The sequence below is a fragment of the Polistes fuscatus genome, unplaced genomic scaffold (genome assembly GCF_010416935.1).
Source record: "Polistes fuscatus isolate 324 unplaced genomic scaffold, CU_Pfus_HIC Scaffold4, whole genome shotgun sequence".
NCBI classification, from domain to species: Eukaryota; Metazoa; Arthropoda; class Insecta; order Hymenoptera; family Vespidae; genus Polistes; species Polistes fuscatus.
The window spans coordinates 9,823,415-9,945,310 of record NW_025113118.1 but is presented as its reverse complement, the minus strand read 5'-3'; the positions used below and the strand labels follow the sequence as shown (position 1 = coordinate 9,945,310).

Here is a 121,896-nt window from a genome sequence, read left to right as displayed (position 1 = left end):
TGTTAAAAAATCTTTGTAGAATATTTCAAGAAGTTTTCGTGAAAATATTACAATAACGAACAACTTTGTCTTTAAAACAATACAAGCGAATTAGTTGAACTTTTTTGTGGCTACTTAATATAGAAATAATTTTGTTTGTTTCGATCAAACTCACTTTGATGTAATTTAACAAATAATTGAAGTTGAAAACTTGTACATTATTCAGCCTCGTTAAGTGATTCCAATTTACAAAGTTTTTCAAATTTAGGCCACGATACCATTACAACAAAAAAGTATGTTAAGTGTCTCGTAGATATAATTATATTATTGATATATATAGTTTATATCAAAGGAATGAGATATGACATGAATGTAGGATAAGAAAAATCGAAAATAAAACATTCATCATATTTTTCTACTAATTTTTTAATATCGCATCTCTTTCGTTCACTTAAAGTGCATAAAGTGCACAGCCCATGGCATTGGCAAGTTTATTTTAAATAGTATAATTCGAACAGAAAGAAAAATAAGAAAAAAAAGATAGAAAAGAAACTCTTAAATTCTTTTCAAAAGTACATACACAGCACGGACGTAGTTATTATTATTATTATTATTATTATTAATTAGAACGCGCGTTTATAAATTATTCGTTCTTTTCCGTTAATAATTAAACTAAAAATTAAAATGATATGTACAAAGTTCTGATAGTAGTATCACATGTTCACACAGACATACACACATACGCACAGTTGTTGTTTATTCTCGTTTTTACGCTGTACAGCAATGAATAATAATAATTTTTATTATTTATTTAAATATCTGGCTATACACGTGGCCCTACTAAAAAAAATGCGTCGAAATATTATTCGACGACTTGTAATAGAAAACAAAAAAAAAGTATCATTTATTAATAATTATTGATTAGGTCCCTTAGCAATAGTTATTGACGTTTAACATGTATTATTTTATTAATCACATAAATGTCAACTTTTATTACGCCATTAATTTTGTTCCAAAGTCTTAACTTACAATATTGTTTTTTACGATTAACAATTATCTCGAGGAAAAGCGTAGAAATTCGTTTGAAATTTAAAATTAGTAGGGCGATATGAAATATCTCGTTAGGATTAATTTTTCTATTTATTATATATCGAATAGAACAACCATCGTATTATAATAATACGCATTATATGAACCACCGACGTGATCGATCTATTATTATTTAAATATCGAATATATTTATAAAACGACAAATCGTTTTATAGAAAAATAGAGTAAACTTACTCGCAAAGAGGAAAGATATTTTTTTGTCCACAGTCTCGTTTCGCTGTTAAACTCTCTCTCTCTCTCTCTCTCGTACACGCGTTTTATATAACGAGAGAAAAATAAAGAAATAAATACAATTATCGCTTAAATGAAAGTGAAATATCTATTACCTATCAAACGAGCACGTATATAATATATATTTCTTAAATAATCGATCGATTTTTTGTACAACCAAATGTGGACTAATATCTACGCTACGCTACGTGCCACGATTGTTTAATAGAGAGTATAATTATCAAAATAGATAGAAATATAAAAAAAAAGGAAAAAAGAACATTTTCTTATTATATAAAATATTGAAAGTACTAATATATATAACTAATATATATAAGTATATATATATATATATATATATATAAGTAATATATATAAGTACTAATATATAAGATGATAGGACAATTCTTAAGTACAATTCGTTTACGATGTAAAAGCATTTTTGTCGAACATTGTATATCCTTGTGTTTAAGTCTGTATTGTGCGCACACATATATAAATATATATATATGCATACTGTGTGTGTGTGTGTGTGTATTTATATATATATACTATAGAATAACAAAACAATATACTTTCATAACATACGATATATGCGTATAAAAAGATACAATATGAAAAAAGAAAAAACACACGATAGATCGAAAAATTCGTACAACGGCGAGGCAGCAGCAAGTCATACGCAAATAAATGAAAATAAAAATAAAAAAGAAACAACGAACGAATGCCAGTTTAGGCTTAAGTACATACACTGAAACTCTACATACATAAACTTTCATACAAACACGAGATCACAGTCCCAAAAGATACGTTAGAGTCTACCTGAGACTTATACTTGAACGTTCTGAACGTAAATCCTCTTGGGAGTATCCCCTAGAGGAGCAAACACGATGGGGGCAAATACTCCTTGAGGTATATCGAAACCTCTTTTGCCCCGTTATCTTCCCCCCCTTTCCCTTCCTCCTTCTTCTTCGGCTTTTCTCCTAAGTTCAATATCCTCGATAACGATGAAATCTTTCGATCGAAAGGAAAAGAAAGCAAAGAAGAAGAAGAAGAAAAAAGGATCGTGCCGTAGGTAGGTAGGTAGGTAGGTAGGTGGTAACCGAGAAAAATTCTCAGCTTTACATTTTACGATTAAAGAGAAAAAATGAGAAGAAAAAAAAAATTCTCCATCCTCTCCCTAGAAGAAGGAGCAAGAAAAAGAACAAGAAGAAAAAGAAGAATAAAAGACTACATTATTTTTATTTTTCTCTTTCTTGTTTCAAATTACTATTCAATAGTTGAGTATTCGCGTTATTGGCGGCTATACGTTGTTGTTCCTTCTTCAATTTTTGCTTCTTCCTTTTGTTACGTCTATGCAAGCAAAGTAATACGAGAAATATGATAAATATGAAACAGGCAGCGCATGATGCCACGATGATCCACATATTACGTGCCTTTTTAGTTTGAATCTGTATCCTGAGGATGTTCATGCATTCATCGTAGATGGTTAAGGTCTCGTTGCTGAAGGTGACGTTTCCGCAACGTTTTAACGCCGCGGGAGTACAATTGTAATCTGGCTTGAAGACAATCTCCCGTAATTTCAACCAGCTTCGCATAATGACGCATTCGCAGTTGTCCTCTTCGAGATTGAGTGGATTCTTGGAGGCATCAAGTATCTCAAGTTTACAGAAACGAGCCAGCTCCTTCGGAGTTATTTTGCCGATCATGTTTTCGGAAACGTTTAGGCTCGTAAGGGTTGGCAAGTATCCCATTTCTGGTAACTTTGTCAGTTTGTTACGATGTAGATGAAGAAAAGCGAGTGGCGAAGTAACTTCGGTCTGAAATACCGAGTCGCCGAATTTATTAACGGATAGATAAACCTTACGTAGGTAGGGTAGTTGGAAGAGATTCTTCGGTAGATTGTCGCAACCGTTCTTCGTCAGGTCAAGGACTTCGAGATAATATTGTCGAGCAAATGCAGACTCCTCGATGTTTTGTATAAAGTTATCGCCGAGATAAATATAGGCCAGCTTAGTGTACGACGAAAAACTGTCGTTGTTGAGATCACGAATTCTGCTGGATGATGCATCAAGAATCTGTTGACAATTCGAGAGAAAGAATTAATTATTATTTCTTTTCTTTTTTTTTTTTTTATTTATTTACGCGACGATGAAATTCAACGTTTATTCTTTAATTTTAGATATATATCATTTTAACGAATAATTAAAAAAAAAATAGAAAATAATACACAGCAATTATTATCTGTACTTAATCACATGAGATAAAAATCAAATGGTATTCATCATGTGTAATTCAAATATATTATTTAATTCGAATCTCTAACCGAACAGTTATATGTAAGTTTACAATTAGAAACAGAACGTATGTTTTTGTTTTTTTGTTTTAATATCTTACCTGTATATTAGAATTTAAATCACGAGGAATTTCTTCCAATTTTGGATCGGAACATTTAACCTGTAGCATCGAAAAGGCCTTACTATATCGGCAGTGAACCTTAGACGATTCAGCAACTCCCACAGACGTAGATCCAAAAATCAATTCGGTGGATGCAGTGGTCAGGTTAAGACCAACCACAATAATACTACTCAGAACGAATAAATGCATACCTGTAAAAGATAAATAGAATTTCATTGGTAACACAGTTATCGGATGTTTCATCAAATGAATTACTTTTCTTCCATAATATTATTTTTCAATTAAATTTATATATTTTGATTAAGATGATTTAATTGAGAATTATAACAATTCGACACCTGACATGAACAATAATAAAAATAAATACAAATTTCAAATTATATTTTTTCTTTTTTTACCAAGTAGAGTGGTGCACGCTTTAATTAAAGATAAGCAACGTTGAGAATATACCCTCTCTCTCTTTCTCTCTCTCACACTCCTTTTCTCGTACAAAGAAGAAAATATACGACAAAAGAGAAAACGGGAAACGAAAGATATTTGAAATCCGGACTTATTTTCCAAGCCGACTCGTACTAATATCTTAGGTAATCTAAGCGTAGGAAGAAAACGCGTATTGAAAGTTTTAAATGTGTAGGACTTTTCTCTACTTTATAAACCGTGGTACGTGGTCGTACCTTAAAGAAAATTTTAGTGAAATAGAAAGAGAAAAGAAAGAGCTAGACAAGGCTGATAGTAATGTTGATGGTTGTGTGTTGGTTGGTTGGTATAGCTTTACCAATTCGAGACCAGAGAAGAAGAAGAAGAAGAAGAAGAAGAACCTGCTGCTGTTCTGTTGGAAGCTGGGAAACTGAGGAGAAATGGTAAAAGCAACCACAAAACTTTTACAAATAGTGTGGAGAAATGAAGAAAAAGAATTTCGAGTAGCAGGAATCCAAAGATAAACCACACGCGAGTTTACTACACACACACACACACATATATATATATGTGAAACTTGGTTAGTAATAAAAAGCTCTTATTTTTCATATTTATACAATATTAATCTTCAAATTGATTAATTTATCTTATTATTTTGACTGCATTTGTCTCTCGATTCGTTGATAAATCAATGTTAATTAGATTTTTATATAAAATATATAATTTGCTTTGTGAAATGATTATTGTATTATATATATATGTAAATTTTCCGTTGATGAATAAATATATATTTTTTAAATAAATAAAAACAAGAAGAAGAAGAAGAAGAAGTAAAGTCAAGCGAATAACCACCAATTGGAAAACAATTCGATTCAATTAACGAATTTTAAACGCAAACAAGCAACCAAGCAAGCAAGCAAGCAGGCAATTACGATTGCGAGTGATATCGATTTTCCAAGGATCTCGTTTTAAATCGTCTAAAACTTTCCATTTCTCCCTTATATCCTTATTCTACCAACGTGGATATAAAATAATAGGAATGGAAGAAAATAAAAAAGAAAAAAAAATAGAAAAAAAAGAAAAAAAAGTCAAAGAAAGATATAGACCCGCAAAAATCACTCGAATACTTCAACATCCAAAAGTAAATCCGACCGAATGAAAGAGAATATAACAGGGCGGGGAGGGGGAGGGGCGGGAAGATAAAAAGCTTCATGAACTCGAGAAAAGCTCTCGGATAAAAGTATTGAAGCTTTGTATCCTTCTTGTTGTCTCAAAAAAAAAAAGAAAAAAGAAAGAAAAATCCATTAAAAATGTTCATAGGTCAACGTACGAGGAGTTTTACAAAATACGAACGAGAAACACAGATTAACGAATAAGCCGGGATGAATCTTTTTCTTCTTTTTGGGCTATAGTTTAAAATAAATGTAATACATTATATTATTGAAATGCAACAAGGGGTGCAACCCACCTATACCTATATAAACAGTTACACATCGTTTCAATGAAATTTTGCAGAATTTAAAACGAAAACAACGTATCGTCATCCGATATCCGTTAACTCGTTTCGCATTCAAGATGGAATACCATTATTTTGTCTTTCTTTTACAAATCCTATCTGACTAAGAAAATAACTACTAACCCGACCGAATTGAAATTCACCGTGGCTCGTTATCCAAAGAAGAAATCGAACACGAATGGTTTTTCTTCTATCTATCTATCTATCTATCTATCTATATATCTATTATTCCTGAAAAATTCCCCACCCTTCCCCAAAAAAAAAAAAAACTATTTTACCTCGTTATCGTCATATCCAACTACCATGTAATACAAAAAAATCGTATCAAAAAATGTTACTATCGATAATATCGATAATTTGTGACAAGGGTTAGAAGAAAAAAAAAAAAGGGAAAAAAATGAGAAGTAAGCACAACGAAAGGCAATTAAAAAAAAAGAAAAAGACTGATATCAACAGAATATTTTCCAGTTTTTAGTCTTACAATTATCTTTTTTATATATTACCACATAGTTTAGGTTTTGTTCTTATCGGATTCTCAACATTTTTAAGATTTAACTACGGATGAAGTTCGAATAACAAAAAAGAACAAAATAAAGAGTTAATCGATTTAATAAAGAATAGTTTAGTTTAAAATTATATAATAACAGAACAAATCAAACAATTTGTTCGAAAAATTTGTACGATAAAATTGATGAGGAAAATAAAACGAAAAATAAACAAAATAAAATAAAATGAAAGAAAAATAAAAAATTGTTTTTCTCCTCCGAGCTAAGCGATACTATCGATCCTAGGAACTGCTTTTATTAAGATTATAAGAATAACTTTATTATATATATATATATATATATATATATATATATATATATACATACAATAAAACAAGTATTCAATAAAATGAAGTGAAAATAGAGAAGTAGTAGCATAAGCGTCAGAGCGAGCATTAATTTAAAGTTTAGCGCAAAAGTCAAGGTAGAAAATAAATTTGAAGAAAATATAGAGGTAAGGGTTTATCGACTATTCATTGAACAACAACCAACCAACCAACCAACCAATAAACCAACCAACAAAAACAACAACAATAACGACTACAAAGACTACGATTACGACAATGACGAGGAAATTGGACAAACACCTTTTAGTATTTATTCATGGACAAAATTCGAGAGGAAGGTAAACGACCATTGGTCGGACTAAAAAGTCAGGGCCCCTTTCCTCTCCCACCACCCACCCACCCACACATACATACATACATTGAATAGCGGAAAAAGCGAGTGGGCGACACGCCGAGGATGGCAAAAGTATTGCCAACGAGACGACGACGACGACGACAAGTTGGAAAAGAGTTTGTCAAGCGACCTGATAAACTACTGTCGAAAGTCTGAAAGACGCGGATGAAAAAAAAGGGGGAAAAAAAAGAAAGGAAAAAGAGAAAAAAAAAAGATAGAAAAGTGTCACGAGTAAAGTCTTCTTCAAGCGATTTCACGGAAGTGGAAGCGGTAGAGTAGGTGATGAGAAAGGGTATGATGGAAAAAGAGTTTAAAAAAAAATGGAAAGAGAGAGAAATGAAAAACAGAGAAAGAGAGAGAGAGAGAATGAGAATGAGAAAGAGAAAGAGAGTAAGATGAAGTGATGGTACTAGGCAGGTCAGTTTTCTTGGACACGAAATACACGCGAGAGGAATCGAGAATCATAAAAAGCGGATAACTCGACACGAAAAGATCGTAAAAGTTGAAAATAAAAATCATTTGATGTCGGGGGTGTTCTCTTTCCCTCTTTTCGCGTTTCACTTCTCAACTCTCCTTCCCCTGGCCCTGGCCCTGCCCCTCCCAACCCCCTTCGCTCCTTAATTTTCATTTATCGGTTTATTTTATCAAAGGAAATGAGACTCGAAAACTCATTTATCATAGTTTATTACTGTTTGGCTGTTGCTGCTATATTTATGTTAATGATTTCTTATATTAGATTTAAAAGTCTATTCGTGAATGATCAAAGCAATCGATTATAGACGAGCATAGTATAAAGTACTTTAATAAATATTGTAATAAATGTGTGTTGATACGCATATTTTGGAGTTTAATCGGGTATACATGTTAAATTATATTTTCTAAATTCTTTATTTTGTTTTTTATATTTATTTTTATACTTTCAAACGATCAAAGTTGAAATTCTTGTTACACTTTGGATTTAATTAATACGGAAGATAGATCGTTTTGTGTATATAAGTTATTATTACTAATTATTTATAATCTCTTGATACTTATAAAGTATTTATTTAAATATACACGTTAACAACAACAATAAACGCAGACATTTTTCGGTTTAGAAAGAAATGATTATTTTTGGGGGAAAATTTTTGTTCGCGGAAAATAACGAGGATGTATAATAACGCCGTTGAATTTGATTTTTATATTTATCGAAATATTTTTAATTGTAAACATCGACGGAACCTTTTGTACGTGTCAATTAAAAATAAATAAATATGAATCAAAAAAGAACGTTCGTGTTTGTTAAAAAAACATATGTCCATAGTGTGTACTTCGAGAAGAAAATAAATCGACAACAAATCCGAAAATTTCATTATATTTTTCGCTTATTTATTTCGACTTTATAAAATAAAATAAAATAAGGAAAAAAAAAACAAAAACAAAAAAAGGAAACGGAAAATATTTATCGACTTTTGTCACGATAATTTATCACGATAATGGTCAATTACAAATAACATTATCCGATGTTATAATAACTTGGCCAATTATACTTTTTACAATTATCGTTAATGCCAATACGAAGAAATGAGTTTTGAAAAAGAAAAACAAATACGTTTATAATAATCTTAATGGAACACGAAAAGCTCGACGCATTAATAAAATACCTTCAAATATTCATAATATTGTCGTAACTTTTTTTTAGATATTTATTAATACGTAAAAACGCATAAAATAAATATAAAATGCAAACACGCGAGGTTCATTTTTACGATTTGAAAAATCAGAATAATCTTGATTTTTTCAAGAAAACAATTTTAAATAAATGGAACACAAATTTCTGATTCATTTGTTAACAAACATTGTGTATAAATACCAAAAGTCAACGATTGATATATTTATCGTAGACACGAAAGGCAGGAGGGGAGGGGAGGAAGGACAATAAAAGGAATGCACTAGAATGCAACCAAGTATGCATTTTATTATATAAATTCTAATAACGTATATAAATAATTGTTCGAATGTGCATATCGCTTTCAACGAATAGGAAGTAATAATGAATCGTTCAACATATCTATGGCACGTACTCAGATAACGATCTAGTATAGCGTTACGGTAATATGACATTGATTTTTTTGTGTGCATATCGTTGCATAATAAATAATTATTTCATTCTCGAAGATCGAATGACTGAAGCAAAATAAATATACATATATATTTATAATGTATTATACTGGATGTTTCAAAAAAATCCTTTCACCGAACTAAAACAAAATGTAAAAATTCTAAATTTATTTTAAAACAGATGTTTGAAGTGTTGGTTGGTATCTCATAATAATACTTTTTCTTTTTTCAAACGAAACTATAAATTCATATTACGAAATGACAAATAAAATATTACGAGTAAATAAATGAACATTGATTTTCAATTTGTTATTATGATATTTATCTAAACAAAAAAATTGTATAATTTATTGAATTAATAATACATTTATCGATTATATAAAAAGCATTATTAATTTTCTTATCTCGACAAGAAGATTACCTTTCGGGACACCTCGGTGAATAATAAAATATCCGAATCAAGTTTGAAAACAATTTCAACGTCCTTTTTAATATTACAAGATTTTCTATGTTAAGAAAGGGAACAAAAGTTTAACGTTACATTCCAAAGAAATTTCGGATACCTCCTCTTTGGGTTGCTTAATACACGAGAACGAAATAGGAGAATTCGAAAAATTTCAATTACAATGTCGGTCTGGTACCGAAGATGAAAGATCGAAGAAGAAACGGACACGGGCTCTTGGTTCTTCTCATGTTCTTACACAAAAGATGGATAAATTGAATGAGTGAAAAAGAGAATGAGAGAGAAGACGGACAGAAATAATGTGGAAACGACTAAATATTATTTCAACGGCCGATTTATAGAGTAAGCCTGTCAGTTCGACGAGAACCAAACATTGTTTCTCAACTATTCGCGTTTCCGTTACACCGTCGTCGTCATCTCTTTGTGAAAACTTGCTCGGTTAGCGTAAACAATTCGTTCCTTGACACGAAACAGAAAAAGAGAAAGAAGAATAAAAGTAAAATAGTAAAAGAGAGAGAGAGAGAGAGATAATTAAACGTTAGGATAATATCGTTACAACAAAGCTTCAACTCAAGCGAATACAGTTTTATTAACTTCGTAGTTATCTACTATACCCGAACATGAATATTTCATGATGACTTTCAACATCAACGATGCAAATATGTATTATACGTAAAAGTATATATGTATATATATGTATATACGAAAAAGTCTTGTAGGAATAAATAAATCAAAAATGAATGATGAGTTCGGTAGGGTAGCTTAAAAATTCGTTACTTTAAATTACAAATATATATATATTTTCAGGATAATTTATTTTGAAAAATTACGTAGAAATGTTAGAATATCAATCCAAGAGAAAAATTGGTACACACCACTTACACCGTAACATTACCCCCAATACGTCAAGATTAGGTAACAACTCGTCATGAACGTTTAAATTTAAAAGGAACGAAGGTACGAGAGATTTTACCCAGAGGTTTCCATGTTCTAGAATAGAATGACTAATTTCTACGAGCTAATGGATCCCTCTCTCGTTTTAATATCTCTTCAGTGAACGAATACGTGTCTCGAAATAGGATCGTTCGTATTCACTTAAATGGCGAAAGCGATTTAAAACGTGAGATTTCGGGACATCGAAGAAGAAAAATGGTTTTCATCTCGAAACTTGCTGCTAGACGTTGAATTCACGAAATAGAGGAACGTGGCTTGAGAGTAAACCAAATGTTTCAAGAATCTATACGTATATATATATATATTTCGAAGAAAGAAAGATTCTATAGGTAAACAGAAACGTGATTGTATATGTATTGCAAACCTAAACGCACAAATAATTGTAACGTAAGCTATCGATTCTACGTCAGATCGAAACCGAACTAACAAAATTAGGTGCACAAGATAGATACCAGAAACTCGTTCGGTATCTTTAATACTCTCTATCTCTATTTTTCACGTTACTAAAAGAAAAGATAGAAAGAGAGAGAGAGAGAAAGAGAGAAAGAGACCAATGGAAACGACTTTTACGTGCCGACACGGGGAAACCAGCGAGTTAGGCTACGTGACGTTTACGGTTAACGCGTGCTGCTGCGTTAAAACCTTCAAACCACCAATACACGCACACATATTTCGTCGATTTTAATTATAAATAGCTTTTGCAAGTACTATATACTATTGTATATTAATCCAACGTCTACCTTGAGAAATATCATAAGTCATTTATATACGATATTTGCACTTTAACCTATATAAGTAAAGATTTATTTAGTTATCTAGTATCTGAAATGTATATATATATATATACAGGACTTTAATTAGAACTATCGAGTCACGCGAGAATGCATTAAAGTTCAGAAAGGCTGGAGATTTTGTTAAATCTAAAAAAGAAAAAGTTGAAAATAGAAAGTGGATTCGAATAACCGATATTATCGATAAAATCGTTGTTAAAAAACATTCTTCAATTATTACAAATTGCTAGTCAAAAATGAAATTTTATAGATAACATCTATGTACCTATCTATCTACCTAACTACCTACCTACCTACTTGTTTATCTATCTATATATCTTATCGAATATCTTCGAAGCTTACATATTAGATCTCTTGGCATGTGACTCAGAACGTGTTAGCAACGTGTCTAACGAATCATGCATGTTAATCCTATGCGATTATTATTATGTCGGACTCTCTTACGTGTTCCAATTCGTATTTTTATATTCATTTCGAAAAACTAACGTGCAGAGTGTAGATCTTAGAAATCGATCTCGCAACAATCTTTATAATCCTTGAACCAATTAAATCGATCCAATTCTACAAGGACGTCTGGAATGATATTGGGTCAAGAATAAGGGATTAACATCGAAGGACGAGAAGGTGGTGAAAGAAGAGGAGGAGTAGGAAGACGGGGAGGAAGGGGAGGAGGGAGGAGGAGTTGACTCACGTGAGCGTGGCATAAATTTAGATAAGGTATTAAAAAAGGAAAAGGAAAAGGGAAAAAAAAAGATACACGAAAACGAGCGAGCAAGGGAAGGAAGAAGAAAACACATTCAAAACTCACCAAAGCGAAACTGGAAAAAAGTTTATGACCGAAAAGCGGAGCAAAACTCTGTAGGTGGGATCATAAAGGAGGAGGAGGAGGAGGAGAAGGAGAAAAAGGTGGAGATACAAACCGAACGACGAGCGACGAATTCGCACGAATGATTCTCTCTATATACATATGTATGTACGTGCATTCTATTTTCCATATGTGTATATGTATGTATGTATGTATGTATGTATGCATGTATGCATGTATGTATGTATGTATGTATGTATGTACGTGCATTCTATTTTCCATGTGTGTATGTATGTACGTATGTATATGCAAAAGATAAAAATGTGTATGTAGTAGTATTAATGATAGTAGTGCTGGTAGCTTTACACATCACTGCTCGACCGAGTACACGTATTCCATTTACCTGTGGGGTATATTTTCTTTGAATAAAAAAAGAAAGAAACAAGAAATAAATAAATAAACAAGAAATGAAATTAAAACAAAAAGAAATATATATATATATATATATATGTGTGTGTGTATAGACATGTATGGAAGAAAGAAAAAATTTTCTTTATTCTTGTCAGCCAACTTTTCCCTCCCCTCCTCCCCATCCCCGCCATTAACATCGACCTTTTAATAATTCGTTGAAAAAAACGTGTTGCAGAATTTTTTCGCAAGGAAACAACACCACGACGACGACGACGACGAAAAATAAAAATTGAAAGAAAAAAAAGGTAATAAGATGAAAGAAAGAAGAAGAGAAGAAGAAGAAGAAGAAGAAGAAAAAGAGTAAAACAAAAAGTAGTAATATCTAACATAAGCGAAAAAAGTTTCTCTCGTCTTTTCACGCGTCGAGCTTATTAATAAACGCTAATTAGTAACGCATTTTGATGTTGCGTTAACAGGTGTTTGCGTCCGCCAGTGCTACCGTTTTTCTCTGTTTATCCGTATCTTTTTCTCCCTCTCTCTCCCCCTCTCTTACTTACTCACTCCTCACCCACTCACTCACTCACTCACTCACTCACTCACTCACTCTGTTTCTCGAAACGTATTTCGCATTTAAAAATAATGCACCGACACGACAAGCACGTGCGAATGAGCAAATGAGTACGAATGCAAGTCCTTCGTCGTAGTCGTCGTAGTAATCCTCATTATATTTCGCTGTAACAGCAGCAAAGTCGAGGCCAAGCTTCGCGTGCATACCACGGAGCTTACACTACGTGAGAACAAATTTTCATCTACGAAAGATCCATGCAAGATAAAGTGACACCCTAACCCATATCACGATAGTGAAGATATATAGATGTATATGTATGTGTGTGTGTATGATGTATGTGTGAGTATGTGTGTATATATATTATACACCGCACGTTCGTTTTGGAACACAGAACTTTTAGCTCACCTTAAAATCGAGAACGAATTCTATTTTTTATTTTATTTTCTTTTATTTTTCACTTGATTTGTTTTATTTTTTATTTTGTTTTTTTGTTTTTTTTTTCTAATTCCAATCAAGATCAAAGAATTGTTCTCGTCCATAGCAGGTAAAGAAGAGACCTATCGAATATTCGTCGTTCGTTATACATACATATATGTATATATATATATATATCTTCATACGAGTTCGAAATAAAATGTAGATCACAATAGATTCTCTCTCCGCCAATAGGAAGAAAAGAAAATTTTCTTTTGACGTGTTCTTCAAATGAATATTCTTCTTTCGCAGGTCGACGATACCCCCTTCCCCCTACCACCACCACCACCACTACCACTACCACTACCACTACCATCACCAGGTAGATCGATTTTCTTTTGCTACAAAAGAAACAAATAATAATCATTGAAGACGACGACGATGACAAGCAACCAATGCATCGACGAGTTTCGCGACTACCGTTCGGTTTGTTGCATTTCAATGATTTTAGTGAAAGTACGAATAACCAGCAGCAAGTACTTCGTCGTTCATCATCAGGGTCACAATTACCATTGAAGCGTCACACTACTTAGCGGTGGAGAGGAGGACAACGACACGCGATTTGAGATTTAATTACTTTTCATAGTTCGCGTGAGATTTACTACGTTCACGTGTATCACATCTGTATATGTATATATATACTGTTTTGTTTTACGACTAACGTTAAGATAATGAGATAAAATAGGTTGTATTGCATTCACTATTGTTACTAAAGTTAACTTTTACTTTCGCAGCATTAAATCGCGTTGAAATACATTTCACATTTTTAAGCCCCTCTCCCAACGGGGATAATTATTAAATAACGCGAAAGTAAACTATTTTGTTGTACAAATTATTATATCTCGATCTATCCTTTTTGTTTTATTTTCTTTTTTAATTTTTTAATCACGATAATGAATCAATATATATTTTTATATTTTGTTATTAATAGAAGAAAATACATATAATCAATTCTCAGCGAGAATTATAAGTAATTTATGCTGACGTGATAGATTAACATGAATAATCAAGAGAGATGTTTTATGATGATAAATATATATATTCGAAATAATTCGACGCAACACGATATATTTAAGATTAAAAGATATTATCTCAAAACTATGTACCCCACTGTCTAACCGATGATGCTGATGCTTGCTTGCTAGCTTGCTGCAACTGTGTGCAGTGAAAACGAAGCCTTAAAGCAAGGTGCACGCAACAGCGGTTCTCAAGCAATCTAGTAACCTTCGACCACCATCTCGTAAAGAGCTTCGTATAAAAGAACGTACTGTTTCCTTGGTGTATCTTTAATATCGAAAAGTTAAATAACTCCTCTTCTTAGTTTTATTTTTATTTTCTTTTTTTTTTCCTCTTCTTCCTTCTTCCTCTTCTTCTACTTTTTTATAAAAATGTTCTTCCTCTCCGAGTCTGCATTTTAGTCAGAGGAAAAATATCCACGCTATAATAATAATCTACTTGGTGGTGGTAGATTATCGGAAATATGATTTCAACGAATAAATGAACTTTAAGATAATTATATTGCCCAAAATTAATTATAAAAAAAAAACATTTAAATAATTAATAAAAAAAAGAAGAGAGAAAGAGAGAGAGAAAGAAATAAACTTAAAATAAAAATTGAGGATTTTTCTATATTCTATATTCTCGATTCCTTTATATCATATTTTAAATTGTTACCAAATTGGAGTGTCGTAAAAAGGGAAAAACAGAAAAAGAAAAAAAAAACCAAGCAAAAAGAGCAATCAGGAAGGAACCCTTTATAAGTGAACAAGCGCGCGAAAGCTAGCAACCAATCGGGAAACAAGAATAAGCGACGTGCGATACTTTTGTTCTATTCTGACGTATGGGTAATCGATTTTGCGCTCTGATTGAAACACCCGATTTTGATCAAAGTAACAAGGAACACGTACGTACGTCTGTGTTTTACACGATTTCATCATTCGTAAATTCTTTTTCTTTTTCTTTGAAGGATTATATACTTTCACCTTTTCCTTCTTATACCCCGTACACATATATATCATACTTCATTCCATACTTTTCAATATCTCAAACGTTTCCTAACATAATGATAATACAATAGCATTTACATTACTTTTTTAATTACAATATTTATCAATACGTTTCTCTTTCATTTCTCCAAATCGTTATTTTATCTATGCCATAATTTGAATAATCACATATGAAAAGAAATAATAATAATAATAAAAATATGTGTTTATATATATATATAAAGAAATTCAATTACACATATTTGTAATTATTTATAAATCAAAATAATCTTATTATCAATTATTTATTATATTTCTTATTATCAATTATCAATTATCAATATTATATATCTTATTATCAATTATTTATTTTTATTATATTTCATTTTCCATAATCACTCGTATACGTTACTAAATAAATAAATAAATAAAACACAAAAATCATGAAAGAGATATTATTCTAATATGTTAGATTACAATTGTTATCATTGAAATATGAATCTTTGATCGAGATTGAAATTGTAGGGCACGAAAAAAGGAGCTCGTTTCGTGGCAACGGAATTTTTCGAGAACTTTTTCGACCCTTCCTTCCTTCCTTCTATTCCCGCATAATTCTTCTTTCTCTCTTTTTGGCTGAAACGATCGCTCTTTCTCTTTCTCTCTCTTTCTCTCTCTCTCTCTCTCTCTCTCTCTCTCTGTTCTCTTGTTCGGCCCTTCGAGAGGGACCGTCGAACAGAACTGCATTCACAGTATGCGGAGGTCGTAAGTAATAAAAGGGACGCAGAAGCTCTTTCTCGGTATCGATCGGCCCCCGTGTTCTCTGACGCAAATAAATGTATGTAAAACGATGTAAGTTGTATACGTGAGATACGTAATTACGAATATAACGTGATCGGGGATTGACTAAAGTTTCTTGCATTTAATCCAAAGATTGATTTTAATTGGAATCTTCTGTGATTTAATTAAAACCCACGAAGTAGATAGTAGTAGTAGTAGTATTAATTTAGGAAACATCAAATGTCAAAATTATTTCATTTGTAAATGTCCAAGATAGGAAGGAAATATATTATGAAGAAGTTTATATTGAAAGTGAATCATATTTAACTTGTTGCATATCAGTTTATTTTTTGATAAGATATTATAAAATATTTATAATAATTGTGACAACGTATTAAATTGAAATATATATATTAATTATAAATCATAATTATAATTAAGTCAAAATATATATATATATATATATATATAATTTCATTCATATAATTTGAATATAAAATTAATCATAATATCCCTAATCTATCAAGTAAATATTTGAATTTAATTCAATTACCGCGCGTGATTCGTGACAACGAATTAAGAATCCTCTAAATTGATTATATATTTATATCTCAACGACTTGATTTAACAGAGATTGATTCTTTATTTTTGGAATTTTTACTTTGTGCGTATATCGATTAAATATTAAATCATTATATTATTACTCACATCCGTCCGCGAAATAAACGTAAATCTTTTTCGATGACGTATAAAATGTATATCTCACAAATGTAACGTGTAATCGATTTTTCTTTTTTCATTTGTATTTTCCTTCCGTATATATTCGTGTTCCCATAGTTGCCCCTAGTGGGCTGAACGATAGATTATCGTAACATCGAACACACAAAGCAGGTGCGAGCGAGTTCGACCTTTTCGTGTAACGTGTGCATCGATGAAACCATATGTGCTCTTTGTACATGGACAATCTGGGATAGTGGCGTTATTGCACGCGGATACAAAGAGAAAATGCATTGGTTAGTAAATATTTATGTTATGGTTCTCTCTATCGTTCATTTTCCATTAACTCTCCACTCTATACTTCGCGGAACTAACTAATATACATCGAATCGATCAACTCGTTTGTGATTTTTTCTTTCTTCGCGCGTACAAAATTTGACCTTAAGAAAGAAAAAAGGAAAAAAAAGAAAAAAGGAAAAACCAAACAAGATATAATTTTCTTCGATTTCTTAAGGAAAAACTTTTCTACCATCCCCCCCCCTTCTCTTCCTCCTCCTCTTACTCTTACTCTTACTCCTACTCCTACTCCTACTCTTCCTTCACCTTCTCTCATCTTTAAAAAGTTTTATCATCGGAAAAGCGGATCACGAAGAAATCGCAAATCCGTGAAAGAGTCGCCCGTTAAGTTCGTTACTTTTTCATTTTACGATAGAGCCGACGAAAAAAGGAATCAAGTACCAAGTTTTGTAACTTAGGATGTTCGATTTTTACCCCGCCTCTTCTTTTTTTTTCTTTTCTTTTCTTTTTTATAGAACTTTATACGACTTACTGTAGAGAGGAAAAAGAAAAATTAAAAATCACAACGTTCTTTCTTCTTACGTTGAACGATATCGGCGATAGTTACACATACATATATATATATATATATGGTTTTATTCGTAGCACGTTTCACCTTTCATCGAAGGAGGAATCATCGTAAACCGTGTCGACGTATAAACCTCGAAACTTCCACGGGAACGTATAAAAGCGTGAAAGAAAGAAATAAAGAAATAAAGAAATAAAGAAATAAAGATAGAAAGGGATAGAAGAAACACGTATAAAGTAGCAACACAAACGTATATGTGTGTATCTAATTTTTACGAGTATCCTCGATCGTTCGTCATCCTTCATGTTATTCGGATAATCGATTTCTCTCTTCTTCTTCTCCTTCTTCTTCTTCTTCTATTTCGTGTTGCTGTTGTTGTTCTTCTTCTTCTTCTTCCCTTCTTCTTACACGCGAAAGCAGCAAATAAAAGCATGAGCTCGTTCGCCACTCGAAGTAGCGTTTATTTAAAGAAAACTTTCAATACTCGAGAGAACCTGATCGACACTTATAACATTTCACAACAGAAAATAGAAGAGATATAGTAACGAAATAAAATTATAACGAATCATATATATATATATTGTTTTTCTTCTTCATCTCTGTAGGATATAAAAGAAAATGAAAGAGTAATGTAAGTATTTATTACATCTATGTGTATATAATTTAGTACCGTTCATTATGATATAACAATTCGTTTCCATGAGTATATTATATGTCTCTTACAGTGTCCTATAAATATAATTAATAAGATACATCGTATAGTGTGTGTGTGTGTGTGTGTATGTATACATAATAATAATATCATTCTCATAAGATAATTATGCTTATACGTTTATTGTTAGAATAGATATTTTATTTTCTTTTTTTTCGTTTTATATTTTATATACTTTCTCCTGCTATTTTTTTGTTCCTTTTTATTGTTCTTCTAGTTTCTAGTTTTTATTTATTTATTTGGTCTTTTTCGAACGAAGTAAAAGAACAAGCATGGTGCCCGTATATGCTCTCGAGTATAGTTTACCTTGAGTTTCGCTTAAATGGCAAAGAAAATGACACGGTGGAACGATCGGTAATGTTTTGAAATAAAACTGAGTATTATGTTCTTAGTCCTCGCGGAAAGAGAAAGAAAAAGAGAAAGAAAAAGAGAAAGAAAGAAGGTAAATGTTTGAGAAAGTAAGATTTTACGAAAATTCTAAAATTAAACTTAGTTCGAATTCTCGTCGTTGAATAAAAAGAAAACCTATTCGATATCACGGCAAATTCTTTTATCGATTTATAAAACATTCAAATATGTTTCATTAATAACTATTGATAAATATATATCTTTTTTTTTTAACTTTTTTTATTGTCGATCGATAAAATTATATTTGAGGAAAATTTGATACCCAAGTTGATATAAAAATACGAGAAAACTGATATAAGAAATAAAAGTAACAATGATATATATATATTTATAAAATTGAACAAAAAAAAAGGAAAAAAATAGATCGTTATTACGAAATAAATGGGGAGAACATACGAAACGACCAATGTATTTCTGAATGAGAAATTAAACAAACGAATGACCAAAAATATTCATTGAAAATTGTAACAATAAAAACGTTTCCTTTTATAATCACGAAGAAAAATGATAATGAAACGATATAATTAAATTATAATATAATATAATAATAATAATAATAATATATATTATTATATTATTTATTATTATTATTTTTTATTATTAAATTTTAATTCAATCGTCCGATACTATAATGAGGGAGATTTATATAAAAATTAAATTAAAGTATAAAAGTTATATTATCTTAAAATTTTCCTTAAAAATCGATAGGAAATTTTTCGAAATAAACCCCAATAATAAAGGAGAGTTCATAGTAATTTCGTGAAGGAAACTAATAAGATAAAACAATTTATTTCAAGGCTCCTCGTCTACTTGTCACATCACACACATACACACAAACACAGACACAGACACACATACGAATGCACAACTTAAAAAAATCGTGAAAAATTTTATTTATATAGAAGAATACACACACACACACACACACACACATTCGTCCTCGAGAAAAGGTAGCAAGGAGGAATTCGCAAAACGATAAGACACGTCTAGGTAAGTCATTCAACTTTAGGATTAACGGTCTGACAACGGGAAAAAGAATTTATCTTAACGGACGACAAGTTTCTTCGAAATGAAACCAGCAGGACATTTTTTTTATTATTTTTTTTTTTTTCTAATGAAATCTTTAAAAACGAAGTTGGTCAGAATAAACGACGACAACGAGAAGAAGAAGAAGAAGAAGAAGAAGAAGGTGAAGAAGGAGAAGGAGAAGGAGAAGGAGGACAACATGACGACTAAGAAGACTATGGCAGTTAGTTTCGTTGTTAATTACAAACTGCACTAGAAGGAGGTACCCTCTAGCTCTCCTTGGTAGTGTGAAACTTCACTTTCAAGGAACTTCTTCGACAAGAACTCGAAAAGTCCGTCTACTATTCTCCGTTGAACGGACATTCGACAAAAAAAACCGGTTTTTGCTCTTCCCACAAGAAAGAAAGAAAGAAAGAATGATAGAGACAGAGCAAACAAAATTTGGAAAGTCCAACTGTTCTCTCAAAAAATGTTTCGTCGATGACTCATTAACACAATAATAATAAATATTTTTTTGTTTACTTCGAATATGTCAACTTACACGTTTATTCATATTTTTCATGACGATAACCTTAAACCTTAAATAATCGACCAAGAAGACAATGTAATCTCGGAGTCGATGATAACATTTGCACTCAAGAAACAAATCTCAAACTCCTAGAAACAAATTTCAAAACATTATTTTTCGGTGCATTTGATATTATACATTAATATAAATATCAATATTTTATATATAGGGTTCGTACAATACACAAATCGAAAATTTTTATGATAACAAGAATAATAATCGTGCGAATATTATTTTAATAATCGTCGTTGATAATAAAAAATAAAGTACGCGGAAAGAGAAATCTTGGCAAAACAAGCCACAAGACGGAAACTTTCGTAAAAAAGGGGTACAGAGGGGCAGGGGGGAGGGGGAGGAGAAAAAACACGAGTAGGAAGAAGAATCGGGTAGCAATCTAGACACATGCGTCAGCAACAACGAAAGCGATAAAAGATCGAACAAAAGGAAACGTGACCACGTGTAGCTATTCTCTCTCTTTCTCTCTCTCTCTCTTTCTCTCTAAATCTCAATTGTTCTATCGTTATCTGACATAGATTACTCGTTCTTTTCTTTTTTTCATTTATCGCGAAGAAGAAAAATAAAAAACTCCGTGGAGGAAACAAAAATGATGAAAATCGAGAGAGTGGAGTGTGTTTACGTTTAATACGTTGAAACAAATTTATCGCGTTATCTAATCTTAAAAATCGCACGATGATTCGTATCAGAGATTAAACTATTTTCCATTGAAAAAAAGAAATATATTTATATATATTATACTCTACATAGTTGGTTGGTTACGAAGATACTTATCGTTGATGTTAAAATCGCTAACATAAGATAAATTACGAATCACAGCACAATCCTTTCGTGGAAGATGAATTACGTCACTACTTCTACTACTAACTCCTACTACTACTACTATGCGGAGAGTCATGCATTTTTTTAAATTGCAAAATAATAGGAGGGGAAAACCACTGCTCGAGAAAAAGAAGAATAAAAAGAAGATTGTCTTACCTATTTCGTTCATTTTTAAATCCCTCGTAGACACGTTTTCTTTTTCTGGAGGAGGGGTGTTGTTATGAATGAGATGATACACACGTTGTTATTGTTATTTTTTAAATAACAAAAAAAAATATCCCAACGAATAGGAAACCGAAAAAATGAGACACCAGATAAACGTTATTATTGCAATGAAAAATAGATGAAAAAGTGAAAAACAACCGTTTAGGTTTTAACGTTCGTTTAGTCGTCCAGTTTCTTCTTTTTTTGCACAAGTTTTCAACGAGAGCGTCGTCAGGACGCCGTTGTTCATAGTTTCCTTCTTTCGAACGGGACACACCAGTAATTCGAGGAGATGTTTCCGTTGGAAAAGGAGAACGTTAAAGACAGCAAGAGATAGTTAGAAAAAGACAGAGAGAGAGATGGAAAGAAAGGTTAAAGAATGCGCAACACTCAACCGATAAAAATGTTGATAATCATACGAAGAAGACGTAAAATACACCTTACAAGATATAAAAGTGCGCGCACGCGTTATTTCGTTTCAGTCAGTCACTCTACCTTTGATCTCTATACATCTCTCTTTATTTCTTCTTTCTCCCCCCCCCCTTGGTAACCTTTACACGAAGAAGAAGAATTTGTTCTCCTCCGTTTTCTCTCCTCTACCCTGTTCCTTTTTGAACTATAAAAGCGTCCTTTTCCCTCCACACGAACGAATGACGAACGAACCTTTTTCCTTTATCTTTTTCCTCTTGTATTTTTCCTTGTTTTCTCCGAATTTGTCTTCTTTATTTATCTTCCTCTTCTTGGAAGGTCTCAACCGGGTTTATATTTTATCGTAAAAATGTCTTCCTTACTCTCGTTTCAATATTCCTTGAAAATATTTCAAATCGTTGAAAGTCCAGCTTGTGGTCGTACAGGAAACAACAACACGTTGGTCGTCACGCTATCCACCAAGGATACAGGGTGGTAAAGTTCGTTGGAAAGGAACGGTTGTTTCGTTAACGTACGAAAAAGAAAGAAAGATAACACAATAGTTGGGAATAATACAAAAAGAGGGGAAAGTACACGTTGATCACGAATACACGTATACACGAACATCATATACATATATATACGGAGAAAAAGAAATATATATATATATTCTATTTATATATAATATATATGTTATATATGTATGCAATATAAAAGTATATATAATGTTTGGATAATAAGAAAAGTTATATGAGTTGGGATGTTAACCAACAACAACAGCAACCACCAATCAACACGACGACAGCAAACGTATACTACCGCACTCGACTACGTCGCGCGCTCGACTGCGGTCGGTTGGCTTGCTCAAACCGAACCGGGAAGACCACCTAGCAGAGAGCATGGAGCAAAAGAGGAGTTTCTTCTTTTCTCCTTCTTCCTAACCAAAGCAAAAGCAAGCAAGCAAGCAACCAGTCGTCGTCAGTCGGTTTTATTTCGCACGCACCATCTCGCACGGTACAACAACTACTACTACTACTAACACTACTACTACTACTACTACACTATTACTAACACTACTACTAACACTACTACTACTACTACTACTACTACTACTACTACTACTACTACTACTACTACTAACACTGCTACTATTTACTTCTCTATAACTTGTTTTCTTTTTATTTTTGTTATATATCCAAAAGTATATCTTGCTAACTCGTCTTGGTTGGTTGGTTGGTTGGTTGTTCTCTTATTAACACTTGAAATTACTCCAGGGTTATACTTGATAAATAATTCTTCTACACAGTACACAAATATTTTCATTTTTTCTTAATTTTCTTATATATGTACCCCAGCAAAGTTTGAAATCCGGCATTCTCTAGAATGCCTGAAACTAGCCGGCAATGTATGAAATACATGATATTTTTCAGAATAACATTTGTATTTTTATTTTTTATTATTTATTATTATTATTATTATTATTATATATTTTATTATTATTTATTATTATTATTATTGTATATATATTATATTTTATATTTATTATTATATTTATATTATATATTTAATTTTTATTTTTTCAGAATAACATTTGTGTTTTTGAGGAATACATGTCATTTGTATAATAACCTTATCAGAACCTTTCTTCATGCTTTACCTAAATAGCATTTTTCATTTTATAGAATACATAGAGAAAGTATGTAATAATTCTCATATTTCATAGATTGCCTAAAAACACCGGGCATTTTATATAATGCAAGATTTCAAATTTTACCGGTAACATATACACATGGAAATATTGTTGAAGGTAAATTTCTTTTAATAAATTTATTTATCTCTTCCCGATGAGGAGGGGGTTAACAGTACGATTAAAAATAAACTACATTTTTTTCGTTTTTAATTTTCTTATACACACGTGAAAATATTGCTGAAGGAAGGAATATTTCTTGAAAACTAACATAAGTCAATACATTTGTCTATTTTTTTTTTCTTTGTAACAATACGATTCGGAATAAACTACCTGGCGGAGTGGAAAATACCGAACCCGTATCTTATTGGCTTTACCCCTACTATATATACCTGTTTCTCGGTATAGTGGGAGAAAATGACGCTCACCGTTATATGCTTAAAGTTAGAGAAATCCGTAAGCACCAGCAGCTTTCCATTTTATTAACACGGAATAATGACTGATAAATATCAGTCTTTTAAATAAGAAAGTAATTTATCATAAAACGCGTTAATGTTTTTATGGTGATAATAGTAAATGCGTGGAAATAATCATTACAACATTTTTTACGCGATTATTAAAGAATAGTGAATTTAAATTATTTTTCGATTAAACTTTTACATTTTTAAAGTCAAACGATGCTCTTGAAACGTGTACGGTTAATAATTTAACAATTGTTTAATACGTTATTTTAGTATCGTTAACAAATTGAGTATTCGTTCTACATTCAATTGTAAAAATAATATAAATTTTATTGCTTCGAGAGAGAGAGAGTGCAAAATGTTAAAACAAAATAAAAAAAATGATGCGTCGAGTTTAAATTTATTTGTATAAAAAAAAGAAAAAAAAAATAGGAAAACAGGTTAATTAATGGTATAATGGGAAACGTGTAGAGCCTTCCCCCTCACCTCCCCTCTGGAGCACAAAAGTTATCCGTGTATGATTTATTGTTAGAAGAAATATCTTTCATTACTGAAAAGATATCTGAAAAAAAAAAAAAAAAAAAAAAAAAAATAAAAGATCGTCCCTTTCTCTATCTTTTATACTATTCATGAAAACTCGAAAACTATAAAGGAATAAACCGAAGAATAGAAACTTTTTCTTTTTATTAAGTAAGTATGCACAATTGTTATGTCCTATTGTCAGGTATCGATACATCTGGAAACCGTAAAATTCTTATCTGTGTTTACTATAGACATAACTCATCCTACGTTATATCTTACTATACGTATATAAAAAAATGTCGTAGAAAAGAAATGAATGAGATAGCATATGACAAGGGGAGGGGAGGGGAGGAGTGAAACAGAAATGAGAAAAAGTAAGATATAAAATTTGAAAACGGGCAGGGGTAAAATGAGAATTAATAAAAAAAGAACAAAAAAAGACGAAGAGAAAAAGCAATAAGATTTTTGTAAGAAAAAGTATAATTGTAACGTTGTCATGAGTTTCATCATACGAATAAATTAAAATCAAACACGTTGAAACGTTTAAATTATTTGTGTGTGTGTGTGTATAATTTTAAAAATGATTTCTTTACCAATCAATAATTGTATTGTGTGGGGATATTATTAATTAATTAAGGGTCTGGAAAAGTTTTATATGAAAAATTCGAATTTAGAAAAGTAGATAAAAATTATTATCAAATAGTTACAGGCAATACAAATATTTCGTGATATTTTTTCAATCAAGGTAATCATTCGAAGAGAAAGCCAAGTATTTCTCCCGCGCATCGATTATTTTCTCATAATCGATCCCCATTTTAAATGAAATAACTTCATGAATTCGTTAGTATTTGTTCGTAATCAACAAGTGTTGAAACTAACGTATATACATTGTGCATTTAACATATTATATACGTTACACATGCATAAATCATATAAGGATATATATTTCTTTATATATACACATATAATCAAGTAAAATGACTTGAACCATGCCGTTTTATAAAATTTACAGAGAAAACGATGCAGCTTCCTTGGCATTACCCGCATTCGGATTGTGTGCACGTGTGCCGCGTTAAAGCTTTACACGAGGATGGGCTTTGTCGAAAAAAAAAAAAGAAAACGAAAAAAAAGAAAAAGAAAAAGGAAGAAAAAAAGGCGCAGCATTTCTCAAGCGGCAGATGTCGTTGTTTTGAAAAATAAAAGAAAAAGGTAGTAGAAAAGGTGGTGGAGGGGGAGGGGGTGGGGGAGGATGAGGGGGTTAGGGGGGACAGGAAAAAATTGTGCTTTAAAAGCGTCGTCGCGCGAGTACCATTGTTGAACGCGTTAGGTACCTTACGAAAACTGGGACGTAGATAACGCCAAAAATACGGGTACACATATAGTAAAAGCGGCATACTTGGTTCGCCAAACTCTGGGGAAGACGGATTTGGGTTTTCACTTGAAATTCGCGGATCGATCGTTCTAAATTTGCCGCAAAAAGTAATCGTTTCCGAGGTTCGTTAAAAATCGAGTGCAATTTTTCTTTTTTTTTTTTCTTCTGATCATACTTTCTCCTATTATTTTTTTTTCTTCTTCTTCTTCTTCTTCTTCTTCTTCTTTTTTTTTTTTCAATTACTCTACCGCGTATTATCGGGAAACAATCAAACGCGTTTACAAATTTAATTAATTTACGAATTAAACTCGCACGATCCACGATCGTCGTCGTCGTCGTCGTCGGCGTGTGAATTTCATGTAAATATCGACGAGAAATTTGATCGATAACCCCCTGCCCCCGTCGCCCCCCTACCCACCCCACCCCGGCATTATCACCTACCTATAGATTTAAAATCTCTATTAACCCATTTGCGAAACATGAATTTCGAAACTGTTGTATAAAATCTACGAAGGAGATGATAAATGTTTCATGGGAATAATGTTGAACAATGTTGAACAATGTTTTACTATATTATCGTTTATTAGGATAAGGAGAAAATGAAAATTTACTTTTAACCAAATACCACGGAGATATTTTAAAAAGAAATAAAAAATTCGAATTCACTGACCTAACCGTCATCCGTAGTCAGCTGCACTGATTACAGACTCTACGGAAGAGGCTGTTTGAGGTAAAAGGAAAAAGGAATAAGAGAGAGAGAGAAAGAGAGAGAGAGAGAGAGAGACAGAGTGATAGCTAAAGAGATAGGGAGACAAAGAAGGGGAAAAACGAGGGTAGCGTAGTATAACGTTCTTTCTCCTGCTTAGATTCCTTTCAGTGGTGCTCAAATGAAACTTTTAAACGATCTTCCGAAGTTCCGAACGACATCTTCTCTCTTTCTCTCTCTCTCTCTCTCTCTCTCTCTCTCTCTCTCTTTCTCAAGTTATCTCATTTTAGATAAATTCATTAAAAGTTTTACCCTTTTCCAAAATAGCAAGCGCCAAATGAAACATGTTCAACGTTTCGCGTTATCATTTATTTAAAAAAAAAAAAAAAAAAAAAAAAGAGAAAAATGATTGAAGTCATGAAGAAAGGGAAAAATTAAGCATACACATTCCGCGGATATGTAAGCGAATTTTGCATAATGATTAACACACATTGAATTTTCAATTAAAAATCTATGCCTCATATTTTCCTCCCCCGCGCGCGTGTGTGTATATCATATTATATCAATTATTTAAATATATGTAAAATAACATAGATCCACATGTGTAAGTGTAGGGAATTTATAAAATCTATATGAAACGTTGAAAAAAAAAAAATAGGAAGGCACATATATAATTCATTAAAAAATAATTAAATAAAATATCTCAAGAGAACATACACACACACACACGCATATATATATATATATGATAGTTTCGGTCGATACACATTTTTCAAAGTAAAGAACGTTGTGGATTTGCAGGAAGTTGAAGAGAAAAGAGAGCTCAGGTACAACGTGCAGAGGGCCAAATGTGTGGATCGATAATTTTCTTTCTCTCTCTCTCTCCCTCTCTCTTTCTCTCATCCTAAAAGATCGTACATTAAAGCAACGGGGTAAAAAAAAGGAAGAAAAAGAAAAAGGAAGAATAAGAAGAAGAAGAAGAAGAAGAACGAAAGAAAGAAATAAAGAAAGAAAAAAGTAAAATGATCTCCCTTCCCCTTAATGGTTTAAATATTCTCACTGCGCCACACGCTGCCTTAATTATTATTTAATTACATCGGCATCGCGTTTAGTGGCGCGCACATTGCGGAAATCCCACGAATCCGAGTACCGATATACCGCAAAAATGACATTTAACGGAGAAAGCAGCAGTTTTAACAAAACGCGAAAAGAGAACTCAATAATGCATTTTTATGAAGAGAATAAGGGAGAAAAAAATGAACAAAAAAAATCGGATCGGCTTCGTGGTTAACGTTAACAACGTTTACGAATCAATTCAATCGGTACGTTCTCATTGGTTCTCGAAACAAACCTTGATCGAATTCACATTCGTTTGAAACGAAAAGAAGGAAATGAAATTAAAAAATAAAAAAAAAAAAGAAAAAAGAAAAAAAATAGGAAAATGAAACATTATAACATTATTACACGCAAACCTATCACACATGCGTGCATGTATATGCGTATACGTATACGAGTAATTGTAAACATATACGTACGTAAAAAGAGAGAGAGAGAGAGAGAGAGAAAAAATTGAAATCCTATTACTCGCAAAGGCATTTTTTTTTGTCGGAAAATAAACGGAATTCTTTCGTTATCCCAGATTTATTCAGATTATACATTCCCCTATTGTTATTAACGGTTCGGCGTTGAACGTTCTTCTCTGTTGGGGGTAGAAAAAAAGAGGAAAGAAAAAGAAAAAAAAAAAGAGGAAAAAAGAGAGAAGAGAGTGCAAGAAAAATGAAAAAGAAAAAAAGGGAGAAGAAGAAGGAAAAAAAATAAGAAAATACATTCCACAGTAGTGGTCTTTTCATACTCGTGGTTCAAAGGTCTACTACCTTTCCTCGCACCATTGTAAGCTGCTATCTGCATCTCTCTGCTTGGGGGCTTGATTGTATACTTCCGAGGGGTTGAGAATGATAATGGCGCGAAAACAAAAGATTTCCTCTACGAGGGGGCACCTGGAAACTTATTCTTTTTAAACGTTTCGGGTCCACCCAAGATAGTACCTTACCTGCGTTTATTCTATTTGAATTTTTCGTTGATCAACGGTGATACATATCCGGCTCCGATGGGGGTGCGGGGAGGTAACTGATGCTCGATGAAAGAGATTGAAAGAAACAGAGACATGTCGAAATAAGTACGAAGAAGAAGAAGAAGAAGAAGAAGAAGAACGAGGTCTTGAAAACTAGAACGTCGCTAGGAGGCATATCACCAAGCCGTATCCTTCCACAACTTAAGAGTATAACACGATTTCAAAAATTTTACTCGAAGAACTTCTTCTTGAGGTTAACGTCGTACTACGTTTTTTGACGTTAATGTAGTTATATTATATATTAGGTCGTCACGAAAGTTTTTCTTATCAAATGTCTACCTGGACCGATATTATTATCTTTTTTATTATTATCGTTAGTAAAATATCACGTAAAATAAAGAATATGACGAATAAGATAAAAAATAAACTTTTAGAACGATTTAACCATATTTACAAAATATGTTATATATATATATATATATATATATATATATATATATATATATATATTACTTATAATTCACTGTGTATATAGATAAACCGATATATGGTTTACCAAAGCAAATGTTCACAAAAATGATACAATTAGTTTACATTTGATAAATATTTTTGTTTTTTCACACATATTAAGATATTCATCGAACGCGTTTGATTATTTCCCACGTATTGTTTAAAAGTAATCGCGTAACGGATAATACGGATAATATAATCGCGTATTCTCGACGCGAACGTTTCGTTTAATTTTATTTTTTGTATTATTATTATTATTATTATTATTATTATTATTTTTACGCTTATTGTCAACAGAGGGGTTTTTCAACATTTACACGGGGTTAATTGAACCTGTGATACAAAAAATATATTTATTGCATATACATATATGTATACGTATATATGCATGCTTGGGGGGATATGCAAACGAAGAGTGCATTCAATCGTATTGTGTAAGAACGCTTGGAAATATGCATGTCTATTTACAATATACATATATGCTCGCACACATACATATACATATATATATATATATATATATATATATATATACATTTACACATTCGATGTACAATTCACGAGATGTTTTTCCATTGCACATTTACATAGAACCACGGACCAAATTCATCACCGAGAGTTCTAAGGATCAAAAATATAAAAGACTTTGAAAAGAAAAGACGTCGCATACGTAAAAGAAAATTTTTTACCTCTATCATTTTATATTCGAAGCTACCCCCTTTGATAATGCTCTATCTCTGTATCTATCTCTGTCTATCTTTCTTTCTCTCTTTCTCTTTTATCAAGAAAAACTATTTGTCGAGATATTTGCAAACAGAAAATAAAAAAAGAAAAAAAGAAAAATAAATTCATTCGTAAGCCTGGAGAAAGAAGGTGTATGGTAAGGTTGAAAAAAAAAATAACAGTTAAAACAATGAAAATAATCAAAGATATACATATACACGTATATTTTAAAAAGATATTCGTTATATATTCATCGATGATCATTTTATCGAAACTATAAGAAAGAAATGTTTTTCCCCCTCCCCTTCCCCCGTTCGTTCGTATTGATAAATACTTTGTTTGACGTTTAATGAGCGCGAAAAAAGGAAGTAAATGTATATATTTTTCGCGTAGAATAATATATTGAAATATGTACGTTTAATTAAGTGCGTCCTATATTGAGGAAATCCCGCATGACCAGAAATTACATGTAGAAAAAGGTAGACGAGAATAAAAATAATAAAAAAAAATAACAATATCAAAGAAACAACAAACAATTCCTTTGTTAACTAGATGTAACAATTAATTCGATGCCTTTTATTTATTTAACGAATAATCATACGTCTGTTATTCTTCGAAATAGTCTCCTCATTATTTTCGATAACTTTGTTTAAAATTCGATTGTTCAAAAGACTATCCAATTTCTTAACGAAAAAAAGAAAACAAAATGACGATTTTGATAAAACATGTATCAAATTAATTGTTACACCTAATAGATACAAATACGCAAAATTAATTTTAAACTAGTAATATTCGTTTTGTTGTTAATTGTGTAGCAACATCAAATAAATCCTTTGAAGATTGTTATATGTAAGAGGATAAATGAAACTTGATAAGACAAAAGCATGCACACATACACACACACCTATCAACGTATACCCATACACACATATCCGGCACGTATTCGGACAAATTTGATATTAGCGATGTCAGGTCGCGATGGTGCAGTAGAAAATGATGGTCGGAAACTCAGTTTGAACCGATTCCCAACGGTAGAATTAACTTCAACTCCTATATCAAGTTTTGAGGCTCTATTCGAGATACTATATTAACTCGAGACTTGTGCAAACTCGTCGTATACGGAAGTGTTGAATCTAATAACTTTCATTTGACGTATGTGATTTGTAAGGTCCCTTGTTACCCATCTAATACACGGATAAATATCAAATAAATAAATATTAATAAATCATCAATGATCAGTTAACATTTGAGGTAACCTATTTTAATCTCAAATTCATGATTATTAATGCGATTAAATATTTATTCAATAATATCACCATCTCTTCCATTTGTTTTATTGTCTGTTCATATATTATATCATATCAAATGTAAAAATCAATATAACGTTACAATACTTACAGATAAATGCAGTTGATTCCAATCAATAACAATATAATAATAAATTGGTTGTTAATCACTCTCTCGAAAAAGATGTTCATATGCACCGATGCCTGTGCATAACTGACAAATCAATTGAAGGATATTATAGGGAAATATTTTCGATCGTTTCATTTACCCCCACCTTTAAGCACTCTCTAAACATATTGTTTCAAAAAATGTTATTACATTCGTTTCATTCTATACGCGTTATTTAATTATCACAGATATGAACTATATTTATTTGATATATAATTATATATTAAATTCTATTTATTTATATACATAATATGTAAATCTTTGCATAGATATAATAAAGAAAATGAAATTCAAAGAGAAATTTCTAAGTAATTTGATCAACTCGCAAAAATGATCAAACGCAAACACGTGCTCCTTGTTTGCTCATTCTTTTTTCGTTTAATAGCAACAAATGACGTCAATTTCAAAAATAGTCTTGCACGTGTGCAGCTGACAAACTTCTATCGTTACGATATCTGGTTACTCTCACGAACTGCTCACTCGCTCGATCAAATCTTACAAATACTGTTTTACTTAAAACCAGAAGAGAATAAAAAGATTTTAAACGATACCTGAAACAATCTACTAATGATTTTCTTTAACCAGTTGGCTCTGATTGACGAGTGTACTTGCCACGAAGGAATGGCAATAATTTGCGTTATGAATAGTATACTCATTATGTGGAGAGAAAAAGTAATTACCATTTAAATATTTAAATAGCAATTTTAGTCAGAATTAAAATATATTCGTAAATTTCAAGATGTTTCAAATATTTGATTTTCTTAGGAATAAAGGAATCGCATTGATTATCCTACTTACGTATATATGTATCAGGATTAATTAAAAATCAAATGATTTCATATTGCAAAGATTATTAATATATTAATATTACAAAAGTAAGATAGTTAAAAAATTGCACATGAGTATTTAAGTTACTACAGATTTCTATATAATCCATTAATATTGTCTATTAATGATGACATAATTAAAGATTAAAATATGTATGTTATTTGTAAATGAACAAAAGAGAGACCCATAATATGATATTAATATAGTATGAATTTTGTCATCTAATCGTTTAGTAAATTTGATAAATATGTTCGAAAGATTATATTTTGTATATCCTAATATTGGTAATATGTATGAAGTAAAAATGAAGCAGATGATAATACATGATTTCATATTGATAATTGTAAATATATGAATATGTGTACAACATCTATTGAATATTGCATGTTGATGTAATGCAAATTGAATTTTGCAAACAATACTGGGTACACATCATACGTCGAGTAAAAGATACAAAATGTTAGAAGATATTTTGCACCAGGAATACATGTATCATTTCAAGAGTACATTGGTACATATTGTGTAACTGTATGAAATGATGATGTGTGGTTAGTCGTTAATACGTTTAAATAGTATAAGTGATAGCATTATATCTTACTTTAAATATTGAGTCTAAAATCTTAAAATCTCAATAAGTGTTTGCTTATAGGTTTTGTACTTTTTATTCATCAGGTATATTCTCCAGACCCTGTAAACATGAAAAGTTTTGTTTTATTATATTCTTGTTTTTATAAATTATATTTCAAAAATTAAATGTAACTATAAATTATATATTATATTCTCTATTACCACTGTGTTCCACGGTGCTCCAGAAATATATGTATCCCTCGTGAATGTTCGACGTTTCCATGATGCTAGCATTGTTAACATATGTATTGACTATAGAAATGATTTATTACTGCAGTCAAAGCCGAGTCCATTGTCAATTACGTCAGGTAACACAAGCATGAATCCATAAAATCATACTATTGTACTTATACCTAAATCAAATGCAATTATAAGGAAAATTAAATATTATGATTATGTTTTTTATATGCAATTGTACAAATTTATTACAACTAACATATTTAAAAAAAAAAAAAAAAAAAAGGGACAATTTATAATTAAAGATAAAAATCTTTATTTAATTACCGAACTGAAATAAATATATAAATTTGAATATTTAAAAGAACAATTAACTTACATTTCTCAGAATAAATTGATCTTCGTTGAACGTAGCATAATTTCATATAATCATCAAAAATGTAATTATTCTACATCTTTGACACTGTCAAGTTCGCAGCGTGACGGAAAATAAAACCGGAAAACGCACCTTGAAAAAAAAGTTCTATACCGCAGAATTGCAGGAAAACCATAGAATAAAGTAATCAAGATTTGTCCCTTGTAAGTGTTGCCACCTTTTAAGCATCAAAATTTTCCTGAAATATTTTCTTTCGTACAAACGTTGCAAGAAATGGATAAAAGAAACAAGCATCATAAAACATCCGATTTCGTCTAATTATTTTCTTTACAAAATAAAAACTTGTTAAACATGATTGATTGTTCGTAATCATTTATGAAAAGCAACGAAAATGATAAGTTTTAAATTATATAGCACGTGCAAATCGAATCGCACGTACACGATTATCGATTGCGATAACGTGATCGTATCGCGATATATCGATTTTTGCGCGGCAATATTTAAATAAGTATTACGATTTTCTAACGAAATTACTACATTATATACGTCATTTAATAACTTTTAATCGTTTTACTTTATCTGGTTGGATTCTTTATCAAAGCTGTTCTTTTTTCATTTTGGTTTTAATCGTTACTCGACGTAGTTTTATATTTGAATCGAGTATTTATTTTTCTTGATCATTAAGTATCAAATATAGTATATATATAACACGTATTATGGTGTAGTTATACAATTATTGACATTATGTTAAAGCCGGTATGGGTAATTTGTTTATTTCTTCAGACATGTTTTACAAACGTAATTGCATCGATAGGAGACGAAGCACCGTTTTACAATCAGTGTCTTATGAAATATCTTAACAGTCATTGTAAAAATAGTAAGTATTGAAAATATTCTTTTATGGTTAGAATTTATTTGATTTATCATTTAATTTACTAAAAGTTTCTTTCTGGTATTATAAAATGCTGATAAATTAATCTTTCTAATACATTCTTTCTTTACAGATGTAACTTTTAATAATCCACCAGCTCTATCTCTTTCATTATTATCATGGTCTTGTATTGAAGATTGTAAATATATGTGTATGTGGCGTACAGTTGACTACTTTGTAAGTCATGGTTTAAGGGTTCCACAATTTAACGGAAAAGTAAGTTTTAAAGATTATTAATTAAAAAATAAGAATTATATATCTTTTACTTATAAAACACTAAAAAATTAAATAAGGAAGCTCTATATATTTATATATTTGATCATAGTGGCCATTTATACGAATTTTTGGATGCCAAGAACCAGCTTCTGTTTTGTTTTCAATATTGAATTTTTATGCGCATTGGGTATCATATTGGAAATTTAAAAAAAAAGTTAATTCCAAATATCCAATGTTTTATGTTTGGACTTATTTTAGTCTTGTGAGTATTTGTACTTTTAGTACAACCTAATGCTATAACAAATTTATATTATTAATATAATAGTTAATCGTAATACTTTAGATTTGTCTTAATGGATGGTTTTGGTCAACGATATTCCATGCTCGTGACACAGATTTTACAGAAGTAATGGATTATTCATCTGCATTTGCTATCGTATTAACATTATTATATTGTATGTTATTAAGGTAAAACCTATATTTGCAAATAACTAATTCCTCTAACTCTATATTTATATATATAGAGTGATTAATTGACCCTTTTTTTTCTTTGTTAATTATAGAATAACATATAAACATACTAAAACATTTATTATACTTACTTGTTGTTATATCAGTATTTTGTATACACATTTAACACATTTGTGGTCTGGTGCAATTAATTATGGATACAACATGAAATTCAATGTAGTAATAGGTAATAAATTATACATAAAGGATGTAATTCAAAATGATTTATCGGGTTGCGTCAAAATGTTATTAGAATTTCTGTCAGAGTTACATCTGGGTTTTTTTCTTTCTCTTTATTTTAAGACGTCGTTCAATATTTTATTAGTAATACTTTGTAAAATACAACTAGTTAAAACTCGATGAACCATTTCGAGGATTATTCCGTATATATTTAATTATAATATTTTTTAATTGTAGGTTTCTTAACTTTTGTGATAACAATGTCATGGTGGTACAATGTTAGACGTGAATTATCTCATGCTTATCTCATCGGTTGGTTCAATATTTTAGCAGTTCTTTTTACTCTGTTAGAAGTGTTAGATTTTTCACCAATATTTTGGATTTTCGACGCTCACTCCTTATGGCATGCATCTACAGCACCGCTCACTATTCTGATATACAGGTATTAAAATATTAGCTGTGAGCAATGTAACTATAAAAGAATCTTAAATCTCTAACTATTTTAACTCTTTTTACAGGTTTATGACTTTAGACTGTTTGTATCTAAAGACGTTTTACAACAAAACAATATTGAATATGCACCATATTAATTGATTTAAAGTTTATTGAATTAGCAAATTTTGTTTTTTTCTCTTTTTTTTTTTGTTTATGAAGTAAAATCTATTTTTATTGAAACGGTAACTTTTTATTACATAAATTTTTACATTTTCTATAAAGTTTATTACGAAATATTAGGAATAGTATTTCGTTTTGTTAAAGATTCATTTTTTTATTAGTAAGCAAATACAAGAATTAGAATTTGTTTATAAGCAGTTTTATATTAGATTTTTACATGGCAATTATATTAGATTTTTACATGGCAGTTTTAACTTATACAAGCAGTACTTCCAAATCTTCACGCATTCATAATGACCTTTTACATTATTTTAAACTAATGTATTATACAATCCAGTGATGCTTTCACCATGTCATTACTTTTCTAGTTTTACTTTCATTATTATTTTAGAATATCTAAGTCATTTGAGGAATGTGTTAAAACATATGTATTACATATGTTACTTATATTTATAATTATTTTTTTAACAAAATGATTATTAAGAAATATTGATAAAATATATGTTAGGTCGTCTCTAAAGTTTTGTTTTTGTTTCTCCGTAATTTTATATGCATAATCTTCATTATTTCATATTATTTTACTGAGTAATATACAGTATAGAATAAATTAATAGAGCAGAATAGATCGTATATTATTCAGTAAATTAATATAAAAATAAAACCAAAATATATTGTGCGTATATAACTTATTATAAAAAAAAAAAGCAAGAAACTTTCGGAACGACACTTAATATATATAAAATTAATTTGGTTTTATTCACGTGCCATTAATTTTATAATATAAGTATGAATATATATTTAATTCGTAAATGTTAATGATACGTGCGAGCATTCACTGTATTTTGACAAATTTGAAAATAATTATCAATATTATACAAATTTTTCAATTCGTTTTATGAATTTATTAATTAGATAAAGAGATATATATTTACTTACAGCCTGTTGCCCTAGTAAATAGATTGGGTTATATATAATATATCATTATATATGATATAACGTAATATAAACATAAGCTTATTTGTTTGATGAAACTGTTCATGCTACGAATGAAATTAAATGTTTAGGATTCAAAATAAATTGTGATAGTCTAGAATCCTTGCCATATTTTAAAAATGCTCATCCTTCTTATTTGTTTACATTTGTTATGAGAAATAAGAAATACAAAAAAGTCTATTGTATAATGTTCAAATAGAAAATTATTAATTGCTCATATATTAGATTATCAAAAATTATATTACATGATTCAAGTACTTCTATACATCGCTTTAATACATTTTGTAAGAAAAATATCTACCATGCAAGTATGGCAAGCTTTTATGTATATACAAAAACTATTGGGAAATTCACGTACACTGTACGGATATTATCAAAAAATATTTCTTATTATTAAAGAAAGTAATAGGAAAATTGATAGTGATGATTGATGTCATTGTGGAATTACTGAGTAAAAAAAAAAGAAGTGAATAATGATACAGAAAGTACATACAGTAGAGCGATTTTTGTAGCTAATAATAAGACTGAGGAAAGTACGTATACACTTCTGCAAGTAATAGAAAAATTGTACAAATCTTTCTAAAGTATTGTATGAAAGAAAATAGAAAAGAAAAGTAATTTTAATGGAGAAGAAATAAAAACCGAAATTTTGTTATCATTGTGAAATGTGTAGTACGATTGCAAATTTTCCATGAATCTATTAGGTGTACAAATAAGTTTCCGCCGTTTTAATGTAGATAGCGCGGCGCGGAGTTTCCGTTTACTTTCGCAGATGATATTCTGCTTAAAAATTAGTTTGGACGTTTAAGAACAACATAACCTATTAATATTATTGATTTCATATTGGTAAAATATAATTTTTTTTAGTTGAAAATGTCCAAATTTGAGCCAAATAAGCGTCATTTGCGGGACATATTAGTTTACTTCTTTAATATAAAGAAATCTGCTGCTGAGGCGCATCGATTGCTCGTAGAAGCATATGGTGAGGCTGCTTTGAGTGAGAGAACGTGTCGTGAGTGGTTTAAAAAGTTTAAAAACGGTGATTTCGACGTAGAAGACAAAGATCGCAGTGGAAGGCCAAAAATTTACGAGGATGCAGAATTGGAGGAAATATTGGAGAAAGATTCATCTCAAACACAAAAAGAACTTGCTGTAACATTAGAAGTCACTCAGCAAGCAGTCTCACATCGTTTAAAATCATTAAGAAAATCAATGAGAAAATCAAAAAACAAGAGAGGAACCTTGAAACACTAAAATACCAAAAAATCTTTTAAGTTGAAATTGTATTAATTATAATAACAAGAACATTTTTATGAAGAAAAAGTATTTGTCATTAATACCAATGAGCACAGAAAATAATTCTGTAACAGATGAGATGACAATTTGTCATTATTACCGATGAAAAACAACAATAACATCTACAGTTTTGATTGAAGAATTATTATATTTTAAATAAAAATCGTCACTTTTTTGATTATCAAGGGGAAACTTAGAATGTGGAAATTTTATACATAGTAAGTCTATAAATAAAATGATTAGCTACTACAATTTATAAGGGAACAAATCTCTTTTTGTAACGAAGAATATCAAAATAATCAACCACGATATTTTGAAATTTTAAGCTTTTTGAAAAACAAAGAAAAATCCTATTTGCATACATAATAAATAATATAAAGACACAACCAATGACGATGAGCACCCTAATGGTGAACAACTCTGACATTAAGCATCATATATTATTAGTATGTGAATTTGTTATTAAAATAAAAAAATTACTTTATACCTAAACCTATAAAAATGTATCAATTCTTCCTTTGTTAAAATATCTGTATGCTGTATGTAATACCAATAGGAATTCATAATACGAGAAATAAAAAAAAAAAAACCATTGAGAACATTAAAAAACATATTTATCTCTTATTTACGTCCCTATAATTAGCGAACTTTGGAAAAGATAATCAAATTTTTAATAGAAGTTACATCTTCCCTTTTATTATCTCTAGTCTCTTTACGTTTTCGATGTTATATAAATATATTTTACACACAATTTTTTAAAACTCTTTAAATAATCCATATTAACAAATATTGCAAGAAATAATTTCATATTAAATTATATAACATTTCTTTAGTATTAAAAAAAAAAACAAGTTTATCTTAAGAAAATATACAGAATTCTTTTTTTTTTTTAATTTTTAATTATTATCATGTGTATTTATAACGTTACTTTTAATAATAATAGTAATAACATATTAAACATATAATGCTACTGCCAATTACATATTTATCCTAAATTTAAAGTACAGTATCATTATAAAAGGCAGTATAAAGTTAGCAAAAGCTATTCACTTAATATATCTTTCTTTTTTCTTCGAAATTGTCAATTTCTAATAGTAAATAAAGCAATATGTAACTTAGTTATATTTAAAGTATATAATAATCTACGAAAATTATTAAAATACATTTTTAAATATTGACAAAGTTATGCATTAACAGAAAAAAAATTAAATTATTGCTGCCATCTGTTAGAAAACCACGTGTATCGCCTTGTTAACTATTAGTATTGATATTCATACTAATATCAGTCAATACAATTACTTGTATCACTTGTATAAACCTTTACAATTAATTAAAAGACCCAGTATTTTCTTGGTATAGAAGTAATAAATGAAACACAAAATGGTTCATAATAAAAAAATAAACGAACTTGCATTTGGTCTGTCAATGCATAACATAATTCATATATTTAATAGAACATTATGCCATTCTTCCATCAGACGATATGGCTAATAAAAATTACTTTACATACTGTAAATGTATCCTTACACAAATCATTACCCCATGCATACACACGTATGGAAACTTCTTAATATTATTTAAGTAAATAAGTGGATGCTAATTAATTAGTATTATTATTTTGTAGCAGTCTTTATTGTAGACCTAATATTACCGTTCAAACTATCATTCCAAATGATGGTGTTGAATTTTTGCTTTATATTTTAATAAAGCATCATTGCAAAACACATATTACTGATGATAAAAAATATGTAAAAAATTTGTGATGTACTTAACCGAGATAAATTAATAAGTGATACATTAACAGCAGCGCTATCGTAATATGTGTATTTTTTATCAAAATAAAAAATACTATGTAATAAACATAAATATGTAAATACACATATATATAAATATATAAAAGTATATCTTTTAAGAATAGTGCTAGCACTATTTTAGAAAAGAAGTAAATATTTAACCCACTTGCGCTAAAATGACGAGTCTAGCTCATCATGAGTTTTTTTACACTCAACTGCACAATAACGAGCTACACTTGACTAAAGTTACAGTAAACATTTTGTAATATGTACAAAATATATAATTCATAAAATACAATATGTTTTCTTTATAAAAGTTTATACTATATAGTAGCTAATGAAAATGAAATGCTTTTTTAAATTACACAATTTTTCACCGTTTAATTGTAGTGCAAGGGGTTAATATAAAAAGTTATTATCACAATTTCTTTTTTTTTTAAATTGCATATACTCATAGCTGCTTCTGTTATATATACATAGTGTACGTAAAAAATGTATAAACAGCCTTGATGTCATTTTAAAGCTGCTGTCAGCTATTGGTTCTTTGTATATTATTCATAAGTACTGAATGTTAAGTATTGTGAAAATTCTTTAAAATCATGTTGTAAGTATTTTTTGTTTTCCTTGTTTGTTGTGCTTTTTTTTGTTTTAGTTTTTGTTTTTTTTTTTAAATAAGTTTTCAGTGTTTAAATAAAGCTTCATTTTCTGGATTATCGTCTCTATGTTTTTCGAGATTACCAGACAAAGTAGGATCCGGTCGTCTTCGTTTAAAGAAACCTAACTTTCGAAGTACTAATGTAAGTAAAATGAATAATAGTAAACCTGCAACTACTGCTACTATGATTATCCAAAGAGGAACAGGCTCGACATCTTGTTGGTCTAAAGGATCTGGGTTGGAACCTATTTTCACCATGTCTACTTTCGGATAATCTTCCACCAATGTTGAATTCCAAAGTCTATACAAATTTTAATATAATTGTTATCAAAGATTATTCTTTTATCTCCCCCATAGAAAAGTATGGTATTTATTATACCACATGAAAATTTACCTTGCTTTGACGGTTATAATTGCTTCTTGTTTTCGTTGCAAGTTGTATATGATACATGTTATATCAAAACATTTAGCCGTTCCTGCTTTACAATTCTATAAAATAAATGTAATTTAAAATGATATATATTATAGTTAACTACTGTTTTATAATTAATATTTTATAATTATGTTTCATTAATTTACCATTGAAACAATATAATGTTTTTGTCCATCTTTGTCAATAATTGTTCGAGTATTTACAACTTTTTCTGTATCTCGTTTCATTCTTATATGATTAGTATGATTATACAAAATAGGAGGCGACGTAGATGGTGTTGGGAAAATTGAATCCAGGTCTTCAAAACTAACAGAGTCTTGTAATTTTAATGGATTGACTGAATGGCCTGGTGGAAGTGTACATTCTCCTTCACCTAAGGCTAAACAAATGTTTTTTATTTACTAAAGATATAAATGAATAATAGTAATTTAAAAATAATCTTTCTTAATGTTTTTCATTTATTTTAAATGTTTTCTTAGACGATATAAAATATAATTACCTTGCACAGTTGGTAATTCTTCTAAGTAAAGTAGCCATTTGCCATGAGATTTGTCGTTTGCGACTTCATATGGCCACGAAATTCTTACTTCTACGCTACTCACTTTCCACGGTCCTTCGTTAAATACTTCATAAGTGTGTGAAACTTTAGGTCCTATTTCACTTAAATGTTTTATAGCTGATTCGCCGATAACTGGTCCACCATAAAAGGCCCATTGAGTTTTTGCACTTCTGTTAAATTAATAAACAAATATTAATAAATGAATCATAAATATATAATAAATAATAAACAGGTTACAACAAACCTACCCTTTTATTGACAACTCAGCTCTCTTTAGCACAGTGGCCTGTAACAATGTAGGTTTCTTCTCTGTCACTTCTTTCGATGTTGAATTAGCAAAAATCACGAAATCTAAAAATGATTCATTATCTTCTAAACCTTTAGGATCAAATCGCACTTGTATGTTCACCATTTTATCTTTCTTAAATGGATTGCCAATCGAACATGCCACCAATGTGGCATTGTATAAATTACAAATTACAGAATCATTGCTTTTACTAGCAATGTAATTTAAATTTTGCGAATGAGTTATAAATAGTTGCGCTTCGTACGCCGATTCACCAACGTTCGTTACATTAACTTCAACTACCACTTCTTCTTTTTCACCAAGAAGTAATTCGTAGAAGTTAGGCTTAACTGACGACACTGAAAATAATTATAACATATTTAGATGTATTTTCTTTTTCGACAAACAAACGTAACAAAACAAATACATGCAGGGCATACAAGTGCAAATGTGAATGTGTGAATAGGATCGCAAGTATAGAAAGTAAAAGTGCATAAACAAATTAAAACTATATAAATTGATCGACAAATACAAACCTGATAAATTCAAATGCGCATACACTTGCAAATCACTTTCACAAATATCATTATTTCCACAATCTTTCTGGAATGTTGCTTCAAATATGCGAGCTGCTTCCTGCTGATTAAGAATAGGATAATTTTTAATATCAGGCAAAGAATCTCCTTCGGCATGCATCATTGGTTCTTCTTGTATCAATGAATAATTTAATCTGAACTTAATGGGCGATTGGATGTCACGAGTATTTTCCTTAAAAAATCATTTTTATATTATTAACTAATGTTTTAAATATTTTATACATACATTTTTATTTCGTTAAAATATCCTACCTTTAAGTATACAATTTCCGTTTGACAATGTATTAATTTTTTTGTATCCAAAGTAACCGTACGATTAACATAATGAGGCCGTGTATTACCAACGCCAAACCAGACTCTAGAAAATTTTTTGACACCAGAATATGTCTCGGCCTCTATGAAATAATTTAATCGTAAATTTTGCATGTCTTCTTCTTTAACTAAAGATTCTGTTTTACAACATGCTTCAAATGAAAAGCTAAAAAATATAACAATTTTGTAATCGTAATGTGCACTAGATATACATATATTCATAAACTTGCATATGATATATACCATGTATGATTTGCATCGGGATTAGCTGCACATCCTAATTTATTAGGATCTATAGGATCTATCTTATCTTGATATGTCCCATCTTTTTTAAGATAGCTAATATATGTGGTAATGTCAATAATTTTTTTGGAACGAAGAAGTACAGCAGCATCATCTTCATAAGCACCGATCAATAAATCAGGATAACCATTTTGATCCATATCAATTCCACCACTTAATGAATATCCGAAGGTACGTAATGGTACTGGAGTATCTTCCGAATGAATGATCTATAAATAAAATTATTTATAATTTTATTTATGAACGTCAAGAGCAGCTTTATATTCAACTGCTTTTAAAATTGCTTTAAATACCTGTGATGGCGTTGTAATGATTCCATTTTTGGATCCAAGGTATATGTAAACTGTTCCTTTTCCTTCATAAGGAGCACCAATAGCAATATCTTCGTAACCATCTTTGTTCAAATCTCCTAAGTTAGTTAATGCAAAGCCAAACCTTGATTCTTCGCGTCCAACTAATTTAACGGGCTTGCATTTATCGTTATCTTTAATATTTTTACATAACATTGTATAAATATAAACAGCTCCACCCTCCGCCTTATTAAAATAAAATGGCGCTGCCACGATTAAATCTGTAATTCTGAAATAAATAATGAATTAAAATAATTTTGATAATAGCAAATAATGTTTAATATATTATAACAAATTTTCTCACTTGTCTCCATTGACATCCGCAGAAGTAATTTCGTACCCAAAACTTGAAGCAAATTGTTCACCACTTAAGATTAAAACAACATCCATCTCAGGTTTATTGTCTTTTCTTGTGAGAATAACAACTTGTCCTGTACCTTTCGAACGTGGTGCTCCAGCAGCATATGCTAAACCATTTCCAAAGAAGTTACCCACAGCAACTGACATGCCTACAAAATTGATTTGTAATATAATTGAAGTTATTTAAAAACTTGTAAATAATACAAATGAATTATTAAGTACAGACCTAAGTAACTGTATTTGTTAACAGGTGAAGTATCTTGCATTGGAACATTGTAAACAGTATTGTCCCTATTTAAAAATTCATCAGAAACAGTAAAAAGATATAACGTTCCCTTCCATGTATGAGGTCCAGGTGTACCAATCACCACACGATCTTCAGAAGTAAATACTCCGCTCGTACCAGCTTGACAATATCCAAATTGTTCATGTGCTCTTTAGAAATGAAATAAAATAAAAATAACAAAAATGCATAAAACAATATAATTCATTGCTATTGCATATCTTACTTATTAGTAGGTTTTCCTGAGCATGGTTTTTTTAAATCTGGATATTTTAAATCCTGAGTCAATATATAACACTGACCCTGTCCCCATCGAGAATCAGCGGTTTTAACAATGTGTCGATGAGCACATACCTTTAATGAAATGTATTAGTAAAAATATGTTGTTAGTTACATTACATGACAACAAAATAATATAAAGGGCTATAACACACACCATTACTTTGCCACCAACACCCTGACTACGCACTGTAACTCCCAACCACTGATTATCTTTTATTTCATCCTTACCAGGAGGAACTAAATCATCAGAATCAAAACCTAGAAACAGAAACTTTAGAATAGTAACATTATCATAATTTTATTTATAAATTTTTGCATATACCATTGATCTTTATAAATCAGAAAACAAACCATAAAACATATTTCTTTTTTTAACTATGCTCAATTCTTTTTTTGCAGAATTTTTTTAAAACGTATTTATTATGTAGAAAAAGAAGAATTGAGCGTATGCAGTATACCTACATGACAAATCAGATCAAATCGGATCATTTATTATAAAAATATTTTTAACTCGTTAAGACAATAAGTAATTATTATATAATTGTTATTAAAATTAATCATGTGTTAGTACTTCACAATATCTATAAAGCAAAATAATCTAATGTTATTAATACATAAGGATTTTCAAATGAAATGGAAAAAAATATGATTGAGTATAAATGATTTACATTGAAATCAAAGTTGTTTTAATATTTTACTACAATATTAATTTTAACAATTATAGTTAAAGAAAATATTTTACTTTTTCTTGATATATAACAATCATAATGATTATCGTTTGAGTCCCAAGAAGTTCTTCAAATTTAATGTCAAAAAAACTCAATAAATTTGACCATAATGGAAAACTTCTTTCTTCTTTTTCTTGCTAATTTTACGCAAACAATATTAAATATTTCATATTATTTTACTGAGTAATTATACAATATAGAAAAAGTTAATAGAGCAGAATGGAAGGGGGTATCGTATTTTATTTTAATAAAATAACATTAAATAAATAACATTAATTGTGCAAGCAAAACTAAGAAAAGCTTATTGGACCGACTTAATGGAAAATGACGAACGACATTGCATCGTTTGAATTTTTTTGGACATAAAAAAAAAACGAACGTTATTGAGCTATTTTGTTTTGTTTGTTGAAAAAAAACGCTATCGCGATGTTCGAGTCTTCTTCACAAGATTTTTCAAAACAAAGAATCTTCCTGGGACTAAAACTAATTGAAGTATACTGCAATAAAAATCAAGGCTTCTCAAATTTTTCCCTGTTATAAATCACATAAAATATGTTTATCATTTTACATGCCATAGATAAAAATAATGCTTGTTAATGATGTAACTGGTCATTGTAAAAATGAAATTTTCCATATTTACAGAGTTATAACATAAATGTTATGACATTTTTATGGCATACACATAACGTGCACGTGGTTTAGTATAAAAAGAGAAACGATGAAGAAAAAGTATTAATTACAACAAAGATAGATATTACAGTTAATCCTCATGCGAGTATTCCTATCGAAGCATTTAAAATTAAAAAAAAAAAGTACTCATAAAAATACTCAAAAAATAATCTAAAAAAGTAAAAAAAGTTCGAAGAATTTTTCATTCAACCATTCTGTCACATCTGTTTTGTTTCACTTACTTGAATCATACAGACCACCCTCTGCTGCTGGTTAACCAAAACATGATTTAACAAAAAATAATCTTATTATACAACTGACATAAAATTAAACAAAGAAAAAAAAATGAAAAGAATACTTTACATTATACATGGTACCACAAATTTACGAGTTACATGCTTTATCAAATTAATAAACAGTTAGACCACATACTAGCCATTATGTTTATAATAATGTAAAAATAATGTTCCTATATGCAGGATTTCTTATAACTGATGGTACAAGCGAACAAGAGATGATTGTACATGAAAAACTAAATTGATTTCATGTAGAATCATACCCCCCTGCTCGCTTTTATCACCAGTTACAGGACATCCTGTATAAACATAATACACAATAGATTCTTTTGAAAATTTCCATCACCAATGATAAATGAATATTAAATATAAATTACTACTGGTCAACTATAACAAAAATATACAACCAAAATTAAACATACTTGATCGTCCATCTGTAATAACTTGAATACAATCCCTCGTATATGTCGTTAATGGACATTGCCATAATGCACCAGATCTATTTGTTTCTGGTTGTCTATTCTGATCTAATGGGGCACCGATTAACATCCTACAAAATATCAATTATAATACATTACCAATATAAAGTATATAGTTTTATTAATTTTATTACAAAAAATTAATCATTTATTTTATTTTTAATTAGCATCAGTACCAAAAAGTATATCATTTTAAGTAAACTTAAATTTGATTATACTAGACAATAATAGTTGATAGTGTCATGTTTACATTCATCTTATCTCGCTTCTTATCTGAGTATCCTTAGAGTTGAAGAAAAAAAATGAGAAAGAGACATAAAAAACAATGTTGATTTTTAAATGAAATTTGATCAGCAAGATCATTGAAAATTACTAACCAACTTTTAGCTTTTCCAGTACCATCCTCAGTAATTTCTTGATGTTCGGCTACCGAATAACCGAAGTAGGTACCATTAAATCCTCTTTTAACAACAGGTATTTGTGTTTCCAAATTGAAAGCATTTATTTGACAGACACTTAAAAGGATCCATGTCGATACAAACCACATCATTTTTAATTATCAAGCTCTCATGAGTAAATGTTATTTTTAAATTCTGTCCTACTGATTTCAATGACCCTATTTTTATTACTTTCTTTATCCCTTTCACGTACGTACACCTTCAAAACTCTTGCAAGATCCACCCATGCGATTCATTCACCAATCGTACTTCATCTTTTTATTACCATAGAATATAAACAACTAGTAAAGCATGCGAGCGTTGTCAATGCCTTCTAACTGAACTTTGATGCACTATGCATAAGGCACATTATCGCAAATACAAAAATTATCTAAAATTTAGCCTTTATTATGATTTCATATCTTGTATTATGTAATATTTCATATTACGTTTATATCTTTTCTTTCATTATATTTTACTCCTATTATTTAACACACATTTGAATTACATAGTTACACATTTAAAATTCGCGCCATTACGACATGTTTTTTTTCTTTTAATATTTATCGATTAAAAACAAAATCGAAATTTGATAATTATTTTATCACATTTAATGTTTTTTATTTGTAAAATAAATGTTCAAATGTTAATAAACTAATTGTTGTATTTTATATTATTATCTATATATCATCAAAATACTATAATAAATAGTTCTGCTCTCTATGTATTCATGTATAATGCTTGAATGCATGTTGCCTGTTTCCGACTATCCTTTCATCCTCGACTTTCAAGAAGAGTGGATGGTCGAAGTAATCCAAATACATCTTTGATTTAAAGAAATTTAATCGCATTCAAGATGACTGAAACTCTGCAGTTAAGGGGAACTCTTCGGGGTCATAATGGCTCGGTTACGCAAATTGCAACAAATCCGAAATATCCGGATATGATTTTATCCTCCTCACGTGGTAAGTCATCTGTTAGATTGGTGTTACTTTTTCGTATATACTTTTGATTGTAGTAATTTATATTGATCTTCATTCGTGGAGTGACGTATTTAAAAATTGCAATTAATAATCTAATTTCTAAGAGAACATAATTTTGTTTATGTAAAATATCTAAAATTAGTGCAGTTTGTCATACATTGTCTTTCCATTTGGCGGTTTGTCTATATCGTAGCGAGTAATGGCCGCTCAAACAACCCACGCCTGCATGCAATGTGGACTCTACGTGTTAAAATAATAGTGCATTAACATTTTAATTACATTTATAGATAAAACATTAATTGTATGGAAGTTAACGCGTGATGACGCTAATTACGGTATTCCTCAAAAGCGTCTGTATGGACATTCACATTTCATCAGCGATGTTGTTCTATCTTCCGATGGAAATTATGCACTATCCGGTTCCTGGGACAAAACTTTGCGCCTTTGGGACTTAGCTGCAGGCAGGACCACTCGGAGATTCGAAGATCATACCAAGGTGGGGCTCTTATTCTGAGAGTGGGGTATACTGGCGGTACCTCAAATTGGAAATTAACTGAAGCTTTTTTTTATATATTTTATTTTATATAATAAATAGAAGAGGTGGGCTAAACCTACAATACTGTAAGTATTGGCCCGTTTATAATATCGTTCCATAAGGGTTAACAAATGTTTAAAGTATGATTATTTGAGCGAAAAATCAACATTTGTTTGTTAGGATGTCCTGAGTGTCGCCTTCTCTGTAGACAATCGACAAATTGTTTCGGGTTCACGAGACAAGACTATCAAGTTGTGGAATACATTGGCAGAGTGTAAATATACCATTCAAGATGAAGGACATACGGATTGGGTCAGCTGCGTACGCTTCTCTCCAAATCATTCCAATCCTATTATTGTATCTGCGGGCTGGGATTGCGTTGTTAAGGTATGCTAATTGAAAATTATGAAAAATGTAATGTTATATCAACTTTATTTTAAATGATGAACATTTTAACACCATGATATCTATGAATGGTAAGCGGATATGGGACTGAATATTTATGTTTACACTTATATATTAAAAATTATAAATATTCTTGTTTTATGGAATGATTAATCTTACAGGTATGGAACCTGACAAACTGCAGACTAAAGATCAACCATAATGGACATTCTGGATATCTCAATACAGTTACTGTTTCTCCAGATGGTTCATTATGTGCATCTGGTGGAAAGGTACGTAATGAATTAATTTGAAACAAAATATTTATTTTATTAATACGATGAACTCTTATTAAACATAATGTTTGTTTTTAGGATTGCAAAGCTATGTTGTGGGATTTGAATGATGGCAAACACCTTCATACTCTTGATCATAATGACATCATTACTGCACTTTGCTTTAGCCCTAATCGCTACTGGCTCTGTGCCGCATTTGGACCATGGATCAAGATTTGGGATCTTGAAACTAAAGAAATGGTTGAGGAATTAAAACCTGAAGTTGTATCTGCAACCAGTAAAGCAGAGCCACCTCAATGTTTGTCTCTCGCTTGGTCCACCGATGGACAAACATTGTTTGCAGGTTATTCCGACAATACTATTCGCGTATGGCAAGTTTCTGTATCTAGCCGCTAATACTTTGTAAAAAAAGTAGAAAAATAAAAAAAAATGTAAACGTCAATATATTTTTCTTATTTTAAATATTTATTTTATTTGTTTTCTTTTTTTAAATAATGTACATAGTATTTTTGCTATAATTGATCTGCGATATGATTTATATTATGCACAATATCATATGTATTTTGTCAACTATATAAAATGTAAAGCGTCTGAAAAAATTATTTGTTATTGCCATTATTTGACGACTTTTGTAATTTTTCTTCTAATTTTTCAAATTCCTTTTTCGCTATTTTATCAGTTTCGTCTTCAACTTGTATGACACCTAATACTTCTGGTATATAAAATTGCATCATATTTTGAACTCCATTTCTCAATGTTACGACAGAACTTGGGCAACTAGTGCAAGAACCTTGCATTTTAAGTTTTACAATGCCTTCTTCAAAACCCTATAACAAAGTCAATTTTAATATCTGGAAAATTTGCAAAAGTATATTTAAAAGTAATGCTATTTGGATATTATAAATTATGTTTACCATAAAAACAATATCACCTCCATCTTCTTGTACTGTAGGACGTATTCGTGTATCTAAAAGTTCTTTTATCATCTGAACAATTTCATCATCATCTTCATTAATTTCTATAAAATTAAAATAATGTTATTACAATAGAGTTGTTTTTATTGTAAAAATTATTCTTTGTAAGCTTAGAAATTTTGTCTATATACGTGTGTCTGCTGGAGGTTGTGATTCATTTAATATTGGTAATCCACTTGCAAAAAAATCCATGATCGTTGCAAATATTTCTGGTTTTAAAATACCCCATTCCATATCTTCATCCGCTTTAGTTATTGTAATAAAGTCAGGACCAAAAAATACAGATTTAATTCCTTCGATACGAAATAACATTTTTGCAAGAGGTGAGCAATAAGCATTAGTAGCATTTGGAAAATCTTTAGTACCACCTCCTTCTAACACTTTAACGCCAGGAAGAAATTTTAAACTATTTGGATTAGGAGTATCCTGGGTTTGAATAAACATGTTACGCTTTTGTAACTGTGATAAATTATATTTGTTTTTATTGCAAAGAACATGTTGCCTTGATTTTAAATTTTGTAAATCTGTATGTAAATTCACAACGTTTTTATTTAAGATCCTGTAAAATGTTAAGTATACGCATAAAATATGTCAAATTAATAATTTTGTATTTATATAGATGAAATTGTTCTACTAATGTTATTTCTTATATTTCTACATTCTGACTTAAATATTTGATGTAACTTACTTTAAATTTGATTGACTAGATAGTAATGATCTATAAGCTAAATAACGACTGGACTGTAATGATTTGGTTAATATTTTATCCATTATTAAATAAGTACCACACTTTTGTAATTATTGTACGCAGTTGTCATGATTTTGAGGTTTACTGCTACTGTACAATACGTTACTCCAGTTCTAGTTAGATTTTAGTGAATAAAAATAGTAATTCATAAGGTAGCCACGATGGAGCAGTCATCGAATTTAAACAAAATCGTAACTGCCTCATTTGTTGTTTCATTTGTTTTCATACTTACAAGAATATTCAGCCAGGAAGAAAGAGGAGTTAATTTTATATTGTAAATGTTATAATTTTATAGACGAATTGATAAAATTTACAGATATTTTTATAGAAATAGTGCATAATAGTAATACAATAATCACAAAGATGAATACAAGTATGGATAACAGCAAGGGTGGATTTCTAAACGATACACAATCGGTTTCTGGCGAAAAGAATTTAAAAAGAGTACAAAATGTTATTCCTGTAATGATAGGACAAATATTACGTTCTTCTGGCGACTTTGAAATTTGGGGCATTCCAGCACGTATGGTTACAATTCTTGGCGTATTACGCAGTGTTAATGAATCTACAACTAAGATCACATATGAAATAGAAGATGAAACAGGTGAATATAATACAAAGTAAAATAAATAAAAACTAAATATAATAATAGTTATAAAAGGTATAAAACAAATGTATGTATATCTCAACATTACAGGTGCAATCACAGCTGTTCGATGGTTAGAAGCAAATAAAACAATGCCAGAGCCATCGTTGGAAATAAATAGTTACGTTAGAGTAGTTGGTCTTTTGCGCGAACAAAATGGAACTAAGCAAATTTTTGTATTGCGTATATCACCTCTTGAAGAACTCAACGAGTTAACCAATCACTTGTTGGAAGTCACTTATGTAACATTAAAGGCGGAACAACTATTTAAAGAAAAAAATACAGATAATGTTCCTCTTAACTTAGATGATGATATGAAAACTGCTAACGATTGCTCTGGTATGAGTCCAGAACAAGCTACAATATTTAATATAATACAAGCTGATACTAGCGATTCTGGAATTGAAAGGAGTGTAGTCAGAGCTCGTACACCAGCACATATTTTACGTGATGTTGATAATATCATTCATTTTCTTATATCCGAAGGTCATATTTATACCACCTGTACGGATGACCACTTTAAAGCAACTTAATTTGTGAATTTAATAATAATTATTTTAATACTCTGATAATTAGATATAAAAAATGTTAAATATGTAAGTTTCTAAATTAGTATTACAAGATTATATTTTTTTTGTTTTTAGTAATAAGAATAGTAATGCATCTTAACAGAAAGAAACTAAAATTACATACAGATTATGCGCTTGAACCCTACAAGGGAAGCGATAAACATAAATACATATGTAGATTACATTTCTTTGCTGATAATTTACTTTAAAATATTTCTTTTCTATTCTTTTTTTATGATATTTCATTACATTCTTCACAAATTAAACTGAAGAAAATAATCGTTTTGTTGTTTTGTCATTCGTTATTTTTGTTAAATTTACTCTCATATCAGATAAATAACAATAATGAAATTATGTACAATTATACTTTTTGATAAGTAATAAAAAATTTAAGATGGTATAAATTTCAATTTTATACTGAGTTCTTAACTTTATAAATACAGTATTGGATAAGATGAAAATAAAATATATATAATGGAAAGAGTAAATGATTTATTGTGAAAATGTGATATAATGTTTATATTTTGTCTTTTATAACTGAAAATATTTGAATAAGATATCTTTGGCGCTCTTGTTTTGCGCACCTCGACGCACATCCTAGGGATTAAGTCCCTAGAAATGTCATGAGTCGATTATCGCAAATAGTGATATTGATAGGTAGTTTCTAACAATCGCTGTTCGATCTAGAGACGAAAATACCAGCAGTATACAAATCACGATTTTTTATTCTGTGCATCGTAATTCGAATTACAAATCAAATGTTATAACACGATAATTGTTTTAGCAAATTTATATGTACTTTCATACATATAAAACGTGAAATTTATGATAATTTATAAAAAATTTATCGATATAAACGACTGTATTACAAGTTTATAAGTTAAGCATTACAGAAAGTTTATACTAATTTTGAGGTTAGACAAGATATTCCTTAATTGTAAGTATATATTTTATTTGTAATCAATGATTATAGATTATTTATTTTTATACATATATAAATATGTATGTTTTATAAAAATATTTATGTGTAGATATAAAAATGTCTCAATCAACAGAAAATATAAAGCTTGAATCAAGCAAAGCGCAAGGTGAAGGTTCGCAAAGAAAAAAGCCAACCTGTATTATAGTTCTTGGAATGGCTGGTTCTGGGAAAACTAGATTTGTGCAAAGAGTTGTTTCTACTTTGTATAGTATTAAAAAACCTTATGTTATCAATTTAGATCCAGCTTGTAAAGAAGTTCCTTATCCTGTTAATATAGGTGATTTTTATATAAATATTTTGTTATGTATATATAATATACAACAGTTTCAATTAATGAATTACGACATGGATAAATTTCAGATATAAGGGATACCGTTAATTACAAAGAAGTTATGAAACAATATGGCTTAGGTCCCAATGGTGGTATAGTTACAACGTTAAATTTATATACTACAAAATTTGATCAAGTCATGGAGTTTGTCGATAAAGCGGGTAAAGAACATGATTATGTGATTTTTGATACCCCAGGACAAATAGAAGTATTTACTTGGTCTGCAAGTGGTAGAATTATAACAGAAGCATTGGCATCTCAATTTCCAACTATTATTGTATATGTGTTAGATACAGTACGTAGTGTTAATCCTGTTACATTTATGTCAAATATGCTCTATGCGTGTTCCATATTATACAAAACAAAATTACCATTTATCGTTGCTATGAACAAGGTAAGAAGAAATGATATTATCAGTGAGTTCAATTAGAATTATCATTGTAATTAATTTATTTATAGATTGATATTGTCAACCACAGTTACGCTGTAGATTGGATGCAGGATTTTGAAGCTTTTCATGAAGCTCTTGATTCTGAAACTAGTTATATCAGTAATTTAACAAGAAGTATGGCTCTTACTCTTGATGAATTTTATTCTCATTTACACCATTGCGGAGTTTCTGCTGTTACTGGGGCTGGTATTACCGAATTTTTGGAACGTGTCGAAGATGCAGTCAAAGAATATGAAAAGTAAATATATATTTTAATTTAAAGAAAGAATAAACAATGCAAAAAAAAATTACTAATATATTTTTTATATAATTTAAGCGAGTACAAACCAAATTGGGAGAAATTGAAGCAACTGCGAGAAGTTGAGAGGAGTAAAATTGAAAAAGAAGCTCTAGAAAATGCTAAAAAAAGTGATGAAGTGGAAACCACATCATTTGTAACAACCGTAAAGAGTGGTAGAGAAATTTCAGATATATATCTAAAACATGCTGGCAATGAATCGAGCGAGGATGAGGAGGGCACAGAAAATACTTACGATGATGATGTCACAGAAAAGAAAGAGGTCGAATCTTTCAAAACATTTTTAGAAAGGCATAAACAAGAACAAATTAGTAAAAAAGTTACGATTCAACAAGAATAATTTAGTACTAGTGAAAATACGTAGTTTATATTCTATGTACAAATGTTATTTTATATTTTAAAGTAATTAAAAAACATTATTCATATTCTGCATACAAATGTTATTTTATATTTTAAAGCACTAATGTACATACATAGTTTATATTTTACGTACAAAACAAAAATAATTCTTTTACTTTTTAAGCTTTTACAGTATTCCTTTTAATAAAACATTGTTTCAATTAGTCACTGTAAGGTAATATTTTAACATAGATATATATATATATAATATAATGTAAAGCACTCTATATATAATGACAATATCATTTTTTTAGAACATTGAATGAACTCATTCGCATAGGAAAAAAAAAGAATAAGATTTAATACTTAATCAAGTTTACTTAGTATTGTTTAAAGGCATGTAAAAAGCAAAATTTTGTGTATTAGGAATGAACCAAGGTTGCGGAACGTTGTTGTTAATCGAGCTGCAGTTTCTTTTTGAGTAAAAGTCCATTCCATTTTTTATTAGGTATTCTTGAGAACGATCACTTTGTGGAATGGAAAAAGGTTTCTCTGCAAAGAATGGAGAATACTCTGGCAATTCTGAAATAGAAATAATTTTGTTTATAATATAAAAGGTATGGAAATAATTTAATACGATAATATTAATAGTATACAAATAAATAGAACCTTGTTCCGAAGATACAGAAGAGAAGGATTCGTTTCTAGTCGATTCGTTTAAAGACTTTTCCCGACGTTCGCGACTTAATTGTTCCAAAGTTCTGGTCAAGGCGAGCTATGTCGATTAAAAATAAAAGAATAAAGATTTTTGAGCCGATAGAACGATTAACCACGTAATAAAAAAGAAATACATTACCTGGCACATACGTAAATGCGAAACAGGAGTTGTTAAATCTTTGCATCTTAGGGGTCCGAAATTTTGGAAATATTTGTTCTTTCCAATAGATTTTCGGCAAACTCGTGATAGAAGTTCAACACGACCGGCTTGAAAGTTTTCGTGCATGAACTCGTGAACGTTTGGATTATAGCAACTGCATAAAGGATCGCGATTATGTGATGTCACCTTACGAAAACCATACAAATTCAATTGTCTGATAAAGCTCGTGATGTTTCTCGTCTTGAAAATGGACGTCTCTCCGTCAAGGTATTCCTCTTGAAATTGTTTGTAATCCAATAGAATTGATGTACCATCGGTGTTCCATTGAATTGCACCACTTTTACAAGCGTTAACGATCTTCCAAAGTTTTTGAGGAAATCTCATAGAAAGTATACGATCGTCGTACATGATTGATGATGGCAGCCCGCTGATATGAATTGGAACGCTCTTTCTTCGAACGAAAACGATTCTGAGTATGGTTCGAGGCATTTCTCGAGTGCAATTACTTCGTAAAACAAATGACTGTCGTATCACGGCAACAATAATTTTCAGCAGACTCCAGAACGCCGAATCGTCGAAATCGTGGACTAATAATTGTAAGAAATCGTGAAGGATGTCATTTTTTAATAATCGAACGAATTCTCGTCGTTTCGTTATAATTAATATTTTATTTTGCCTTCCTTATTATTTCTCTTCTTTCTATACATCTCTTAAACGTAAGAATTAGTGAATACGATACATGAACAAAAAAAAACAGATATTATATTCTTAACTTATTATATTATTATTATTATTATAATTATTATTATTATTATTATTATTATTATTATTAATTATTATTATTATTAATATTATTATTATTATTTTTATTTTTATTATTTTACAAGAAAAATCAAGTATACAAATTGGAGCAAATTATTCTTAACTGTGCTCTCATGCAGTCGATCGACTTCGCGTCAAGGATTCAATAAATTATCTCGAAGTATGATACATTAGTTGTACATGGGTAACAACGTTCCTTTCGATTAACTTATCCTAATAATAGGAATAATACTATTGCGTGGACATTGAAGGATCGATGGTCCGTCCGAACCTTCGTAAATTCCCTGATACCATTTCACGTGCATTTCATTCGTTTCAATTATTACTCACAGCACGTAGGATCGTTTTTAATTTCGATCATCGTATATATATATATATGTTAAGTATTCGAATCGCATTGCGAAAGAACAAAAAAGAACTAAAAAAAAAAATGAAAAACAAAACAGATAAAATAAAACATCAAGAAAACAAAACAAAAATCTACGAAACATTGACGATCGTTAAAGAAAAAAATCATTTCTTCTTTTTTAATTATATAAAATTATTTTGTTAATTTAATCGGTCAAAGCCGGCAGAGTTTGTAAATATTCTCGAGGAGTAAATGGCGAAGGCAACAAGTAACCGTCAGAATCTAGAACATCAGGAGTACGAATGGTGACAGGTCCTTGTGGTGGTCTCGGTAATGTTCCCTGTTGATTTAATTTCCCTTGGACTTTCTCCAATCTCTCCAATATGTCGGAGAATTTAATACGATCTTTCGGTTCTGTCTTCCAACACTCGCACATTATTTGGCAAATGAATTGTGGGCATTCGTCAGGAGGGATTAACATAATTCCATGTAGTACCAGCTTCATCACCTACGTACAAAATCTTGGTAATGAGGTAACACGTTTTTTTGACTTAAGTAACAAATATAAAAAGACAAATCTTTTAATCTTACTTCTTCGTTACTGTGTCCGTAATATGGTTGCTTGCCAAGGGAGTAAATCTCCCATAAGACTACACCGAAACTCCAAATGTCACTTTCTAATGTAAATCTACCATACAACAAACTTTCAGGTGCCATCCATCGAATTGGTAATAATCTCGAACCACCGATCTACATTTGTATATTCATGTCAGATACGTTTTCAATTGTTATGATAGATTTTATTTAATATTATTTACGATAAGTGTGTTTGTACATACTTTATAATAATCGCAGGTATAGACGTCCCTTGATAAACCAAAGTCTGCGATCTTGACAACGAGCCCGGATCCAACAAGACAATTACGACAGGCTAAATCACGATGAACGAATCTCTGTGAAGATAAATATGTCATACCGGCAGCTATCTGAATGGCTATCCAGTGTAAGGAACCCTGATTAATTTAAATATCGTTAGAAATAAACTAAAAATTTCAATATTTTCTTATAATAATAATAATAAAAACCTTTGTTAAAGGTTCTAATCCAGGATTAGGTGAATGCAGTTGTCTCGAGTTAGATCTCAAAACTTCAGCGAGATCACCATACGACATATATTCAAATACCATCCATGGACTGTTACCAGCGTCACGAAGTACCACACCTTTCAAACTTAAAATATTTTGATGTTTAAAGGTTGACATAATATCTGCCTCTCTCATAAAATCTTCCTCAGCTTCTCTTGAGACGGTATTTTTTAAAACTTTTATCGCGACGATCTCGGTTACATCTTCATTTCTTAATTCTCCTACAAAGAAAAAAAGGTAATTTAATTTTATCTGTTAGAACATGTTAAATGAATATTAAATATATCAAAGAAATATATAAATATATTACAAAATTTACCTTTATAAACTTTACCAAAGCAGCCTTCGCCGATATCATGGAAAAATACAAGATTTTCACGTTGCAAAATGAATACTTCCGGCGAGTTACAACTATAATATTGAGGATTAGGCGTGTATTTGTTTGGTAACAATAATCCCTTTTTCAGGTTCATCGGAGATGACTGGAAAATACAGAAAATTGTGAGAAGATTTGCTGGAAATCATTTTTGATTTGAATATTTTCAATATCGTCTTACTTACGTCCAATGAATTTCTCTGCGACTTAACACCATAACTTCGTCTCCTCACGCAATAGACTATACTCAAGAGGATAACTATAACCGCGACGAATGCTATCGCAATTCCAACTATTTCAGGTACTTTATGCCTCGAACGTTCAACCTGCATGATAACATTATAATACTATCCATTATGCGTACGTTAAGAAGTTTAATTATTTATTTAAAATTTAAATATGTCGAAGAGAGAATTGATCGAATAATGAATACCTGTTCTGCTTCTGGTAGAGCAGTTGTACTGTTTGTGCCATTACCACTTGGTGGTATTATATTGTGTATGGGTCGTGGAGTCAAAGGGACTAAGAGAATGAAGAAAAACAAGAAATAAATATGAAGAAATATTGTTGGACACAACGTTAGGTCTTAAAAACATCAACGAAGAAAGAAAAACAAAAAAGAAATAAAGTTAACCCTTACCGGTTAAACGTTTAGGACATTTGAGGTCTGACGTAGGTGGGGAAGTATCATGTGGACAAACACATTGGGAAGTGTTATCACTGAAACTACGACAGGCAGCCTCCTTTCCGCAAATAGTAGGTTGATCTTTGCATCCACTAATTACGGTAGCACCGATGGTTGCTGGAAACTCAGTTATCGTTTCATATTGCTGACTGGTCGAGGATGGTACTAGCAGCGGTGGTTCTAGAACAGTTACTTTATTCTTAGAAAATACGAGAGAACGTTTTGATTTTCCGCGTTCGTCTGTCTCGATTGGATCATCATGTTAAGTATTATTACATCTTGCTGAATAATAATTTTCTCATATGAAATTGTAACTCGATATATAATCGAATATGGTAGGGTCAATCGAGGTTGAACAACCAATGTTCCGATGATGTAAAGATCTTATACTAAAGACTCGAGGGAAAATAATTGGCCAGAGTATTAACTCGAGAATCCAGACAAGTACAGTTGAAAGGGAATCGAGTCGTCGTCGGGCCGTTGTAGTCGGTTAATTCGCGAAGATGTAAAGGAAGAAACGGTAAAAGGGCATCGAAGGAAGGAAAAAGGGCTGCATATTTGGATTGGGCCTGAGAAGATAGATACAGTGAAGGCATTCATTTGGTGCTTCGAGCTTGTAACGGGTCAAAGCGTTATCTCTGCGGTCAGCGCTCCCCGACAACGAGTCTCGCTATGAGTACCTATTATCGTCCCGTATTCCTTTACTTACTTTAAAGCATCTCCGTAGTACGTACGTAAGGGGTTTCAAACTATTTTTTCTGAAAAATCACTAAACCCTTCCCAAAAATACCCTCCACAATTTTCTCAGGATTAGATAAGTTTAGTTCTTCTTCTCGTGGAATTGTCGGCGATATGATGGGGAGAGATAAACAAGGAGAAAAAAAAGAGAGAGAGAGAGAGAGAGAGAGAAAACAAAAAAAATAAATAATCGCCAAGGTCAAAAGGTTATACTCGTTGTTTTTTTATTCAGATATATCTACCTTCGATAAATCTCAAACGTCTTACAAATTTTCTTAAATCTTTGTTTCTTCTTTTTCTTTCTTTTTTATACTAGGTTTTACATATTACTAGATTTCGTCTATTTTATATATATCATGGTGTATGTTTAATAATTTAATAAAAAAAAAAAGAAAAGAAAAGAAAAAAGAAGGATAGAGCTAGTAAATAAATGCGTTCTCTGTGTAACAGATACGCGATAAAAATCCATCATTTCGCTTGGTGGAATGCAGAAGAATTAGACGAGAATATTTTATCACGTTCTCTAATCTCAACGTATGAAGGTCACGTAAACGTTTACTGATATATACGAAACATTGTAATCGACTTAATTAAAAGTACGAAGTCTTTACCGAGTCAATCAAATCTCGTCATTCGTTGGAGCAACAACATCGTCTTGGTGAAAGGCAACAAGAGGTGGGGAAAGGAGAGGGAGAGAAAAAAAATGTCATGGGATTTTTCTCGAACGTTAAGAAGGCTACTTTATTACCTACGTTATTGGATGACCTATGATCTTTTTCATCGTTTACTCGTAAAGTGCTACAAGTGTCATCGTACAATCGAGTGACCTACGATAGCGTTTGTCAACATCCGCGTATTTTTTCCCCGGGAATTGTCCTTTCAACGATTTTTATAGAAATTATCCAAGGTTTTTCAAAGTATTTACACATATACACACACACATATATATAAATTTATTCGTAATGTAGATGCACACATCTAATATCGATTACAGTAGAAGACATTCTTTTTAACGACGATTTGTTTAACGTTTTCTTTTTTAATTTTTTAATTTTTTTCTTCGACAAAAAAGAAAAGCAACAGTACATCGTGGATAAATTTCATGGGGGAAATAATAGAAAGCGTTTACCTCCACCCTCGTGTTATTGTAAAGACGGTCATTTATAGAGGATTTAGCAACTTTGAAGGACATTCGAATCAACCACCACGTGTACGAGAAGTTTATTTACGAAAGCAAGCTTTAGGTCAGAGAAAGAGAAGCCACAATAGAGGCATTATATACGTTTCCCCAATGTACGTCTTTTTCTCTCTCTCTCTCTCTTTCTCTCAGTCTTTCTTTCTTTCTCTTTCTGCCGAAAGCGTGCGAGATTTGCAAGCTAACTGACCGGCAAAAGGGCGGAAGATGTCCGATGATTAACCAGAGTAATGAAGACCGAGACTGTGCCCGTGTACTCGACAAAAACTTTCCTAGTAATAAAGTCCAATAAGAAGAGTTCGATGTTATCCTTATAATGGACCATTTATTGTAAATTCGTAGTTTTTTTTTTACATATATATTTATTTTTTCTGTTCATGTGTAGTTCGTTTAGAATTTAATTAATTACAATTTTAAAAGATAGATATGACGACGAAGACGAAGGATTATTTTTAATACGCACCATTTATTACAATTTTGTACACAGTAATGCGAATATTTGATTTAAAATTTAAACTAATGTAAATTATAAGATAAAGGGATGAAAATGGAAGGATTTATTTTGTTCGGCGTCATTTATTGTAAATCCATGCTCGTACATATTGCTTGTACGGATTTAGTTTAGGATTTAAAACTAATCGAAATTTAGAAAGACAAATACGAGGATGATGGATTATTTGATTTCTTTTTTTTTTTTTTTTTTTTTACAGCTAACGAAGGGACGACAATAAAGACGTCGTTGAATATTTAACAATGGAACACGGAACATAACAATAAGCCATCCTTCGTTATATTATACTTCGTGTCTCTCATTTAACTAATCGTATTAAAGTCCATTATATATGTATGTGTGCGGGTTTGTACGCGTGTGTGTATATATTCGAATTATATTTGATTGGTATATGCACAAACAAGCATTCCTATTTTTCTACATTTTCTCTAACGATTATATTTTTCTTGTTATATTTCTAACGATTAATCTTATTACTACATATTTGATGTCAATTTTGTCACGTTTTAACGTTTTTCCCCATATTAGAACATTAAGAGAAAGAGAGAGAGAGAGAGAGAGAGAGAGATTCGTGTATGTTGTTGCAACGCATATGGTTATCGTCACGGGTCAGTCTTATCGGTAGGTCGAATATATCGATATTGAAGATAATTTGGAAAGACATAAGAAAAATGTAGATTTTTTCTATCGATTCCCTTTTTTCCAACGACTTTTTCTATCATTCATAGTATTTTCCTGTGTTTAATAGAAAATATTTAAAGAAAATGTTATTTGTTATAGAAACGTAGACCTCGTCCTTATTTAATTATCGTCGTGATCGAGTCTTCGCAATATTTCAATAAACAGGGTATTCAGTAGCTACTTGAGATACGATCGCACTTTCATCAATGGAACACATTTATAAGACGGACCACCAACGTACGATCAAAATATCGTGACGCGTTCGAAAAGAGACTCATTCGTGCGTTGAATTAATTAATCATAATATATTAACTAACTATAACAAATTGAGTTGGAATTCATTTATTTAGATTAATTCATCATTTCTTCTTACCTGTTTGCGACGAATTAATGGAAGGTGAGAGTCCTCTCCTCTTTGGAAACCTACGTCGATCCATAACGAACATCAATGACGAAAGAAAAATTTCTTTTTTTCTCTTTCCTCGGAAGATAGTTATAATCCGAAAGAAGAACCGAGTCGGAAGTAACAATAATAATAATAAAAAAAAAAAAATAGTAAAAGAAATCCTTTCTATGTTTCTTATTTTTCTTTATTTATTTTTATTTTTATTTATATTTTTATTTTTCTGCTCTCGTTCGTTGCACTTTGCACTTCACCCGGCTTTGCAATTAACATCGACGCGTTAACATCGTCATTGTTTTAGTAAAATTTCGCGCATTGTAGTGAGCCTTCTTTAAGAATGTACCGCCTTCTTATCCAACACTATTCTTCATAAGTTCGTTAGAACTACTATCGCTTCTTTTTATATCCATGAGCTCGATCGGGATTTGTCATAATTCACTTAAACATTATTTCACTCTGATATAATATTTTTAAATCCCGATGAAAAATAATTAACACGAAATCGTGTCACACTATTTCTATACGATTAGAATAAAATTATCATCGTTAAGAGAAAAAAATGAGAACGGAATGAAATACAAATGATATCGAAGTAATTTGTGATGCGTAAACATTTAAGTGAAATCTGGTTAAACTGGCGAACGGAAGTCCGAGGATGTTCGTGAACAAGAAGGATAAAAGAACATACGAAGAACCGGCTGGGTGGTGGACGATTAAGCCGGAAGAAGAGGAATAAGAAGAAGATCAAGATGATGAAGAAGAAGGGTGGAGAGGGAGAAAGAAAATGAGAGAGTGGGTGAGTGAGGGAGGGTGCGTGAACGCGTACCAAAGGGGACGGTGAATCCTCTCTTGAACGAATGCTTATTCGAAACTAAAGACCGACTAAAGACTGACTTCGAGAACTCCCTCGCATTGCTCGTTCGTATGCGCGCACACACATACACACATAACATACACAAATGAAATATCTTTGAACTCACACGGATTTTATTCTTCTATGTATTTTATTCTCCTCTATGTATATATATATTTTCTTCGTGTTACGCACAACACAACAAAAACAAGAAATATATATATATATATAAAGAAAAATATATATATATATATATCTATACTTACTTACGTACTTTCAAAGGATTTACAAGAGAGACAAACGCAATTCATCATCTTTTCTGTACGTCCTACGCTATCGTAATGCGGCGAGAAATGTTTCTCGGATAACGTTTCTCAGTAATATTCGAATATAGTTTTTCTTTACTATTGGACATTGTTGCGATTGATTCTCATATACGCGTGTCTCATCGAAAATCTACGTAATTTAATAATCATCGTGTGATATATATATTTTTCTGCTGTGTTTTAAATGCATGGGCACATATCGATACTGATTAACGATCGGCTACGAGATACTATTTTTGGATTTTTTTTTTTCTTTTTTTGTTATTTTCACGTACCTATAAACATATTTATTTTTATTCGTAGATTATTACTTAATGTTTATGAAGAAATACAACGAGTTAACGTTGATACGAGAGAGAGTAGTTAACAGCTAGGTTGTTCCTTATCGCCGCTCGTTTCTAATGTTTGCGATGAATTTTAGGTCGTAACATTTTCTAATATCATATCAACGCGCAGAAAATCCGACGAAGAAATCTTGTTTAAATAAATAAATCATTTGCGTCGTGTGTGTGTGTGTGTGTGTATGCATGCCGGTAATTATGGATGATGGAATAATTTTAAGAAAGTTGTTTTTTTTTATTTTTAATTGATTTTATGATTTATATTTGTAATATAAAATAATTTCTATAGATAATTTTGACAATTTTTCTTTAACTCAATTAACTGTCATAATTATTTATAAGAGAGAGCATATATGTATAAATTTTATAATTTTATAATATCGTATTCATTCGAGATATTATTTTGATCGTACTCTGTCTGTAATGATGCATTAGATAAAAAAGAAATAGAGATAATTTAGATGACTTTCTCGGAATGTTAAATATTTATATAGCTATTAATTTAGGAAGAAATTAGTTATCTGTTTTTATTTCTAAATACAAAGTTTAATTGCTCTCCACTGGCCGTAGATATTTTTTCAAAGTTTAAAATTATACCGAACTCCCATACTTCTTCGAAATTCTTTTACGATTCGTTTCATATTTTTCCATTCCCCCCCCCACCGACTTTGTATTATTCCAATTTCTTTATTTTCTATTTTTAACGTCAAACTTTTCCGAAAATCATTTATTGTTGAAAAAACTATAAACATTTTGTCTTAATATTTACCAATGATAATTAAATATTATTTCATATCTTTTTCATGACTGTTTCGATATTTTATTACTATAGTGATGAATGAGTCGACTCCTTGACACGCTTCAAAACTCTTCTGGAGAACAAGTCGACTTTTCAGCTACCGATCGCGATAAACAAGGCCGTTTACGATCATGAGGATGCGTTTCTTAATTCAAGACGCGTGGCTACTTTACGATGTAAAAAAATCTTTTACGAGTATACACAAATTAGTACAAATTCCACTTCTGAATGATTAATAGAAAATACATATATATAATATCAATATAATAATAATTAATTCAATATTTATTGTATTATTATATTATTATTATTATTATTATTATTATTATTATTATTATTAACTATCAATATATTTATTATAATATATTATATTTATATAATAGTAAAAATAATAAAAATAATAATATTAATATTAATAATATAATACACTAAATAATAATTAATATTACTAAAATAATATTTAATATAATTCACGATAAATTAATATCATTATATGATAGATCTCTTTCTCTCTCTTTCTCTCTTTCTCTCTCTCTCTCTCTCTCTCTCTCTCTCTCTCTTATTTATTATTATTTTTGTAAGAATGTCAAAAACGATGAATGCTCTTTACAAGTTTGAAATTATAAACATGTTGACTTTAAAAAGCATCGTTTTTGTTCCCTCGAATCGAAAACGATGTCTCTATCTCTCGTCGTTCTTTTTTATTAGCCCCTCAAAGGGCCAAAGAGCGCAGACAAGTAGCCGAGAAATAGGTCGAAATATAAGAAAGTGGATGAGGAATGGAACAAGAGAGGGATACGTTAATAGTTCTCGAAGAGGCTTCGTCGGAATGGCGTAAGTGTTGTATATTTACACTGGCGTTACAGGCTCACACCTGGATGCAAGAATAGCGTCGGTTCTTCTTCCAAGTATTTTCTTGCTCGTGAGTCAACTCGTGTTTGACAAAAGAAATAGTTCCTTGGTAAATCTTTATTTTATTCGTAAATCATTTCATATTAAAAAGTACTTAAATTCTTAATTGTATGTAATAATATTTTCACGAAGAAAGAAATAAGAAAGACGAGTATGGGATTGGTGACATCAATGCCATCGAATTTACCAAGATGGAGGTTTCTCGATCAACCTCATCTTTCTATCAAATTTTTCAAAGATTAATTTAATTAATTTCTTTAATATTAATCAACATTTTAATAATTGATCTGATTATCGAAAAGATCCAATAATTCTTTCCCTCTTTTCTCTTCACATACTATTTTTTTGTGATACATTTGTTTTTACGTTCGTGATATATTTATGGTACTTAAAATATGTCGGAAGTATCTTCTTCCTGTTAGACAAAAAGAATGATACCTGATATTTAATCGGTCAAGGGGCTTAAACACTATACTCAGGCTTACACTCGTCGTAAGCGAAGTTGCAGATCCTTCTCGTAGCGTACGATGCTTACCGGGTATAAAAGCCGAAATGAGCGTGGGTATGCATGCAGATGGTGGGTTGTAAGGGGGTCGTCTAAAATAATAAAGACCAAACGGTAGAAAGATGAGAGGTGTTTGTGTTTTTACGAACGACGGCCTATCCCGAAATGATGAGGAACGAATGTTGAGAAAAGAATTTTCTCTTTGAGTGACAATTCTTTTTAAACGGAAGTAAACGCGACGCGCGTTCCTTGCAATGTTCCTGTAGACATTTATTTTTGAACATATTCATTGACATAATAACGAGAGAGAATTTTTTCTGTAGTAAATAATTAATTTTTTTTTCTATCGTTTTTAATGTAAAAATTAACTTTACGAGAAAATGATTTATAGATATAATTAGATTTAATTTTTTCTATAGTAAGTAATTAAAATAAAAATTTCGATTTTTTTCAACAAAATAAATATACGAATATACAGAGGATTTCCCAAAAGCCGCTTTACCGAGAAAAGAGAAAACGAAATAATAAATCACAAGATTGGTTTATTAATAGAATTACAATATTTTGTTTTTTTATTTTTATATATATGTATAAGGTGTTGCTAAAAAACAATCAATTCTTCAATTTTCTGCAATTATTTAGTGAATACAACATTAGTAATGTTGACGTTAAAATTATAAAATAATTGATTATTCAGAAATGGTATTATTGCTATATATTTATAAAATTCATGACAATTTTTGAATAGCCAATCATTGTGAGTCCACCTCTCGATTCGCAATTTGCGCACCACTGTCCTTAGAACACGTATTAATGGCGTGAGTCGGCAAGTTTCGAATTTGCGTAAGTTATATGTAAATTTGTTCATATTTCACAAGTCTATAGAGTATAGTTTGATAGCCAATCAGCACGTTAGAAATATTACACGTTAATTTACAATTTTATTATTGAATTCTCAAATATAAATAATTCTAATTGTTCATTTGTTGAAAGATATTGGAGCATCGAATTTGATTGGTTGATTAGTTACGCGTGATAAAAGCAAAGGAATTAATAACCAATAGAAAATCAAACATTCGATAGAAAATTGGTGCTTTCTTTTTGAATAATCAGATTGGTCAATTCGCATAATTCTCTGAAAAGAAATCGTTGAAAATATTGTATTAGTAAGAGTTGAAATTGAGAAATATTTAGTAAGTTTCTTAGGTATTTCTTTGACTTGGAACGCCATCTTTCACGTATTCCCATCATTCTTTTCGGAACGGTCGAACGTTTGCGTTCGTGTTGAAAAACGTGACCGTGCCAGAACCAAGAACATCGTGTGGCGGTCGACAAGAGGGAGTGTTATGCATGATATTGCATACTAACGTATAATAAAGGTATTGTGTGACGGAATGCAGTTGTCGAAATAAATCATTTATACTTTTCCACGGATAGAAGATTAAAACAGTTCGTACGGGTTTGTTCTACCGGCATACATTCATCAATTTACGCGATTACAAAGATTGGTTATTGGAAAAATGGCGGCTGAAATGCTAAACAAGAACCGAATGATGGTTTTTAAGAACAAAGGCAAGGATCAAGAAGTGAGTATTTTTTTGTCTTTAAGATATGCGATAATCATCTATTTTAACAGCTAATATTCTAGAAACATCGTCGCCATGCTTTCTCCTTTTAGCAATGACAGAGCATTTACAATTTACGTTTGATGTGTCCTCGTCTCGTGCGTGTCTCTCCTACCGATTCCTACGTACCACATTTTCTTTCCTTCCATATCATTTGTACGAACGAGTCAAACCATCGCGGTTTCGATGGTAAACATATTGTTTTTGAATAAAGATTGGTGATAAAATATTATTATCACTCCTATTCTTCCTCGACAAACTTCAAAACAAATACTATTATTGGTAGGATTTTTTTTTATATACACGTTATTTCGTTCGTAATGAAATTTTTTCTTTCGCATTATTCATTATAAAATATTAAATCGAGTAATTATCATATTGTTATTTACGTCAAAATATGACGCAATTTATTTGAAATCGTAGACAATTTCTTTTTTCTATTTTAATTATTTACTATTGTTTATATTACGTCTTAAAAATTGTTTTAGCTGTCATTGATAATATTTTATCATTATTTTTTCATTATGATTTTTGTTTTTTATTTTTGTATTCCTATTAAACGTTTTCCCTGTTTTCTTTTCACGTGGAAACAATTAATTTATAAATAGCATTAGTCAGTCTTAGTATTAGTCATAAAATAAGATATGTATAAATCATGTTTATGATTTTTATGGTTAAATATATTTTCTCTATATCTTTCTATGAAAGAATACATCTTTAATGCGAAGGTATTATTTATTTTTCTTCATATATGTTATTTTATGTTGTTTTAACAGGAAATGCGAAGAAGACGAAATGAAGTGACAGTGGAGTTGCGTAAAAACAAGCGCGAAGAGACATTACAAAAAAGAAGAAATGTACCTATCACAGATTCTACCGGTAATATAATAAATGCTGGAATAAATATTGAAAGTTCTATCAGAACTTTCACTTTATATAATTTTCTTAATGTTTGTTACAATAAAAAACATTAACGACTTTCTATGATATTAGATGAAGATGATAATGAAAAGAATTTGTCACAAATCAATTTAAAGGAATTAGTAATGAAAGCGAAAAGCCTTGATCCTGCTGAGCAATTACAAGCTGTCCAATCAGCAAGAAAATTACTTTCTTCTGATCGCAATCCACCAATTGATCCATTAATTCAGAGTGGTATCTTACCGATTTTAGTTCGTTGTCTTGAACAGCACAATAGGTATAGTAATGTGATATTTCTTAAATAGTATGCGATTATGTTTATATTTAAATTATTTTATTTGTTTTATCTATAGTTCATCACTACAATTCGAAGCAGCATGGGCTCTTACGAATATCGCTAGTGGAACATCCGCTCAAACGCAAGCTGTAGTCGCAGCTGGTGCTGTTCCACTTTTTCTACATTTGTTACTTTCGAGTCAGCAAAATGTTTGTGAACAAGCTGTCTGGGCTTTAGGTGAGTATTCATTTAAAGAAAATTCATTTTAATGTTTTCAAACGATAAACAATGAGACGTTGTTTTTAGGAAATATTATTGGAGATGGTCCAGTACCTAGAGACTATGTTATCAATCTTGGTGTTGTACAGCCTCTGTTAAGGTTTATTAAACCTGATATTCCACTACCTTTTTTACGTAATGTCACATGGGTGATTGTCAACTTGTGTAGAAATAAAGAGCCTCCTCCACCTGTTCAAACGATAAAGGACATATTACCTGCACTTAATATACTCATCCATCACACAGATATTAATGTTCGTAATACTTCTTTGAGTAATGAAAATTAAGTTTAAAAAATTTAGTGTGTAATAATAAGATATTATTTTATTTACATTATTATCATTATTTAATTCGAACGTTTATTATTCTTACTTCAGGTTCTTATCGACACAGTTTGGGCATTAAGTTATCTTACTGATAGCGGTAATGAACAAATTCAGATGGTGATAGATAGCGGTGTTGTACCACGTCTTATTCCTCTCCTGTCGCACAAAGAAGTTAAACTATTGACAGCAGCTTTACGTGCGGTTGGCAATATTGTAACTGGCTCGGATGAACAAACACAAGTTGTTTTAAATTGTGATGCTCTTTCACATTTTCCAAATTTATTAACTCATCCAAAAGAGAAGATTTGTAAAGAAGCTATTTGGTTCCTTTCTAACATTACTGCGGGTAATCAAACACAAGTTCAAGCGGTAATAGATGCTGGATTATTGCCACTTATTATTCGTAATTTGGCGAAGGTATAAACATCTCTTCTTGTTTTCTTTTGATTTTTGAAGTGACACACTTGAGAGATGAAATTAAATGAAATTATTAAATTAATTGAAATTAAAATTAAAATTTCAGGGAGAATTCCAAACACAAAAAGAAGCAGCATGGGCAATCAGTAATTTAACAATAAGTGGTAATAGTGATCAAGTTGGACGGCTTATACAAGAAGGAGTCATAGGACCTTTCTGCGATCTTCTTTCATGTAAAGATACCCAAGTTATACAAGTTGTACTTGATGGTATACAAAACATGCTCAAAGTTGCTGGTGCACATGTTGAATATTTGGCTAACATGATAGAGGAATGTTCAGGTTAGTATCGTTCTTACGATAGTATAATATTTTATCCAATCATATAAACTAATGAAAATATATATTTATATTTTGTAGGCTTGGATAAAATTGAACAACTTCAAAATCATGAGAACGTAGACATTTATAAACTAGCTTATGATATTATCGAGCAATATTTTTCAGGAGAGGTAAGGAACGATGTTGATAAATTATTTTTTTTTTGTAGTCAATGATTGGATAAGACTTATTAGTTTAATGTAATTTAATTAATGAATTTGTTTCTTCACGATTATATAGGCTGATGAAACTAATTGTCCAGCGCAGGCTGGAGATGGAACATTTGAATTTGATCAGACAATGAGTATTCCGAGTGAAGGTTTTAAATTCTGAGAGAGTCTCTTTTCTTTTTCATCCGATCGTGCCGTCCCCCGACAAAATCCGAGGTGGAGCATATCTGCTTTCCCTTTCCTCCTAATCCTACTTTTTCTTCTGCTCCACTGACAACACGTGGTATTATTTATCTCGTGCTACTATTTGAACCAAGAGTCGTACTTCTTGCTGATTCAGAGACAAAGCAATCTGCTGATTTTTCTGACTACAGAGAGACTAAAAATGGAAGAATTACGGAGCTGACAAACTGTTACGAAGCAAGCATCGACTGTGTCCTTATGTTCTATCCTTCCAATTCTTCTGATATGTATGTTACCTTTCTTTATTACGCATAATAAAAGTATTGGCGGAGCGAGTCTTAGCCGGACGCAGCTAGCAATACGATATGTGCGAGTAAATTATTCTAGTAAATTGATTAGTTGCTCTCTCAAACGGAGGCGCAGAGAGGAGACCTTTTTATTGCTTGAACATGTTGCTCTTTACTCAAACTCAGGATGAGTCTTGCTTAGCGATGTTACATTTATAAAACGATTCGTGTATATTTTAGGCATGTTAAATTTATAATGATATTGATTACTAAATAAATGAATCGATTGACTACTCTTTACTAGCATAATTAATAATTGTCGACATTTCTATAAGGAGCTAGCAGCCAATAAAAGTAATAGCGTGAATCCGGCATAACTCTAACCTTCAGTCTGGCGTTTCGCCTCAAGTTTAATGTCGAATTAATAAACTGTACTATTTTATACAACATATCTCAATGAATGCTAATAAGTGGCATCGAAGGAAAATTAATCATAAACAACAAGAATTTATTTTGACTTTATATATATATATATATATATACACACATATATATATATACGTATATATATCATTTTTTGTGTTACTTTATTATAATACAATTAAGATTCTTCGCTAAATCGAATAGTGGGTGCTTTGAATGGATGTACATCATCTGCATATAGATCCTCTGGCAATGGTTCTTTACTTAAATCGGGTATATAAGTTGGGAAATATGGGGGAGTTTCTGATCGTCTACGAGATAGCAAAGTGTCGTATAAATAACAAAAAGTATTTGTTTCTCCAGGTATGTTATGGCCCATAACCCAAATAACATTATATTTTGTATTTATTCGTAAAATCTGAAAAAGCAAGAATTATATGAGACACCTAATCGACAATTAATATTGTTTTCTTTTAAGAAATATCACTAAAAAGTAATGAATAATGTATATACATATATAGTTGTAAATTGTATTTGTTTAATATCTTACCCTGTAACCTCTAATTATGCGCCACCGATTACCCATGTGACCAGGTAGTTTAGTACCTGGCATTACACGAGCCATTGCTCCACCACTGCCAATGTTTCCTGGCCTTCTGTGAGTTTTAGTTACGCCATGAGACGCAGGCATTCCTTTGAAACCCCATCTTTTCATGACTCCTTGAAAACCACGGTCTATCCTAATTATTATTAATAATAATAATAATAATGATAATAATAATAACAATAATAATAATAATAATATTAATAATATTAATGATAATGATAATGATATATAGAAATATCGTTCTTTAGAATAACGCATGCTTTATCATTAATATACAAATATATATTTCAAATGAATAAGTAGTTTTTACGTTTTTGCACGAATGTCAATAACATCGCCTGGTTTAAAATGAGTCGCGAACAAAGGTGTACCGGGTTGTAATGCAGCTTCTGGCGATATCATAAATCTCATTAAAATACGTTTCGGCATTACTCCGGAATCTTTGAATAAGCCGCAATATTCTTTTCTAAACTATAAATAAATATTTTCAATGTTATCAATTGTATCATTGACATGAACTGGAGAAAAAGAGGGAGAGAAAAAGAGAGATAAAAATTCGTTTTAAATTAATACCAATTGTGGGTCTAAACTTTCTGCTCCTATCACGAGAGATCCAAGTCTGTTTATTATAACGTGTTGTTTCGTTTTAACTGGAAAAAAATTTTCTGGCGATATATATTTTATTACTTGATTGTCAAGGACCTGGAAATGAATTTATTATTATTTTCATAACTTGTTTTTATTATGGCACGTCAATGAATCATTTAATTACCTGCAGTAACGTAGTAGTAACTTTTTTTCCATTGTTTAACCACATTGGATAAATACCGATTTTTTTGGCTATCAAACCCGTTCTTCTAAGTCCTTTTCTCCATTCTGTGATTGGTTCAATTGGTTTTATATTAAGCGGAGAATTATATTTTGATTGTATGACTTCTTTAATAAATGTTTTATTTTCTGCGGTAATATGTTCGTCGTGTAGCTGTTATAAAAAGAAAAAAAGAAATAGGAGATATACAAAAAATTGTAATTAATACCATACAGACACATGTACAATTATATAAGTTTTTAGGCTATGTAAGACTAAACAAGTAATTAGTATTAAATAAAATCTAACTCACAACACGGTTTTGTTTCGGAAGCCAACCTGGATGACGTTTTCTGGGTATATTCATGTGCCTTTCTCGTACAGAAACTTTTTTAATATCCACGCTGCGAATTTTGATAGAATATTTTATATTAAAAAGAAAACAATTATGAACATAACCTATCTTCCATTAGATATTCAAATTAAAAGTAACACGATGATAATATCACTTACCTGTATTTTGAAAGTACGCGCGAAATTAAATTATTGTTAAACGATTTCCAAAACGTCGTCATGATAAATCGTGTTCAATTATTTTATTGTACAAACTGTATTTAAACGAAAATACTTTTCTTTCGATTATGCATCCATAATACCCGGTTAACCTCAAAAAATAATTCAACTTTGATTTTCTCACGCACGAGTATTCCTATGTATTTATATTTGTTTGTCTTACAATTAACTATATTCGTGATTATAACAATCGATAACAATCAAATCGAACGTTGAGTAATTTTCATTTTTTAATATAAGAATACGTGTTTTTTATAGATTTAATATATGCTTTAACAAAAACTACTACAATGGTGTTATCTGATGGAGTTCAGGTGAATGCTGAAGATCTCTGCATTATCTTGCATCTCTCATAAGGTAAACAAGATTACTTCTTATCCAACAGTGGTAATTGAATTTCCTAATCGTATCAACAGATGTCGTTAGTGGTGCATTTATTAGAACTAAACTGAAGAAGCGCGGGCCGACATTCTCAAATATGTCTACCAAGGAAGTACATCGTTTGAAAAAGTGTTTCCCTTCTAAGGCTAAACTTTGGACAATTTATACGTTTCGAATATATTCGATCGAAATAGGATGAAGGAAATCCATCTTATAGTTTATCGAAGGAATCCATCGGTACGATGCAAATAAAAAGGTAATTAATTAAATTTAATAATCTCTTGGTTTAAAATCGAATAATCGCGTCCATTTTGAATGATAGAAACGTTCCCGCTCATTAAAACAAAAACAAAAAAAACAAAAAAAAAATTAAAACTATAAGGAAATCACTAAAACTTAGAATAATATTTTAATTTTATACAATTGAAAATACGAATTCGATTATACCTGATCTTACTAGAATTGTTTTGTTCTTCAACTTTTTTTTTAAAAAATAGTCTTGATCTGAAAAACATTGAAAGATAGGAACAAGAGAGACAGGGATAGAGATAGATTGAGATGAATAAGAAAGAAAGAAAGAAAGAAAGAGACGAGAAGACGTGGACGGACAGGTGAACAAGAGACGATCGAGGAGTCAGCCCTAGAGAAGGGCTGTGTCGTGATGGAGGACTCGGAAGAGGAGGAGGAGGAGGAGGAAGGATGAGGATGGATACGGGGGAAGGAAGGTGTAGAAGGGAGAAAGAGAGAGAAAGAGCGATAGGATACGGGCGTCGGATGGCGTAGGATCTCTTGACGCGTGCATCGATGTCCACTGGCTCCCGAGGGAAATCCACTTCATGATGGGAATCCCATTATTTCCCGAGCGATATAAAAGTAGGTAGTCCAGTCGTCCACGTGCTGTCCAGTCGAACCTATTTCTATCTCTCTCCCTCTCTCTCCCTTTCTATCTCTCTCACTTTCTCTCTTCTATCTCTTTCCATTATTTTTTTTTCTCTTTTTATTATTTCCTATTCTCTCTCTCTCTCTCTCTTTCTCTTTTTCATTCTTTCTTTATTTTCTTTCTTTCTCTTTTTAGTTGCTATCGTTTCATTTCTCTCCCTATCTATCTCTTTCTCTCTCTTTTTCTGTTTCTCCTTTTCTCTCATTGGTGTTCGCTGGCCATTGTCTTCTCTCGTTCGATTCCAACGTTGCCTATCCGTCCGTTTGCAATCCATTCGATTCGAAGCCCGTGTATCCCGGAAGCGACGTTACTCTGACGGACTGTTTTTAGTTTAGATTAATACCGTTATATCGTCCGAGTGATTGGAAGCGAGATGCACCGTTGATAAACGGATCTCTATAGCGTTACCGGACACTGGCGCCATTCATTTGTATATACTCGCTTAACATTCTCCCACTTTCTCTCCCCTTCCCTTTTCTCTTTTTCTTTTTTTCCTCCCTTTTTTCCCTCTCTTTGCCATGGTTTTTTTTAATAGTTACAAGTAATCATCGTTTATTTAAACAATTCTCCCCCATTTTTCAATCTTTTCCAATTGTTTATCCCGAGAGACATTCGTTCATTCATTATTGGCGTTTGAACAACCAATGAAATTAATTTACGAACAATCGAATAAATTCAAATTTTTTCTTTTCAAATGAACGAACGAACGAACGAACGAACTTTCCTCGGACCTATTTGATTTCGTTCTTTTTACATAGATGATAGGTACGCGAATGAAAAAAAAGGAGTATTTCTTTTCCCCCCTGTTTTCGGTAAGTTCTCTAAAGTAGTTTAACGCTTCTTGTCCGGGCATTCATTCGACACCGACTTAACATCGAAACACGAAGGTGTCTTTGGACAAGCAAAGGGAAGCCTTTTCCGTTAAGGGTAAGCGATACCCTTAACAGGGAATCGACGTATCCCAAGTATACACACTTACATATCCACACACATATATATATATCTATTCATATATATACACGTATACCTACATATATTTACGTTATACGCACATTGGGGTGAGGGAAGAAGGAGAGAGGGTATATGCGCTTGGTATTTTGTTTACTCGTTCGTTCGTATCCGTTCCATACGATCAACGCCGATAATTACGATCGTCCGTCTCGCGGAAACGCGTTGGATATAAATCGAACGGTGAACGGAAAGGAACAAGTTGGAGTTGGTAGTTGGAGTAGAGCTCTGGTGCTCTGCTGCTTGTTCGTAGGTTAGAGGAAGTGGGTGGATAGGAGTGAGGAAGAGGAAGAGGACGAAGAAGAGAGGACGGGGGGGTGGCAGAGGGTGGAAGGTGGAGGATGAGGAGGAGGAGGGGGAGGATTATACACGTGTAGAGGTATATCGCGAAGTGACATCCAATATCGATTGAGCACGGGCCACGGTCGAGGTAAAGAAAAAGGCGGAGTTTTCCAGGGTACGACGAAGCATCCTCGTGGAACTTGGGATTCCGGGGTATTTCAAAGCTTCCTTCCAGAACGCTCGTATAAGCTGCGGGCAGTATAAAATAAATATGTGGGTCGTGGAGAAAACGGGGATGTGGGTGGTATGAAAGAAAGAAAGAAAGAGAAAGAGAAAGATAGAAAGAGGGAGGAGGGGAGAGGAATGGAATGGTATGGAATGGAAAGGAAAGGAAAAGAAAGGAAAGGAAAGGAAAGGAAAGGAAAGGAAAGGAAAGGAAAGGAAAGGAGGAAGGTCTGCTAGGAGAGGGGCTCGAAAGGAAAGAAGTGGTGGCGAGAAAAAGAGGGAATGGTGAGTAGGTAGGAGGGAAGAGAAGGATCGGTTGAGTATTGGAGAGGTGGACTGCACAACATGTATGTATTGCTGGATAATTGATTTCTTTGATACCACCCGCAGGAAAGGAACATTGTAGATGCCTGCGTACGTTCGTACTCTGGACACTTTGGAAGGGATTATAGTTCGTCTTTCTCTCTCTCTCTCTCTCTCTTTCTCTTACTTTATTTTTTTTTCTTTTTTTCTTTTAGCCTCACCCCCGTATTCTTTTTTACTTATCTACCCGTCCATCTCTATCTCTCTTCCTTTCTCTACTCTCACTCTCTCTTTCTTTTTCTTTTTCCTTTCCTTTTTCTTTTTCTGTCTCGCACGATATTTTTCGTCCTCCCTCTTTCTTTCGCTTTCGAAAGAGAAGAAGATGGACTGAGGGGCAGGGGTGGGGGTAAAGGGGAGATCTACCGTCCCTCGGATCAATGGATATCTCTGCGCCGGACAACTCCCCTACCCCCTTATCCCTCTTACCATCCCTTTCCTTCCTTCTTTCCTTCCTTCCTTTCTCCATCTTCTCCAAGGATGACCAATAACAAACACTGATGCTGTGTTCTCTCTCTCTAATGGAGTTTTTACCGATAAAAAATTCACTCCCTTCTTCTTCTTCTTCTTCTTCCTCTTCCTCTTTCTATTTTTCTTTTTTTTCGTCGTTATCTTTTTTTCCCTTTTCCCTCTCTCTCTTTCTCTCTCTCTCTCTCTCTCTTTCTTATTCTTTTTCTTCTCTTTTTCTATTCTCAGAGGGCTTTTCATTCGTCTCCGCTTCTCTCCCGTTCATCCGACGAACATAATTGCTGCCAACGTCCTGGACCACTACATCCTACCTTCTTGGACGTCTCTTTTCTGGCACAACACCTGCGTGCTTCTTCATCTTTCTCTTCTTCCATTTCCACTTCCACTTCTTATTTTGATTCTTTTTCTTATTTCTTCATTTCCAGTTACGTTAGATAGAGGTTGGTTGGATTTAACGTGTCGAGTACACAGGCGTTAAATTAAAATGCGTGAAATTTGATCATGCAAATTCGTTCGAGATAATAATAATAATAATAATAATAATAATAATAATAATTATTATTATTATTATTATTTATTCGGAATTTCTTATCCGTAGATAGTAAATCCTTTTGGCGTAATTACGATTCGCAGAGAAGAAAATATCATCGATGGCAGGCGGTGAGCATAGACGGGGTGGGAAAATGGTTTTGAGGTTGCGGTTGCCTCGTAGGTTATGCAAAGTGAAACGTGGACTTTGGAGGACTAGGTAGTTTGCGGTCGTTGAACGGTGCTGCCGAGGGACGTAGAGAGAACGAGAGAGAGAGAGAGAGAGAAAGAGAGAGAAAGAGAGAGACAAGGTGTGGGTGGGAAAGGGAAAGAGGAGGATGGTTGGCTTAGTTCATGCAACACAGCAGAGCGGCTGCTCGAGTTGTATGCCGCTGACAGCGTATATCGATTGTTCCGTTATAATGCTATGCACACATATATGAGAGACCCCAAACGTGTGTCCCTTCTCTTCCAAAACCTTCTCGAATTTGCCTCCATTTCTATCTCTTTCTATCTATCTATTTATCTATCTATCTATCTATCTATCTATCTATCTATCTATCTATCTTTCTTTCTTTCTTTCTCTCTTTCTCTCTCTGTTTCTCTCTTTCGTATCACCTCATTCGGCGATCGCGTTTCACGCGTTTTCCACCAGTTGATACTTCAAATATCTTCTCTTGGATAAGAATCCTCGTTTTTTCAAACTTTCCATTTTTTCAAACTTTCTATTTTTTTCCAAAGCATTTTTCTTTTCTAGAAAATGCATTCACTACTATGTATATACTAGTTTATATGCACAAATCCAAATTTCGCGTTATTTTATTATGCAATAATAATAATATATGTCTATAACAATGTAGAATGGGACAATTTTTCAATCGCGTTGATGATTTCTCTCACGTTGACAATAATTAACTATAATTGAAATAATATTTTTCTAAATTACCATTTTTAAATGATATACATTTTTTCTTCAATTACGATAGATAAAATAATAATAATAATAATAAACAAATTAGAATATAATATATTAAAAAGACATGATAGAAGAGTCAGTCATATGATTACGGCTTTGCGATATTCAATCATTTCTTATTAATCATCTTCAATTGTAATCATATTTTTTAATAAATATTCTTAACATTTTTCTCTCATAATTATGTTTCATCGTGAATAACTTAATAACATTTCAAATCTAAAAGATTTAATTATGAATTCATATATCTTATGAAATCATAACAACAACAACAACAACAATAATAATAATAATAATAATAATAATAATAATAATAAAATAAGAGAATAATCATATAATATATTAAAAAGAGATATATAGATAAAGAAAGAAAAGAGCGTAAAGGGACATGTCTGTCCTCGAAGGAGGTCGAGGAGTGAGTAGCGTCGGCACTGCCCTTGCAAGCTTCCTCGCGTATTGATCCTCATAATTCGGGGGGCGAGCGAAGGGGAAGAGGGCGGTCGGCGGGGCTGCGAGCCCCACCTTGCCAGTCGAGGAACGTACGCGTGGAGCTTCGGAGTGCGGCTCCTAGCTCGGAGGGTGGAAGAAAGGAAGGAACGAAGGAATCGGAGTAGGGTGAAGCTGACCAATAATAAACGCGCCAGCGTTATGATAATATCATATCATAGAGCGAGCCATATCACAGCACGTTATGATTGGAAACTCCCTTCTTCCAATAGGAACGCTCCGTTTCATTCCTATCTAGAGTTTAGATATATATATATGTATAAATGTGTGGAAATGTGTGTACGTGTTTTAGATATCTCTCTCTCTCTCTCTCTTTCTTTTTCTCTCTCTCTCTTTCTCTTTATATATATATATGTATGTATGTATGTATGTATGTATGTATGTATAGATACGTATAGACTATACTTTATACTTGAGTATATATCTGTACGCTTTGTGTGGTCCTTCTCGCACCTGTTTTCTTGAATACTCTTTTTCGAAATTCAACTATAATCCTTATCTTTTTATATTGTATTTTAGTTTTTTTTGTTTGTTTTACTTTTAATTTAAATAGTATTATTATGTTATTGATATTTATTTGTTTTTATTTAGGAACCACAGGATTTTTCTGATAGTTTAGAATATTTTCATTCGTGCATTTTATTCGTTATTTCAAATTTTAGAACAGATATTACATTTATCTATTTACGTTTATACAATATTTATTTATTTAGTGATTTTTGAGAAATTAATTAGAATTATCGTCTCATTATGTATTTTACTCGATAGGTACTTCATATATTTAATTAATATTAGCGTTTATTAACGTATTATATATTGCGATATTTATTTTATTTTTATTTAAGATTTTTACTTTAAAGATTATCTTCTTGCATATATTTATGATATTATCATAGAATATTAATACTTTTCTTTCATACATTTTTCAAGTATAGTAATCGAAGTATCGAAAAATAACGAATTAACAATGTGAATACAATATATATTATCCGACATAATATTATTTAACACGAATGAAATTAATTCGGATTTTTCTCAGATTGAAGTAGGAGAAAAAACTCCTAGGAGGTAAAAAAGAAACTAAATGAGACGTTTTAACGAGACTTTCTCATTGAACGGAAATATACGTATCGCGATCGTTTTCAGGATAAGTCAAGTAACGAGAGATTCGATATGCGGAGGGTTCTTTCTCGATACCTCTCTTCCAACCTTCCAACCTTCCTACCTTTCCTACCAACCAAACCAACCAACGTACATACGTATGTATTCCGCATCGGGACGAGTTCTCGCCTTTACATCGATATTTCTTTCCCGGCGATAAAATTCAACCTTTCAGCCGGCCAGTGTTTTACGGCCAATAGGAGGCCAGGAAGAGAATCGCCCGTATAGCGCAATACACGTAGGTATGGCGTTTTATTGGCGGTGGAAATGGGTTCGTATATAGCTTTCGGAGTATGGTATCGGAGGATATTGATCCTCGCGTCCGTCAAGGAGTCTGATGGTCTTCGAGTCTTCCTTGCAACCCCCCTCCCCTTCTACCCTCTCTCTCTCTTTCTCTTTCTCCTCACCACTCTCTCTTTCTCTCTCTTTTTACCCCTCCTCGGACTTCCTTTCCATCCCTCCGTTAAAAGAGAGAAAGAGATAACACCTAGGATATTCTCTTTCTTTCTCTTTCTCTCTCTCTCTCTCTCTCTCTCACAACGCCCAATACTATTTTATATCCGTTATGTCCGGCACAATGCGCCTTGCGTATGTTTCTACCGTTTACGAGTTAACTTTTTTCACATTTTTACGAGGCAACACCACCACTTCTTAAGTATTACAAGTATATATCTATTCCTATTTATTTAATTATCGATGATACTTTTAAACTATGAAAGAATGAATATATTTTATTTATATAAATTCAAGATAGGTGAGATAAGAAAAGATACAACCATGAAAATAAAATAGAGAGAGAGAGAGAGAGAGAAAGAAAGAGAGAAAGAGAGAGAAAGTGGAAACGAATGTTTAAGTGTTGAAATCGGAAGAAAAGCTTTTCGATATCAACGATATCTTTTGGAAACGTATTCGAAGGTATTTCAAAGCAAGGAGCAACGGAACGTCGCTTTCGTTCAACGCTTTCGTTCGGTGTTGCCAGTTCGGAAGACGCTTCGACAGGTTTCGGGGTTGCGATAGAAAGAGAGAGAGAGAGAGAATGAGAGGGTCGAGGAGAGTGGACAGTGGTCTGCAGGGTTTACCCCTGCACTCTCTTTACCGGTGGTGGCAGTAGTAGTAGCATGAACGTATTGGTTTGGTAGTAGTGGTGTTGTTGCGCGCGCACCTATCATCCCCACCAAAGAAAATTTCTCACTCGAAGCCCACCTCCGATGGTACTCCACTCCTCCGCGAGTACCACCGCGAGTACCTCCGCGAGCACGCTTTTAAAAAAGAGAGTAGGACTCCTTTCCTTTTTTCCCTCGCGTTTTATCTCTCTCTCTCTGTCTTTCTTTTTCTCTTACCGCCTAGAAAAATGCAATATTAATAACGAGGCGGAGTAAAGAAGAAATGTCCGCAATGCGCCAGCAGACCAACCAAAGTAAAACAGTTGAATGGTAGGTTGTATCCTATATATGTATATATATATAGAATAATATATCTATTCTTACTACTACTATTACTACTACTACCATACCGCAATATTCTTTTTATTATATGTATTGTAAAAGGAGAAAGAGAAGAGAGAGAGAGAGAGAATGAGAGAGGGTGGGAGAGGGTGGGAGAGAGTTTGCTTTTCTCTCGATGAACCTACTCATAAGCTCGACCAATGAATGCCAAGAGAAAACTTGCCACGCACACAGGCACAACTCGATATGATGGATTTATGGATCTAATAAAAAGAGCTCGCGGGATTGGCTATCGTGGAATATGACGGGCGGGGCTGCTACGAATACACCCCGCTTTCTCTCTTTCACTCTCAGACTCTCAGCCACAACCTACCCTCCTTTGCTCCTCTTTCTCCTACAACACCACCTCCTCCTCCACCTCCACCTCCACCTCCTTCTCCTCCTCCTCCTTCTCTATCTCCTTCTTCCTCCTCACCAACGCAAGAAGGGGAACTTCCCCTTCTCGTGATACATTTCTGGTGGGGGATGCGATTCTGATGTATTTCAGCTTCTCCTTTCTGTTTCTCTGTTTTCTCATCCTTTCTCTGCTTTCTCTCTTCTATCGTCTCCTCTTTATATTATTTTTTTTTCTTTCTCTATTTCTCTCTCTCTCTCTCTCTCTCTCTCTCTGTTTAGCTATCTATCTTTTTTTTTCTATCTTTCTTAGTATTCCCCAGAGCTAGATACCAGATCAGACGATGAAACAGATAAGGGTTGTACGCGGGAGAGTCATATTTACCCTCGCGAGATATAGCAACCACTTTTGGTCTGCTCTCTTCGTTTTCGAGAGTACTTTTCTTTTTCTTTTTTTTTTTTAAATATGATGATAAATATTTTGTTCAGTAAGTAACATTATCTTTCCAAATTGTTTTCTTATATAGAAAAATGTCGAATAAATGTTATTTAATATTTGTCAGTAAAATAATAATTAATCGTTAGAGAGATAAATAAGTCAACATATTTGTAATTTGATATAGGACTTACACATGATATTTTTTAATTTTATTATACTTTTTATCGTATAAAAATCATGATACACTCATGTATCACGTAGGGAATGTGAGAACTCTTTGTTTGAAATAAAATGACGAGGTATAGTAAGCGAGGATTGCCATCGGAGAAAAAGAATAGAGAAAGAAGAAGTACGTTGGGTCGTTTCAAGGGTCGACAAAGTTAGGGAGAATCCGAGAAGATAAATAATATGTCCGTTACAGGGAAGAGAGAAGGGTGAGTTGTTGAGGAGAGGTAGGACGGTAATTAATTCGTATAATATGCCATGGTTAAGTTGCTCGTCTGTAAAACGGGCTCTCCCCCAAACTCTGCTGAAAATTCATCTCTGAAGAAGGATTTCACCCTTTGTTTCTCTACGGTTGATAGAAACGAAATGACACGAGGTTATTTTAAATTCTCGATGGTAGTCTACTGCTTTGTCGTTGTATAACGTCGTTGAATTTATTTCTCTATTTTTATATTTCATTTATAACGAAAAGTTTACTATCGTAATAATTGTGTCCGTATTTATTTTTTTAAATCGAAAAATTTGTATACCCGCGAAAGTTTGTAAAGAGGAAAGAAGAAAAAGGAGAGTGCGTGAGAGAGAGAGAAAGAATGGAAAGTGATGGGAAATGGAAACTAAAACAGTTGTTTTCCTTTTATATATACCAGCAAACGTATTCATCGTAGAAATTCGGATTTGTCTCGAGTGTAAAAAGAAACGCAAAGAGAGAAAGAAAATGCTGGAATAGCATTGGGTCTACTACGTAGCTAGACGAAAAAGCATGAAAGAGATGGACAGAGAAAGAGAGAGTGAGAAAGAGAGAAAGATAAAGAGAAAGAGAAGAGGGATAGAACGGGCGTGAAAATTAAACCGCGATTGCCATTTTTATTTCCACTTCGCGATCGGTTTAGCTCGCGATCGGTTTTTCCCTCTTTCGAGAGTGCGATTTTAATCCTCTTCGAATCGCCAATGGGGAGCCGGCGGTATTGAAAAGGAAGGTAAAGGGTGAGTAAAAGGGAAAGTGATGTGGTGGAGGGAGGAGGGAGAGCGGAGAGAACTCGCACGGTCCTCCTCCTCCTCCTCCTGCTCCTCCTCCTCTTCCTCTTCCTCCTTCTCCTCCGGCACTTCATCCTCCTCCTTCTCCACCTCCACCACCACCTCTTCCTCCTCCTCCACCTCGCCACCTGACTCGTATTTCAACGTACGCGTTTATTCCGCGAAATTTATACCGCGAAACTCTGGGCGTACCGCCGAACATTTTGGCTTTTCCTTTGCCCGATCGAAACTTCGTCCCGAGAACGTCGAATATCGTAGAAACTTTTATGCCTTTCGGGTGGTGGTGGTGGCTGAGAGGGGGGAGGGAGGGTCCCCTTTGAGTTTCGACCTTTTTTCTTTTCTCTTTTTTTACACTTTAAACCTATCAAACACCTCCGGCCCGCGCCTGGCGTGTGATTTTATTTTATCGGAAAGCCATAATTTTTCTTTTTTGTAAAAAAGAAACTTTTTACTACGTTAAAAAATATTATTCCGATTTGAAAGTTACTTTTTTTTGTTTTTCCTTCTGCCAGACAACAAGAAACAAATAGAATATTTCTCGAAACTTTAGACTCTTTATTGAGAGATCGCGATAAAGATGGGGGATAAGTTTTGAATCTAGGGGAGAAAGAGAAGAAGAAGAAGAAGAAGAAGAAGGGAGGAAGGAAAGAAAAGGTGGAGGAGGAAGACAGTTTTGCGAACTCGGCAGAAAGGCAGAAAGGTAGGACGGTTATCCGAGAATGAACGGGCGCATCGTTCGAGAAATATTTCGATAAATCAGCGCGGCGAAAGGCGGCGCGGTAGTAAGGTACACAACACACACCTTAATGTCGCATAAATCTTCGACTGGAAAATTACACCGATGTTGGGGAATAAAGGAGGACGAAAAGAGAGAAAGAGAGAAAGAGAGAAAGAGAGAGAGAGAGAGCGAGAGTGAGTGAGTGAGAGATCGAGGGGGTGAGGTGGGTGCCGGTGGTTCTCCGGCGGAAGAAGGAAGAAGGAGAGAGATAGACTTGGAGACGGAGATAAAGGTAAAGATGGAGACGGAGAAAGAGTCAGGCAATAGTAAAGCTCAGAAAGAGAAAGAGAGAGAGAGAGAGACAACTAGTAGAAGAGAGAAAGGATGAAGAGGAGGAGGAGAAGGACGACGATAAAGAAAGAAGAAGGAGAGGGAGAGGGAGAGGGAGAGAGGAAAAGGGAAGGGAGTCTGGAGGTGAGGTTTGGTGGCTGGGAGGAGGAAGAGAAACGAAGCTTCGAGATCCAGGCTGAGGTGGAACGTATATTTACTCCCCTCTCCGTTCCAGCCGCCTCTTCTACCATCGGCAATACTACTACTACCACCACTACCACCACTAGCATCAGCACCAGTACCAATGTACCACCACCAGAAGCAGAAGCAGAAGCACCAGCAGAAGCAGCAGCAGCAGCAGCGGTGGTAGCGGCGGCATCACCTTCTCCTCCATTGCTGGCGTCTCCACCCCCGAGCTACTGGCAGTAACAGCAGCAACAGCAGCGACGGCAGAGCGGCGGCAGTAGCAGCAGCAGCTTTCCCCACTTCAGAAGAAAAGCACTTTCATAAATCTGCCAGCAGATATATGTGCGCAACAATTTCCGAGATCCGGCCATTAAAGAGCCGCTCCTCGACTATACCTCCCCCACTTGGTCCGCCACCACCACCTCCAACCCTCCACTATTCTCTCTCTCTCTCTCTCATCTCTTCTATCGCAACTTGCCCTCCTCCTCCTCCTCCTCCTCCTCCTCCACCACTCGTCTCATACCGACCTTCCAACACACCGAAGCAGCGCGGATATAATGCGGCTTGGAGCCTGCAAGTAATTCTCTCCGTGGTTATATCTTGATCTCACCCCCTCTCCTATCTTCCTCCTCCTCCTCCTCCTCCTCTTCTTCAGTTTCCTTCTCTTCCTTTCTCCCAAGCCGTCGCCGCCACCGCCACCGCTGCTGCTGTTACTGCCGCTCTCCTTTTTCGCGCAGCCACCCTCCACAAGGATCCTCGAAAGCATTGCTATGAAGAATAAACGGCTAAGCAATGCCAGGGAGCTCGCGACCGCCCTTCCTCGTCCTCATCCTCATCCTCCTTTTCCTTTTCCTCTTCCTCCTTTCTATATTCCTCTTTCCTACTAACTCGCAAACCTCTTCCCCGTCAAGCAAGCAAGCACCCTTTCCTTTCCCTACGACGAAAACTCGACGCGTTTAGATAACGTGGCCCGAAATGCCTCTCCCGCGACGACGTCCCTCACCCAACCCATTCCCTCAAACTCCTCCAACTCCAACCCCCTGAACACAACCAACGTGATTCTCTTCTTCTTCTTCTTCCTCCTCTTTCTCTTTTACTTCTCTTCTCTTACCTCTCTTACATCACGCGCCTACATCACACGGAATTTAGCCTTTTCTCTCCTTCTCAAACGTTTCACGTTTCGTCCTAAAAGGGTGCCGTAGCGTAGTTGTTGTCGTTGTTGTAGTTGTAGTGGTAGTGGTAGTTGGTAGTTGGTAGGTAGCAAGCTCGGATATCGCGACGTAAACTCTACTATACTATTTGAAAGCACCGTACGCGTTTACCTATGTATTTTCAGATAGGGATTGAGTTATGCAAAGTTCCCTTTTGCAAATGCTACTAGTAGTCGTTTTTCAAGATTTATTTTTTAAACCTCTCCCCCTCGCGCTCACGTCCGACACCTGTTTAGCCCAACGCACCCGATAAACAACAATCTTCATCTTTGTTTTTTTTTTCTTCTTCTTCTTCTCTTTTTCTTCTCGATAAGAAACGGATATAGGTATACGGAGTCGTTGTTCGGAACATTTGGATGAAATTTATTCTTTTCCATTTTTTTTTTCTTTTCTCTTTCTTTCTTCTAACGTTTGAATAGAAAAAAAAAAAGAAAAAAAATCAAAGGAAAGGAAAAAATTCTTGGGTTGGGGTATTTAAGAAAAAAACGTTGAGAAGCGATCGGAGTCAGGTAAACGGGATGGATCAACCGATTCTACCGCGAGCATTGAATTTACCGGAGCAGAAGTAACGGTTGGTGTGGTTGTGACAGCGATTCTCTCTCTCTCTCTCTTTCTCTTTCTCTCTCTCTCTTTTTCTCAATGTAACCCGCTGATCTCCCTCGGCTTCGTGTTCTTCGTTTTAACCGCAACCGTTCCCTCATCTCTGCTCAAACGTCTTAAGCGGGACTCGCTGTACCTGACGTTTGCAATCTTCCTAAACTCTCGGAAAATTATAATCCAGAGACGTGCTGCTCTCTCTCTTTCTCTCTCTCTCTTTTTTTTTTCTTCTTACGATAGTAAAATCGGTTGTTCCCTTTTTTTTTCTCTCTCCAACTGACAGGTTTAATTCCGACTTTTCGTGTTTTCTCTCATACTCTTGTCGTTTATTTATATATATTTGTGTGTGTGTTCTTCTTCTTTATCTTAGAAAAAGTTGTAAAAGTCAACGAGGTTCAAGGAAGGGAAAAAATGATTTTAGATTGAACAGGTAATTCGTAAGGGAATAAAGGGGGGAAGAGTTTATGTATTCCTTAGAGTTTGTTCTCCCTTTTTATGAAGCAGGAAGGGAGGAGGCGCTTTTGGATTATGATATTCCGCTGGGGCTTTCAGTGGATCGTTATTGGTTCGTTCATCCGTTGGACCAACCCATAAATGTGGGATATCATATCTGTCGGATGATACGCCCTCGCGGTATGCTCCACCCCAAAGGAACAATAATTTAGCTTATAGCGAGGGTTGTGGGCCTGTGCGAGATATCCCTTGGAATAAAAAAAAAAGAAATAAAAAAGAAGAAAAAAAGCAGACGAAACGAAAACAAAAATTAACCAATTAAACAAAAGATTCGTTTAGATGGAAAGTTAGAGAAAAATAGGAGGGGGGGATGGTGGTGGTGGTGGGAACGGGGTTTAAAGGTATAAATGTAATAATGTAGGATGGATATCGCGGTCAGAGGGAAAAGCAAAGTGGAGAGGAACGAGTTCGTCGAGATTGAACGAACCTAGGTGGAAGAGCAGAATCTTGACGTCACCAAAAGAGAAATCTTTGGGAGTCTTGGAGGCCACCAGGAATGCTAACCCTCCAGCCTCATTAACATCTTGCGTTTCCATCAGCCCTCAACCCTCTCCTTCTTGCTGGCACAAGAAAGCCGTCTTCATCGTACCGCCTCATATTCCACCAAAGTGAACTTCCTCTTTCTCTCTCTCTTTCTCTTTCTTGCTTGCTTGCTCTCAAAGCCAACCCCTAATATTGAAATTCATTTCTCGAACTGTTCCAGCAAGTTTCGGAGCATTTCCCGTAACATTAGCATCGATCAACGGTGCTAAGCGATTGTCTATTTCGTTCTTTATCTTCGTTATTTCAATCAAACCAAAAGAAAAAAAGAAAGAGAGAAACAAATAGTAGAAACATTAATGATCATATAAATTCGACTAAAAGGAGGAGAACCCGTACTACCCGCTGGACCCAAAGTTAGAATGTTTACGTTGGGGAAATCATACTAAAGATGACAAGGTACGGGAAATGAGCTAACCGGGAGGAACCAGCTCGTATCTCATGAAGACCATTTTCTTTCCTTTTCTCTCTCCCTCTCTCTCTCTCTCTCTTTTGGTTTGTTTTACGAGTTGGAAAGGAAACAAGGAAGACAGACGGAGACAGAGATAAAGAGAAAGAGAGAGATAGAGATAGATGAAGAGGAAGAGAAAGGAGGGTAAAAAAAAAGGGAGAGACGGAGTTTTGGACCGGGTGGTAATTATGCTACCACTAGCCCCGGATAATATAAAGTATTTCCCTTCCACCGTTCTCCGTCTGTCTTCTTTGTAATCTTGCATAATTTATTTCCCGTTATTGTTCCCTCAGCGCAGGACCGAATTTTGCCTCTCCACCACCTTGTTAGGGGAGGAGGGGGAGGGAGGGGGGGAAGAAACATCCTTTCGAAGTGAACTCCTCTCTCGTGGTCGCTACATCCTCTCTTAATTCGTCAAAGAAATTTAAGAAGGGAAAATGCGTTCTCTTTTTCTCTTGTTCTATTATTTTTTATTCATCCCTTCGTCCTACCGTTAGTTTGAGAGGAGGAGGAGGAGGAGAAGGAGGAGAAGGAAGGAGGACATTTACGATATGAGATGCGACGTTGATCTTTTCGAATAAATTGTAACGGGGTTCCTCTTTTCTCTTCCCCGTTCCTTTGTTGTATTCTCCACGTAAACCGATCGATTCCAAAACCGAGAGGAGTTCAACACTCGTAGAGGTTTCTTCTTTCTATAGTTTGTTTCGAATGGTCGTTGAAAATGTACTCGCTATTTCGATAACGTTCTAATTTCAAATGAATTAATGAATTAATCGGATCGATCTATGATAGGTGAATAAAAAGCTGATAAATGTCGATTCTCGAGAATTTGGAGAATTGGAAATAAGCGAAACCGAGCAAGATAGATAGGTAGACAGATAGATACACAGATAAATAGGGATAGACAAAGACAGAGAGAGATAGAGAGAGAGAGAGAGAGAGAGAGCAGGATGATAAGCGCAGGGTCATCAGAGCGCTGATGAGTCGGTTTAGGGCGTCGCAGTGTAAGAGGGAGGGCCAACGTTAGCTTTATGTTAATCCCGAGTGGCGGCGCTGTGGCTGACAACGATGCTGTCGCTGTTAATATCGCTTGGCTGACGTAGTAGTAACTAGTTGCTGGTATACCTGCCGGCCAAACTGTGCATGGAACAGGCAGGCAGCAGAGGTTCGTCTATATATATATATATATACATATACATATATATATATAGATAGATATACGTGGAAGTACGCGTATAGTACGGATCTCACTATCTCTGTCTCACTCCTTCCTATCTACTCGAATCCCCTGGTTCGTCTCCTCTCTTCTCTCCTCTTCCCACCAGCATTCGATTCCTCACCTCACCTCACCTCACCTCTCATCTCCTCTCCTCGCCACTCCTCTCTTCTCTTTATCCATCTATCTGCCTATCTCTCTATGGTGTATGCGGGAGAGAGGGTGGTATCGCACGATATGGTGTGGCTGTACCACCAGAGCGAGGGGGTGGCGACAGGGGTGGCAATCAATATGGGCCTCAACGCAAACACGGCGCCGCTGTTGTACTAACATCAAATAGGCGGATAGCGACCGGTCGCTCGCCTCGTGTGCATTGTCTGCTCTACTGCTCTGTATAAACCGACCGCTTTTCGACGTTTTTCGGTCTCCTCTCTTCGATCTCTCTAGCCAAGCCTGCCTTTCCTCAATGGGGCGGGGGAGGGAGGCTAAAAACCCACCAGCTAACCGTTAGCAAAGAAATTTTCTCCCGAAAGAATGAAAACGTGTACTAGGTAAAAACGTAAAAGAGGATTCTCTCTCTCTCTCTCTCTTTCTCTTTTTTTCTCTCTGTCAATTTATTCCCTAGAAATTGTACACCTAAAAAGTAACCAACGTCGTTTATTCTCTTTTCCCAATTCCTATATGACACAGTACGATAAATTCACCCTATTTCTTTTCTTCTTCTTCTTTTTCTTGTTTCATTTACTTTGTTTTTGTTTAACATTTGTTTCCTTTTTTCTTTTTATCTCCATATAAGAGGTATTCCTCTCTTTTGTCGTTGTTTGTTATTTAGTTCTTTTTTTATTGTCCCTTCGGTGAGTTTCGGACGTTGGGAAAGAGGCGCGGAAATTTGAACCCTTTTCGACACCAGCTTGTTAACAGAGATTTTTCTTTCTTTCTTTTCTTCCTTTTTTTCGTCAGAGTTTTATTCCTATAGATTGAATAGATGGCTTTGAGAGCAAAACAATGTGACTTAGTCAGGCAGAGAAAAGGTCTGCGAAGGGTTGGGATTTAGATTTGTACATGAGAAGGAAAGAGATAGAGAGAGAGAGAGAGAGAGAGAGAGAGAGAAAAAGAAAGAGAGAGAGAGAGAGAAAGTAAGGGTGTACTTCTCGCTCGTATCTTTTAATTATTTAGCTAAACGGACGACGCGTTACGTTTGTTATAAATGCGCTTTCCTCTGCATGCCCGAGTAAAGTTTATGACCCTAAACCAGCTAAGTTGGGAACAGCCGTGCTTGTCGTATAAACTGTAAAGGGATTTAACTTTCCTTTCACGGCGCACCCCGTTACCGGACTGCCATTTTCCTCTGTCTGCCCGGAAAATTCTGGATAACAGTCTCGTCGACCCTTCTGTCGCTTTAATCCCACCTCCCCCACCTCCTCCACCACCCAACTTCCGTCCTCTTTCCCTCCCTCTCTCTCTCCATCTTTGTCGAATCACTTGTTTTTTCCACACTAATATCCTGTAAAAAACTTTGTTATCCCTGGTGTCGCAGCTACGCTTCGCCGGCCACCGGATAAAGACAATTGGAAGTGAGCAAAAATTTGGACGGACGCAGGGTACGGTTTAACAACGTTAAACCCCCGAACTCTATTACTATCGTTTTTAAAATAAAATCTAAATAATCATATATATATATAAACAAATTACGAGAGTTGGGACAATTTGTTTGAAATATATTCTTTAAATATAGACCAATTCTCGAAGTAATCACTCTGTTAACCAATCGAACGGGTGGGGGGGGGACGGCGGCGTCGGCGTTGGCGGTCACGATTTCGAACATTTACCATTCCTGATAATCTTGAATTAGGAAGAGAAAATGAGAAAGAGGACCAAATACGAGACAGAGAGAGAGAGAGAGAGAGAGAGAGAGACAAGGGTCATTCTTGAATGCCATAGAGCTACACACACGGTCTAACGGGTGAGCAAGTACACTGGCAGTAGGAGAGAAAGAGAGAGTTTGAGAGAGTGGATGAAGGGGTTGGAGGAGAGTGGCGAGAAGGTACGTGTGCGCGGACAGTTACAGAGACAGAAATGTCCGAGATGAGGCGCATTTATATGGCTACGCACACGCGCAAGCAACCAGCAAGTCCGGCGGTCGGTCCAGTGGCCGTAGCTGCGGCCAGCAGCTGCGGGGATGGCGATCGGGGCTTCACCCCCATCGTACGCCTCTAGAGAGAGTGAGAGAGAAAGAGAGAGAGAGAGAGAGAGAGGGTGGCGAGGCGTTGATCAATACGTGAAGATAGAATCCGATGCTACCCATCCAGCCATCCCACTGTCCTCCCTCTTCTCCTCATCCTCCTCCAGCACCACCTTCTCGTTTCGTCTCCCGACCACCCTCCTTCCTCATTCTCATCCTCTTCTTCCTCCTCCTCCTCCTCCCACCTATTTCTCTCTCTCTCTCTTTCTCGTTCTCTTTCCTTGGTTTCTCTTCTCTCTTTCTCTCTGTTCTCTGTTCTCTCTTCAGCACGGCACCTCTACAACGCTAGAACAGCCGGCTCTGTTGCCCGGTCCGACGACTGAGAGTATCGCGGCTCAATCGACTGATTTGTCACCCACGCATCATTTTCTTCGCAGGAGGAGTCCCACTATCTCTTTCTCTTTTCTTTCTCTCTCTCCCTTTCTCTTTTTGCCTTTATGTCTCTCTGTCTTCTTACCTTTTTGCTAGGACCTCGATCCTTTCAACGTTACTCATCGTGTCCTTTACTCTATCCACGTGGAATATTTTTCCTTCTTGGTGATGATAATCTTCTTCAGGCCAGCTGGTGGTCATCCCTTTGTGACAATTACTAACTGAGGATAACGTATTTATGTTGTTTTGTTAGAACTATGAATATTCTTATTTCTTTTTTCTTCTTTTCTTTTCTTTTTTTCTTTTACTGTCACCAGAGAATTGTAAGAGTTCGATTGGTTAGTCAAGAAGAGATAAGTTTGATTATGAAAATCTTTCTTGTTTCTAAAACGTCGTTAGAATTTCTCAACACGTATTCAACCGCGTCAGCGATACTACTTCCCTTAAATCCACCAGTCCTTAGTCCTTGGTTCTTAGAAGTTTACAACTCGAGCAACGTTTTTTCAAACCGATCACACCTTCGTAAACTTCGAAAAACTAATCTAATTTACGACAAATAAAATCGTTCTACGGTATATCGCGATTGATCGATCGTCTCGGATCTACGCGATTCGTCCACTACGTATTATCATCCTCCCCCCCGCCCCCCACCGAGTCAAAATACTTTTTTCTCCTTGTCCCAAAGTTGTATAGTTCTTTCTTTCTTTTTTTCTTTTTCTTTTCCTCCTCTTCCCACCTCGAATGTTTTTCAGATTGGATAGTTTGAAAACGTCGATATGTACGTCGGTGGCGTTCTTTCTTTTAGAAAAAAAGAAGAAAAACAAAAAAAAACGAAAAACCAAGAAGAAAATAAAGGCTCGAAGAAATGTTATTTGAAAATAAGTCAGGCAGGTTTTAAAACGTGGTAGAGAAATAATACTCTTCGTATATATATGGTACATACGAGGACGCGTAAGAGTCGTTTCGTAGAAACGAGAAGGAACCACAAGAAATTCTTGGTATTTCTTGGTGGATGGTCATAACGAAAGGAAGGAAGGAAGGAAGGAAGGAAGGATGAAGAGAAAGAGAGAGAGAGAGAGAGACAAAAGGAGCGTTTCCTAATTCCTCCAGGTCCTCAATAACTTGACCGGTCGCAGAACCACAGGAGGAGGGGAAAGGGAAGAGGGGGTGGGTATGGGGGGTGGGTAGTGACCAGTGCGGGTTATTGGATGGCCGCCTCGCACTTGTCAGGAGCGTGTGGCCGTTGGAGGAAACGTTGCTACGGTGAGAAAGAGACGGGCGTTTGGTTGAAAACCACCACCCTACACAGTGGACAAGGAAGAAGAGACTCTATTGCTGTCTTTCTCTTTCATACACATATTCACACACACATGGACACACAGAGAGACACAGAGACAGAGATACACATACACTAAGACGTAGACTCTCTATCTCTTTCTTTTGCACGTTTTAGCAAAAGCGTGTACGTGTCGTTTGGTTCTACGCGTATAGAAGGATCCGTTTTCTATGTGTTAAAGGAGAATAGGAGGGTTATCGTGGGTGGGAAGTGGGTTGAAACTCTGTTGGAGGAGGAGGGGCGGGGGGTTGCGGGAAGGCATCATAGACATTCCGTAAGACATACAGCTTTCTCCGTCGACGGTGAACGGAACAGAGGGGTGCCGTGCCGTTGCTCCTGCTACCGCTCTCTCTGGTCAGTGAGGGTTCTAGTTCTCCTAGTGACCACCGCGTCAATACACGGGGTCGTCGGGAAAAAGGGGTTGCGCTTGCGCGAACCATACACATTCTGGCATACTTGCTGACTGGACCGTTTCACAAATCATCGTCCTGTTACCCGAATGTATTCCCATTCTTGGACGACTTCCCTTACCAAGCTTTTGGGAGATCGATTTCTTCACAATAATATTCCGACCAATCGATCTTTCACCGTTATTTATCGCTCATTCATCTTCTTCTTCTTCTTCTTCTTCTATTTCTTCTTCGTAACAACAAGTATTTCGATGTTTCCGTTCTTGCTTGATGGAAACTTTTGGGGCCAGTTCTTTCTTTCTTTCTTTCTTCCTTCCTTCCTTCCTTCTTTACTTACTTACTTACCACTTGTTTCCGAACTTTAACATCCCGATACTATCGTGTCAAGCATACTACGACTTTTGATTTTATTTTCTTCGAATATTTTACTCACCCGTATGTGTTTTATTTTTATTTTCTTTTTTAATAGAATAATGAAGAAAAAGTAATTTTTTCCTGACAAATAAATATATACATATATATATATATATATATTTTGTATCGTAAAAGGGATTTGCGATATATCGAATGTTTCTTCGTTAGTATAAAGTAATTTTCTTTATGGCAATATCTTCCTTCTCTCAAAATTGTCACCCTCCCTATTCTCTCTTTCTATCTCTATCTCTCCCTCCCTCCCTATTTTTCCTCTTCTTCCTCCTCCTCCTCCACCTCCTCCTCTCTTACTTCCTTCTGAACGGCCATCTTGCGTGGCCAACGAATGATTCGTCCAATGCCTACGCTCTCTTTTGCCAGTTCTCTCTCCTCTCTACCGTTCGGACAATATATGATGCGAACGAGCTAGTGTTTCCCTCCGAGCGACGTCTCCATTTTTCACAGATCCTTTCTCTCTGGCTCTCTACCCTTCTCTCGGCAACCCCCCTTTGCCGCCCCTTCTTCCCCTCGACCTTCCCCCTTGCCCCCGCCGCCCTGCGCCCCCTACCCCCATCCCCGCCCCCCCTCTTTCCGCCCTTTCGTATACGCTTCTTCCGTGCGGCCATTTGGCAACAGTTAAAGAGAGTATTCTCCTATCGGACGAAAACTTTGCCTCTCTTTTTCTTTACTTTCGTTCTTTCATTATTTCTCTAATATTTTTCATCTATTATATTTGTTTTTGTTTTCTTTTTTTTTTCTTTTTGGTTTTCTATTTATTATCGTATATATTCCCTTGGAGTCTCTAATGTTTAACATTTTGAAATATTTTCCAATACTCGTAACTAATTACGCGAATAGTTTAGTTGGTTATTTTCGACGGACACGAAGAACAACGGTACACAGGTTGCTTCCCGTCGGTTGTTTTTCGTTACAACTCGTAGAATTTATACAAATACTCGAATATTTCCTAAAATTGAACACTTTCGATCGGATCGTTAAAATATCGTCGTTTTGAATGCTCGTAAAGTTAATCCCGGTTATTAAATTTATCACAAAGTCGGGTAATTAAACCACGCGATTAAACTTATCCTGAAAAGTTCGTGACGATTTATATCTTCGATTGATATTTTTTTTTAAAATATACGTACGACTAGTGTCTCTAAATATCGACCATTTATTTTCCAAAAATACAATGACGATGATATTTTATTGAATTTATTACGTTAGAATTGTATCACAGAATCGTTAAGAACGTCGGGAACAGATTGCAAGTAATGTTAACATTCGGTTTAAGTGTAATCAAAAAAATATGTCAGAGAGAGAGAAAGAGAGAGAGAAAGAGAGAGTAACTTTAAGGTCATCTAGCGTCTATTTAGCTTCTTTAATTTAGCGGAGAAAACTGTTACGACCAACACTAATGTCGGACGACCGAATGGCTAAAGGTAACATAATGAAGGTTCATGGAGTTTCTTCTTTCGTCTCTGTGTTACCGTCTGACTCTTCTTTTCCTACTGCTTTTACAAGGCTAACGTCTAATCGAATTATACGTAGCCAGCCACGTCCGACTTTTGCCCTAACCAACCCCCAACCCCCAAACTTTCTTCTTACGTCTCGTAAGAATCCAAACGTACAGGAGGGGGGTTTAACGAGGAATCATCTTTTAACCGATATTTGTTAAACCTATAAACATTTGTTCGATTTAATATTAGTTTTTGTTCTTTTATTAGGTTTAACCAAAAATTAAGGTGCGTTTTCAAAAATTAATATTTCCAAAATTACAAAATCAATCCATTGTAGGTTGTAAGTAAAGTTTCAACATAATAGCCTTCTTTTTTATTTTTAAGAACATTGACGCATATATAAATGATCGGTCACTTGGACTGGTTCGTTTTACGAATTGTTTATGATTATTAAAAACAAAAAATTAACAATAACGTTTAGGTAGATACGATGTTTGATCGGATAGATCTGATAATCGAAATTAATTATAACAAAATGATTAGTCTTCTACGTTCAATGCTATTTTTTTTTTCAATTTTGTTTTCGTCCGACTCGTTGAATAATTATTTTTGATCACATAATATGAACTTAGCGAAGAGTCGAATAAAAAATAAAAAAGAAGGTTAAATCACTTTTCTTTTCACTGGAAAAAAATTCTCGTCCCTGAAGAGTATAGAATTAAGGAAGGGTATATATTTTTCTTTTTTTTTTCTTTTTCTGTCTCTTTCATTGTTAAAAATCTTTCGTGCGGTAATAATTTCAAGTATCGTAGTAACGTTAGTCCATGAGGAGTCTCGCTAATAAGCGTATCGGAACAGATGTGGAATATGAGTCTCGATTGCAATGAAGGGGTGGGTGAGGGTGGGGGTGTGTCCGGTGACACGATTTTCTCTTCAATCGGGGTGGATTGCCACCCTGACAAGGATAGTAGTCAGTCCCTTCATATCCAATATTAACTACACTTATACTCGTTGTTCCAAATTAACCCCTGACTTTCTCCATTCATTTCACGCGTATGCCCGTGAACATCCATCTGTGTATGTGTGTGTCTGTGTGTGCGTGTATATGCGCATAGGTTCGTTCCCTTCGAATCGTTCGAAGTAATACGCGAGTTGCACGAACATTACCATCATAATAGGGAACAATAGAGGGTCCATCGTTTCGACTGTTCATGATGTAAGCGAGCGGAAGTTAAAATTCTTTTTTTTCTGTTTACCGATACTAGGAACGCAGGTGTCGAATATTAAGGACAAACCTTTTCGACGAACGAGAGAACACTTTTTTTCTTTCCTTTTGAGAGAGAATATAATCAAATTTTTATATTATATTTAAAAAAAAAAGAAAAAATATTATAACAAAATTGAACCTATCGAGGGTATGTTAAAATCGGTAAGGAAAATAAAAAAAGGGCATTTCCATTGTTATAGTCTCTAACCGTAGCTTACGTTACACCCACTATGACACCCACGTCGTAGTGCCGAAAGTAAAGGAGTGGCTTTCTCAGCTTCGGTATCCAGCTAGCTAATGTATTCAAATGGTATGCCTCCCATCCTGGATCCGTGAGCGTCGATATATTAAATGGAAAGATTGCAAATTTCCCGACATAAAGTGCCGGGCATAAGACTAATGGTGCGGAGGGCTAAAAGGAGGAAAAGGGTGGGTGGGGGGAGGTTGGACGGGGGACGTGTAGATCGGAGGGTGACTGACTAGTATAGTAGGAAGGATGAAGTAAAAAGGAGCCTCGTGAGTGATTAGACTCCGCATGGTGCTCTACGCTCATAGCTCAACCTAAGAGATAGAAAAAGAAATAAAGAGACAGAGAGAGAGAGAGATAGAAGAAGAGGGAGAGTGAAAAGAGAAGAGAATGTGTCGTGGGGTCAATCTGAGGCTAATCAAATCATGCAGGTCCCATAGACGAACGCGGAGCTGTTCGCGACGGGGGGTTCCTTGCTGGAACTTACTGGCTTTCCTACCAGTTCCCACTTTCCTATATTGCCGACGGGGTGGTTATTCGAGTCTGTATTCCTCTACGTAGGAGCAGATTGCTTAGCCGCGCTTTATTAATTCCATCGGCAGTAGGGTGCTCACGTTAAATCTGGCTGACGATCCGCACGTACCATGTGACTAATACAACGCACTATATTCTGTCTATGGGAATACGACGACTATCACGAAGACAACACCGTACGTGTCACCGCTAATAGGGCCCCATCCTCGTACGAGTCGTTTTAACCCCTCTCCCACCCCCCACACATACATCGTTTTATTTGTGTGTATACGTGTGAGTAGATGTTGGTATAGTAGGTGGTACGTGTGCATGACTCGAGACCCCACCCCGTGCACGTGTGCCTTTTTGGTGGCTTCTGACGCTTTAACCCCTTCTCGCCTCAGGTGTCACACTGCGAGAACACTTTAACCCGTCCCTTTTAAAACGTTCACAGAATTTCATTCCTTTTCCTTCGTCGGAATTAAACGTTAAACTTTTTCTCTACTGTTTGAAGTTGAAACTTATTATTAGAGTCGTATGTGAGATACGTGTGTGTACAGCAGATAAAGAGAGAGAGAAAGAAATAAAGAAAGATAAGAGGAAAGAGGTTGGATTTAGTATTAAATTGGTATTTTTGGATTACTGACACCGGATAATCCGTCCCTTCACTTCTACCTTATTTATCTTAATTAAAGTACCCGGCATTTCTATAATTATTGCAGTTCATCAAACGCATTCAGAGATTGCGAATCTCTGCGTTGCATATTGTAGGGAAAAGAATGGTCTATTGTGCAGCAAATTTGGATCGTCACTGTCAACAGTTAATGGACTTGTTTAAGCATATTTAAACCGAGTAGTCGATTTTATCTATCGAATAGACGGCGATATAGAAATTTTATCGAAATATCGACTTTGCGTCCACTCTTTCTTCCTATATTATTTATTAGATGTAAGTATTTATTTATTATCCAAAGTATACAACAGAACTATCTTCCCTACCGTCCAAAACTTTCAAATCGTTTGCCGAATACTTTTGCTGAATACATTTTCAAATTGTTTAACTTAATTATATCTCAAATATTAATGCATTAAAATTAACGTCATTAATAAGTTTGACATTATCAGCGTTGATTGGTAGTCTAAAAACTTTTCGTTAGTTTCTATTATTGAATGATTAATTAAAAATTTGCTCTACTTCAAATCTTATTGTTTAATATTATTTTGTTAACAAATTAATAATATAATCATCTCGTTGTCTTACCTATCTCTGACTAAATATATTATTATAATCATTAACAATAATAAGTGAAACAATCGTAAGTGTCTGTTTAATTTGGTGTTAGGAATAATGAACTTTTCAATAACCGAATACATTGATCATTGTCTTATAAATATTCTGTTCCATTGAATTTGTGTAATGAGCCACACAACATTCATACTCTTAAATGTATTTCAACGATCTGTCGTTTAAATCCCCGACACATTAGAATCTTCTATTCGAGTTGAAAATACTCGAACTGGATCCATAACTCGTGAGCTTTTAAGTGGGGGATCGTTTTGTAAGGTCGACGACTTGAGAAACTGAAGCTTTCGGAATATATTCGCGAGAATTCGGTGAAACCGTGGAAGATAAGCAAAGCTCGGCTTGGTGTTGCATATTGATTGACGTAGTTCAGCCGGATGAGGAGCCGAGGAGCGAAGAAGGAAGGAAGGAAGGAAGGAAGGTAGGAAGGAAGGCAGGCAGGCAGGCAGGAAGGGTGGGTGAGTGGGTGGGTGAGGTTCAGCCGTGAGATAGCTCGAAGGTTCAGAGGGATAGAAAGAGAGAAAGACCGAGGTGGAAGGATAGAAGGGTGGGTGTAATGAAGCACCGCGCAGACACACCGCCATGAATATTCATAATCTAATACCTGAGCTGAACTGAACTGAGGCGGGGCAAAGTCTCATCATCTAGGCCTTCTGCTATATTAGACATCACTGTAGGGTGGAGAGACGACTGCGCCAGAGACGACTACGACGACGACGACGACAAGGACAAGGACTACTACTAGGATCGTTGACGATCCTTCTTCGTTCGAGTCAACTATCTCTTCAGTTTAAATCCCCCCACCATCTCTACCGTTTATTACCAATTCTTTCAAAATCCTATCCTTTTATCGTCTTCTAACAAAATAGACAATATCGTTGTTTGTTTTAGATTGAAAAATCATTTTTTTTTTCTTTATATATTATATAATATATTATATATATCACATAAAAAAAACTACTTAAAATACTCATACATTTATTTATTTCGTAAGAAACGTATCATCACCGATATTATCTTCCTTCTTTCAGTTTTACGGGTGTGCGGTCACGGATCTCCCGCTTTGTTTACACAGTTACGTGCAAATCTTTGGTCTGGGCACCACCGGCTTCATATTAAAACAGCCCCTATATACGATCGGTGATGGTAACAAATAATAGTCGACGACGAGGGTTGCAAGGGAGTTACGCCTCTTGCCCCGAACTGCCACCCCCTAAACTCCCCCCCAACCCCCACGACTGTGACGTTCAAACTTCTCCCTCTTTTTCACTCGCTCGCTCGCTCGCTCATTCTATTTCGTTGTCTCTCTTTTCTTTCTCTCTCTTTTTCTCTCTCTCTTTCTCTCTCCCCTCCTTCGGTTCTTCCTCGTGGAGCAATTTATCTGCATTATACCCTCAGTTGGTTCCGCTGTGTGTTTTGACAGGAACAGCATTATTAAATGCCCTGGATATCTGATCCTCGACACCCCTAATCTACATAATATGCGTTTATCTTACGCGTGGCCGATCATCGCTCGACGAATATTCTCTTTACGACTGTGCTACAATCCTACTCGTTTAATCCTTCGATTACAAAAAGGACACCATTTATTCTTCTTTCACAGTTACCTATTATTTTCTTCCCCTATTTTTTTGTAATTTTTTTTCCTCTTTATTTAAATATATATTATAACTCTACAAAAATATTCTGATTCGTGTAACAATTTTCTGTTTGTTTTTTCTTTTTTTGTATTAATAATTAACGAATAATTCCTAATTTTTTTTTTAGATTTGAAATGTAAATGATTTTGACAAACGCGTATTAGGTAGAAAAGAAAAAAAAAAAATAAAATAAATGCGAATATACGCGTTATCCTATTTGCAAGTTGGTGACGACGATGAAACGTTTCTTTTTTGAAGTGACGTAACCGGGTGGAAAACGAGAAAGCCCCTGTTCTCCCTGTAATCGAGATCTGGCAGGGTCCAGAGGCAGTTTTAACGGGTGTCTTGTCATAATACACCCGTAATACAACTTAATGATCTATTGGCGAAACTCAGTCGGGGATGGTAGCATAATTCTCGACACGTTTCCTGTCACGTGGATCGTCCATTCGATACGTTCTCCTCTCCCAGTTGAACAGGATTACCAGCCGTACATCGCTAATTTTTTTCTCATCCCACTGTCACCCTGTTATCTCTGGATGATCCGGCCTCCGTTCACGAGTCACGACATCCCTGACAGCCCTCATAAAGAACGTGGGATTTCGCCTATTCCCACTGAAATAAAGCCAAAGAGATAAGGTTGACTTCGAGTTCTATGTACGGAGATGAAAAATCGTCCTTCCTTGATCCTACCCGAAAACTACGCTTGCCTCTTTATCGGCACTTCAGAACAAAAAAAGATAACTTCAGATTGCATCTTGTAAATAAAGGATCTAATCGTCATCGGGTTTTATTTATGATAAGAACGATACCCAAGTTCGTTGACGAAAAATTTAACCAAATATATTTTATACAAGTTCTGATGAACCTGAAATGATGCTTTTTATTGTATTTTCATGAATATTTTTCGTACCATTTAATGCAGGATGTAATATTAGATACTTCGTACAACTGTAGTTCCATATCATTGTACGAATCTTTTGGTTAAACACGATTTTTATGTCACCTTGTGTATTAAATCGTATCAACAAAATTTTGGGTATTTTTCTTATTAAATCTTACACGCATGGTATTTTTTTATCTTATATTATTTTATACTGAGTTATGCATTATTTCTTTTATTTTATTAGGGTGAAGTAAAAGTTTGTGCGTTTTAAATTAATATTTCCAAAGTAAATTTTACAAAAGTAATCCATTATGCAGTTTCAAAGTAAAGTTTTAATACAATAAACTCACGAACTTTTGATCCACCCTAATATTACCTTTCTTTACAGACAATAAAATGATAATAAAATTACATATAATATTATACATACAATAATTTCCTTCAAAAATAAAAAGAAAGGAATAAACATTTAGGACGATTTAACATTGACAATAACAAAACGATCCATTATTATTTTGATTATATCAATGTACTCAAGAGAATACATTGATTAGAATTAAAGACAAATTGATGGATAAACCATTTAAATAATAATAATAATAATAATCTGAATACACAAATAATCTAAATATCATTTATAACGAGATTTTAAAATTTAATTATCATAATAGGACAAAGCAATAGAGGGCACCATAATATTGAAGAAACCTAGACTATTAAACACTAGTCTAGATCGAATCAGTATTGTTAGATTACATGTTTAAACATAACGGTTTTAGGACAACGATAAATGTTAAGTTTAGTTTATTTATAAGAATAGATGTCTTCGAAAGTTTATAAAGACTCGTGAACAAAAAAGATCGAGGTAATATCAAGAAAATTTTGAATTGTGAATTTTTATATAACATGTATATGTCGAAATAAATCGTAATAAAAATTTCAGTTGTGCTGATGAAGTTCCAATGAAAGGGACGAAACGTTCAACGAGATCAAAATAACGTTTAAAAAGATTTTTTAACTCGTCCAATTTTCCTACGACACGTAGTTTAATAATTTTATTTTCTGGACAAGATAAAAACAAATTAAATAATAATAATAATAATAATAATAATAATAATAATAATAATTAAACGAACAGAAAAAATCTCTCTCGATAAATGTAATAATATGTTAATAGTAAGAAATGAAGTTGTAAATGGGTTTGTAAAAACGATAAGATCTAGTTGATTTAGTAGCAGTAGCGTTATAATCGTGGGACGTGCGTCAAGCTCGTTCTCGCGGTGATTCACGTGTTAGAGTCACGCGTAAAGAAGCGCCAGGAATTCGGAACGGGTTTTGCGTGTAATAACGAGAACCTAGCCATAATTGCGGTACAAGCACGTACTCGCTACGGGTACAGTTTAATTCTGGGCGATATTATAATTAAGTGCTTCCAACGTAATGGTTGCCGTCACGTCAAGCGAGTAACGTCGGCGGCGGGGTTGGTTTGGTTGGTTTGGTTGGTTGGTTGGTTGGTACTCATCATACTGCTTAGCTCAAACAATCAGCGACGGCCGATGGTGGCCGTCACGCGAACCCATATATACCTTATGTTTTACCACCAAGTCACTTTTCTCTCCTCAACTCTTTCGAGAGAGCACTTATATTAACGCCATAAAAGTTCAAAGAAAGAAAGGAAGGAAGGAAGGAAGGAAGGAAGGAGGAAAGGAATAAAAAAAAAAAAAAAAGAAATAAAAGAAATCACGGGGGTTAGAGGAGAAATTCAAGCTTGTTGCACATTGGGCTTCTATTATCGAACGATTTTACTTTGAAAACGATTTTCAAGGGAATAGTTAACAAACCTCCTTTTTTTTCTTTACTACTCCCTCTCCCCTCCCTTCCCCCGCCTCATCCTACATCCTCCCTCCTCTTCATTTTAAATCGATCGTTAGTTTCATCGCGAATGATACGTGTCAGTCGACATAGGGAAAAAAAAAAGAAAATAGAAAAATAGGTAGGAGGAAAATAAAGGATGAAAGAAAATGATTTGGGCTTGACAGATTTAATCGGCGAAGCGACCGAAATCTTTCTCTCTCTCTCTCTCTCTTTTTCTACGAAGACTGCTTCAATTTGTAGAGATTAAAATGGAACGTCAACGAATGTCGCTATAGAAACACACACACGTACACACACGTACACACCGTTGAAGAGATCCTAAAAGCTTCTCTTTCGAACCAACGTAATCCGATTCCGAATCGGAATCGATAGTTCTTTTGCTTTTTAAATAGGCTCTTCTATGAAAAGTAGTATCTCGTTGAAAATATATACGCGAAACAGGCAATGAAGTGATGTGTATGGGTGTTAAGGGGTAAGGGGCGAGGGGTAGGTGGGGGGGTGGGGATAAAACTATCACGATATTAAACGATGCAATTTCAATCAATCAGCGTGCTTGTCTCTTTGAGTAAATTAGCGTTAACGTCAATCGTAAGCATTCGTAGGGATCGTTTGAAGAAACCGAGGAAAGCAACGCAGACTGACAGACCGACGAACCGCAACCGGAAATTGGCTGGCCGGTTATCAAAGTTTGCGGCTTGCGTGCTTGCTAATCGAGGTAGGTGGAAGACGAGAAGGTCTTCTGAAGGGAGCCTACTAACAGCTGAAGAAAGAGAGACACACAGATAGAGAGAGAGAGAGAGAGAGAGAGAGAGAGAGAAATGGAAAGGGCAAAGGTAGTCGGAAAGGGTTGGGTTATTCATTAATAAGCGAGTAAGAGTACGCTGATTTGGTTGGTTGATCGGGGTGACAGGAAAAGTAAATATTAATTTGCTCGAGCAAGCAAGCAAGCAAGCAAGCAAGCCAGCAAGAAGAACCTTCGGTTTGGTTGATGGTCGAAATTGGTTTTTTGTTTTTTTCTTTTTCTTTTGTCTTTTTTTGTTTTGACAAGCCACGTTAATTATTTACAAGTTGATTAATGTTCCATTTCTTCTTTTAAATTATTATTATTATTATTATTCCTCTCGTTGTGTCAATAATATAACGTCGATATTATTATTATCTCTAATTTCCATGCGAATTTCGAACGTAACGAGGATTACGTGCACCAATCGGTGACTTTGAGTTACTAAACGTGTATATATATATATGTGTTTATCTGTGTATGTGAACGAACGAGCGCGCGAGAGAGGAGTTTGAAATTCTGACGAACAAATAAACGCGTTTCATTTGCAATTCGCGCTCTCGCTTTGTTCGCCACGATCGTTCGTCCACGATCCGTTGCACTTGGAATCAGCGTGTCGACCGCGGTGCGGATGTCGTTACGAGTTGAATAATAAATTACGCTGTTAGTTGAAACAATTAATTAATAATTCATGATAGGCAAGGAGAGAATTTGCTAGGTAGATGGAGAAAATGAAAGAGAGCCAGAGAGAGAGAGAGAGAAAGAGAGAGAAAGAGAAAGAGAGAGAAGAGAGAGAGAGAGAGAGAGAGGAGATTGGCAAAACGACGAGAAGTTAGGGAAGAACCAACGTGGCAGAAGTCTGCAATTCACGTCATGAGTGACGCGAAAAGCAGATAGAGATAGAGATAGAAATAGAGATGGATAGATGGATGGATGGATGGATGGATAGATGGTTGGATGGATGGAAAGAGTAAGAGAGAAAGATAGAGTTAGAGATCCACCATGTTGAATATAATTTACTTGAACAAACTAAAATCCCTAGGCTTGTGCAACTTCTCTCTCTCTCTCTCTCTCTTTCCTCGTTTTCTCTCTCATGCTTTACTCTCACTCTCTTAGAACGTTATCCTTTTCGAAAGCAGCAGCCACGTTATCGTCTCTGAAAGGCTCGTTCTCTGGCATCGGCAACCCCTTCTTCGGTGGCTTACGGTTTCCTTTCAACCCCCTTTAAAGTATATCTTTATCTCTCTTTCTCTCTCTAGACTCGATCCTTTACGCATACTTTATAAGCCCAAAGACGCGCGCGGCGCGGGCTCAATGTCGACGAAACTTTATTCTCTATTTATGTTTCCACGGTTGAAACGTCGAGGAGCATCCCGTGGGGTGGAAGTAGGGGGGGGCCTGGTGGTGGGAAACCTCCTTAACTAACGCTTTTTATTTCATTTTTTTATTCATTTTCCTTTTGAAGAAGAAGAAGAATAAGAAGATGAAGATGAAGGAGAGATGAATAAGTAGAAGGTGAAAAGATTCATGAAGAAGTTATCAAAAGTGTTTCCCATAGAAAGAAATAAAAAAAGATAAAGAATAAGAGAGAGAGAGAGAGAGATGGAAGATTCTAAGTGAAACGATTTTGTCTGGGATACCATCGAACTTCTTGACTTCGATTATGGGAACGATAAAAATCCAAAAAGGATCTAAAGCTCGGAGAGTTTCATTGCATAGGGAAGAAATTGTATGGAGACGCGAAAAGTGTGGAAGGAGAGGGAGGGAGAAGTGAAATGGTACGATCAGTGGGGGGAGGAAAGAGGGAGAGACAAAGACAGAGACATAGAGAGAGAGAGAGAGAGAGAGAAAGGGGGTGGTAGAGGAACGAAGGGATGAACCGGCGTTCATAAATCTCGGTAGATTACTAAATCCCGGGTTTGATGAAACTGGGCTGTACGGTTTCCGTACTACACCACGTACATACGTGTGTCCCTCAGTGACGCGACGTTTCCACAGATACAATCACTTACACATTGATATCTGTTCGTATAGTTGCGTTGTATATACGTGCGTTCGTATCGCGCTAGCTCATCGGGAGCCAAGCGCTGATAACATTATCATAAAACGGCAATATCGCCGTGGATATTGGCCTGATGGAACGCCGGTTGCTATACCAGCAGCCTGCTGTTGCTGTTGCTGTTGCTGCTGTTGCTGCTGCTGCTAGCATTCCTACTGCCTCTGCTTCTTTTCTGATGCTTCTCTTTTGCTACTACTACTACTACTACTACTACTACTACTACTACTACTACTACTACTACTACTACTACTACTACTACTGACTATAGAGGAACCGACCTAAGGATTGATCTGGCGGCCACATTCGAAACGTACATCTTTTCTATATGCAAATCGTGATTTCGGATATCGGGACCATTCAAGAATCGCGATCCCTTTCAAATGAATCTCCATTTTTCTCTTCTTCTTCTTCTTCTTCTTCTTCCACTTTCTTCTTATTCTTCTTTCTCCTCTATCTGCTTTGTATTCATCTCGGAAATAAGACTTTCGCATCTTTGATATTTTTTGAACACTTTACCAGAACTCTACTTTCATTCTTAATTCATTGATAGAATTGTGCAACAGCAATGAAACGATTCGAGTATCTTTCGTTGGGATTTGAATTTTTCCTTTATTCGCGTTATTCAAACGTAACAGTTTGATTCCTAATTCGTTAATACAATTTATTGTAACGTTAAATTATCGAAATTACAAGACTGGGACGAGTAATCATTTTTCCTGAAGGGGGTGAAATTATATTTGTCGAGATACTTTAAGCGTTTTTTCTTATGTTAAACGTGAAAAATTGTTTGACAATTCCGTGAGGGCCAAACGGTACGGCAAGTACGTACATATATACGTATTTATATATCTGTATTTACGTATGTGCAGTACGCGGAACAGAATTGTTTGGACGCGAGCGGGCAACGATATTCGACGTGAATAAATAGTCCAGTGATTGCGTGACTCCGCTTATACGTCATGTTGTTATCTATCGAGTTCGATCTTTTCAAATTTACCGAAACAATGGCGCGCGACGCGGCGAGAGAGAGAGAGAGAGAGAGAGTGAGTTTCCTCTTTGATCGTTCATTTTGATCAAACATTTGTCGATCGGGAATAGAACGCGTAGGTATCATCGATTTTTATGTATACCTTTCTTTCTTATTATTTATTTCATGCTCGAGTCGTGTTAAAAACCCTTAACTTCCTCTTTTGTAATAAAGAAAGGTAACGAAAGGGAGGTATTTACTCGTAGATTTAGTTCGCGTTTTGTTCGCCACCACGTATTTCGAGAAAGTTTCGTTTCCATTACGTTCGGGTTGTAGGAATAATAGTAGGCAGAAGGAGTTAGATAGGAAGGACGAAAGGAAACGTGACGAACGAAGACGGAGAGACTTGTCGATGAAAACGACGGAAAGAGTGAAATAGAAATAGAAATTGAAAGAGAGAGAGAGAGAGAGAGAAAGGGGGAAAAGGAAGAAAGAAAGAAAGAAAGAGATAGAAGCCCACCCGGTTGGAAATCGGTGAGCAGAATGCGTAATCAAGTGGGATTGCATTAGTACGTCTAATTAGCCGAGTACAATGCCCTGATAATATTATAGTTCCGTTGAGAGTGCCGAAGGATGGATGGATGGTTGGTTGTCGAGCTTGTGCACGTGGGTGGCCTTTTACAAGATAAAGAAAGAAAGAAAGAGTAACACAGAGAGAGAGAGAGAGAGAAATAGATATAAGATAGAAAGGAAGAGAGAGAGAGAAAGTCACGAACGAGAATCTCGTTGCACTCTGGTCATGCTCGAGACTGGCAAAACCGAAGACTTGCAGTTTCGCAGACAGTATTTCCTTCTTTCGAACGTTGAAGACTATTCGAATAAAGACGAATTGTCGTGTAGTTAAGTCGTCGAGCCTTCGTTAGAAAGAGAGAGAAAGATAGAGAGAGAGAGAGAGAGAGAGAAACACATTAGATGGAAAGGAAACGAGTGAAGAAATTCACGGCGAGCGTGTTCTTAGGGTACAGAATACCATACCCTTTTCACGAGAATAAGAGAGAAACTTATTTCGCGAGACAATTTTCTACTTCCTCTACCCCCTTCTATTCCGATAACTAACTTGTTCCAGTTCTACGGTTGAGTTTTCCTTAGGATATTAACGAAAGAGGGAAAGCCGTGTGTATTCGAGAATCTCTCTCTCTCTCTCTCTCTTTCTTTCTTTCTTTTTCTTTCTTGTGAGTCTTCGTACGATGACCTCGTCCATTTTTCCAATTTCCTTCTCAGAAATGGAGTTTCGATGGAGTCGATGAGGTCTCCTCTCTGGAAAATACACACTCGACGTGGCTATGCCGAGCTAAGAGAGAAGGATGGAAAGGTAAAATAAGAAGAAAGAGAGGAAAGAGAAAGAGAAAGAGAAAGAAAGTCCTTTTCTATTTTTCTCTCTCCCTTTTTCTATCTAAAAAGTTTCTTTTTTCTTCGCGGGGAATGTATCTTGGGGGCAAGAGTGGTACGAGTCAAGGGGTTTGGTCAGTGGCAGAGATGGACCAGGCGATTCTATTGGTCAGATGTGATGCGCATGAGCCGTAGGGGTGAATGAGAAACGACGGCAACCTGCAATATAACTTAAAGAAAGACTCGATCAGAGTCAGGTCACGTAATGTTCCTCCGCCTCTTTCGGCTCTACTTTATAACTTCTATTAATCCTTTCGCATCGGGCTTAGCCTGTCCTAATAGAAAATCCTCCTCCTTTCTTCCTTTTTATTTTATTTTATTTTATTTTATTTTATTTTTTTCTCCTCTTCCTCCTCCTCCTCCTCCTCCTCATCCTCTTCTTCTACTTCTCTTTTCCTTATTCAAAGATAAGAGATGCGTCTGATGCGTTGCTCTTTGATCGTCTTATGATCAGGAAAAAAGAAGAAGAAGAAGAAGAAGATAAAGATGAGGAAGTAAAGAGAACCCCCCATCCCAACCCTACACCACTCTGCCAAAAAAAATCGAAAACGTTACTTTCCGATTGATCATTCCGAGTAATTATTTCGTCCAACGTTTTTATTCCTTCGTATTTACTTCTCTTTTATTCTAGCAATGCAATCGCTAAGACACGAGAAGAAAGAGGAGGAGGAGGAGGAGGAGGGTAGAGAGGGTTAGCTTTTATAAATCCAAGGATAAAGAAATTTATCGGTACATTGCTCGCAAGAGGGCTGGAACCAGACAGACTACGTCTTATCGATTAACAATAATAATACCTTGGGATTACGTTTCCTTGGCCAGTTCTTCCCTGGACCTGTCGAGGTGGATTAATTGGGTCAACGACCGTTTAATACCACCGACTGAAAATCCAGGTTCCTAGAGAGAGAGATAGAATGAATGAGAAAGAGAAAGAGAGAGAGAGAGAGAGAAGAACAGGCTCCCCTTTCCGATCCACTCTCCTGGAAAATGAACAGAGAAGCTGTACCATGAGCCGTCACCGCGACATCTGCGCTAATTTCACACCGAGGTGACTGCGTCCAGCAGTTAGGCGGGCACGAGGCACCCCTTTCTGGACGTGTACAACTATCATGGGTTGTCTGGCCTACTTCCTCTTATCCTATTTTATCTTCTTAATACATAACAATAACCTTTTTCCTATCAATTTTTGGTATAGAAATGAAAAAAAAAACGTATTATTTCTAAAAAAGAAATTATATCGGTTAGATCGAAATCATATCGAACAAACGTGATAACAAAATACAATGAGTTTTAAAAGATAACGATAATCTTGAACGTGTTGGGTAGAAGGGGACGAGGGACGAGGGAGAAGCGTTCGTCATTGAGAGAAACAGCAAACGGTGCTATAAGTCAGGAATCAGCGTAGGTGGTAGAGATAGGGGGAGTCTTTTCTAGGTACTTTCAAGGAATCCGAGATTCTCGACATATAATATAGAATCGACAGTCGGTGGGGTTTCCAGAAGATATAGAGAAAGAGAAAGGGAGAAAGAAAATGTAGAGAATCAGTAAAGGGGGAAGGAAGGGTGGATTCAGGAAGAAGAAGAAGAAGAAGAAGAAGAAGATGGTGGGCTAGATTGAAGGAAGAAGAGGAAGAGTAGCAGTAGTAGTAGTAGTAGTAGTAGTAGTAGAAGTAGTAGTAGTAGGAGAAAGAGGAGGAGGAGGAGGAGGAGGACAGAGTGGAGATGTCGAGGGAGGCTGTGAACGGGAAAAGCCACCCCCTCGAGGCTCGCTCGTGCCGCGCAGCACAATATCGCGGCAACATAACTCTTCTCCCCTCGTTCATTCCCCGCAGCCCAGCGGAACGGTAGAAACATCAACCCTCATCCTCCTCGTCGGTCTACCAATCCCCGCCACCCCTCGACCCTTCGCCCTCGACCCCCTCCCCCTCCCTCCTACCCCTCCCTCTCCACGCAACCCTCTACCCTCTACGCTACGGTACGGCCCAGCAAGCAAGCCCCCTACCCCGCTACCACCCCCTCTAACCTCACCCCTACCCCCCTTTTAGCCTTCACCCAGCTACACCTCCGTCCCGCCCGCTTTGTTTCAATAATACTGTTTATATTGGAACGCGGAGCATTGATCTGTTTGCGCGGCGGCCGCCTCGTGTCCCTCGCGCTAGAAGATGGACATATTGGCTATCGGGGGATTTTCGCAGTTTCGACGCAGTTTTCCTACGAATACGAGTCACGTACGTGTGTGCGAAAGAGTACCTACGTGGTACCTAAATAATTTGGAATATATTTTTCGAATATATTTTATTAGGATAAAACATTTGATTCATTTGGATATTATGTTAAATTTATTTGATGAACGTTACAATTTTAATAAGTATAAGAATACAAATGGGAATACTGGATACTTCTTTTTGTATACTGTTAAGTTGATTAAACAAAATGTTTTTATAGGTATACGTTACGATTTCAATAACGAACGTTATTATGTATATTGTCGTTCAGTTATGCTTAATCATATACAATACATATTTTATATATTTATATATGAACAAGCTAATATTTACTCATATTTTAACAAGATAATTCGTCTCTTTTCGACTAAAGTTATTGAAAAAGTAAATAAAGACCATAGTTAAAGGTTTATTATTAGAAATACGATGATATTCAATAAATTTCTTTTTGTGTTTATAAGGATAGGATATGAGAAAAAAAGGGGGCCGGGGCGGGGGCGGGGGCGGGGGCGGAAGGGGTTTGTTGGAAAGAGTACTCGATGACGCACGAAAAGAAAATTGTTGGTTCGTAGAAGGGTTAGAAATTGGATGATAGAGTAAATATTAATATGTTAGGGTTCTTTGATACGAGTATCGTAAATATTTCTTATTTTTCTTATCGATTTTTCTTCACCCACATGAGTCAGTAGTAGTAGTTTAGTTGAAATCGGAGAGCTGAGAGATCTCCGATCTCAGTCCAGGGTGCCGACCATATTCTTGGGAGGAAAATAAATCAGTCCTTGGAAGGCAGAGTAAGGAAGGAAGGAAGGAAGGAAGGAAGGAGTGAGGGAGGGTGGGAGGAAAGGAACGACGACGACGACGAAGACGACGTGTCCGCCATTGTGCAAAAAGTCATCTCCTTTTGAAGCAGCGATATCATTTTTCTTGATCGTGTCTCCGTTCGGGGTATCTCGAGCTTGAGGTTGGCTGAGGGAAAGGGGGCTACGTCAGAAGGAAGGATACCGGAGGGTTCGACCCTCGATGCTGAGTTTCCTCTATCTTCCTGGCTCCGCCTTGGTTCCAGCTTTGATCAGGCCACAACCCCAAACACCCACTATTATGGACAATCAATCCAAAAAATGGACCCAACGAAACCCCTTGCACACACATACCAGCAGATTTTTTCTCTTTGGTATCGGTGCTGGTTATCGAATTCTTTTCCCTTAAGTCTTTCTCTCTCTCTCTCGCTCTCTCGTTAGGATGATCACCTTTTTTCTTTCCCTTTCAGAAGAACCGTTTACTTTATTCCTTTATTTCCCTGCGTAAAACGTTCAACGCGATTTCATCGCATACATTCAAAGTATTCAAACGAATAAATTCAGACGAACGCGAATTATTCGACATTTGAACGTATATGTTGCTCGTGTACGTTCAAAGTTATTAACACGTAAGATCTTTTTTCGTAATTATATATTTTTTATATTATATGTTTCCCGTCTTCGAAAAAAGGGATGCCAAACGTAACCCTTTGCAGGTGATTTTAGAGAAATAAAAAAGAAAAAAATACCATAGAACAATTCGTGGACACCAATGTACCCGTTTTTGTTCGATCTTATTAACGAAGGATCTTCTTCGTTCGTAGTTTCATACCAAACTGTATCTATGAAAGTACTATACTATGTAGTAGAGTGAAGAAGAGAAGATAGGCGACGGTAGAAAAGACCAGAGAGGAATTGTAACGAGGATGACCGCATTATTCAGGGCGCGTTTGGAACAACATGGTAGTGGATGGTGGAGGGTGGGAAAAGTAGAGAAAGGGATAGAATGAAAGAAAGAAAAGAAAAGAAAAGTAAAGAAGGAAGGAAGGAAGAAAGAAAGAAAGAAAGAGTGAGAGAAGAGAAGAGGGTGGTGGAGCGAGGTGGGGACGGGAGATGGAGGATGAGTAGAAGGTAGAAGAGGAGGAGGAGGAGGAGGGTTAGGGGGAGGACAATCTCCTTGCTGCGTCTCTCCCGTGCAGCCAACAATCCGCGTCGATAAATAAAGGATTGGCTGCTCCTCGGTCAATATTGATTTTTAAATTGACCGCCGAGCGAATCCGCGCAGCACCTCTTTCCGGTTTCCTCTCTTTCTCTCTCTCTCTCTCTCTCTCTCTCTTCGTAACCATAGCCCCTGTCGCGGCCGAGAGAGAAGGGTGGCGTAGAATTCATCCTCCCTGGTTGTGTGTTTGGTGTATGTGTTGGTCGGCGCCTCTGCTGCGCCCGCGCTCCTCATCTATGTGTGTTGACGACGCGTATATATATATATATATATATATGTATGTGTATCTCTCTCTCTCTCGCTTGCTCTTTATGTGCGAGCGTGTGTACACATTCGGATAGAAATTCAGTCCGCCACCGGTTGCCGGTATACACGGAATTTGATTATAAATAAATGCGAGAGGGAGTGAAGCTCAGCCAACCAAGCCAGCCATCTCGTATGGTGCATACGACAGGGTGGTGGTGCGGGGGTAGGAGGGGTGGAATAAGCGAGGAGGGCTCGAAGTGGGATTCGGGAGAGAACCCACTGGGTGTGTGTGGGTGGACTAGGCTGTGGGCCTAGCGGGAAGAGGTGGAATACAGGAGGAAGAGAGAGGTGGTCCACTCCGTTGCATCCATAATGCAGAGACACGGTATGTTTGCGTTCCCCTAAACATCCCCTGTGTGTTCCTGGATACTCGATGCTCGGTTTGTCTGCAGGAATCGGCACAACGGATACCCTCAACGAAATTCTCGTATCGTTTCTACGTGAGCGTGCGTTAGGAGGGGGGAGGGGACAGAACCGCCAGCGGGCTCGTTCCGTTACCCCGTTTCACCCTTGTCTCTCCGACATTACTGGAGATTCGATTACCAAATTGTGGGAGAGTTTTCTTTGATTTTCGAGTATGTAAGTTTTTCGACATAGGATATGCTCCTCTCTCTCACTTTTCACCTAGTCTAACAGATTTTGTTTTACCTTATCGTTTCTAAGTTTACGCGAGTCGATTGATTTCGCTCGGGTTGCCTAGAATAGTTGCTCGAATTTTTCGTTGAAAAACGTTTAGAGACATTTTCACGGTCGTGATTTTCCTTTTAGACAGGAGGAGAATAAAGGAAAGATAGATAGACGAAAGGCAAGGAAGTAAGCAAGCAAGCAGATTATCACGAGCATTCACCCAGAGATGGCGCAGGAGGGTGCGCAAGTCAGACCGATTAAAGATTCTTTGATGTTCACTAAAATGTTCCCGCTGAAAGGCTAACGTGTCCCGAGCAATTCCTGCAGGTGAGGATACCGTAGATTCTCTCGCACGCAGACCGGGGGTCGTACGGTTCATTTAATTGTGGGTATTTGAAAGCTTATGGGGAAACTTCTGAGCTCGCTTAATAACTTGGGGAAATCCTTATGCTCACCTTAACAGTCGGCTTAGGCCCAAGTCAAATTGAAATCAAGATACCACACTGGATGGATCTGAATGTCGCGAAACTTTCTCAAGAATTTCATCGTCCGCCTATTAATCTCCCCGTTTCCCAAATACTCTTGATCATAAATTCGAATAAACTTAATCCTTTTATGATCTTACGTCAAATTCTACCAATGACGAATCGTTATCTTAAAAATATTAAAAAGTCAAAAAGAAAGAGGCAAACAATTTCGATGTTGAAAACATATGCGATCGAATTCTTCGGTCATTCGCGTTAGCAGAAAGTTGGCACTTCACGGCGAAAACTCAAGGTTGGCACCTCGTATCTCGAATCGTTGATAACGTGGCATTGTTGCGGACCCCTCTCTCTCTCTCTCTCTCCCTCCCTTTCTTTAATATATATATGTGTACCGTCTCGACGTGGCTAGGAAAGGACAAAGGCGGAGGTGAAGGAGGTAGGAAGTAGTATGAGTAAAAGAGGGTTGAGAGAGTAATACCGTCGAAGAAAGAGAGGATAGAAAGTTAAACCGAGAGAAACAGAGAGAAAGGGACTCGTGTGCGCGTCCCTCTTGGATTGCACGTGTCTGTGTATAAGGGAGGAAGGGTCGCGAAGGGGGACGAAGCAGGAAGAGAAGGAGAATTAGAAGAGGGAGGAGAAGAGGAAGAGGAGAAAGAGAAAGAGGAGGAGGAGGAGGAGGGCGAGAATCGCACGAGCACACGCGCACAGAGAAATTCATCCCTGAGAATCGAGGCTGTGTGTCCACTAGTATGGCGGCTGGCCGCTCAATGCACTCTATCTCTCTCTCTCTCTCTTTCTATTTCCCTTTCCCTTTCTCTCTCTCTTTCTCTCTCTCTTCTTCCCTCTCTCTCTCTAACTCTCCAACCAGCCCGCTTTAGCTGACCGACGCCGGGCGTCGCGGCGGCCAGCCCCTACACGCCCGTTGCCATAGTAACGCGCTGTCATTAAAGCATCGCCTTATCATAACCGACGCGCGGACTCTCGCTCTTTCTCCCTCGCACTCCGGCCGCCATCTTTACACCCACCCTCGCATACCCTTTCGTCGGTGAGACCACCACCCACCTACGAACCTACCCCCTTTCTCTCTCTATCTCTCTCTAACTTTCATTCTCTGGCCTTTCCTATCCTTCTTCGTGTCCCTCTTCCTTCATTCTCTCTTTCTCTCTCTCTCTCTCTAACACAGTTCCGTTCCTCTCGTCAACGTGTGTGCGCTGCTTGCGGCTAGCGGTCACGCGCGCGATGACGAACACTCTCCTAGGGGGGTGGTGCCACGTTCTGACCGTCCTTGTCCTCCACGAACGAATCCTTACGCCTTTCCAGCCACGTCTCGGCCGATGCTATGTCATCGTGCGACCATTCGCCCCCCTCACCCTTCCTTCCTCCTTCCTTCCTTCCTTCTTCTTTTCTCACTCAGGACATAGTCCTTTTATATATTTTCCTTTTTTCTTTTTTTTTCTTTTTCTTTTTTTTTAGCTTAGACGAACTCCGACGAGTACTCAAGGGGAGGATAAAATAAAATATCTTTAAGACCCTCTGTCTGTCTTTTTTTCTTTTTTTTCCTTTCTCTTTTTCTTCTTCTTCTTCTTGATCTTCTCTCTTTTTTTATTATTATTTTCTCTCTTCTGTACGGTAACGATCAAAAGAATTCGCGAAATCGAAAACTTTCTTTATCAAATTCTTCGCATTTGGTGGAATCCATTCTTTTCGGTAGCAACTTTTTTCGATTTTACCGAAACGAAAGGAAGAACATTTCAGGTACTTGAAGATTTTTATTAGATTTTCTTTTTTTTTTTTCCATCGGGTTGTTTTATTTTAGTCTATTTATAATTCGTTAATTATAATCTTCGTTGCGGATTATAAAATCGGTAAAAGAAAATAATTTTCGTCATTCTTAATTACGTCTTGATTAGGATACGAAAAGGGGAGGTTGATATAAAAGCAAAGATTCGCATTCAGAGTTACTAACGATACTTTAGACTTTCTTCGGAGTGTTGCTTACTTGGTTGCTTGCTTGCTTGCTTGGTTACTTGGTTGCTTGCTTGCTTGCTTGCTTGCTTGCTTGCTTGGTTACTTGATCGAAGGGACGAAATTACGATTCTGGGTTGTGCAAGTCGAGTGTATTTCTGTGTATCTCATTAATTTTATTCAATATAATACAACGGATTTAGGTCCCCTCGAGTTTCGCGGTGCTCCTGATTAATGAAACCTAGCTGCCGTTTCAAAAGTCTATCCCTACTACCTACTTCTCTCTCTTTCTCTCTCTCTGCTCTCTTTTTCTGTCTCATTCTCTCTCCTGGCTATGGTTTGACGAGCAACCTTTCTCCAAGAGAAACGCCGAACGATGCTGCCTACCGCGATCTTTGATTTATAGTTCAAATAACCCGCGAATAATCGATACCAACGCGAGACGGTTTCAAACTTCGCGACAGCATTCGGAATAATTAATAGTCTAACGGAGTCGATTTACGCTAGGCGGGCTTTCGATATTTGGTTAAAATGTCGAAGGAACGAGTGAAGGGGGTGGTGGTGGTGGTGGTGGTGGTGTTACTGCTAGCGGGTGCTGTTGGATCGAGCATGGGTGGGACGAATAGCTTTTGACGCCTCAATCATTCGTTCGTTCGTTCGTTCGTTCGTTCGAGTCGATACACGCGTGATGCCAAGCTTTTAAATGGATAGGTAATGAAAACAAGAAAAAATTATTATTAGAAATTTCATTGAAAATTTTAAATAATTTACTTCGGATTTTTGATCAAGGTATAATCCAAATGTCAAACCTCGAAATAGAAATTGACTGAATTTTCGAAAGATACGACAGGGTAAAAATAAAACAATTGTAATTATCGTTTTAAAATAAAAACGCATTATGTCAAAGTATAATAAATTAAACAATTACTTAACTTTGTCGAATGAATTCGTAAAATTTGCTATACACAGTGTAACACTTATTTATCATTTAACTGAGACAAAATCCGCGTCGAAAATAATCTCAGACACGTGAGTCCGAAAAAAAAGTCATTCCGTTAATCTAACAAAGAAGCTACGAATAAAAATAAAAATAACAAAAAAAAAAAATAAAAGACAAGGGGAAAAGAAACAGGAAGGAAAATAGGAACGAAGGCGTCTTTAGCGTCAAGAACGACGATGAGATTTAGATATTTACAACGTTGGACTTGGTCAACGATAGAAATTCGTTCGAGGACAAGGAAATTCAGGATTCTAAGCGTACGTGTGAGAAACTGTCTAACACATGTCTACGTTTCTGAGAGCTTGCATTCATATATATATATATTAGATATGTGAGTATATGTGTGTGTGTGTTTGTGTGTTGGTACATAGGTAGTGGTACTACGCCAGATCGTATTTGTCCAAGCGGCAGTCTTATCCTTTGGCTCTACCACTACCATTCTAGAGAAGTCTACTGTACACCCTTCGACGAGACACCCTCCCTCTTTGCTATCCTCTTTCTGTTATCCCTCTTTCTCTTTCTCTTTCTCTCTTGGCAGAACCATACCAAGAGAGAGAAAGAGAATGAGTGAGTGAGAGAGAGAGAGAGAGAGATAGAAGAGTGGGTCGCGACTCGCAGTCCTCTACGGAATAACGAGTCTCATTAATCCAATTAACCAGTAAATAATGGGATAGCATTTTCGTATTTACGAGAGAATACCGGGTCGGCCCTAATGGAGTTTTGAGCCGACTATCAATATATTCTTGCCTGTGAGCCGTGAGAGAACAAAGTACGGGTCACTCTCTCACTTAGTTAGCCGGCTTTCGGAATAAACGGGGGGAAGGAAGGCAGGAAGGAAGGAAGGAAGGAAGGACGGGACGTTGTACACAAGAGTTCTTCCCTGAAAGACATCAATTTCTCTATTCTCCTTCCTTTCCTTTGCTTTCCTTTGCTTTCCTTCCTTCCTTCTTTTGGGTTCGGAATCTACTAGAATCAGATTTTCCAAAGTATCTTTTGCGTTAGATGTGTGAAAAACTTTGCTACGCGACTTTTCTAATTCGATTAATGCGAGAGAGAGAGAGAGAGAGAGAAATTGTATATACGCGTGTATACGTGTGGATGGTTGAGTGAGTGTGAGAAAGATAGAGATGAAGTGCCATTGCAGCTAATTGCTCGAAATTCATTGCCGTTTTCTCTCGTTGGGAACGATCGATAGAATCGACACCAGAAGAAGAGACGAGATGAGACACACTTATTGCGTTTTCTTCCCTTGTCGTTATCCAGGACGTAGAAGACGTCGTAAAAGTAGGATAGCGAGAGAATTGAGTAAGAAAGAAAGGAAAGAAAAAGAAAAGAAATGAAATAAAATAAAATAAAACAAAACGAAACCAAAAAGAAAAAAGTCAAAAAGAAAGAAAGAAAGAAAGAAAGAAAGTAAGGAAAAAAGAAAGTAAAAAAGTAAGAAAGAAAGAATTCATTCCTAGTAATATGTACCTACTTTTCCGCGCCATCTTTACCTCCACCTCCCCGCCTCCCTCCCTCCCTCCCCCGCCCATTGCTGTCGCTCAGGGACGAGAAAAGACGATGAATTTTATTTTATAGGTGCTGTAAGGGGGAACGGTCTCCGGTTTCTTCTTAAGGGTGGAATATGTTTCGTATCATCATAGGGAGGAGAATGGAAGGAGGGTAAAGATAAAGATAGAGAAAGAGAAAGAGAGACAGAGAGAGAGAGAGAGAGAAAGAGAGAGAAGAAAGGGGAAAGAGAAGAAGAGAAGGGTGGGGAGGGATGCCTATCCGCCATCTCTCCTTCCTATCCATAACGCTCCCGTACAGCCGCTTTGCTCCTGCTGGCAGCCATTTTGAATACATTCTCACCCGAGCAGAGTTATCTCCGAAACGTTTCGATTTCCCATTTAAAGGATCTTATATATACACGTGCTTGGTACGAGAGCGGGGAGGGGGGAGGGGGGAGGAGTGGATGCCGCGAGACGGGCGAGAGGTGAGCATCGGGAGTTGTTGGAAAAGCGTTGGATCCTTCCTGAGTTAGAGTGGGGGTGGTTGGAAAGAGAGAGGAAGAGGGGGAGAGAGAGAGAGAGAGAGAGATGAGAGGGGGTGACTGGGCGGTGGAGGGCGTCGGAAAATATTAGCTGGTTGCCTCCGTTTCCACCACCTTCCTTCCAACCCTCTTTGCCACTTCTCTCTAAGACTTATATATATGTATACGTGATACGTATATATATCTGTGTATATATTTTATATGTAACTATGTGTAGATATGTGTGTGTGTGTGTGTGTCTGTATGTGTATATCCTTTCTGTAGGAAACTGCATCCTCTACTTCTTGCTAGGATCCACGACCATACTTTCCCGTACGCGATCGTTGTTGTTTTTATTATACCTCCAACAGCGCTTGCACGTAATTGCGAATCTACGAAAGGAGAGGAGTGTTTGGTCCTTTATGCTTTACGATATACGCTCGTTTATAACCATGAATTGTTTCTCTAACATAAGTCGTAATAAATTTATGGATAATGAAATACGGAATGAATTTAAAAGAAAAAAGAAAAAAGAAAATGTAAAAGCTGGACGAGTAAAAACGCATCGAGATTGGCGATGTTTCAAATAAAATGAGCACGAGTGAGATGAGTTAAGTGTATTGACAAAAAGATAAAAGAATTAAAAACAAAAATATACGACGAGAGACAAGAAGAAAATCGAAAGGGATAGCGAATTAAAAATAATAGAAAACATAAAAAATGCGAAAAGAGTGGTAGTGGTAGTGGTAGGGGAGGGGGGTGGTTGGTTTGGGTTAGAAATAAAAAGGTAGAGAAAGACAAAGGCATAGCAGAAGAAAGAACATTAATGTTTTTTCGCGAGGTTATTTCGTATTCAGATTTCGTACCGACTGGGTAATATAACTGGCAAGAGAGGGTGGGTTGGAGGGTGGACTGCGCGAGGGAGAAAGATATAGACTATCTCTTTTTGTTTCTTTCTTTCGTTTTCCAGGATCTTTCGAACGTGTAAGGAAGAGGGTGTCGATTGTTGGAAAAGGGTGCCACGCTATTGGAGAACCATCGGCGTATGCTTATTTTAATTGAAACAGCCCAACACCTTCTCTCTCTCTCTCTCTCTTTTTCTCTTTCTCTTTTTATGTTCCACGCTTTCATCCCTCGAGTTCAGCCGCGCTTACCTTCTTCCTTCCACCCTCCACTTTTCTGGCCCGTGTCGGAGCTTGCTTGCCAACGCGTTAAAACGACCTACCGCGTTTCGCTCGAGGATATTGTTTCAAACGAATATGCAAATCATGAGCCAGCCAACCAGCCAGCCAGCCAGCCAGCCAGCCAGCAAGAGCTCGAGTTCTGGGTGCTGGGAAGTGGTCCCGTTGTAATTTCTATTGCCTTTGCTACCTAGCAAGCGATACAAATAGATATTCTTAACGTATTCCCATCGCCGATCTAAAGGAAAAACGTGCAACGAATCTTCACCCTTACTCTCTTTTTCGTTTTGTTGTTGTTATTGTTGTTGTTGTTGTTATTCTTTTCTATATTCTCTCGTACTTTATTATTCATTTTTATTCTTTGTGAATAATCAAACGATGTTCTTTATTAATTTATTATTTTATTATTTATTATTAATTTATTTTATTAATTTATTATTTTTTTTTAGTATAGACACTTATGAATTTTATCCGGTTCTTTTCTATTTGGAAGAATGCAATAAAAGTTGTCCGGTTTTATTTTTTTGTTTGTTTTTATTTAGACAAGAAAATAAGAAACTAAATATGTTATAATTCGAAATATATACGATTTTTAGAATTATATTAGATTATTAAATCTTATATTTATATTAATAATATTTCATAAATAATTCAGTAAATATTTAATCGTGTAATCATCACCATGACGACTATATCAAATTCTCACATCCACAAATCTCGGGAACCTTTTTCACTGATCCATCAATTTCTCTTTTGAAATTCACCCTAACGCTTCAAGGTCGACACATTTCTCTTTTTCTTTATCTTTTTTTATAGTGAAATTTCTTAAACTAAGTTAACGATAAAATTTGACGAAATGATCTGAAAATAGTTTATCAAACTTATCGCACGAGTTTCTTTCATTTCTATCGCACGTCAAGGCAACTCGCATTCATGGTCTGTTTTTTTTTCTTTCATTTCGTTCGAATACGAACGTCGACGTTTATGGATAATACATGGGGGGTGATGGTTGTGATGGTGGTGGTGATGGTGTATATTTAGGTAGACGTCGGTGACGTCTCGAGAATGATAGGTGAGCTTCCCTTTTAGCTCATACATCAAACTTGACATTTGTCTAACTATTTCTCACCAGATTTATCGCATTTATCCGTAGCACACGAGCCTAATATCGCGAAACATTTTCGTCGCGTTTTACTCTTTTCGATCGACCATTATTCCTTTTCCACCCCCATCTCCCCTCCCCCTATCAAAACCTTTACCACCACCCTTCAAACCCCTCCTTCTTCGTTCGTTCGTGTCATTGTAAATCGTGTTGGAATGCAAGAAGTTGGAGGAGGGTTATAAGCACCCTTCCTTCCTTCCTTCCTTCCTT

The 121,896-nt window shown here is 34.7% G+C and overlaps 11 protein-coding genes and 1 long non-coding RNA gene across 21 annotated transcripts; 5 read left to right on the top strand and 7 right to left on the bottom strand.

Moving 5' to 3' along the window:
- Positions 1 to 1,721: 1,721 nt before the first annotated feature.
- Positions 1,722 to 31,478, bottom strand: LOC122520994 (toll-like receptor 3). Of its 6 annotated transcripts, none has more exons than XM_043641364.1 (4): positions 26,662 to 26,680; positions 21,494 to 22,348; positions 3,697 to 3,908; positions 1,722 to 3,377 (listed from the first exon to the last, which is right to left on the bottom strand). In XM_043641364.1, exons 2-4 carry the CDS (start codon positions 21,504 to 21,506, stop codon positions 2,541 to 2,543), a joined length of 1,062 nt encoding a protein of 353 aa, XP_043497299.1. In that variant the 5' UTR covers positions 21,507 to 22,348; positions 26,662 to 26,680; the 3' UTR covers positions 1,722 to 2,540. The 6 variants fall into 6 exon arrangements, with proteins under 6 accessions (XP_043497299.1, XP_043497297.1, XP_043497298.1 ...); XM_043641362.1 differs by lacking the exon at positions 26,662 to 26,680 and adding an exon at positions 22,718 to 22,812 and having other exon boundaries at positions 21,494 to 22,421; XM_043641363.1 differs by lacking the exon at positions 26,662 to 26,680 and adding an exon at positions 22,718 to 22,811.
- An 812-nt stretch (positions 31,479 to 32,290) lies between these two features.
- Positions 32,291 to 33,648, bottom strand: LOC122520993. The gene is made up of 3 exons (XR_006304634.1): positions 33,468 to 33,648; positions 33,074 to 33,264; positions 32,291 to 32,972 (listed from the first exon to the last, which is right to left on the bottom strand). It is a non-coding gene; the product is annotated as an uncharacterized LOC122520993 (long non-coding RNA).
- A 390-nt stretch (positions 33,649 to 34,038) lies between these two features.
- On the top strand, positions 34,039 to 35,961 carry LOC122520553 (post-GPI attachment to proteins factor 3). Its single transcript, XM_043640637.1, has 7 exons — positions 34,039 to 34,341; positions 34,469 to 34,611; positions 34,721 to 34,873; positions 34,955 to 35,079; positions 35,175 to 35,308; positions 35,539 to 35,743; positions 35,820 to 35,961. The coding sequence occupies exons 1-7, from the start codon at positions 34,209 to 34,211 to the stop codon at positions 35,893 to 35,895; spliced, it is 969 nt and encodes a 322-aa protein (XP_043496572.1). The 5' UTR covers positions 34,039 to 34,208; the 3' UTR covers positions 35,896 to 35,961.
- A 3,657-nt stretch (positions 35,962 to 39,618) lies between these two features.
- LOC122520552 (integrin alpha-PS1) lies at positions 39,619 to 47,309 on the bottom strand. 3 transcript variants are annotated; one of them, XM_043640634.1, is made up of 16 exons: positions 46,967 to 47,309; positions 46,533 to 46,660; positions 46,057 to 46,083; positions 44,572 to 44,675; positions 44,362 to 44,489; positions 44,079 to 44,287; positions 43,797 to 44,001; positions 43,436 to 43,721; positions 43,083 to 43,351; positions 42,780 to 43,005; positions 42,468 to 42,699; positions 41,894 to 42,290; positions 41,586 to 41,815; positions 41,233 to 41,465; positions 41,048 to 41,142; positions 39,619 to 40,954 (listed from the first exon to the last, which is right to left on the bottom strand). In XM_043640634.1, exons 1-16 carry the CDS (start codon positions 47,137 to 47,139, stop codon positions 40,678 to 40,680), a joined length of 3,219 nt encoding a protein of 1,072 aa, XP_043496569.1. In that variant the 5' UTR covers positions 47,140 to 47,309; the 3' UTR covers positions 39,619 to 40,677. The 3 variants fall into 3 exon arrangements, with proteins under 3 accessions (XP_043496569.1, XP_043496570.1, XP_043496571.1); XM_043640635.1 differs by having other exon boundaries at positions 46,057 to 46,080; XM_043640636.1 differs by lacking the exon at positions 46,057 to 46,083.
- A 455-nt stretch (positions 47,310 to 47,764) lies between these two features.
- Positions 47,765 to 49,666, top strand: LOC122520549 (guanine nucleotide-binding protein subunit beta-like protein). Its single transcript, XM_043640630.1, has 5 exons — positions 47,765 to 47,991; positions 48,297 to 48,505; positions 48,725 to 48,931; positions 49,111 to 49,221; positions 49,303 to 49,666. The coding sequence occupies exons 1-5, from the start codon at positions 47,883 to 47,885 to the stop codon at positions 49,618 to 49,620; spliced, it is 954 nt and encodes a 317-aa protein (XP_043496565.1). The 5' UTR covers positions 47,765 to 47,882; the 3' UTR covers positions 49,621 to 49,666.
- A 26-nt stretch (positions 49,667 to 49,692) lies between these two features.
- Positions 49,693 to 51,071, bottom strand: LOC122520550 (NFU1 iron-sulfur cluster scaffold homolog, mitochondrial-like). The gene is made up of 4 exons (XM_043640631.1): positions 50,887 to 51,071; positions 50,330 to 50,757; positions 50,139 to 50,242; positions 49,693 to 50,051 (listed from the first exon to the last, which is right to left on the bottom strand). The coding sequence occupies exons 1-4, from the start codon at positions 50,967 to 50,969 to the stop codon at positions 49,824 to 49,826; spliced, it is 843 nt and encodes a 280-aa protein (XP_043496566.1). The 5' UTR covers positions 50,970 to 51,071; the 3' UTR covers positions 49,693 to 49,823.
- A 41-nt stretch (positions 51,072 to 51,112) lies between these two features.
- On the top strand, positions 51,113 to 52,440 carry LOC122520551 (replication protein A 32 kDa subunit-like). The gene is made up of 2 exons (XM_043640633.1): positions 51,113 to 51,550; positions 51,644 to 52,440. Exons 1-2 carry the CDS (start codon positions 51,310 to 51,312, stop codon positions 52,123 to 52,125), a joined length of 723 nt encoding a protein of 240 aa, XP_043496568.1. The 5' UTR covers positions 51,113 to 51,309; the 3' UTR covers positions 52,126 to 52,440.
- A 388-nt stretch (positions 52,441 to 52,828) lies between these two features.
- Positions 52,829 to 54,648, top strand: LOC122520548 (GPN-loop GTPase 1). Its single transcript, XM_043640629.1, has 5 exons — positions 52,829 to 53,098; positions 53,193 to 53,420; positions 53,504 to 53,868; positions 53,934 to 54,163; positions 54,242 to 54,648. The coding sequence occupies exons 2-5, from the start codon at positions 53,201 to 53,203 to the stop codon at positions 54,561 to 54,563; spliced, it is 1,137 nt and encodes a 378-aa protein (XP_043496564.1). The 5' UTR covers positions 52,829 to 53,098; positions 53,193 to 53,200; the 3' UTR covers positions 54,564 to 54,648.
- A 290-nt stretch (positions 54,649 to 54,938) lies between these two features.
- LOC122520920 (heat shock transcription factor, Y-linked-like) lies at positions 54,939 to 56,086 on the bottom strand. The gene is made up of 3 exons (XM_043641241.1): positions 55,419 to 56,086; positions 55,232 to 55,337; positions 54,939 to 55,144 (listed from the first exon to the last, which is right to left on the bottom strand). Exons 1-3 carry the CDS (start codon positions 55,926 to 55,928, stop codon positions 54,939 to 54,941), a joined length of 822 nt encoding a protein of 273 aa, XP_043497176.1. The 5' UTR covers positions 55,929 to 56,086.
- A 675-nt stretch (positions 56,087 to 56,761) lies between these two features.
- Positions 56,762 to 63,309, bottom strand: LOC122520547 (tyrosine-protein kinase transmembrane receptor Ror-like). 2 transcript variants are annotated; one of them, XM_043640627.1, is made up of 9 exons: positions 62,315 to 63,309; positions 58,772 to 58,996; positions 58,565 to 58,653; positions 58,317 to 58,478; positions 58,075 to 58,237; positions 57,696 to 57,976; positions 57,450 to 57,623; positions 57,202 to 57,360; positions 56,762 to 57,118 (listed from the first exon to the last, which is right to left on the bottom strand). In XM_043640627.1, the coding sequence occupies exons 1-9, from the start codon at positions 62,385 to 62,387 to the stop codon at positions 56,816 to 56,818; spliced, it is 1,629 nt and encodes a 542-aa protein (XP_043496562.1). In that variant the 5' UTR covers positions 62,388 to 63,309; the 3' UTR covers positions 56,762 to 56,815. The 2 variants fall into 2 exon arrangements, with proteins under 2 accessions (XP_043496562.1, XP_043496563.1); XM_043640628.1 differs by having other exon boundaries at positions 58,317 to 58,457.
- Positions 63,310 to 67,324: 4,015 nt separating this feature from the next.
- Positions 67,325 to 70,737, top strand: LOC122520897 (importin subunit alpha-3). Its single transcript, XM_043641215.1, has 9 exons — positions 67,325 to 67,666; positions 68,482 to 68,584; positions 68,699 to 68,903; positions 68,980 to 69,140; positions 69,210 to 69,436; positions 69,560 to 69,925; positions 70,032 to 70,266; positions 70,345 to 70,436; positions 70,546 to 70,737. The coding sequence occupies exons 1-9, from the start codon at positions 67,601 to 67,603 to the stop codon at positions 70,636 to 70,638; spliced, it is 1,548 nt and encodes a 515-aa protein (XP_043497150.1). The 5' UTR covers positions 67,325 to 67,600; the 3' UTR covers positions 70,639 to 70,737.
- A 367-nt stretch (positions 70,738 to 71,104) lies between these two features.
- On the bottom strand, positions 71,105 to 73,655 carry LOC122520898 (39S ribosomal protein L3, mitochondrial). Of its 2 annotated transcripts, XM_043641217.1 has the most exons (8): positions 73,297 to 73,655; positions 73,097 to 73,187; positions 72,748 to 72,957; positions 72,549 to 72,677; positions 72,286 to 72,446; positions 71,919 to 72,108; positions 71,517 to 71,786; positions 71,105 to 71,476 (listed from the first exon to the last, which is right to left on the bottom strand). In XM_043641217.1, exons 1-7 carry the CDS (start codon positions 73,356 to 73,358, stop codon positions 71,547 to 71,549), a joined length of 1,083 nt encoding a protein of 360 aa, XP_043497152.1. In that variant the 5' UTR covers positions 73,359 to 73,655; the 3' UTR covers positions 71,105 to 71,476; positions 71,517 to 71,546. The 2 variants fall into 2 exon arrangements, with proteins under 2 accessions (XP_043497152.1, XP_043497151.1); XM_043641216.1 differs by having other exon boundaries at positions 71,105 to 71,786.
- Positions 73,656 to 121,896: the final 48,241 nt, after the last annotated feature.

Excerpts from the sequence above, each read along its gene's own strand:
- LOC122520553 (XM_043640637.1), top strand. The coding sequence starts at position 34,209 with ATGTTAAAGCCGGTATGGGTAATTTGTTTATTTCTTCAGACATGTTTT. Across the intron at positions 34,612-34,720 it reads TTCCACAATTTAACGGAAAA|TGGCCATTTATACGAATTTT; the intron begins GTAAGTTTTAAA and ends ATTTGATCATAG. Across the intron at positions 34,874-34,954 it reads TTTGGACTTATTTTAGTCTT|ATTTGTCTTAATGGATGGTT; the intron begins GTGAGTATTTGT and ends GTAATACTTTAG.
- LOC122520547 (XM_043640627.1), bottom strand. The coding sequence starts at position 62,387 with ATGTTCGTTATGGATCGACGTAGGTTTCCAAAGAGGAGAGGACTCTCA. Across the intron at positions 58,654-58,771 it reads ATGTCCTAAACGTTTAACCG|TCCCTTTGACTCCACGACCC; the intron begins GTAAGGGTTAAC and ends TCATTCTCTTAG. Across the intron at positions 57,977-58,074 it reads CTTTGGTAAAGTTTATAAAG|GAGAATTAAGAAATGAAGAT; the intron begins GTAAATTTTGTA and ends TTTTCTTTGTAG.
- LOC122520551 (XM_043640633.1), top strand. The coding sequence starts at position 51,310 with ATGAATACAAGTATGGATAACAGCAAGGGTGGATTTCTAAACGATACA. Across the intron at positions 51,551-51,643 it reads TGAAATAGAAGATGAAACAG|GTGCAATCACAGCTGTTCGA; the intron begins GTGAATATAATA and ends TCAACATTACAG.
- LOC122520549 (XM_043640630.1), top strand. The coding sequence starts at position 47,883 with ATGACTGAAACTCTGCAGTTAAGGGGAACTCTTCGGGGTCATAATGGC. Across the intron at positions 48,506-48,724 it reads GATTCGAAGATCATACCAAG|GATGTCCTGAGTGTCGCCTT; the intron begins GTGGGGCTCTTA and ends TTTGTTTGTTAG. Across the intron at positions 48,932-49,110 it reads GCTGGGATTGCGTTGTTAAG|GTATGGAACCTGACAAACTG; the intron begins GTATGCTAATTG and ends TTAATCTTACAG.
- LOC122520552 (XM_043640634.1), bottom strand. The coding sequence starts at position 47,139 with ATGATGTGGTTTGTATCGACATGGATCCTTTTAAGTGTCTGTCAAATA. Across the intron at positions 46,084-46,532 it reads TATTACAGATGGACGATCAA|CAGCAGAGGGTGGTCTGTAT; the intron begins GTATGTTTAATT and ends TTGGTTAACCAG. Across the intron at positions 40,955-41,047 it reads ATTATAACCGTCAAAGCAAG|ACTTTGGAATTCAACATTGG; the intron begins GTAAATTTTCAT and ends AAATTTGTATAG.
- LOC122520898 (XM_043641216.1), bottom strand. The coding sequence starts at position 73,358 with ATGACGACGTTTTGGAAATCGTTTAACAATAATTTAATTTCGCGCGTA. Across the intron at positions 72,447-72,548 it reads AAAGTTTAGACCCACAATTG|TTTAGAAAAGAATATTGCGG; the intron begins GTATTAATTTAA and ends ATTTATTTATAG. Across the intron at positions 71,787-71,918 it reads GCATAATTAGAGGTTACAGG|ATTTTACGAATAAATACAAA; the intron begins GTAAGATATTAA and ends TTGCTTTTTCAG.
- LOC122520920 (XM_043641241.1), bottom strand. The coding sequence starts at position 55,928 with ATGCCTCGAACCATACTCAGAATCGTTTTCGTTCGAAGAAAGAGCGTT. Across the intron at positions 55,338-55,418 it reads CGCATTTACGTATGTGCCAG|CTCGCCTTGACCAGAACTTT; the intron begins GTAATGTATTTC and ends TAATCGACATAG. Across the intron at positions 55,145-55,231 it reads TTCTGTATCTTCGGAACAAG|AATTGCCAGAGTATTCTCCA; the intron begins GTTCTATTTATT and ends TTTCTATTTCAG.
- LOC122520548 (XM_043640629.1), top strand. The coding sequence starts at position 53,201 with ATGTCTCAATCAACAGAAAATATAAAGCTTGAATCAAGCAAAGCGCAA. Across the intron at positions 53,421-53,503 it reads TCCTTATCCTGTTAATATAG|ATATAAGGGATACCGTTAAT; the intron begins GTGATTTTTATA and ends GATAAATTTCAG. Across the intron at positions 54,164-54,241 it reads GCAGTCAAAGAATATGAAAA|CGAGTACAAACCAAATTGGG; the intron begins GTAAATATATAT and ends ATATAATTTAAG.
- LOC122520994 (XM_043641364.1), bottom strand. Across the intron at positions 3,378-3,696 it reads ATTTAAATTCTAATATACAG|ATTCTTGATGCATCATCCAG; the intron begins GTAAGATATTAA and ends AATTGTCAACAG.
- LOC122520550 (XM_043640631.1), bottom strand. The coding sequence starts at position 50,969 with ATGGATAAAATATTAACCAAATCATTACAGTCCAGTCGTTATTTAGCT. Across the intron at positions 50,758-50,886 it reads TCTAGTCAATCAAATTTAAA|GATCTTAAATAAAAACGTTG; the intron begins GTAAGTTACATC and ends AACATTTTACAG. Across the intron at positions 50,243-50,329 it reads ACAACCTCCAGCAGACACAC|AAATTAATGAAGATGATGAT; the intron begins GTATATAGACAA and ends TTAATTTTATAG.
- LOC122520897 (XM_043641215.1), top strand. The coding sequence starts at position 67,601 with ATGGCGGCTGAAATGCTAAACAAGAACCGAATGATGGTTTTTAAGAAC. Across the intron at positions 68,904-68,979 it reads TGTCTTGAACAGCACAATAG|TTCATCACTACAATTCGAAG; the intron begins GTATAGTAATGT and ends TTTTATCTATAG. Across the intron at positions 69,437-69,559 it reads TCCATCACACAGATATTAAT|GTTCTTATCGACACAGTTTG; the intron begins GTTCGTAATACT and ends TTCTTACTTCAG.